This window comes from Sus scrofa, chromosome 7 (genome assembly GCF_000003025.6).
Source record: "Sus scrofa isolate TJ Tabasco breed Duroc chromosome 7, Sscrofa11.1, whole genome shotgun sequence".
NCBI lineage: Eukaryota > Metazoa > Chordata > Mammalia > Artiodactyla > Suidae > Sus > Sus scrofa.
In genome coordinates, this window is record NC_010449.5 from 8228967 (window position 1) to 8373145 (window position 144179).

Here is a 144179-nt window from a genome sequence, read left to right on the forward strand (position 1 = left end):
TCGTTCTTCTGCCTCCTGTATTCTGCTGTTAGCTGCCTCTAGTGAATTTTTTATTTCAGTTATTGTATTCTGCTTCTCTTCTTGTTTAAGTTTTATATCTTGTATCTCTTTGGTCAGTGTTTCCTGTAAGTTATCCATCTTTGCCTTCAGTTTATTTCCAATGTCTTGCATCAGCTTCAGCATCGACAGTCTAAAGTCTTTTTCTTGGCGGCTGAGAATCTCCTCATCATTTAGCTGTTTTTATGGGGTTTTTCCTTTCTCCCTCATCTGAGTTATAGTTCTCTGTCTTTTCATTTTTATAGGTTTTTGGTGTGGTGACCTTTTTACAGATAATAGGGTTGTAGCCTCTCCTACTTCTGGTGTCTGAAGTCAGTATGGGGCCTTGCTGTAGTCTTCCTGATGGGAGGGGCTGATGCCTGCCCACTGGTAGGTGGAGCTGATTCTAATCCCTCTGTTGGGTGGGGCTTAGTCTCTGGATGGGCTTAGAGGTAGCTGTGTGCCTGAGGGGTCTTTAGGTAGCCTGTTTACTGAGGGGTGGGGCTGTGATGCCACCTGGATTGTTGTTTGCCCTGGGGCTTTTCAGGCTGACTGATGGGTAGGGCCAGATTTTCCCAAAATTGCCACCTCCAGAGAAAGGCAACTGCTGAATATTCCTGAGAGCTTTGCCTTCAATGTCCTTCCCTCACAACAAGCCACATTCACCCCTGTTTTCCCAGGATGTCCTCCAAGAACTGCGGTCAGGTTTGACTCAGATTCCTATGGAGACCTCGCTCTGCCCTGGGACCCAGTGCACATGAAAGACCGTGTGCACCTTTTAAGAATGGGGTCTGCGTTTCCCCCAATCCTGTGGAGCTCCTGTGCACAAGCCCCACTGGCCTTCAATGCCAGATGCTCCAGGGGCTCTTTCTCTCAGTGCTGGATCCCCACACGTGAGGGTTTGATGTGGGGCTCAGAACTCTCACTCCTGTAGGTGAGTCTCTGTGAACCAATTAGTTTTCAGTCTGTGGAGCTTCCCACCTGGGAGGTATGGCATTGTTTATATTGTGAAATTGTCCCTCCTACCTCTTGATGTGGCCTCCTCTTTTTCTTCTGGAGTAGAGTATCTTTTTTTTTAAGGTTTCCGGTCCATTTGGGTGGAGATTGCTCAGCTTTTAGTTGTGAAGTTGAGCTCCAGTCCTTCTATTCCACCATCTTAATCCTGTCTCCTGGATGTTTTTTAACAGTGTCTTTTTCACCATTTCTAGGTATAAAAGTATTCCCCTAAATTGGTAAATTTCGCTACATTTATATATGTTTACATAGTGAATTTTTGAAATTCTGCCTGGTAAGAAAGAAAGGAGATTAAAAAAGAAATCACGAAGACCAGTAAACATTCATCACATTGGGGGGAAGTACTTAGAACTCCTATAAAGAAGCTCAAATTCCTAGGAAGGAAAGGACTGATTTTCTTAATATAGTTAGAATTCTCCATTATTATTGATTGCTATGTAATAAATTAGTTCAAAATTTAACAACTTAGAATAACAAACAATTATCATCTCTCAGTTCCTGAGGGTTAGGAATCTGGGAGCAGCTTAGCTGGGTGGTTCTGGTTCAGTGTCATGATGAGAATGCAGTCAAGCTGTCCACTGGGACTGCAGTCTCATCTAAAAAGTTCATCTGGGGCCAGAGTACCCACTGCTTATGTCGTTCATGTGACTTTTGGCAGGAAACTTCAGTTCTTCTCTGGCCATTTGGTAAAGGCCTAGGTTCTTCAACATTGGCCTTCTCTTCTCCATCAGCAGCTGGCTGAGATGGCACAGCTGGTTTCCTCCACAGTAAGGAACTCAAAATTGAGAGTCACCAAGAAAGGTGCAGTGTCTTTTACAAGCTAATCTTGAAAATGATATACCATCACTTCTGCTGTGTAGTATTAGGTTCACTGAGACCAACCTTGGTATAACATGGGAGGGGTCTATACAAGGATGTGAATACCAAGGGGTGGGGCCATCTGTGGCCACCTTGGAGGCTGTCTGTTACAAGTGCCTACAGTTCAGTAAGGGGGAAAAAACCCTCAAAATAGAAAAATGGAAAAAAAAGATATAAAATCTGTTCATAGAACTGCATATAAATTACACATACTAAACTATATCTTAAACATAAAAAGATGCTCAGCCTCACTCAAAATAAGGATAATGTAAATTAAAACTATATTGAGATACCATTCCTACCCATAAGATTGTATAACCCACTGTGTTGTTGAGGATTTGGGGAAGTAGAGCCTCATATTTTGTCAGTGAGTATATGAGTATAGACATTGGTAAAACCACTATGAAGAGTAATTTGGCCGTAACTATCAATAGTAAAAAACAAACAAAAAAACATTTCCTTGGATCCAACTATTCCACTTCTAGGAATTCATCCTGAATATATTCTGGCACACATGCAAAATGATGTCTGTATGAAGATCTTTATTGCATCATCAGCTTGTAATAGCAAAAGATTGGAAACCATCTGAATTTTCATCAATAGGGAACTGATTAAATTGTGGCAATATACCTGTAGTAGAATTCTGTGAATCTCTTTAAAAAATTGGGACAGCCCTCTTTACTACATACATTTAGGATTTTCTCCAACATGTACTGAAAGATGTGAAAGCAAGGTACAGAACGGCATGTCATTATTTGTGAAAAAAACATATGTATATGCTTGTACATGAGTATAGTATCTCTAAAAGCATATGCATAAGATGGGAATTAGTTGCTTTTGTAGAGGGGAATTAGATGGCTGGGAAATTAAGGGCATGAAAGAGGTTTATGTTTTATGCATTCTTTTGTACTTTTTGAATTTTATAATATGTGCATGTGTTAATCACTCAAAAATAGTTAAATATTTTTAAAGTGTATTGTAATAACCTGAAATGATAATGCCATAAGTTAAGCCGATGCCAGTAGAAACAAAGAGAAGTAGAATTGACAGGATGTGGTAAGTAATTAGAGTGGCGAGTGGGAGAAGGAAGCATCCAGAATGGTGCTCAGATTCCTGCTGTAGGCACTCAAGGGCATAGAAGACAGAAAACCTAAGATTATATCTCTTTAAAGAAAATATATGTATTTGATAGGATGATTAAGTTTTATAGAGAAACCACATTTTAAAAAACTCAAGCCTGTTATTTCCTGTAGTATTCAATAAGCTTCCTGAAATTAGAGATTATATTTTAAATTTCCTCTTATCTTGTACAGTACACAGTAGGATGTCTGACTTGTTATAGATGGCCAATAGATACTTTTTAGATAAATGTCTGAAAATTAATTTTTAAAAAAGTATTTTATCTTTTCAGAAGGTGGATTACGTGTTTGCCCAGATATTTGCAGAGTGTGGACATCAAAGTGATTGAAAATAAAATATTTCATCATCTTTGTACCCGAGGGTGAGGGGGCACAGGTAGAGAAAAGATGAAGTTCATGCAGCCAGTTGCTAATCAGAGCAATGTGTAGGACTTTCAAACACAAGGTAATTTGTTTTACTAGCTCTAAGAAAAGGGAAATTAATTTAGCCACCAGAGGGCTCTCATCATTCCATTTAATTGTAGGCTTGGAACTATTCATGAAGTAGAGAAAAGTGCATTTGAAGACCAGAGGAGGATATATATATCCTTTCCCACTCCTTTAACTTCATACTATCATTGTAAGGCCATCTTGCCAAGTCATCTTATTACAATATGAGAGAACTGAAACTAGCACATGTGCTTTAAATACTCTGTCTCCACATGAGACAAGGAGGGCCTTGTCTTTTATTAATTGAAAAATGAATTTATCTCTAATGCTTTATAATAATTCAAGGACCACTTGGGAGGTATTGTCATATGTTAAGTACAAGGAAGGAGGGAGTAACGGTGGGCCCTAATGTAAGCCTACCAGAAGTAGTGGTGTTTGCTGAAATTTAGTGCTTTATGAAGACTTAGAGGATTATAAAACTAGGATTGCAATTTTTCATTGCCTTCTTTCATTTTTATATTGTCAGGTCATAAGTAATGGTCTCTCATTTGTATTTGAAGTCAGGGAATGATTGGGACCCTTTTGTTGATTTTGTGAAGTCGTACAGACAATAAGTTAGAGTCCCTCCCGTTAAAATCTGATCCTTGGTGCCCACGTTGGCTGCTTTGTGCTCTGTGATTTAACACTTAAATCCACTGGGATCACAAATTATTACCTACAAATATATCCCTCATTGGAGCCTTTGAGTTGAGAGAACAGAGAAGGAAATGGATATTGATTGAGTGCCACACTGGGATGTGTTCTAGGTGCATTATTATAGTCCACCCTACAGTAACTCTAACACAAGGTAAGTATTGCTTTCCCAGTTCCCAGGAGGAAACCCAGATGTGAATGTTGGGATGAGTCACCCAAGATGGTAATTGCTATAGACTAACTGAATTTTGCTTGCCTGGGAAGCTCATCTTCTTTCTGACATTGTGGTAGACCCTATAACATGGAGTTTTTATTATCCTCTTGCTACCCAAGGATTCCCCTCACCAAACTATTCAACAGTTTTTAAACTTGTAGCTCATTGGTGGCACTTTAAGTCAGTGCTTTCTCTAGCCCCTGAATGTCTGGGAGTGTGATTTAATGGTGGCAGCATCACAGGGCCTCTCCCCACATGCAGTAGACAAAGGGGGTAGTGCCCCCCAGCCTTCCATTATCCACAGTGTAGGGGGCAGTGATGAGACCTTTGCAGGTCTTCTGTAGTAACTGCCATGGTTTGGCCCTGGCTGCTCTTCTCATTCTAGATATTACTGGCCTGTAACTGTGCAATGGTCTGCATGTACACACAGATGGAGTTGATGAGCCACCACAGTGATCATTATGTATCCATCATTTGTGTTGAGCTTGTGTAAAATGGGCTTAGCCACCAGGAGGAAGGCGATAGGGCATATGGTTATGGATTTGCCCTGGCCCCTTCTAGCCAATTCACCTGGTTAGCAGTGTCACATGAGGTGGGTTGTAAAATCTGTAGCCATGGAGGGCAGTGGCCTCTAGCAGCTTAGTAAGGAAGGCACACTGAAGACCATGGCCTTGTGAGCATCATTAGCACATGTAAAGATGTGCCACACACAAATCTCTGCAGTACAGACCTAGCCCCTTGCAGTCCAGCCTCTGAAGCAGAAAATTTTGAAACACCAAGTCCCCTTAATGGTCATGTATAGAACAGTCTCAGAGTTTAATTTTCAAAGCAACACTCATACATTAGATTTTTTTCTGAAATCTGTTCCACTGAATGGACTCATCTGAGGGAGGACAGACTGCTGTTTCCTTGACTGGGTGATGTGAGATTTCGGAGACTCTTGAATGAAGAGAGAGAGAATTTGTCAAACGGAAGCTGAGGGCTTATTATAGTCTTATGAGTCATAGGGACTGCAGACAAGGGTGAGTGAATGAGGGGCAGGGATGGAGCAGAGCCTGGAAACGGTGTGATACAGACAGAAAGGGAGGAAGTGAAGCCAGGGAAGAGGAAAGGTTAGGGGAGTGTGTTAGCCTGGATTCTCCAGAGAAATTGAAGCAGAACCAATTATGTATCTGTGTGTACGGAGGTGGCAGGGGGGTAGGTTCATGGAATTGGCTCACATCATTGTAGAGGTTGGCAAGTCCAAAGTCTTCAGGGTGGGCTGGCCGGCTGGAGACCCAGAAGGCAATGCTGTAGTTCAGACCCAAAGGCTGACTGTTGTCAGAGTTTCCGCAGGACCTTCTGCTGTGTTCTGGCAGTCTGAGCTCTTGCACCACTAGGGAGCTGTGCTAAGATCCTTAGATAGATGGGAGAAAGCCCAACCAGAAAGCTCTGGAGAGGACCAAGAATCATCCTCAGAGCCTGGCCCACACTCTGCCTCCATGTCACCTCCAACACTGAGTGTGAAGGGAGCAGACAGTCAATTATGCCCCTAGATCTGCTGAGTGCTAGGATGGTAGTGTTCCAGAAGGCAGCTAGGATGGAAGGCGGTGGCTGTCCCAGGTGCTGTTTTAAACAAGCTAAATGTATTATATTCAATCAGAACTGCTGCTGCCATTTCCACATAATATTCAAGCAGAATTCCCATATATCAGTGCTCCAACTTTGGCAGCATATTGGAATGACCTAGAAGTGCTTTTAAAACTCCTAATGCCTCATCCATAGCCTGGAACAATTCAGTCTCTCTTGAGGAGGGATTGGGCATAAACATTTTCATAAGCTCCCCAGGTGACTCTAAATGTGCAGGCAAGGCTGAATAGCTCTGCTGTGTTCAGCTCCAGCAGCTCTTTATACTATGGTGGACCCTTGAGCAACACAGATCTGAACTGCATGGATTCTTTTGTAGTAAGTACGACAGTACTACATGATCTGCTATTGGTTGCATCTGTGGATGTGAGCACAGAAGAACCTTGGATATGGAGGGCTGACTATAAATGGTACACAGATTTTCTACTGTGTGGAGGATGGGTGCCCCTAAGCCCTGTTCAAGGATCAGCTGTATTTCCTTCCCCATCTCCCCAACATGAGGCTCCTTGCTTACCTCCAGTGTTCATTTAACCCACTTCTGTGGCCACTGGAATTGCTAGGACTCTAGAAAGTGGGTTTTCCACAACAATGTGAGTTCCTTGGGGCCCCACACTTTCTCACATTGTATCAAAGGTTTTAAAATGAAATTGTTTAACATTTTGACCTTGAGGAGACATCATACAGGGGACAGAAACAAATTGGTAGAAGTTACATGGTGTAAAGAAAAGGGAGTATCTGAGCTGACCAGACTGGGCTGGGGCTCCATTTTTCTGGGGTAGTTTTTCCTTGGGCAGAGTCATCAACCTCACTAAGCCTGTTCTTTATCCTTAACATTGGGATGATAATGTCTGCCTTTCAGACAGGGAAGAGCTAGAGATAATGGATAGCAAATGGCCATCTTTGCTGGAAGCTCAATAGACGGTATGAACTATCGGTAACTGCTTGACTTAAGACAGACAAGAGAGGAATTAAAAGCCACAATTTTATATCCAGTGGCCTGTGACCCTCAGTCCCCTCATTTGTAAAATGGGGATAATGTATTGGGTTGAATAGCATCCTGCCAATATTACTGTCCACTTGCCACCCCAGTGTGACCTTATTAGAAAATAGGGTCTTTGCAAATGTGATTAGTTAAGGATATCAAAATGGAATCATCCTGAACTTAGAGTGGGCCCTAAAACCAATGACTGGTGTCTTGATGTGAGAAGGGAGAGGGGAATATAGGGACATGCAAACCAGAATCCGTATGAAGATGGAAGCAGAGACTGGAGGGATCGGGTAAGGATTACCCAAAACCCTCAGAAGGAGGGGTTCTTCCCTACAGGCTTCAAAGGATGCTGACACCTTGCTTTCAGACCACTAGCCTCCAGAACTGTCAGAGGATAAACTTCTGTTGTTTTTAATCCACCTAGTTTGTGGTCTTTTGTTATGGTAGCCCCAGGAAACCAATTCAGATAGTAATATAGTAGTTCTGGGTTATTGCATCATAAGTGAATTTATATTGTAAGTATAATTAAATTTAGAAATGGTAAAGTTTTAGCTAAGTGTTAATTAGGATTATTTAGATAGTGGATAAATAGCCTCATCTGATGATGATCTGTGTTAGGAGCCAAGGCCTCTGGTACTTGGAGGGTCTTTCAAGGGTGACTGTGTGAGAGATAAAGTGAAATGACAAGTGTGGCATGTAGAAAGGGACAGGATGAGAGTCAGTAAGGTGATAAGTCACAATCAAAGAGCTGCCTGCCCTGAGCAGCTCCACCCACCAACCAGAGAAAAAGGGCTGGCTGCCCTTTGATCTCAAGCGCACAAGTACAGTGCCATGTGACACACATAAACACATGCACACATAAATAGCTGAGAGCTTTGCTGGCTCCCATTCTTGGACACCCGCCCCTGAAGTTGCGCTTTCTTTCAGTCTGTCCCAATGAGCAGCCATAGAACCAAGATTCATGTGCACATGACATTTTCATTAAATCCACTACAATGTACAGCAAAATCTCCCTTTTCATTGTTGATCCAGTCGTATAAGCAACCCCTGTATTCCATGCCTAGGGTCTAAGATGGCTCCCAGGTGGGGCGGAAAGAGGTTCATCTTTAAGCTAGAAGGATAGTCTGCAACAGGTCTTTTCTTTCCCTTGATGTGGGGCTTACTTAGAAATCTACATTGCTGAGCAGGGGGACTATGACTGAATTGGTTGCAGACAGATCTCTTGGTTTCTTCTTCTTAGTTTGGTGATGTGAGGGCACTAAAAGGTCATGATGGCAGGAAGTCTAGCAGAGGAAAATACAGGCAGTGCCAATGCAATTTATTTTACAGTAGAATTTTATTGAACCCCATGATTTTAAAAACTGGTAAAGTTGAATTAATGCATGTACATAAAATATCAACATGAGTGCATTTTAGAATTTAGTTAGAAAAATTTTCAATGAAATAAAACATGCCTAGATTGAGAGTTTTCAGACTCCTGTACCAGATTCCTGGCAAGGTAGAAGTCATATAGTATTTGTTTTCCCAACTCTACATCATCTAACTTCATAATTTGAATCTTAATAAAATTAAGTGTTGAGTGAAAACAAATCCCAAAAGTGTAACCAAATATATTGGCTCAGGCCAGGCTTAAGCCTCAGCAGAAGGTCTTATAAGCTCTTGTAGTGGAAGCATTTTTTCTCTTCTTCCTGTCACACCTCAGAGGAGCCGAGTCTGAGCACAGCAGTTGCTAACAGAATGAAAGATAAAAAGATGCAAGCGGCCTGAGGGATGGCCATCATCCCTGTCCTCAGGCCATGGCATGCATGTGGCCAGGGCCATACACATGGTAGGCACTTTACTTATTCAGTGAATGAATGAATCCTACAGTACAGTAGGATGCAGTGTTGTGCAGCTTATAGATTGTTGCCCTGAGGTTGGATTGAGAAATCAATTTGATGGTCACAATATCTTTCAAATAATAGGATAGAAAATAAAGTAGTCTATCACACATGTTAGAAGTATGGAGTTCCCATCGTGGCACAGTGGAAACAAATCCGCCTAGGAATCATGAGGTTGCGGGCTTGATCCCTGGCCTCACTCAGTGGGTTACGGATCTGGCGTGGCCGTGAGCTGTGGTATAGGTTGCAGACTTGGCTTGGATCCTGCATTGCTGTAGCTGTGGTGTAGGTCAGCAGCTGTAGCTCCAATTAGACCCCTAGCCTGGGAGCCTCCATATGCCGCTGGTGCAGCCCTAGAAAAGCAAAAAAAACCCAAAAAACAAAAAACCAAAGTGTGTGTGTGTGTGTGTGCTGTGTCTGTATGTGTGTATATATGTTTACTAGGCCATGATGTAAAATAAATTCCAAAGGCATCAATCAGGAAATAATAAAAACCGCTGATGGAGTGTTGGTGCATTTGGGTTGGATTAATCTGACTTTGAATTCTGATACCATCATGAGACATTAAGGATGTTACCTAAATCTGTCTGAGGCTCGTGTATTTAAGGTCCACTGTACATCATGCACTTGCCATGTGTGGAGGATACAGTGGTGAATAAGATGCACCCTTGCCCTCAAAAAACCACACAGTCTGCCCTCAAAAAGTGTCAGTCTCTAGTCAACACTTCAGGGTCTTTGGGATTGGTTGATGAGATGTTTGGGTGAAAAGTAATTTGGGGGAAGTTCAGTCCTGCTGAAGTTCTTTAGGAGCCGGTGGAATCCATTTTTTCTCTTTGCTGTCTCCTCTCTTAAGAATGGTGACAAACGAACACTAACTTCTCTCCTCAGCCGTAAAGCAAGTTTAAATTCCTGTAGTGCCAGCCAGTTGGTCAAGACTTGAATTGTAAAGTGTGGCATGTTGCAGCTGTGCCTCCTCTTTCCACTCCGTCAAAGGTATGCAGAATTTTGCTGACCCATCAGTGGCCGAGGTCATCATCTACTCTATTTTGGGTCCTCTAACCATAGATTGGCTCTCTTAGAGAGGGTGAGAGTCAAGACACACACACCCAGTCATTTCTTGGTAGCCACAAGGTAAACCATTGTGAACTTAGTAAGATTTGCCCTCTTAGTCTGCAGCTGACCCTTTCTGTACCATTCCTTTTCTCACAATATCATTTTTATTCTTCCAAGCATACCTCTTCCCATATTAAAACTTGCTTTTAAATCATTGAACATACTTCATTGATAATTGAACAGGAATAAATGCAAGTCAAAAGATCACTCTTGGAGTTCCCATCGTGGCGCTGTGGTTAACGAATCCGACTAGGAACCATGAGGTTGCGGGTTCGATCCCTGGCCTTGCTCAGTGGGTTAAGGATCCAGCGTTGCCGTGAGCTGTGGTGTAGGTTGCAGATGCAGCTCGGATCCTGCATTGCTGTGGCTCTGGTGTAGGCCGGTGGCTATAGCTCCGATTGGACCCCTAGCCTGGGAATCTCCATATGCTGCAGGAGCGGCCCAAGAAATGGCAAAAAGACAAAAACAAACAAACAAAAAAAAAAAAAAAACCACTCTCCTAAATATTTACGTGTTAAAATATGTTTCTCCATGTAAAATGAAAGGCTTTTATCTCTAGTGAAGGACTTTTTTGGGGATACATTAGTAAGATATCCTGGGTGGCAAAGGCCCTTCCCATGGTCTCTGAAAACCTATACCATGGGAGTGGCTAAAGAAGTTATGATGAAGTTATGATGAAGAAAAGTCAAACTAGATCAGGCCTCAATGATAGCAGATATCATCTGAGAAGAAGGGGTGGACAGGCACCTATAGGAAAATAAATTCAGATCTAAACAAGGTTTGTTTTTGATGTTCCTCCCACCCCTACTGTCTTTTAAAGATTAAATATCCCTGACTTGGATCCTGGTACCCAGTTAGGCTCTCCTTGGGGTAATGAGGGACATTCTAGTTGTCAGATCTGAGGTGTCACTTGCATGCAGGCTTTATGCTGCAGGCCTTCCTTCATCTCCTTTTTTTTTTTCATCAAAATTGATTTGTCCTGTGTCCCATTGTAGCAGTATGCTTTCCACTGATGGATCATGTGAAACCATAATTTGATCATCATTGTCAATAAGATTCTGGAATTAAAGATGGGAAGAATATCTTAAATGAAACAGTGAGTCTCGTGGTGGTACTCTCAGCTTCCAGAAAAGGAGGAAGCTATTTGGTGATGAAGTCTATAAAATTAAGTTGTTAAATAACCCTTGAGTCAGTCTATATGTATTTTCAGTACTTTCTAATGTTACAAATTTAAGTCTTATGGGGGATACAGACAACTGCCTGGACTCAAGGAGTTTTCAGTTAAGCGAGCTGGAATGGCCAATTTTGGATGCCAGGTACTTGTAGCTATCACTTTAAATAAGCTTATATAACCACAGTAGGTATTATCACATGACTTTAAGGAACTAAGGCTAAGAATAGTAAACTGTTTTCCCCAGGTTCTATGTAAATAGTGAATGACAGAGTCAGGATTTAAATTCAGATCTGGTCTGATTCGGAAGCTTATGCTCTCTCTAGCATTCCATACTGTTATGGAAACAGAAACCAAGGGGGGAGGTGAAGGAGAGAGCAGTAAAATGCTGCAGGGGGCTGATGTGGTCTGCTGCAGAAGAAAGAGCTGAAAAGGAAGAGCTCACTGCCCTGCAGGGGTAAGAGAAAACTTTTTAGAGGAGCTGGGAATTGATGCTCAGATAGGATCAGAAATCATGAGGGCCAACTTATTTGATGATGGCCAGAAGAAGAGAGGTCTTTCCAGGGAGGAGGACCAGTAAAGGGAAGGATTGGGAGTAGGAATAAAAATGTGCTAAAGGACAAAAGGGGGATATCTGATTAAAGGAATAAAAATTATTCCTTGTGGGTTGCCTTCTCTTTTACCTCATCTGCATTTCACCGAGAGAAGGGAGCCCGTGCAGAAGATCATTTCCCTCTGAGGACAGGAGCTCAGGAAACCGTCCTTCGACGCAGTCTTACCTGGAGCCACTGCCTCTGACGAGAATGTTCAGGGTCCCCAAGGTGAGGGGCCTTTCTCAAAAGTCCCTGATGACACAGGTGGTGGGCTTCTGGGGAGCCCAGGCAAGGAAGCCAGGTGCTTCTTCCATTTTTGGAATCCAGGCCAGTTTCAATTTACATAACACAGCCTAATCCATAGAAACAGGAGCTGGAAGGCAGGTTTTTTTCTCTTTTTTTTCCTCTCCAAGACACAGAAACCTTTATTTTCTCCCTACACCACAAACCGGTGCTGTTAAATAATATTGGATAATTGCACCTGTCGTACTCCCCATATTGTGCTGAGGAAAAATAATTGCTGGTTTTCTGCTTTGCAGTTTAGCTGTGACTCCGTCATTTGACTCAGAGCATGTCATTTTCTCCCATTTTAGACTGTGTATAGTCAAACTGTGTGAAAGGACTCACAGATAGCGGCCCTGCGTGTGAGTGGGCGCAGGCCTCATTCAGCAATGATTTCTAATTTATACAGCATTGAAAATCCACAGCTATAAATAAACAGTTCTGACTGGCTTTACTGCCTACTCAAATGCTTTATTAAAAAAAAAAAATGAACTACCAACTGCATGAGAATGGGAAATAATGTCTGGATGTGGATTCTGATTTCTGACACTTGTGCCCTTGGAGTGGGGATACCCAGACTTGGGATGGGTTCAGGGCTCGTCCAGGCAGCCTTCTGGGAGGCCCAGCCTACCCACTCTTTCCTCGCCACCCCCACCCCACGTTCCCTGTGTGCAGGTGCAACGTGCTTGGGGATTACAGTATATGAAACTGATTTCCTGTTATGACAAGTATTGCAAGTGAGTAGGTGCAGAGGAGCTGAAAATAGCTTGAGAAATGTATGACCCATTTGCAGGGAGGCTGGGGCTAATGTACTGTTTAGGCAAACAAGGTAAGTCTTCTCTCCAGATTCACAATTGGTGTCACATGTGAGATAGCATCTTCAGAACATAACTACAGGTATGGACCAGTCCATGCAGCAGTAGTGTAGCTCCTCCCCCTGCCTGTATAGGTGAGAGTTTCCACCAAGTTGAGGCCTCCTGACCCCTTCTTTTGTCCAGCCTTGTACCTATATTTTTGCTTTTTTAAATAAAGTATTTCAGATGTTCAGTTCCTGCCTTGTTCTCTAATAAAGAGAAAGGAAGGTGGGCTCAGGAATCAACCATCTGTGTGACCCTGGATCAGTCATTTCCCTTCCTCTGAACTCCAGGGTTTTGCTGGAGTGGGCTCATAACAGGCTTATGAGGATTCAGTGATTCTCGGTCTTTCTTCCTAACTTTGCATCCAGGGACATGTTGGCAGCTTGAAAAAGTGCATGTTGGAGTGTTTATACCATGGCAGTGGGCAAACATTATAAATCAGGAACTTAAAATTTTCTTTTTTCCAGATAGTTGGATTTTAAACATTTAATAGCACACTAGTACCAGAAATTCAGTTTGCCTATTTGTAAAATGAGGATGTAATACATTTTCTACTTAAAAGACTTTTGTGGAGATAAAATGAGGTCATTGAGATGAGAGTGGCTCTAAATTACATGACACTGTACAAATATTGTTGGTTTTCTCATAATTTGGTTTGTACTTTTGCTATTTTCTAACTACTGAGGACTTAACAGACTTACACAGGCAGCTAATACTGTTTTCCTTTTAATGTATGTTTAATCAGTGTTCATTACAGGTGTTTTTTTTTTTGTTTGTTTGTTTGTTTTGCTTCTCCTTTCTTAAGCTATAGCAGCACCAAGGAAGCACTGCGTGCTTATTTATGTGCTCAATGGGAAGTGGTTCTGAGGTGTTTGTGGTGTTGGAGTAGATCTTGCACAGTGGCCAGTCATGCAGCAATCAGGGTTTAATTTGGTCACTGAAGCCACAAATAGAAATATGCAGGCTCATCCCAGCCAAGGGCTTACTATGACTCTGAGAAGTATGCAGCCTGAGTCATCTTTGGGGTGTGGAAAAATTTGAGTGATCCCCTGAGGGCTTCACATTTGGAGAATTTCCACCGTGTGATAACTACTCCTGGGCTCCTGCTGAGACCAGGTGCTTGGAGCAATCAAGAAGTAGCAGGTGTGGGAAAAGAGATGGTGTTCCCAGCTTAATTCAGAAAGACTTAAGGCTCATATTTGTGTAACCCTAGAAGAGGAGTAGAGATTGAGTGGGTTTCTTGGTGCCTGTCGTAGTGGGCCCTTGGACCGCCCACCCCATTGGGATATTCTGCTCCCTTCCCTAACCCTTCAAGACTGCCCTGGGTGTCAGTGTATTTATCTTGTGTAATGTTCAATTGGGAAGCCCAAGTACAATTTACTCTGGTATCCACATACAACCTACATGGGCCTATTGACACATCAACAGACTTGGTGGTGTTTACCTACCACTAGTCATTTGTATTCTTTACAAAATGTGTCTGTAAATAAAGACCCAGAAAAATCCTCTGGGAAAATCAAAGCAGGATTTATGAATGCACTTGTTAATCACCTGACAATCAGCTTTGTTACACCGTGAACTAATTTAGCAAAGAGCTTTGTACCAAAGCAGTCTTAGCAGTCCTCACAGTCATTATCATTTGCCATCCAGATTATTCCCCAAGTGAAATGTACATTTATTTGATGAATTAATGTTCATGGAAAAGATTTTGACAATGTCCCTATATTCAGTGTTTACCTGCCCCAAATGCTTGCTTATAAGAGAAACATATTTCTCAATATTTTTGCCCCAATTAATTTGCTATTATATTAGACATCGTCAGAAACAGCCACCACCCTACATTTCTATCTAGATTGAGAAAAAAAAGATGAGAAATCCATGAAAATAACTAGCTTATGAAAGTGCTTCTTTTTGGGAAAATTAGGATTATTAAAAAAATGGCACAGGACTGGGAGTTAGAAAATCTGGGAGACAAAAGCTGTTGTCTTAGTTCTGATACAAACTCTTTGGTCTCATGCAGGTAACTTCTCATCTAGGTCCTCAGCATCCTCCTCTGGAAAGTGAAGAGTTTGAATGATCCTAAGTCCCTTTTTCTCTCTAAACATTCTCTAACACTGCATATACATGAGTTCCTTTGGTCTTTAGCCACATGTTGACCACAGACCATCCTCCGCAGAAGTCAGACAGAGGTAATAAATTCTGAGACAGTTGGAGTTGTTTTGGGTGTGTCCAGGAAAAGTTTCAAAAAATCAGGAGTCTTCAAATTAAGCTACCTTCATAACCTTCTTATTTATTTAAATATCATACCCTGTCCTTACTGCCTTTCTATGTTGCACCACCATGTCCCCTCACCAGGGGGGAAAAAAAAAATGAAAAAAACTCTTGTGTTTTCTTCCTTCTTAGTTCTTGGAAAAGCATCTAATCACTTCCTCTTCTTCCTCTGCTGCATCATGTCACCTGCACAGACAAGAACAGAAAGAGGCCTCAGCCTTCAGGGTTTCCCTAATGGGTGTTCATTCTTGTGTGGGTAGACATTCACCCTAACATGGGACACTGGAAAGTTGAAACTTTTCCCAGGGCATGATGCTTAAGGAGTTCTGAAAAGCCACCAACACTGCCACAAGGGCAAAAAGGGACACCTCTGCTATCCCATCTGATGCTTGGCTCACAGCTGGCCAGCTGACCAATGGTGCAGTTTGCATCATGCAGCTGTGAATATCTCATGTGAACCACTGATCACTGTTGCTTTTGGCCATGTATTTGTAGGCTGCACACAGTCTTTGAACAAACTTTAAGACTTTGCTGATAGAGATGAAGAGGCTATATCAAATGAGAAAGGAAGCAGAAGAGTGGATAGTCACCTAATTAGGGGCCATTCTGTGACCTCTCACCCAATCAGTTTATTGACCTGGGTGGAGAAGTACTGGCATATTGATTAGTTTTTAGTAAGCTTATTAGAGGGGTTTTTTCCTACTTAAATTATAGCATTAGATTTCTAGAATGACTTCCATTTAGCTGATAATTGGTACCTCCATATTTAATGATCATAATCTTTGCATAAGCTTTGAAACTTCTAAAACTTCATTAACTCATTATCCTTCTTCTCTGTTGCCAAATGCAGTCTTCTTTTTTCAGCTCAGCCTCTTCTTACCCGTTCTGGAAGTTAAAGCCCTGTTAGCTCTAGCTCAGTATTACCATAACAACCTCATGCTCCCAATTCTATGCTTTATCCTTCACACCCTTCCCTCTTGGTCAGTTATATCCTTAACAGTAAACTTCAAGTATCTTCCAATTTTATTTTGCTGGAACTTTGTTTCTCAGAGGCTTGAGTGACTGATGAAGTTCTACTTTGGCCCCTCATCACACTGATTTTCTAGGACAGCCAGCTCCTAATCAGAGTTCTCATGGCGACCCTTGTATTCATGTCTCTCAACATTCTTTTTCTTTCTTTTTTTAATTTTTGGCCACACCTACAGCATGTGAAAGTTCCCGGCCAGGGGTCAAATCCATGCCACAGCAGTAATAACACTGGATCCTTAACCTGCTGAGCCACACAGGAAATCCTCTGAGCATTTTAAAGCACAATCCTCTCCTTTCTTCTGCTATTCCTCATGAATCTACACTACATCCGTCACTCCAGTGAAGTCTTGCTGATTTATTCAGCTTATATGCTTCATGTTTTTTCATTTGTGCTTCCACTCCTTTCCACAGTTAGGTCTTCTCTACATTAGGTCTGTAAGTACAAACATAGTATCTTCTCTTTTCTGCAGTATACACTTAGAACCTTTTGAAAATCACTTTTCAGGTAAATAGCACAATTCCCTTGTATTCCAGAGCTTGGTCAGTATAAACTTCTCAAAGTTGTTCCCCTGTAGTCACTCTGACTTTGTTTATCTATGTTGTTACTAATCCTGAGCTCTTTGAGTCTTAACTTTGTTTAGAACCTCACTTCTTCAACCCCAAGTGCCAAGGATTGGAGATTTCTTCTCCAGTTTAGAAACACAACAGAAAATAATGGCTTGGAGAGAAAAGCAGAAGCAGTAGCAAAGTGGTGGTGGGAAGTTCCTCTGGGGGAGGAGAGCAGGTGGCTCCTTCCATTGGATCCAAGCCTGCCATGTCCAGCACATAGCTAGGTGGAGCACCAAGAACTTCCCACATGCCCATCTGTGTGCTAGAGAAAGCACTGTCCCAAAATTTGTCTGTGTGGAGCTCCAATAGTTATTTCATTCTATAGAGACTTACAGTGTGAATATCACAGAAATTGTATTTTTCCTTTTGTTTCTAACAGGTGGGGATGGATCCTTAGTCCTGAATTCTCATCGGACTGAGCAGTCTCTAGGCTTCTTTGAGTCTTCAGAATTTATTTTTGAACATGTTTCCACAGAAACATGGCTGGAAATAAGTGATCATAGATTATAATATGTGATCATAGATTATTATATTACAATAATAGATCATATTATCGAAACAAAGCTTACAAAATGGATTTCAAGCTGATTGGGAAATAATGTTGCTTGCTACCACTCCTTTCCTCAGTGAGGGGAATTTTACCCAGTGGAGCACCTCCTAATTGATGGTTAAGCACTTAGGTTCACCCTGATTTCTTTTGTTTCTTTTATTTTGTTAAAGTAGATTTAATTAAAATGTTATATTAATTTCAGGTGTACAGCATAGTGATTCAGTATTTTTATAGATTATAATCCATTCAAAATTATTATGAAGTATGAGCTGTATTCCTTGTGCGCTGTGTACACAAAGGTATATTATTTATTTTATACTTATTAATTTGTAGCTATTAATCCCTTTCTCCTGTCTTGCCCCTCCTCCGTCCCTCTCCCAATTTGTAACCATTAATTTGTTTTCTGTATGAGTTTTCTATGAGTCTTTTTCTGTTTTTTATATTCATTTGTTTGTTTAATTTTTAAATGCCACATGTAAGTGAAAACATATAGTATTTGTCTTTCTCTGTCTGACTTCACTCATCAGGTCCAGCCATGGTGTTGTAAATGGCAAAATTTCACTCCTTTTAATGGCTAATTAATATCATCTTTATCCATTTATCCGCTGATGGACACTAAGGTCCCTTCCATATCGTGGCTTTTTAAAGCTTAATTCTGCTGTAAATATTCGGGTGCATAAATCTTCCTAAATTAGTGGGGTTTTTTTTTTTTTTTCGTATATATACCAGGAGTGGAATTGCTATGTAATACGTTAGTCCTATTTTTAATTTTTGAGAAATCAAATTACATTACCTCCAGTGTGTACTAATTTTCCCTTTTCTACACATCCTTGCCAACCTTTGTTATTGGTTGTCTTTTTGCAATAGCTTTTCTAACAAGTGTGAGGTGATACCTCACTATGGACTTTGTTTTGTTTTGCTTTTTGCTTTTTTAGGATCGCACCCACAGTATATGAAAGTTATGGAAGTTCCCGGGCTAGGGGTCAAATTGGAGCTACAGCTGCTGGCCTACACCACAGCCACAGCAACATGGGATCTGAGCTGCATCTGCAACCCACACCACAGTTCATGGCAACGCTGGATCCTGGACCCACTGAGTGAGGCCAGGGATCAAATCCACATCCTCATGGATACTAGTTGAATTCATTTCCATTGTGCCACAGTGGGAACTCCTCTCACTATGGTTTTGATTGGCATTTCCCTGATGATTGGTAAAGTGGATATCTTTTCATGTGCCAGTTGGCCATCTGTATGTCTTCTTTGTAAAAAAAAAAAAAAAATGCTGTTCAAGTCTTTTGCTCATCTTTTAATTGAATATTTTTATATTGAGTCATATGAGCTCTTTATGTATTTTTGGACAGTAACCCCTTATCAGACATATGTAAATATCTTCTGTTCAGTAGGTTATCTTTTCATGTTTCTCTTTGTTTTCTTCACTGTACAAAAACTTTTAATTTGATGTAGTCTCATTTATTTTTGCTTTTGTTTCCCTTGCCTGAGGAGACAAATCCAAAAAAATTATTTTTAAGCTTCATATCAAAGAATATACTGCCTATGTTTTCTTCTGGGAGTAAAACTTGTTTTTGGTCTTACATTTAGGTCTTTAATCCATTTTGAGTTTATTTTTCTATATGGGGTGAGAAAATGTTCTAATTTTATTCTTTTACATGTACCTGTCCAGTTTTCTCAACCACTTACTAAAGAGAGTATCTTTTCCTCATTGTATATTTTTGTCTCCTTTGTCGTAGATTAATTGGACATATGGGCATGGCTTTATTTCTGGGCTCTCTATTCTGTTCCATTGACTGATGTGTCTGTTTTTGTGGCAGTATCATACTGTTTTGATGATGGTAGGCTTGTAGTATAGTCTGAATTCAGGGAGCTTGATACCTCCAGATTTGTACTTTTCTTTCAGAATTGCTTTGGCCATTCCAGATATTTTGTTATTCTATACAAATTTAAGATTATTTTGTTATAGTTATGTGACAAATGTCACAAGCATTTTGATAGGGATTGTATTGAATCTGTAGATTGCTTTGGGCAGTATGGACATTTTAAGAATATTAATTCTTCCCCATAGACATGGAACATTTTTCCATTTAATAGTATCAGCTTCAGTTTCCTTTTTTCAGTGCCTTGGTTTTCAGAGTATAGGCCTTTCACTTCCTTGGTTAAGTTTATTCCTAGATATTTTATTATTTTTGATGAGATCATAAATTGGATACTTCATTGCTTTCTCTTTCTCATAGTTCATTATTAATGTATAAAAAATCAACAGATTTCTGTATTAATCTTGTATCATGAATTTATTTATTAGTTCTAATAGCTTTTTTGGTGGAGACTTCAGGGTTATATATATATATATATATATATATATATATATATATATATAGTATTGTGTCATCTTCAAATAGTGACAGTTTTACTTCTTTTCCAATTCGAATGCCTTTTACTTCTTCTTGTCTGATTGCTATGGCTAGGACTTCCAATACTATGTTAAATAGAAATGGTGAGAAGAGGCATCCTTGTTTTGTTCATGATTGTAGAGGAAAAACTTCCAGTTTTTCGTTATTGAATATGATGTTAGCTGTAGGTTTGTCAAAAATAGCCTTTATTATATTGAGATAGTCCCCCTGTACCAACTTTGTTGAGAGTTTTTATTGTGAATGCATGTTGAATTTTGTCAGAAGCTTTTTTTTTTTTTTGCATCTATGGAGATTATCATGTGATTTTTAATCCCTCATTTTATTATTGTGATTTATCACATTGATTGATTTGCAGATATTGAATCAACCTTGCATCCCTGGAATAAGTTCAACTTGAATATGGTATATGATCTTTTTTATACATTTTTTAATTCAGTTCACTAATATTTTGATGAGAATTTTTGCATATATATCCATTAGGAACATTGGGCTATAATTTTCTTTTTTTGGTAGTATCTTTGTCTGGCTTTGGTATCAGGATAATGGTAACCTCATAGGATGAATTTGGGAGTGTTCTATTCAGTTTTTTGGAATAGTTTGAGTCAGTTGAATATTAACTCTTCTCTGTATGTTTGGCAGAATTCTTCTATGAAGTTGTCCAGTCCTGGACTTTTGTTTGTTGGGAATATTTTGATTATTAACTCAATTTCAATATTAGTAATTGGTCTATTCAGATGATTTGTTTCTTCCTGACTTAGTCTTGGGAGATTGTATGTTTCTAGGAATTTATCCATTTGTTTTACATTGTCCATATAATTGTCATCTACATTTGTCAGCATATAGCTGTAGTAATTTATGATTTTTTCTTTCTCTGTGATATAGGTTTTTTTTTCTTTCATTTATTATTTTATTTGGGTCCTTTCTTTTTTTTCTTGATGAGCCTGGCTAAAAAGTTTATCAATTTTGTTTATCTTTTAAAAAAAACAGTTCTTGGTTTCATTGATATTTTCTGGGGTTTTTGTTGGTTTCTATTTTATTTATTTTCACTTTGATATTTATTATTTCCTTCCTTCTGCTGACTTTTAACTATTCTTTTTCTTATCCCTTAAGATGATAGGTTAGGTTGTTTATTTGAGTTTTTTGTTTTGTTTTGTTTTGTTTTGCTTTGTTTCTTAAGGTATGCTAGTATCACTTTTAACTTCCCTCTTAGAACTGGTTTTGCTGTGTCCCATAGATTTTGAAAGAAAAGTTATTTTTTTATTTTAATTTGTCTCAAATACTCTCTTATTTCCTCTTTAATTTCTTCATTGATCCCTTGGTTTTTCAGTAGCATGTTGTTTAGTCTCCATGTGTTTTTGTTTTTCTATTTTTTTTCCCTGTGGTTAATTTCTGGTTTCATACTTCTCTGGTCAGAAATCCCATGAAATTTGTTGAGACTAGTTTGTGGCATAGCCTGTGATCTATCCTGGAGAACTTTCCAGGTGGACCTAAAAAGAATGTGTAATTCTGCTTTTTTTTTGGAGGGAATATCCTGTAGTTATCTATTAAGTCCACCTGCTTTAATGTGTCAGTTAAATCCTCTTTTTCCTCATTGGTTTTCTTTCTGGATGATCTGTCCATTGAAATACATGGGGAGTTAAAGTCTTCTACTATTATTGTATTACTGTCAGATTCTCCCTTCATGTCTGTTAATATTTGCTTTATAAATTTTGGTGCTTCTATATTACATGGATGTATGTTTACAAACGTTATGTACTCTTCTTGTATATCTCTTTATCATTACATAACGCTCTTTGCCTTTTATTGTAGAGTTTGTTTTAAAGTCTACTTTGTCTGATATGCGTATTGCTACCCTGGTTTTCTTTTCATTTCCACTTGCATGGAATATCTTTTTCCATCCCTTAACATTCAGTCTGAGTATGTTCTTAGCTCTGAAGTCTCTTGTAGGGAGGTAGATGGGTCTTATTTTCTCATCCAATCAGCCACCCTATGTGTCTTAATTGGAGCATTTAGTGCATTTTTATTTAAAGTGATTATTGATAGATACGTACTTATTGCCATTTTGCTGTTTGTTTTTCAGGTTGTTTTGGTAGTTCTCTGCTATTTTCTTCTTCTTTTGTTCTCTTCCCCTATGGTTTGATTATTTTCTTTAAAGTTTATGTTCCTTTCTCTCTAGCAGTTTTTTAACTTGTGGTTACCATGTAGCCCATATTTGTTGACTTAGTATCTACTTTTTAAAAACTGATAGTCATTTTAGTTCAAACACACTCTAAAAGAAGTTCTACATCTTTTACTCTCCCCCATTTTGTGGTTGTTTTTTATTTGTTTCTTTTTGTTTTGTTTTTGCTTTTTTTGGATGCATCCCCAGCATATGGGAGTTCCTGGGCCAGTAACTGATTCTGAGCTGCATCTGTGACCTATGCCACAGCTGCAGCAATGCTGGATCCTTAACCCACCACACTGGGTCAGGGATCAAACTGGCAATGCCATAAAGATAAGCTAGATCATTAATCCACAGTGCCACAGTAGAAACTCTCCATTTTGTGTTTTTGATGTCATATTTTACACTTTTATGTCTATGCTTTGTAGTTATAGTTGATTTTACATTTTTTGTCTTTTAACATTCATACTAGCTTATTTCAGTGGTTGGTCCATAACTTTTACTGTTTTTATTCCTTTACTAGTGAAATTTTCCTCCTCCCATAATTTCTTATTTATTTTAGCTTTTTTTTTTCATTTAAAGAAGACCCTTTAATCTGCCTCCTTAGTGCAGTAGGCAGTGCGTCAGTTTCATAAAGAAGACCCTTTAACACTTCTTGTAAGATTGGTTTAGTATATGAACTCTTAGTTTTTACTTGTCTGAGAAACTTTTTATCTCTCCAATTCTGAATGATAACCTTGCTAGGAGGAGTATCCTAGGTTGGAATTCCCTAAGGTTTTTCCTTTCAGCATTTTACCTATATCATGCCACCCCCTGTGGCCTGCAAAGTTTCTGACGAGAAATTAATTGATAGCTTTATGAGTATTACTTTGTATGTGACCCTTTGTTTTTCTCTTGCTGCCTTTAGAATTCTCTAACTTCTGCCATTTAAATTATGATATGTTTTGGTGTGTCACTCTCTGAGTTTAACCTTGTTTGGAACTCTCTGTGGTTCTTGAACCTGAATATATGTTTTCTTCTTCAGGTCTGGGAAGTTTTCAGCTATAATTTTATAAAAATTTCTACTGTTTTCTTTCTCTCTCTCCTTCTGGGAGCCTTATATAATGTGAATGTTAGTATGCTTATTGTTCCAGAGGTCGCATATAAGCTACTCTCATTTTTAAAAATTTGTTTTCCTTTTTGCTCTTTTGATTGGATGACTTCCATTATTCTATCTTCCAGAATGCTTATGCTTTGTTTTGTATCACCTAATATGATGTTAATGTCCTCTAGTGTATTTTTCATTTCAGTTTTTGTGTTCTTCAGCTTTGACTGGTTCATTCCTATGTTTTCTAGTTTTGTTGAAATTCTCACTGTGTTCTAGTATGCTTTGAACTCTATCAGATAAATTATCTCTGTTTCATCAGCAATTTTTCAGGTGTTTTTTTCTTGTTTCATTTGAAATATATTTCCCTGTCTTCCTACTTTTTTAACTTTCTTTGTATGAAATCAGCTGAAACAGTTACTATCCTGGTATTATTGTCCTGTCCTTGATGGAAGCATTCCTATGCATTCTCTGTGAGCTTGGTGGCTTTGATGGGAGAGCTGCATTTGAAGTGAGCATGGTCTGCATCTTTCCCCAGGGTGTGCTGGCAGTCACTGCCATCATGGGAGTTGACGGAGCTAGAGCCATAGCCAGCTGCACATCAGCACTTTTACTGTGCTCAGTGACTGTCACTGCTCTGTTGGTGGTGGGGTCAGAGGCAGAGGGGCTGGAGCAGGAACCTTGAGGGATCTGGGTTTCTCCTGGGTATGATATAGCAGTCTCCATTTTGGCTTGGGAAAAGGTCAAAACCTGAGCCTTCACCTCTGTGCTGGTTTCACTTTTTCCCCATTTGTACCTGTGGTTCGAGTCTGGTGTGGGGCTGGAGGGATTGGTACCATGTTTCTGAGTTGCCCCCCCCCCCCGCCCCAAATGTGCCCAGGGATGTGCACTACAGTGATGGCACTCTCCCTCTGGAGGGTGAGCAAAGATTCATGAGCTGGTAATGACTGCCTCCACCCTGTCAGAGGCAGGGCCAGGGTCCAAGCTGGCTGTGTTCCCTCCAAATGTGCATCCTGTCATTGGCAATGACAGCCTCTCCTTTAATGGAGAGCAGTGCCAGGTAAAGAGGGACTGGAGCTGGGCCTGGTGCAAGCTGGAGGGCACACTGGGGTGGTCCCCAAGCAGTTTTCAATCAGCCACCTCTGTGCTGTGATTAGAAGTAAATAGATCTGTGCATGTAAGAGTGGAGTCTCAGTTTCATATAACCCTCAGCAAACCATACCTGTTTTCAGACCAGCCAAGCGGGCTTATCTTCCACATATTGGACCCCAGGGCTGAGGTACTTAGTATGTGGCTTGAGGATCCGTAGCCTGTGATAGTCCCCTCCTTCTTTGTGTTCCCCAGTAGGGTTGCTGGTCCTGACCAGATCACTTATTCTACATTCCCACCCAGATCTGTGTGGATCTTTCTTTATAGCCTTGGTTATAGAATAGTCATTCTTCTAGTCCCTGGGTCAGTTTCAGTGAGAGTTGCTCTATGTGTAGTGGTAATTTTGATGTGTTCAGGAGAGAAGATGAGCCCAGCATCCTCCTACTCTATCATTTTGATATCCTCCCACTCTGAATTGTTTTAGTCTTTTCTTTATCCCCTGTTAGTACCAAGGAGTAGAGATATTTTAGGCCAAACATTTAATGTTTATCTTGTGCAATAGGGAAAGGTTTTCTGCTGGCATGGTAAGGGAACCCATTCTTTTAATCAATATCACTACAGATGCCATATGTAGTTATATACCTTATTAGTCCAATAATTAGAATATGGGATAAGGAAAAGCATACTATTCAGAGAAATATTTACACCTATGTATCTGTAATCACAAAAACTCCTGCTAGACTTTGAACTGAAAAATTGAAGAACGTTTGCCTAGTTTTAGAGGCTTGATTTGGAAAAACATGAGAAGGCAGATTGTTGGGAGAATATGAGGTATAAGAAGGATTTGAACATTAATGAATAGAAGTCACAGTGCATAAGTAGGAGGAGGAGATGGAATTGAGGGCTGGCTGGAGAATCCCTGGTGGGGAAAGAAGCTGAGGAAGAGGGAGGAGTAGTAATCTTGAGTGGACATTCTTTGAGCTTAGGGAGATGAAGACAAGAAATGCAAAAAGGAGATTTTTTTTCCTTATTGTTTTTCTTATTGACTAAATGCTTTCCAGTGGAATCTTGCTTTATAAATACAGGTGGAGTCAACTCATGGTAAGATTTTTTTGTTATGGTACCAGTACCACCCTGTTTTGATGACTGGCTTAGTAGTATTGCTTGAAGTCTGAAAGAGTTATGCCTCCTGCTTCGTTTTTGTTTCTCAGGATTACTTTGGCGATTCTGGGTCTTTTGTGGTTCCATATAAATTTTTGGATTGTTTGTTCTAGTTCTGTGAAAAATGTCATAGGTAAATTGATAGGGATTGCATTGAATCTGTAAATCGCTTTGGGTAGTATGGCCATTTTTACAATATTGATTGTTCCAATCCATGAAGATGGAATATCTTTCCATTTCTTTATGTCTTCTTTAATTTCCTTGATTAATGTTTTATAGTTCTTGGCATGTAAGTCCTTTACCTCCTTGGTCAGGTGTATTCCCAGGTATTTGATTTTTTGGGGTACAATTTTAAAAGGTATTGTATTTCTGTATTCCTTTTCTAATATTTCATTGATAGTATACAGAAATGTGACTGATTTCTGAATGTTAATCTTATGTCCTGCTACTTTGCTGAATTTGTTAATCAGTTCAAATAGTTTTTGGGTTGAGTCCTTAGGGTTTTTTTATGTATAGTATCATGTCATCTGCATACAGTGACAGTTTTATCTCTTCTCTTCCTATTTGGATGCCTTTTATTTCTTTTGTTTGTCTAATTGCTGTGGCTAGGACTTCCCAAACTATATTGAATAAAGCCACTATGGAGAACAGTATGGAGGTACTTTAGAAATCTATACACAGAACTACCATATGACCCAGCAGTCCCACTCTTGGGCATATATCTGGACAAAACTTTCCTTTAAAAAAGATACATGCACTCGCATGTTCATTGCAGCACTATTCACAATAGCCAAGACATGGAAACAACCCAAATGTCCATGGCAGATGATTGGATTAGGAAGATGTGGTATATATACACAATGGAATACTACTCAGCTATGAAAAAGAACGAAATAATGCCATTTGCAGCAACATGGATAGAACTAGAGACTCTCACACTGAGTGAAGTAAGTCAGAAAGAGAAAGACAAATACCATATGATATCACTTATAGCTGGAATCTAATATACAGCACAAATGAATGTTTCCACAGAAAAGAAAATCATAGACTTGGAGAATAGACTTGTGGCTGCCCGGAGGGGGAGAGGGAGGGAGGGAGTGGGAGGGATCAGGAGCTTGGGGTTAAGGGATGCAATATATTGCTCTTGGAATGGATTTAAAGTGAGATCCTGCTGTGAGGCATTGAGAACTATGTCTAGATACTTACCATCGTGACACAACAATGGGAGGAAAAAGTATGTATACGTGTATGTGTAACTTGGTCCCCATGTTGTACAGCAGAAAAAAAACAAATAAATAAAAAGATTTTTTGTTATGAAATGATCAGAGACAACATTCAAAATAAAAAAGACATTGTAACAAATTTCTTCATGCATAAAACCAAGGAGGAAGGCCAGCTGGCATTCAAGCAACTTTCAGTAATAAAATTTCCCTTAAAAAAATCTAGTCTAGGAGTTCCCATTGTGGCACAGCAGAACGACTCTGACTAGTAACCATGAGGTTGTGGGTTCAATCCCTGGCCTTGCTCAGTGGGTTAAGGATCCAGCCTTGCCATGAGCTATGGTTTAGGTCGTGGACACAGCTCAGATCCTGCATTACTGCGGCTGTGGCTTAGGTCAGCAGCTGTAGCTCCGATTTAACCCCTAGCCTGGGAACCTTCGTATGCTGCAGGTGTGGCCCTAAAAAGCAACAAACAAACAAACAGAAAAACAAATCTAGTCTACAGGAAATAGTATTAAAGGAATGTTTTAATGTCATTCTTTGCAAGGCACTATCAAGGTAACTTGGCCAGATCAGAAGTTTCAGCTTATAAACTATCCTTAGGAGGAAAAGGATCTGTGGTCTTGGGCCCTGCCAAAGGATAGCCTGACTCTTGGCACATATCCTTCATGTGAATGTAAGAAAAGGGTTCATGGGCCACAGGTAAGCCTCTCTGGGCATACCTGCATATAAGACGCCTTCCATTTGGGCCTGGAGACACTTAGCCCCTTTCATTGTCTGATATTTGAGCTGGGTTTCTCTTCCTGATGGACTTGTGTCTTGGTGTCAGCATCCTTATATTTTAGCAAGAAAAAAAAAAAAAGAAACTTAAGTACTTAAGTGGCAGAGAAGTAGGCCTGTTTTGATAGCCCCTTTCTTCCCTCAGGATAGAAATAATCTGCCTGGAGTAGCCTTTGGTGCTCAGAAGTGGTAAGCTAAGTGTGCAGTGATTTACCGGAGACTGCTTCCCCCATCGCTTCCATCGTTGTTTGAAATCATTGTTCCACCTAACTCTGCCTGAAATTTAGAAACTGACTCTTTTCTGATGGGCATCTGGTCCCAATAATTGACTCAGAGCTTGTCAATCCCTCTGTCTCATGACAGAGAAAAGCTAGCTCAGGTCAGAGAATGCAATGGTGACAGGTCAGACAGGGTGGCCCACTGGAACCTTTGAGAGCTTTTTGAGCCACAGCATATTCTTGAAGGCCAGCAGGATCTTCCTGAGGGCGCAGTCGCATTTGTCTTCCTGGTGCATAGGGCCAAGTCGCTGTACCCCTTGAAAATGTCACACACTTTCCGAGTTTACATTCGATTACTAGTATCACTCCTTATTACTGCCCTTCTCAATCTCCTCTTCACTTTCACCCACTGACGTGACACACAGGAGGTGGAAACTGGATAGACATTCAGGCACTATGACCATCCTTCCCAACACCCTTCTCAACCCAGCAGCTGACCTGAGAGAAAACCACATTGGCCAAGGATGCTAGTAGACGTAATTATCTAAACTGGGAGGAGTCCAGGGTCCTGTGGCACAAAGGGCCTTGTTCTCAGACCAGCAGCATCAGTGTCTCTGGGGCACATGTTGGAAGGGCAGAATCTCAGTCTGTCATCTAGATCTACCGAATGAGAAAAATCTGTATTTTGACAAGATCCTCATCTTACCAAGATTTGCAGGCACATATAAGTTTGAGAAGTGCTGTTCTATGATGGGTTTTTGACACTCATTGCAAATTAGAATAATTAGGAAGCTTTTAAAAATATCCATGCTGAGTCCCTGTTTTCATAGATAGATTTAATTTGTCTAGGATGGGCCCAAGAATTAGTATTCTTAAAATTCCTCCAGTGATTTTGTAATGTGCAGTCAAGTTTGAGTACTACCACTGGAGAGATACCTGCATATTAATTGGGTATTGACTGATAATGTCTCGATCACTTGGTACTTGGCTGGCTCCCAACCAGACCACACAGTGGCTCAGGATTTCGGAAGCAGATATTCCAATTAACTCTAGACTCAATTAGCCTGACCTTCTGTTTCTGTAAGTTCTTCAGGAACTGCACCACCTCCATCAATTTGCATTCATTTAGGTGGATTCGTTTCTTTTAATCACCTTCTGCTTGGGAAACTGGTAATTTATGCATGAAGTTGAAGGGGATGATTGGAATATGCATGTAGAAAAGAAGGTTATTGATTTTTGCTGGGAGAGAATGAAATTAATGGCAGTAGTGACTAACCCTATATGTGAGGCCCTGTGTTGGCAGGTGACAGTTCCCAAGTCATTTATGGTCCTCCAGAATGTCAGGAGGTAGGTACTAATATTGACTCCATGATGTCTAAGAGAAAACTGGAAACTAAAGGCATTGAGTGCCATGTCCAGTGTCTCAGACTATAAGTGGTTAAGTCTAAGCTGGGAACTCGGGCAGTCAGGCATGGAACTTTCCTCCTAACTGATGCCTCTCACTGCATCACTAAAGGACTCCTTTGAATTTCTGCTCTCATCCAAGGGAGCTCAGGCTGTGGGAAAAGGTGAGAAAGAGAGTTAGCCCTGCATTTGGACAGAGTAGGTAGCTAATTAGTGTTTCCATAAATCCTGAACAGAGAGCTTGGAGAAGGACTCAGAGATAGAGGGTCACACACAATTTTGTTGTCCAGTCCTAGACAATGTAAAACTATTCACACTGGCACAGCAGGCATTAACCAGGACTGTCCTAGGCAAACTGAGATGTGCATTTGCCCTTCTTAGAAGTTATCCTATCACTGAGGAGTTGAAGGGCCTTGACACAGGGTACATGGTTGATTTGTGGTCACATGAGGGACGTGCCATAATTTTCTTGATTCCTGTTCTGATGCTCTTCCCAATTTTGAATTGCTTGTCCTTTCATTTCTTTTTCAGCAGCTTTCTAATCAGTATTCCGTACAATCACCCTTCTCTGTTCCTTAAACTCCCTGTCCAGCCCTTTAATCTCTAGACATTAGAGCAACTCCTTGACCACAGTCTCCAGAACACCTTTGCATGAAGTCCCTATTTAATACCTAGAGAGAAGAGGCCTGTTGGCACTGATTGATCCATTGGGTAAGCTAATGGAAGTGGGGGATTCTAAGATGGACAAGACACACTTCTACCCCTTAAGAAACTCAGGGTCTAATGTAAAAATAAATCTCTGGGCAGAGCAGGGGAGACTTCCTAGAAGTGAGTTGAAATGAATGAGTGGCAAATACTGGGAGAAGTGGAAGAATCTGTGGAGGTAAGAAACAACAGCAATGTGTAGAGAAAACAAGTAGTTTGGTGCTACTGGGGCACACATTTAAAAGAGGAGATCAAGAGTCAGGGCAGGGCCTGAGTCACAAAGACCCTTGTGGGCCATTCCAAGGGTTTGGATTCTCATATGTAAATTGAGGGAAGCCTTAGAGTGCTTTCAGCAGAATAGGACATGAGAAAATGTGTTCACATAGATAGCTCTGTTTAGTTGTAGGTGATTTAAGTGTTCACTGCCATTGGAATTTTAAATGATTTAATTTCTCCTTTAATTTATGTAACCATTTATAATTAAGATCTGTTCCAGATTTAACATATCTATGATCCTGTTCTGATGCACTATAGAACTTTGTACCCATTCTGTTCTTAAGGAGTTAAAGATTTAGAGAGAAGAGAGAGACATGTGGCCATTTACGGTGGTGTCTGTAACTCACATGAACCTTCACATATGCAGGATGCAAATGAGGGTCCACATGTTGATGCCAGCCTGTTTGCTCATTGCACCTTAACTGTTGTGGGAAATTGGATATACACTTAAACAATGAGGCTTATTAAAAAGAGCTTTGTGTTGAGAATGGTGATTTTAATAACATTAATACAGTGAATTTTTAAAAAATTCAATAGATGTTTAAAAGTCACAATAGAATATCAATTTAAAAATTAATCATTATTGAACTCAATACAATTGGTTTAAAAAGTTATTGTTCTCTAAGCTCTGAGTAATTAGTTTTTTCTGCACATTTTCTATCTGCCGCATTTCAAATAGATTAGTTTTTTCCTCTTTTTCTTTTTTCTTTTTAGTATAGATTTGGGGAAGGCATCAGAAATCTAACCAGAACTTCAAGGAGCCAAAACTAGTTAGAATTCAATATCAGCACATCTGAAATGTCAACACATTTTTTTTTTCTGGATAATTTCCTGTGATTTGGAATCCTGATTTTTTGAGTAATTTTTAGTATTCCATTTTTAAGTGTTTGCTTTCAAGGAGGATATTGCCTCTGAGGCTTTCTTAACCAGTTGAATTTTCCAAGTGTAGAAAATATGTGAAAAAGCCAAGTTGCATGCTTATTTTTCCAGGGTCTCAGTCTCCTCTCAGAAATTATACACTCTTGTACTGAACCTTCTGAAACTGTCGTTTTTTTGCATACACAGGCTTATGTTTTCACACCAGTTCAAAGATTGGGCGGAAGATGCCACTTCTATTTTGATAGAACAGAATGGAGTGTGGGCGTGTGATGTGGGGGACTGTATGTGACTCTTGCCTTCCATATATGCAAAATCAGGGTGGAGTTCCTGCACTTCTCCTTGTGTAAGAAAAAAGTCATGGATATTTTGCAACCTGACGTTTTGGTGGTTACTTTTCCAACAAAAAATATTCTGGGGGTGGGGATGGTAGGGAAAGCAGGGAGGAGAATAAAAATCTTCCACTTTAAAATCAGCTAAATTAAATTTTTTTTTCTTATGAAGAAGCAACATAGTTTGCCCATCTATAATTAGAAAGCTTAGCTTACTGACATATTCACATTGCCTAAAACCCCAAGTGAGAATTCCAGTCTCTAGTATATGGTGTGATTTTATCAAGTAAACACTTTACTCAAGATTGAGAAGCAGCCTAATGGGAGAGGGGTGAAAACACATTGGGAAAGGCACTGCTTAGGTTGGAAGAGCTAAGAGGGTCATCTTTCAAAGAGGAAATCTTTTTTTTTTTTTTTTTAGGGCCACACGTGTTGTGTGTAGAAGTTCACAGGCTAGGGGTCGAATCAGAGCTGCAGCTGCCGGTCTGCACCACAGCCATAGCAATGCCAGATCTGAGCTGAGTCTGAGACCTATACCACATCTCACAGCTACACTGGATCCTTAGCCCACTGAGTGAGGCCAGGGATCGAACCTGCCTGCGTCTTCATGGATGCTGGTCAGGTTCGTAACATGCTAAGTCACAAGGGGAACTCCCAAAGAGGAGCTCTTGACATTTAACAGCTTGTGCCCCTCAAGTCCTCACTTAAGGGAGGCCCTGAGTCCATTTTTTCTTGCTGGGGTATTGAACTGCTCTCTGGATCCTAAGCTCTCTAAGTAAGAAAGTTTTTAGTTGTATAGTTAAACGAGGCATTGTTTGGAAGAGAAAGGGAGGTAATTTGATGGGATCCTTTGAGAAAGTACCGACTTCCCCCAGACGCTGCCTACTTTGGACAAAGGAATCAAACATCACTGCCTTCTCCTTTGGACTAGATTCTCCTGTTTCCAGGAGGAGTAGAGCATAATGAAGAGGTATTTCTGTAGGCAAAAGAGAAATGAACTGACCCCATTTCCAGTGGTTAAGCTTCTCTCCAAGTAGGTAGATGCTGACACCAAGGATGTAGCTGAGCAAGAAGAAGGCTGCTAGACCCACTGGGCTGAGTTTGGCAAACACAGGATATACCCATGTACCTGTCTCAGAGTAGATCCATAGAACCCTGCAGAAAATGACAAATCACAATGATTAAGACAGACAGTCTCTTTAAGATCTGTTGGGTGCTGGAGTCCAGGCAGATGGACAAAAGCCACGGGGGACGTTTCTGACAGGTAAGGTGTTCCTCGAACGTACAGAAGTGAATATTTTATGGATAAATATACCAATTCAGTGAGACATTCTCTTTCATGTGCTGGGCTTTGGCTATTTTACCTAATCCATTAAAATTCAGTGATGGTGAAAGAATATGGGAGAACACTGAACACATAATTAGTCAAACACAATGTATAAGAACATGAATTACTCCTTTTCCTGAGGGTTAAAACCTGCTGAGACATTGAACTTGCTAAGATGGTACCCATTTGCTCACTCTCAGCCAGACAAGTAGGATTTGCTTTTCTGTACCTGAGAGTTAAGTGTAGCTTTCCATTAGCTCTCCAGGCCTGTTGGGGTAGGAGGGGCAGAGACTGAGTATTATTTACTCTGATACAGTAGGTCTGGAGTTTAATTGTCGGCCTAGATTTCATCTCATGGAAGTAGTAATGGATAAAGTATTAAGTAGGAATGGATGGATCTACAGGAGGCTCAGATCTGCTTATGTGAAGATAGAATATGTCATTTCTGTAAGCCAAGAGAAGGAAAAAAATACTAGGAGAGGAGCCACAATGTCTAAGTGAAGCCTAAAAATGCAGTTTGCTGGAAACAAATTGCACCGGAAGATGCCAAAGTCTGAAATAACTTTTAAAATTAAATATGGGGAAGATGATGTATCAGCTGCAGTTTATAGTTGGTAGAGTACAGAATGTGGAACCAGGCTTCTGTGATTCAAATCCTAGTTCTCCTACCTACTAGCCATGTTCTTCACCAATTTATTTTCTCTCCCCTGCCCTTGTATATAAAGTGAGGATGGAAACAGTATACACCTTTTAAGGCTATTATAAAGATTAAGGGAGTTAATTTAGCACATGTAAATTACACAGAACAATGCCTGGCACATTGTAATCGTTTAGTAGAGTTTAAAAGCTTCTCTCTTCTGAGGGATGGCATAGTGGATATTACCTCAGCAATCTTTCTTTGAGGCTCTTCCTTGCTTGTGAAAATTAGGATAGCCTAGGTTATGCTTCAGAACATTCATATTTGGATAGCCTGGGTTGTCAGAGGAGTTCAGGTAGAAGAAGAAAATTCTGTGCTTAATTAAACTTTCAGAACCCAAGTGTGATCTTAGTTGTTTTAAACACCTTTAGGGGCCTTCCCGTCATGGCGCAGTGGAAACGAATCTGACTAGGAACCATAAAGTTTTGGGTTCAATCCCTGGCCTCACTCAGTGGGTTAAGGATCCAACATTGCCGTGAGCTGTGGTGTAGGTTGCAGACGTGGCTCGGACCTGGCGTTGCTGTGGCTGTGGCTTAGGCTGGTGGCTACAGCTCCTACTAGACTCCTAGCCTGGGAACCTCCACATGCTGCGGGTGAGGCCCTAGAAAGACAGAAAGACAAAAAAAAAAAAAAAAAAAAAAAAAAGAAAGAAAGAAAGAAAAAAAGGCCTTTAAGTTTATTGAAGGTTTGTTAAAAGAGAGAAAGGCTAATATCAGGGCCAGGACTAGGGTGAAGCAAGAGAGACATCGATGGCATAAAATTTGAGATCATCTCTGCGCATCAAACTACATAATCAAAATAAAAAGGCAACTTACAGAATGGGAAAAAAATATTTGCAAATCATACATCTGATAAGGGATCATTATCCAGACTATATAAAGTACTCCTAGAACTCAACAACAACAACAAAAACAATCCAATTAAAAATGGGTAAAGGACTCGAGTAGACATTTCTCTAGAGAAGATATACAAATGACCAGCAAACACATGATATGATACTCAGTGTCACTAATTATCGGGGAGATGCAAATCAAAACTGCAATGAGGTACTATTTCATACCCATTACAATATCTTCTATCAAAAAAAAAAAAAACCGTAGATATTATCAAGTGTTGAAGAGGATGTGGGCCAATTGGAACCCTTGCGCACTGATGGTGGGAACGTAAAGTATGTTATTAAACAGTATGGCAGTTCCTCCAAAAATTAAACCTAGACTTACCATGTGACCCAGCAGTTCCATTTCTGGGTACACACTCCGAAAGTAAGGACTCAGAGATATTAGTACCCCTATGTTCATAGAGGCATTATTCACAGTAGTTAAAATGTGGAAGCAACCCGAGTGTCCACCTTAAGATGGACAGATAAGTAAAATCTGCTACGGGTATACACACACAATGGAATATTTTGAAACCTTTTTTAAAAGGAAGGAAATCCTGACATATACAACAGGCATGAACCTTGAGGATATTTTGTTAGGTGAAATAAGCCAGTCACAAAAGGACAAAACTGTATGATTCCACTTACATGAAGTATTTAGAGTCATCAAATTCACAGAGAGAGAAAGTAGAATAGTGGTTGCCAGGGGCTGGGTTTCGAAAACAGTGAAATGGAGAGTTTCTGTTTAAGGGACACAGAAATTCAGCTTGGGAAGAAAAACGTTGTGGAGATGGATAGTGGTGATGGCTGTACCACAGTGCGAATGTCCTTAATGACACTAAACGTGTGCTTAAAAATGGTAGATTTCAAGTTGTTTGTATTTTAAAACAATAGAAAAAATTTTAAGGAGGCATCAGTCTTAGAGTTGTGAATGTGTAGGATTGGCCCTTGGTCCCTAGTCTTGGCCCTGTTGGTATCGCTCGGCTGCCCCAGACTTGCCTAGCTGTTACTCTCATGTACTTAAAACTGTGCTGGATTGTACTAGATTGAAAAGAAATAATGTTATCATCATCACTAACACCGGAATTCTGTGAGATGTGCATGTCATGGATGCATTTCAGAAGGCTATCCACAGTGCTTCTTTCCTGCATGGCTGCTTCTCATGATAGGATGGAGAGGGAATAAAGGACAGACAGTAAATATCCCCAGGTAGCCAGGGCCAGGAGTTCAGGGTCAGCAGGGAGATCTGAGTACATTCCAAATGGCTTGCATTAATTAGTTCACTTTGCTTACTTTATATACTTGACATTAGGGCTTCCAAGTTTCCATGCACATTTATATAAGATTATCTACAAATAAGGACATACCCCTAGAGCCCTAGAAAGTTTCTGTTTGTTTACTTCATTTTTGTTTCCTCCAGCATAAAATTTGTAAAGGAAAGTTCCTAAGGTAAGCTAATGAAGTCTGCACTTTCATGGAGAAGTTGCAAAGTTATAGGTGTGTTAACTGACAGTGGGGAAAGTAATGCAAATACAAGTAGAGTGACGGGCAAAATTGCAGTCATTTAACGAAGGGCCGTCAGCAGAGAGGCCTGAGTGTGGAGATAGTCATGCTCAGGTGCCGTCATCTCTTTAAGGCTTGTCTGAATATATGTTAAAAGAGGAGAGAGAGGGAGAGGGAGAGATGGGGGAGGAGGGAAAAGGGAGAGAGGAAGAGAAGGGAGGAGGGAGGGAAGGAAGCACGGGAGGGGGGAAAGGCACTCGGCAGTCTGTAGCTGAACTCCATCTCTTCCCTAGACTCCATATGTGATCCCATGGAATCAAATGTAAATATTTCTGCAGTGCACGCATTTCATGATCTCAGTCCAGGCTCCTTCATCTTGGCTAGGTTTCTGTAATTGTCTGTTCACTGGGCTTTTTTGCTCCCATCAATCCACTTTCCACACCCAATAATCCCTCTAAAAGAAAAAAATCTGTTGGTGCCTCCCTGCTTCCAGTGGATCCTCATTACTTTAGGAAAATACTCCTTCTCCCAGCCTACCGGCCCTTCGCTGCCCACCTGTCAGCTCATCCATTTTGGACTCTTTTCTATACCTATAGCACAGCAGTCCAAGCCGCAGCAGTGACAGCGCTGGCTCCTTAACCCAGGAGTGTACCACCAGCGACCTCCCTTTCTGTTTCTTGAATGAACCAAGCTCTGCAGCTTCCAGGCCTTCACCCATGCCATTGTCTCTGCTTGGAACCCCTCTGACCTGTATTCTTCCTAGGATATACTTCTTGCTCTGTCTCTGGATCACTCTTACTCATGTTTTGAATTTCGGCCTCAAAGTAAATTTCTCTAGAAAAGATTTCCCCAGCATTCTCTTCCCCAGCTCCCATTTGGTTGAGTTCTTATACCATGTGCTTTCCCTACCATGAATTCACCCTTGTTGCATATTTGACTGTCTTTCTCCAGAGCTTCTTTGGAAGCTCACAAAGACAGGGATTTATTTTATCTATCTTTTGCATCTGTTTCCCAAGTGTTGTGAACATGGCAAGTTCTTTATTTTTAAAAGAATGTCTTACTAAGTGAAGTCATTCAGACAGTGAAAGACAAACATCATATGATGCACTTATATGTGGAGTCTAAAAAACTATATCCAATTTCTTGTGATAAAACATGATGGAAGATAATGTGAGAAAAAGAATATGTGTGTGTGTGTATATCTATCTATCTATCTCTAGGTCACTTTGCTGTACAGCAGAAATTGGCACAACATTGTAAATCAGTTATACTTTAACTTAAAAATAAAATTAAAAATGATGCAAATACCTTATTTGCAGAACAGAAACAGACTCGTACTTTGAAAACAAACTTATGGTTACCAAAGGACAGGTGCGTGGGGGGGACTGGACCGAAGGTTTGGAATTGGCTGACGCACACTGAGGTATATGGAATGATTGGCCAAAGGGGACCTGTTGTATAGCACGGAGACCTCTACCATTAGGTTGAGATCATTCTATGACTATCTATGTGGGAAAAGAATGTGAAAGAGAATGGATGTGTATACATGTGTAACAGCAGAAATTATCACAACACTGTTTTACAGCAGAAATTATCACAACATTGTAAATCAACATTTCAATAAAACTTTTAAAAAATGAAAAAAATAAATAAAAGAATGTCTGTTTGGATGGCTTTACCAGCATCTGTGGCTTCTTTTAACTGCTGTTCACTGTGGCTCCTATAGACAGGTCTCAACTGCCTGACCCACCAAGAACACGGCAACTCTGAAAACTGGGAAGTATAACTGGTAGCCTTCCAAACTGTAGTTAATTGGATGCTCACTTTATCAATACTTTGAAGAGGCCAATGATTCTGACTCTTAGTTCAGCAATTAATATTATGTGTGGGAGTTCCCGTCGTGGCTCAGTGGTTAATGAATCCAACTAGGAACCATGAGGTTACGGGTTCAGTCCCTGGCCTTGCTCAGTGGGTTAATGATCCGGTGTTGCCATGAGCTCTGGTATAGGTTGCATACACTGTTTGGATCCCGTGTTGCTGTGGCTGTGGCGTAGGCTGGCGGCTACAGCTCCAGCTCCAATTAGACCCCTAGCCTGGGAACCTCCGTATGCCTCAGGAGTAGCCCAAGAAATGGCAAAAAGACAAAAAAAAAAAAAAAAAAAAAAAAAAAATTACGTGTGGAGCTGTCTGTCCTGTGAATCTGTATGAGTTAGGCTAGGTGAACACAAATTGGTAGCCCCAAAGTAGTCTTGTATAATCTCCTCACCCTAAATATGGCATTGAAAGATTATCATGAAATTTGTATTTGCTGTCTTATCAGTAGGGAAGTAGTGGAAGTCTGTGGGTTAGAGATTAGTAGATAACAAGGGGTTTGATCGGCTTTAGACACATAACTCTTAAAAGTTTTAATCCTCATGTCATATCTTTCTAGTCCAGCAGAATAAATAGAATAAAAGTATCCTCTGGTTCCATGTTTTCATGGTGACTTCATAAATAACCCTGTAAGAGGGTCACAGTTACATCTGATGCCAGAAGGCAAGCACAGCCTGTATTTACATTTTGCAAATGAATTCAGCAAGTTAGCAGAAGACTTTCCACACTGAAAATACCTCTGAGAACATGTGACCTGGTGGCTCCTTAGCATGGGCTGGAGCTGATACTGCCTTTGAGATTCCTATCTCAGTTCACCTGCCTTCCTAGGTTTTCTGCTTCTAATCAGATATGAAGAATGACCAATTAAAAAACGTCTCCTAGCTTTAATATCTACAAAAATGAAATCTGCTTTTTTAATATTAAGTTGTGAATTTATGTTATCACCTTAAAAATAAATTTCTAGCGTGATTTACTTTCAAATAAATTGTAGGTTAGAAGCAAAATATAAATAAATATATTTTAAAAGGAGTGAAAAGAAACTGAAGCTAGAGCTTTATTTAGATAGTTTACCTGCATCCTGAAAATATCAACAATAATGAAAGTCAATGGGGTGGCAACGTCTTCATGGCAATTAAAACTGTTGCCCGCCCTCCCTGGAATGCCCGCTTCTGGCTCAAAGCTTTCTCCTCCTTCAAGGTTCTTGTACATTTCTGGTTTTCTACCATCTGATCATTCTTTGCTACTTTTGTTATTGAGTTGTTTGAGCTGTTTGTATATTTTGGCACTTAAGCCCTTGTTGGCTGATCATTTGCAAATATTTTGTCCCAGTCTGTGGGTTTTTTTTTTTTTTTATGTCTTCTTTTGCTGTACAGAAGCTTGTAAGTTTGATTAGGGCCCAATCATTTATTTTTTTCTTGTATTTCTAGTGCTTTGGTAGACTGACCTAAGAAAACATTGGTACAATTTATGTCAGAGAATGTTTTGCCTATGTTCTCTTCTGGGAGTTTTATGATGTCGTGTCTTATACTTAAGTCTTTAAACCATTTCGAGTTTATTTTTGTGTATGGTGTGAGAGTATGTTCTAATTTCATTGATTTACATGAGGCTGTCCAGCTTTCCCAACACTACTTGCTGATAAGACTGTCTTTTCCCCATTGTATATTCTTGCCTTCTTTGTTGAAGATTTCTTGACCATAGGTGTGTGGTCTTATTTTTGGGCTCTCTATTCTGTTCCATTAATCCATATTAAACTGGATCCATCAATCCATTTTTTTTTAGTTAAATCCAAAATTATTTCTTAACTAACTTCTCTAGATCTATTAATGGAATCACCATCTTCCTGGTCCACCAGCTGAAAATTCTTGGAATAATCCTTGATTTTTCCTTTTCATTTGTTCACTACATGCCAGTTAATCCACAAAACCTATTCTGTTATACACAAAATATTTCTCAGGTATGTCTCTCCTTCCTTATTGTATAGCTGTATCCCTTTTCAGGATCTTCTTATTTCTAACTTCTGTAACAGGCATTTTGGGTGAGCAGGAGCTGAGTTTTGGGCAGGAAGAATGAGAAGTTTAGATCATCTAGATAATTATTTTCACGCTTAGCTCTCCACCTCCTCCCCTCTTCAGTTTGCATGCTGGCTGGCCTGTACCTCAGATGTTGATAATAAAGAAAAGTGTGTGGTATCTTCATATTTATTTTCATATACTAATTTACACAAGGGCTGGGGAATCCTTTTTGTGGAAAATCATGCTGAGTTTCTGATCCCCACTAAGATTCTAAGTTATAAAATTGTCGTGCATCTAGATGGTCCCAGATGAAGGTCATATTTCAGGAAAGGATAACAGTGGCTCTAGTAACGGTGGGAGTAGGAGAGCATTGTTGATGCTGAGTATAACAAGGAAGCTAATCCTGGAGCTCAGCTTAGTCTGCCCCTCTGGCAGTTTTTTTTTTTTTTAAATTAAAGTATAGTTGATTTAAAATGCTTCTTCAATTTTTGTTGTACAGCACAGTGACCCAACTACACACAGTTTCCTGTGCTGTACAATAGGGCATCATTGCCCATCCGTTCTAAATATAACAGTTTGCACCAAAAACCCCAAACTGCCTGTCCATCCCACTCCCTCCACCCACCGCCTGGGAACCACAGGTCTGCTCTCCTTGTTTTGTAGAGAGCATCATCTGTGCCATATTTTAGATTCCACAAATAAGTGGTATCATATGATATTTGTCTTCTTTTTTGGCTTACTTCACTTAGTATGAGAATCTAGTTCCATCCGTGTTGCTACAAATGGCATTAGTTTGTCTTTTTTGTGGCTGAGTAGTATTCCGTTGTGTATATATACCACATCTTCTTAATCCATTCATCTGTTGATGGACATTTAGGTTGTTTCCATGCCTTGGCTATTGTAAACAGTGCTGCAATGAATATACAGGGGCATGTATCTCTTGGGATGAATGTTTTATGTGGATGTATGCCCAGGAGTGGGATTTCTGGATCATATGGTAGTTCTCTATTTAGTTTTCCAAGGTACCTCCGTACTGTTTTCTGTAGTGGTTGTACCAATTTTTATAGACACCAACAGTGAAGGAGGGTACCCTTTTCTCCATACCCTCTCCAGCATTTGTTATTTGTTGACTTGTTAATGTTGGCCATTCTGACTGATGTGAGGTGGTGTCTCATGGTGGTTTTGATTTGCATTTCTCTAATAATTAGTGATGTTGAGCATTTTTTCATGAGCCTGTTGGCCATCTATATGTCTTCTTTGGAGAAATGCCTATTTAGGTTTTCCACCCAAATGTATTCGTGGGATAAGATGTCTATATGTGTAAGTGTGCATATGTAAATGGGTGCCCAGATTTAGAGAGTTATTATACCTGAGGTGTCCTGGCAGCTTCACTGGGGGGGTATCACCTGAGTGGGCATAGTGTAGAAGAAAGGAATCATCTCTGTTGCCCTGTAGGAACTGCTATGGAGAAATGACTTTACAACTGTCTCCCTCCAGGTTAGGTTATAACTGAATATCTGTATGACACTTGTACTTGGGCATGCAGTGCCTTACATACTAGCAGAGACACTGAGAGCATCAGCAGACTTCTGGTCTACCAAGACCAAGGTGATGGTGCACCACGGGCCAGATGTGGCTGTTGCAGTGGCTGGTAGCAGTTTTCTACTTCTGCCAACCCAGGAGACTAATGGGCAGTGGCAGTGCTGGCAGCAACAGCAGCTGGAGTAGCATGCTAACCTTAAAGCAGAGTCCAGTGGAGGTGTTCAGTCCAGGAGACCTGGTAGTATGGCTTTACTGTCTGTGTGGGAGAGAGATGCTCAGGACAGTGCACAGCATGGGCATGTGTGGACACTCACTGGATTATTAGAATTCTTTGGAGATGGAGGTTTTGGAGGACTAAGCACCCAGATGTGGAATGACACTGAAGCTGTGAAGTAACCACAGATGAAGAATACAACGTTGTGATTGAATTAGATGACTTAAGAATATTTTGGCTGGGGGGTTTCCATTGTGGTGCAGTGGAAAAAAACCTGATTAGTATCCATGAGGACACAGGTTCTACCCTTGTCCTCACTCAGTGGGTTAAAGGATCTGGCGTTGCTGTTAGCTGTGGTGTAGGTCGCAGACGTGGCTCGGATCCCACGTTGCTCTGGCTATGGTGTAGACCAGCAGCTGTAGCTCTGATTCAACCCGTAGCCTGGGAACTTCCATATGCCGCCCTAAAAAGCCAAAAAAAAAAAAAAAAAAAAAAAAAAAAAAAGAATATTTCGGCTAACTTTTATTTGCATATTGCTTTATTCTATTTCGCTTCCCATGTCTTACCATGTCAATCCATTTTAAGCATTATTGTCAAGATAGTCTTTTTGAAGCATCATTCTCTGGCCACGTTGCTAATAATTTTCACTCCTGCCTTCATGCCAAACAGCAGCAACAACCCTATCTCACATTGTATGTACCGTATCTGGCCTCTCCACCCTGCCATCCACAAGTCTCTATAAGCAGGCAGTTCCAGGGTGATTTCCTGTTAGTCTCTTTCACTAGTAGGTCTGGCTACAGAAAATTGCTGACCATTGATCTCTGCTCCCTTGATTTGGGGACTGTACTGTGTTGTTCATTTTTTCCCTTTTTTTTTTTTTTTTTAATTTAATTTTACTTTTTAGCTGCTCCAATCCAGCCAGTCCCTCAGGGCCTAGATCCAATGACCCCTTTCATGAAGTCCTTACCACACTGCCCAGACAGATGCAACTACTTCCTCCTCATGTTCCTTTTGACTCCTGTTTGTTATTACACTTTATCACTTTCCATCTTGTGTTCTTATAATGTGTATGCATGGTTCATCTCCACTTACTAAGTACAGACCCCCTGCAGACTGGTGCTTGGCCTTATATAACTCTGCTTTTCCCAGCAGGACCAGTCCTGCTTGAGGGGAAATATTTGTTCAATAAAGGGATGAACAGCAGTAGGAACATTTCTCTTTTCCTGCTCCTCAGCACTGCCTTAGGGAAAGCTAGGTGATGTTTTGGGGGTGAAAGAGAGGGGAGGAGTGAGCGAGCTACCATATTTACAGATGACTAATGCTTTCCAAAGGAAATGAAAGATTTACAGTTATTACTACTTTGCAAAGCTTTATTTTCCCTCTCAGGGGCCAGCCCTCCAATTTTGCAATCTGAAAAATAACAAAAATCAAGTGCCACATATGAGGCAGTCCCCATGGTCTCAGTGGCTATTTTTAGGTCATTGTGACGTGGTTTCGGCAGTGAAATGCTTCTCCAGCTCAGGGTTATTGCCGTTTTTTGTTTCTCACGCTCTCTCTGGCCCAGGACCATATTCTTTACCTCATTCCTGCTAAGCTGTTTCCCTATTTGAGCATCCAAACTGGCACGCCTAACAGCTGACCCACAGCCACTTCCCTAAAATATCTCCATGGTTATCCACAGTTTGTGGAACTTGTTGATGGCCATCTGTGGCCGGGAAGGCATATGGGCCCCCAAAGTGTTGCATAAAGGTGGAGGTAGCTGGCAGCAAGGAATCTGAGCTCCCCTGATGAGGGAGCAGACAGAACTGGGGAAACATCAGTCAGTGGGGCAGGATAAAATGCCCACACACAGGTATATTTGCTTCTAGCAAAAATGAGGCCCAGTGGACAAACTGCTGATTTTGTACTTCGTTAACAATAAGGTTCAAATCCCAAACCACTTGGGCTCCCCGCCAGGGCTCCCCAGTCACATTCCTGCTGGTGATAGATCCCTACCCCTTCCCTTCATTTGTTCAGTTACATCACTTTAACATACAATCTGAGCACAAAGCTGGAAGCAACAACATCGGGAAAGCTTCTAGGCTGTAGAGATGATGGTAAGCTTTTTTGCATTCTCACCACTCCAGCATTTAGCAGAGTGTGTTTTACACAAATAGAAAGCTGAACAGATACCTGGCCATCTGAATATATTGAAAAGAGAACTGGATTTGGAAATAGAAGTCCTTGATTTGGAGTTCCCGTTGCAGCTCAGCAATAACGAACCTGACTAGTAACCATGAGGATGCGGGTTGGATCCTTAGCCCTGTTCAGTGGGTTAAGGACCCGGCATTGCCTTGAGCTATGGTGTAGCTGGTTGATTTTGCACATGACTTTAAGCCTGGCTTAATGCAAAGGAATAAATCGGCTTGGTTCCAGCATTGTTGTGGCTGTGGCGTAGGCCAACATCTGTAGCTCCAATTAGACCTCTAGCCTGGGAACTTCCATATGCCACATATATGGCCCTAAAAAAAAAAAAAGGATTAGATATGAAGATTGATGATCAGCTTCCAAGTCCTTAGGAAGAAAAAAATAATAATAATTTAAAAGTGCTATCTCATATATGAACTCCAGAAGTTACATTTTGTAAGAAAGAGTAAATCAGATTAAAGTCTACCCTTCTCCCAAAAAAGTGTGGAAATTCATGTGCATAATCAACCAGCTACCACCCTGCTTCTCCTCAAGACATGCAGCAGAAAGAAATATCCTTGTGTATACACTCTTACTCTACCCTAGGTGCTAGATAGTCTATCTTTAGGGATTTATTCCTTTGCATTAAGCCAGACTTGAAATATACGTGGCACATGTCCCACCATTCTCCACCTGCACGCTATTGGCAGATCTTGCTAAATGATAGCACAACTCTTTTGGTAGGGCTTCAGAATCCTTCACAACACAGTGTTCCAGACCTCAACTACCAGTACATCCCCAATTTATGTCTTATTCTCTAAAAGTGTCCTTTGTTAAATTGCAAAAGCCCTAGGTTGGAGAACAGTGTAGATCACTGGAGTCTTGGGGTAATTTACTGAGCAAGTGCTTACTTTGAGAAAGGAGAAGCAAGAAAGACTTGAGCACTGAGAATGTAGGAGGGTGGGAGGAACATACCTTGCAGAGGGGAAAGGAAGGCTAAAGGAAGAACCGTCACCTGAGTTTTGGGCACAAAGGTTACCGGCTGTAAGACAAAGGCTGGTGAATCCCATGAGACAGGCCCTTCTGGAGCCTAATCCTTTGGCTCATGTTCTCTTCCTGGTTTCTGTTTCTGACAGAGCACTGCCCTAAATTCAGCTTTCCCCCACATAGGGATTGGGGAATTATCCAGACTACCAGATGTGAAAGCCTTATGTGAGTCTAGGCTATAGAAGGAACATCATAATTCACTTCCAGTCTGCAGGTATTATTCTTGGCATGCCCCTCTCAGTAGAGCAAGAGGCTCTGGGTGAGAAGGCTAGAGAATGGAAAGGGGGTTTTCCAGTCACTGGGTGGAAGGCCAAGCACTTTCCTCTGACTATAGACATTGGGCAGCATTTCTGAGAATTAGTGTCACCAGGTGGCTGGATGATGAAATCTAGGCCAGCTACTTAAATTATTTCTCATGCCTCCAGCTAGGGTATTCTGCAAGACCCTGGGCAATTGCCCAAATGCCCTCTAAGTGCTTTAGTGCCAGATGTTAATGCAAATAAGCTAATAATGACATAGGCAACAGGAATGGACCAAACCTTGTATGCTCAACCTGTCAAATGCCTTTTGAGATGGCTCATTTAGATGCCTTAGATCATTCAGCCATTCGATATTTTAATTACAAATGGAACCAAAGATCAGTGTTTTCATGAGGAAAGTAACATGTGTGGCTTTGCAATGATGAATTCTTCAGGAGCGGGAGAAGGGAACTCATGACTCGCTATGTATGTGTGTGCCCATGCTTGTGTGTTCTTGTGCATGTGATGTTTCCATGACAGTTAAAAGCAAACAATAAGATTCCTTTTTCCTGAAAATTTGAAGATGGTAAAATCCCTGTAAAGACACTCCTGTAGAACAGTATGCTTCTTTTGGAATATTCCTCAGAGCCTGCAATGACAAGTCTAAGTTGATTTTCTTTCTGCAGTTCTTACCTGCTTATATAAGCGAGGCTAACAGCAGCAAACAAGGTGAGTCCTTTCGTCTTCAGTGGATAGCAGTGTGGCCTGAGGATGATTTCGACCAGTGAGAAGGGCAGTATGGCTGTGTGCTGCAGGAACAAAGATGACACATCCCAATGTCAAGGTGCCTTGGCTGCCTACAGTGCCCCTAATTCTCTCTTCCCCTCCAACCTACCTTCTTACACAAGTACCAAAAGAAACTTTCCAAAATTTGTCGTGGATAGTACTCCTTAGATGCCAACGACCTACAATGGGTCTCTCTATTGCCTACAAACTCCTTTGTCTGGCTACCAGGGCTCTTTGTAACATGCTGTCTCCTCTCTGGTCCTGTGTAGTACCTCCCCTCTTCTCTCTCTCTCTCTCTCACACACACACAAACACACACACACACACGTGTGCGCGCGTGCACCCTCTCACACATACCCACTCACACGCACTCATACCCTTGCACGCACTCCATGAAACAAGGTTTTTCCCTTCATTCTTTGCTCTCAGGGTGCTTGCTCCCCCCTCACATGTCTGTTCATGCCTCAGCTGTCTGCATGGAGTGTGTCTTCCCTCCTTGTATCCGTATCATCCATGTTGTTCACAGCCAGTGCAGGCTTCCATGATGCTTTCTCTGAATTTTCCTCTTGCTAATTTCTTTCACTCAGTTCTGCTGCATTTCTAGCCTGTGCCATGTAGTCTAGCACTGACAGTGTGTATTCGTCAGCTCGACGCGGAGAGGGGCTGTGAACACATGCAGCCTGTCTCTGCATTCCTCAGTGCAGTTGGTACCATCTAACTGTCCTATGGATGGGTGATGGGTGTTGTTGGGGGTGTGAGAGCTTCCCTCCGAAACCTCCATGGCCCCCCAACTCCTTCCCTGCTTCACCTCCTCCTTCAGAACCATCTATTTTCTCACATCTCTCAGACCCTTAACACTAATGACAGAATCAAGGAGCTAAGTCTTTAGGAATAGTGGTGTTTGGGGGCATAAAGACTACTGAGTCCCACGCCTCTATTGGTTAAGGGAACCGATCCAGGAAAGGTGACTTGAGTCTATGTGCAATGTCCTTTCATTTGTTAAACACATTTATTAAGTTCTTCTGCCATACTCTGTGCTTAATGGTTAGTACTTTATACGCTTTACATTTTTAGCTATCATTCCTCTTTCATCCTTGCTCCCCAGTTCCTAGTTCTTGGCAGTGTCATCTACAACCTCCATCCCAGTCCCATTCCTATGCCCTGAGGCAGCTGACCTCAATTACAATAGTGACTGGGGCTTAGGAATGTCACAGTGCCTGTGTGACCGTGCTTCCATGCCCAGCTGCTCTGCTGGAGCCCTGGGCACTGACTCTGGGTGGCCTTTGCTGTCAGTCACACTAGTCTTGTGCTCAGAGGTATCCACAGGAGGCGGTAGCATCTTCCTCTGCCTGCGCTAGTTAGGGTCTAGTCAGGAGATCAAGACCCTCTGATGACAAATGTGGTAAGTTGGGGTTTTTGTTTTTTGTTTTGTTTTCTTTTTTGGCTGCCCTGTGACATATGGAGTTCCTGGATCAGGGATCAGATCCAAGCCACAGTTTGACCTACACTTGTGTTCTGGTGCTGCAGAGACACTAACAATTCTGTTGCACCACAGTGGGAATTCCACATGTGACAAGTTTTGATGGAGCAGGGATGGGATGAGAAGGAACATATGTTAAATATAGCGCATTACTGGGCAGAGGGAGCCTCCTGGGTCCCTGTCAAGCCTGCAATTGGGTGGCACAGAGCAGTTAGGCTTCTCAAAGGCCCTGGGAACCCACATTTTAGTAGCAAAGACTAGAGGAGCAGTATTGTAGACAAACCAAAGCTTTTAGAGACTGTCCAGGGTTCGTTCTGAACATACTGACTGTTTGGCCATACAGATGGAAAGACTTCCAGGCCTGCTATCACGTCCTGCATCTTTCTTTGGTCTGGTTTTAGGCTATAATTTCTGTGTCTCTCCCTCCAATAAGGAGTGTCATGTTTAAGGGCACATACTTTTGAATCAGACTCTGGATTACTTACTGACTCTGTCTGCACTTCAGCTTCCTCAGTTATAAAACGGGATGGTAAATAGTACACAGGTCATAGGGGTAGTGCTCTGAGGATTGAGGTACGTTCACGTGATAAGAGCTTCCAGTGAGCATCAGCTGTGATTGTCACTGTTACCCTTGTGACTGCCATCCTTCCTCTCACTGACGGTCCAGCGTGGAGAGAGGTGAGGCAAGGTTCTGGGATGTCCACAGTACTGGGTGTCTGGATGCACCATCACCTGTGGTCTGCAAATGGCTGGAGTGTAGCAGCAGAGCTGACCCATGGCTGTCCCATGGCTCCCTCCCCAGCCTACAGCTGGTGCCTGTCCTCTCAACCATGGTCCCTTCAGAGCCCTAGCAATACTCTGTGACTGACACTGATGCTGTTTCATCCAGAGTCCACTTCGAGGCCAGAAATAAGGCCGTCTGCCCAGTACAGCCTGCTTTTCTGCCTGCTTTCTCTCTGTCACAGCCAGGAAGACCAGGATCTATTAGGAACCATTAGCAATCCATTATACTGGCCATTGATCTGACAGATTTTATTATCCCTGCCCACAGTCAGCAGCTTCCTTTCTCTGTGTTAATGATCATTTGAAACAGAATTCCTGTGGAATAGTGTAGTGTGTTTGCATCAGGAGCAAATGAGTTCCTAGTGATTAATGCTTTCATGACAAAGAACTCAGAAAAGCATGACTGGTCACCTCTTCTAGGAGTCTGCCCTTTGCAAGGGACAGTCAATTGGATTTCCAAATGAATTCCCCCGGATGGCTTCTGGGAAGTTTACTTCAGTGATGTCATTAGTGACGGGCCATATACTGTGGCTTAATACCAGCTTAAAGGTCCTTAAAAGAATCACAGTTTTTGGTCAGGGCTGGAGGTAGGAATGAGGAAAGAAGGAAGACCACCTTCTCTCAGCTTTCCAAACACTGAGCTACTGTGACACAGTAAACCTCCTGGTATTTCAAACGTACTGGTGTTTCACCTCATATTGATGTAAATTATATAACCTTTGTCAGACAGCATTTCTTTTTTTAAACAAGAAGAAAAAATTTAGTAAGAAAAATCAAATATGCTTTCTGCTTCCAAAAAATCTAATAATTAGGCTGGGATTGACACAAATTAGAATGCTGCCAAAAATTACTGAAAACAGTGACTCATTCTGTATTTCAATTAACAGTTTCTCAGTTTCCCTTATAAACAGTGAAGCTGACAAAAATTAATTATCTCAGAGGGGGTAAAATATTTCCTTCCAAAGTAAACAAAGCATCATAGACTGAAACAATAGTATGTGTAAACAGAGGGAATGGAAGGAAGCTATCTTGCCTTGTCAGTTGAGCCATCATCTTGGTAGATTTTTCTTTAAATACCTCATTCCAAAAGCATTTACTGAAAGGAAAGTATTATTCTTGTTTCTTCCTTTTGTACCAAATTCCACATTTTCCTCCTGCCCTTGGTGTGATGCCTACTTACGCTGAATATCTTGGAGACAGAACTATAAGCATGAAGGATTGATTTTTAGATTCCTTGGTTGCAAAATAGCCTTGTAGATAAGTACTAAAATTTACCAGCCCATAGAGAATTCCTACAAGGTTACATGAGTGGCAGCATGGAATCTAATGAGCACTTATTTTTACTAGCCTCATGCCAGTAAGATAAGTAGCTGCTGTAAAAGGCTTCCCTGTGTCTGAAGCTAAACTTACACGGAGCTAAACTTAACAGTGGGATTCATGGCAAGCCTCAATCACTCAGATAACCCATGGAGCCGACAATGCTCCATCCTTGTCATGCAGGCTCCAAAGACTGACTCTAGAAGGTGAGGATGGCCACACTTTTTAGCTGAGATTTTTGGGGCACTTAATTTCAAAAAGAAATTCAGAGAGCCTACACATTTTTAAAATCAGATAATAGCATTTTAAAATAAGTTCTCTACCTCTTTCCTCTATTTCATTTCTTCATTGTACTAGCTCTTGTGTTGAGTTGACCAAGATAAATAAGTCAACTTCTACCTTCTCAGAGTGGTCATTGAGAGACTTTCTCCGTCCTATGCTGTTTCTAATCATGAGCTTATTATATAACACTGCCCACTTTGCATCTGCTTCAGTCTTATCCACCCTTCCTTTGTTCAAGCAACACTTGAATCTGAGAATTAATTCCTTATATCGGCTCTTCCCAAACTGAGGATCTTTCTCCCAAGTGTCTAAGATAATGTCTTTGGTTTGTTTATGGTGCTACTGGATAGATATTTTAAAATGAAGTTTTAGTGTCTGACAAGATTTTATTTCTGGATACATTAAGGAGGATATTTTTGCTTACTGTATATTAAATATATCATTTAAAATGTATTTAAAAATGAAAGCCTTCATAAAACCTCCTCAGGGCAAATGCATGGTCAAAACACCAATTAAAACTTAAACATAAATATAACAACTGACATGAAAATGGAAGCAAAACAAATCTTAATAGAATGCCTTTATACCCAGGCTTGTTATTACACTGGTAGATCATGTTTCTTAAGCTTGAAAACTGCACACGGTAAAAACACACAGTAATAGTTGTTTTGTAAATCCTAGTAAGGCAATCTCTGGTTTTGATAATACCCATTTGCCAGCTAAAAACTTTTACCTCACCCCTCACCAACTTCCTACAACTGAACCTTCTGCCTCTCACTCCTACAGTTTGGGATAGTGGTGACATTCTTTTTTTTTTTTTTTTGGTCTTTTGTCTTTTTGTTGTTGTTGTTGCTATTTCTTGGGCCGCTCCCGCAGCATATGGAGGTTCCCAGGCTAGGGGTTGAATCGGAGCTGTAGCCACTGGCCTACGCCAGAGCCACAGCAACGCGGGATCCGAGCCGCGTCTGCAACCTACACCACAGCTCACGGCAACGCCGGATCGTTAACCCACTGAGCAAGGGCAGGGACCGAACCTGCAACCTCATGGTTCCTAGTCGGATTCGTTAACCACTGCGCCACGACGGGAACTCCAGTGGTGACATTCTTTCTGGGAATGTTTTGTATCCCAAAGCAGAGACCCTCTGTAATCTCTATGGCCCCTCTATTATTAAAGGCACAGTTTTGCTTTAAGTCAGTCTAATATATATGGTAATCTGGATATGTAAACATAGGCTGTATTGCTTATATATTTAGGAAACTTTTTTTTTATTCCTCCACCTATACTACCTGCAAGAGTCTTTACCATCTCAAATATTAGAGTTTAGAAGATAATTGGATTTGTAAAAATTCTCTTTTCTACTTTCTAGGAACTCAAGTGCACAGACTAGGCACCACTGTAATTAAAGAGTCAGTGTTCAAATGCCTGGGGATAAGGAATTGGGAAGATAATTCACAGAAAGAGCCACAGGCTTCTCTTTCATCTCCACAGTCTACCTGGGTGGGCTAATATAACCCAGTCAGGTAAAAACAAAAACAAAAACAGGGAACAGAAATTAAAAACCAATAGTTTAATTTTTTGTGCAAGAGTAGTAATGTTTACAGTTTACTCTGACATGCACCAAAAATAAGAAGGCTTGATGGATGGGATAGATGCATAATTTGTGATAAAGCAAATACAGTCAACTGTTAATAGCAGAACCTAAGTGGTATGTACAGGTGTTCACTGTAAAATTTTCAGCTGTGATTTATGTTTGAAAATGTTTATAATAAAATGTTGGGAGAAATGTGAATAGTCTTTACTGACCTAGAAAGGTAAATGAATGCTCCATTGGGCTGAGGAAGAAAAGCATGCCAATATTTATGAACTTGTATGTGAATTGAGCAGGTGGTTAAATGATAACTTTCTGAATCTTCTGAACTTTCTAAGCGATTTTTTTACTTACTACACTGTTGTCTTTTAGGTTAATATGTAGTTTATCCGGCATTTCAAAGCAGCATCCTTCTAGGAAGCTAGTTGGCTGTGATGGTGTCCAGCTTTGATGAAGAAGAGGTGGCCATTTAGGTTCTATCTAGTTAAGGATAAGACAAAAGAAAAATCTAGGAGGTGAAGATTCTGCAGTCAGGAATATATCTGCCTCTTCCAGCCTCTGTCTCTCCAAAGCACCCAGATCCCTTCCTCCAGCATAACTCCAGCAGTAATAACACCCTAGACACCAACTGTAATCAGTGACTCATTCCTTTCCTTCTCATATCCAGACTTGATTCACTTTCTCCCTCAGATGCTTCCCACAGCTACTTATTCTTTTATTCTCCCCAGCATCGCCTCCATAGCTTTTCCCTCTTTCGGTACATACTCAACATTGCAGTTAGACCAATCTTCTTAAGACAAGTTTCTGGTTACTACCCCTAAAAACCTTTTGTGGCTCGCTGTTGCCTCAGTCCACTTACTCCTCTGATGTCATCTCTTTCCTGTTTTCCGCTGTATCTCAACAGGCTCTATCCCTTCACCTCAATCCAGTCTCCTCATTATTCTTGTCTTAGTCTCTTTCCTTCCCTAGAACTCCTCCCTCTTTTTATTTACCTAACTCTTTTCTTTAATTTTTCTCTCCCAATCATAGCCCACACACCTTTGAGATGCCTTGCAACCAAAGGCACACATGTTAACATGAGAAGATATAAGCGAGCATCAGGACCCAAGAGAGCACTGAAGCAGGAATGCACCAGCCAGAGGTTTGCTGGGCTGCTGTTGTTGAGATTAAAATTCAGCAGTTCCCTTCCAGACAGCCAAAGTGGAAAGAGAGAGGTGGAATGGATACTGTTCCTTTTTTCAGGGGAAATTAGTTTTTTTCCACTGTTAATTAGGCCTCAAAGAAACTGTCATTATTGTGTTTCATTTAGGGACATTAAGTAATAGTAGACAGAACTCTCACCACTGTCTCCATAGGAAAACATTTCAGAAATCTAAGTTGTATAAAATGATAAAATTTGAAGGCAAAATTGTAAAACAAAGATCTTTTGAGGGAGATTCTGCCAATAAGAAGATAATAGTGGGAAAAAAAAAAAAAGGAGTTCCCATCGTGGCTCAGTGATTAATGAATCCAACTAGGAACCATGAGGTTGTGGGTTCAATCCCTGGCCTCACTCAGTGGGTTAAGGATCCGGCGTTGCCGTGAGCTGTGGTGTAGGTCGCAGATGCGCCTCAGATCAAGGGTTGCTGTGGCTGTGGCGAAGGCCAGTGGCTACAGCTCCGATCAGACCCCTAGCCTGGGAACCTCCATATGCTGTGGGTGTGGCCCTAGAAATGACAAAAAGACAAAAAAAAAAAAAGATAATAGTGTATGATTATGTTGACTTCTGATGATCAGAGCTGTAGAGGGACTTCAGAAATACCATTTCCCCCACAAGTGTTTTTGTTTTTACTCCAGTTGTGGGTCAGACAACAGCCAGAATTTTATTCTCTGTTTAGAGCTCAGAGTGAAAGTATTATACACTGTTGATGACACCGAGACCTAAATACTTGGAGGAATTCAGCGAGTCAGTGGTAATGTTGACATTCTTTTATTGCAAACAAGAAGCTCCACCAAGGAACCATCCCAGAGCTGAGTGACTAGCCCTTTCTGCAACCTCTGGGGCCCATGTCACATGCATGTCTCACCCAGGTCACATCCTGCCTTCAGACGCAATGCTCACTGCCTCCTGTCCTTCCCGCAGCTCTTTTGGTTGGCACTAGACTCTTCAGTGCTTAATTATTTTGAGGTCAGAGCTCTTACCTATTATTTTTTCTGGACTCCCTTCCAACCTCTGATTAATAAGTATTTTTTGACTGATTTTCTTCATTTGAACTTGTATTTTACAAAGAAGAATTAAGCCCTTATTTTGACCTGCAAAACCCTCATGATCTGGTTACCTGTCCCATCTTAGTTCCATGCCCTGCTGCCCCATCCTATAACCTTCACCTGCCCCCCCCCCAATTACTCTGCCCTCCCCCCACAGTTCCCTCTCTCACCACTGGTACAACACACACTTATGTTTCCCTCCATCCCCACCTCTGCCTTCTTCCCACCTTACAGGGCTCAAAGTACATATCACTGCCTCCAGGTCAGAATCTGAAATTTCCAGCAGGTGCCTTTCCTTGGACAGCATCACATTATTGCATTCATCCAATACTAGCCAAATCTCCCAGAGATGGAATCAACTCGAGGCTTGAGACTGTCACCATATCATCTCCAGTACCTAGCACAGGGCTTAACCTTTCTGGCCACTTAATGTCTGTGGTGTTAATTAATGAATCAGTGAAACTGGAGTAGGACAGAGGAGGAAGAAGAGTTCTGCATAGCCTGGGAAGACAGTCAGTGTCCTGGAGTGAGAAGACTCAACTGGCATTGGCAGCCGCATATCAGGCTATGCGTGTGGCTAGCAGGGCCACAGAGTCAATCCCACCTCAGGCTGGTCACTTTTTCCCTATATCAGGGCTGTAGATGGCATCCCAAATCCTGGGAATGGGTGTCGTGAGCCCTAAGGAAACCTGTGAGAAAAGGTGACTCCTCGGAATAGCCTCTGGGTGCCCACATCATGGTAACTAAACTGTAGACTCGGTAATGGATGTCACCATCCCTGCACCCCTGCAGAAAGTCAGGAAATACTCAGCCAGCAGAGGCTGTTCTTTGTTTGGGACCTGCTGGCCTGTGGCCCTCCATCCTGAAATTGGACCAGGGGGAAACTCCCCAGGTTTTTCTCAGCATCTTCTTTGTACCCCCTCCTCTTTATCAATCTGTAATCCACCCTTCCTCCATGCTTCTGTGCCGGGCTCCACATAGCACACACAGAGACTTGTTTGTAAGACATAGACAGATGGGCAGCTCTCTAGAAAGCTGCTCCAAGTTGGAGGAAGGAGACTGTTCTTTTCAAGAAAGAGGAAGTTTCAGAAGCACTGGATCTGCTCTTGCTTTAGAGCCATCATCTCTCAGGGCACCGTCCATTTGTCTCAGATCTCTCATCTCTGTGTCAATAAAGGACTCAGAATGTGTAGGCAGCTGGTTTCCCTGGGAGATAACAGTGAGTCAGGAAAGCACCCTATAAGCACAAACACTAGGGCAAAATTCCAAACTCTCCATGTGACTGATCCCATGATGGACCAGGTCCCACCCTTTCTCCTTCCTGCCTCCAGCTTTCCCTTGCTGGCCCATCAGAGTTTTCCTAACGGGACTCAGCAGCTGTTCTGCCCGAATGGCAGTTGCTCACTGGTGATTTCCCCGAATGTGTGTGATTGGCCGATACAGGATTAGGGTGTGTCTTAGTCTATATGAGGGGGGCACATGAGCTCCCTTGGGGAGAGGTCTTCCCATTAGAGGGAGGATATGGCAGGGAGTGGAGCCTAGAAGTAAAAGAAAAGGAAAACTTTGCTTGGGAAATGCCTTCATTTGATATCCATCCAGTATCTCTTGCAAATCAACAATGTTTCAGCACTCTATGCAACTTAAAAGGCTCTAAGATGTGGTCTTGGGACTCAAAAAAAATTAATGTATTTCAACTTGTCTGTATGGTAACCCTACAGGTTTCACACTGGGCCTGACTACTTCTAAAGCATTATGTAGCGGAGGCTCTGAAAGTGTTAAATATCAGCAGGCAGCTCTGAGTTGAGCCCTTAGAGTCCACAGCGAAAGGAACAAGTTGTGTTTCCTGCAAAGACCTGCTTCTCCTTGGTGTACTAAGTAAAATTCCTTTCCACCTGAGAGACCCAAAGGCTTCTCTTCAACGGCTTTTGTGGCATCCTAAACTGTCTTCCTACCTCATAGTCTCACCAGGCTGTGTTTTGTTCTTTCAAAGTAAAAGTCGATTTTCATTCTCTTTTATTAAAAGCAGAGAATTATAATCACAGATTACTTTTTCAATTATGAACAATTACTTGTCTTGCTGAAACTCAAAAAACAAACCAAAATGAGAACAAATCGATCCTTCTTCCTTCCAGGCTGACTCCCATGTTCCTTGTCCAGTCTCCTGCATCTTTGGGTTTCAGCCTCCCGTTCGTAGTAATTTTGGACTCAGACCTTGGAACCCCTGGGCTATGGGAGAAGCTTCACACGGAGACGTCTCCATGGCTGCCATTGCCTTCTGTTCTACAGTCCTTGAGCTTGGGCAAAAATCTGGACATGTTTCTAAGTGTAAAATTTGTGAACCGACATGTGGGACAAGTTGATGGCAAGTCTAGTGCTCAGAGCCCCCTACACACCTAGGAATGAAAGCCTGGGACATTGAAACGGTCTTCCCATTGCCGAGAAATTTGGCTTACTTCCTTATCGTGGTCTTCTTAGGAAAAACAGAACAAAATTTCTCAAAAGGTCACAAAATTCCCTCTCACCACAGAATAGTAAAATGTGGCTTTTATGAGTTCTTAGGTGTGTGTGGAGAGAGATGCCAAAAACACACAAGCTTTTATTCCCAACCACCTTGTGCTAGGAGAGCTCACCAGAATAGCCCTCTGAAGTGGTCATGCACTTTTTGATTTCCAAACTCAAGGGGAAAAAGCACAAAGGTTTTTGTTTTGTTTTAGTTAGATTCTTATTTATTTGTTTTGGCTTTCTATCTGAATTTTCACTGGTAAAATCTGTTCTGATTAAGGAAGTGAAATGCTCAAATCTCCCCTGCCTTTATGAGGCTTTTTTTTTTTTTCCCCAATTCTGCCCTCAACATAAGATTACTATGGAGCTGTTAAAACACTAGATTCCATGGCAGCCACCAAAGGAGTTGTTTTGATTGGTGGAATTCTGCATTCACAGGTTCACTTTTCACATATAATAATGTACCACATTACTAGCCTCTGCCCTTCAATAGGATCCCTTGGTTGGATATTATCAAGAATCTCTCTCAGAGCCAGTGCTGGCCCAGCAATAAAGAAGGTGTGTAGGGGGGTGGAGTGGCTCAGAGGTTAACAAATACAACTAGGAACCATGAGGTTGCAAGTTTGATCCCTGGCCTCGCTTGGTGGGTTAAGGATCCGGCGTTGCCGTGAGCTGTGGTGTAGGTCACAGATGCGGCTCGGATCCCGCATTGCTGTAGCTCTGGTGTAGACCGGCGGCTACAGCTCCGATTAGACCCCTAGCCTGGGAACCTCCATATGCCGCAGGAGCAGCTCTAGAAAAAGCAAAAAGACCGAAAAAAAGAAGGTGGGAAAATCTTCCATACAGTCACAGCAATAAAAGGAGGCTGCTCTTTCTACCGACTCTTCTCTTTCCTTTGACTACTTTTCTTTCGTCTGGTTACCTCCATGGCCATGTCGTCATTCCTTTTCTTAGTTTCACCCTTCTTCCTTGATTTAATGTTTTTTCGAACTCTTTAGCTACATGAATACTCAGTTACCTAATTAACATTTGATCATGGTGGTAACAAAGGAAAGAGTAAGCCCAGAAATGGTTTTGCCTTTTTTGAGCCACAGTCCAGTTGAAACCAGGACAAACCTTTTATGAACCACAGTCCAGTCTAAATCAGGACAGACATTATCTTTCCTTTAACAAAATGTATGTAATTACTATGATTCTGTGCATCTCTTTAACATAAATCAGTCGGTGATATATCGTGTGTCTCAGATATAACAATTAAAAGCCCCATAGATATTTCAAGGTACCAGTCTTTCTAGAATTTTTCTCATTTGTTAACTTCCGTACAGAAGAACACCTCAGTTCCCAATGTATGATGATAGCCACAGACTCTAAAGGCAGAGCTGATAAGGCTTTCTTTCTGCTTCCAGTGCCCCTTGGCCCCAGGATACCCTGCTCTGCCTCTGAGGAAGAACTCTTGACTCAGTCAGGGGCACAGAGAAGCTACCAGAGCAGGAAGACAAAACTTCATTCATTCTTTTGCGTAGCCATCTTCATTAAGTGCCTGCCCCCTGCCAGGTGCCGTGTAGACCTTACAGTTTAATCCGCAAGATTTTCTATAAATAAGTAAACAGCCACATAGATACAAGTCATGATATGTGCCAGGAAGGAAACAAAGAGGAATTGATGCATCAGAAGGAAAGTGGAAAGGTGTGCTTTACATAAGGCAGCCAGGGAAGGTCATTCTGGGGAGGTCACTTTTAAGCTGGGACCTAAAGAAGAGCAGATAGAGAACATTCCAGGCAAGAGGGGCAGTGTATGCAAAGGTCTTGGCTGGGAAAGAGTTCCAAGGGTTGCAGAAACAAAGCAGAAGCTGAACAACTGTAATGTAGTGAACCAGGGGGTAGGCTGTACTTTCATCTGGAGCATTAGGCAGGGACCCTTAGTCAGGCTTGGTAAGCCACAGGCGGAGTTCAGGCTTTATTCTAAGTGTAATGGAGAGCCACTGCAGAGTATTAAGAAGGAGGAGACTCTTTCCTATTGATTTTGCTGCTCTGTGGAGGCAGTTGAGACTGGAAGCAGGAAAACCAGTTTGGAGGTGTTGCTGGTTTAAATGAGAAGTGAAGATAGACACCAGCGTGTTGACAGTGGAAGGAGAAAGTAGATAGATATGCTGCATATTTTGGTGGCAGAATGGACAAGATTAGCTAATAGGTTAGCTATAAGGATGGTGGGATGGAGGGAGGTGGAAAGGTCAGTGCCGGTCTCTGTCCTGAGCAATTAGGAGAATGGTGGCTCCATTTCCTGAGATGGAGGAGGCTGGGAAAGGTTTGGCAGTGGTATAACCTGCCACTTCTGGACGTGTTGACGCAGAGATGTCTGTGACACACCTGTAGATGTGGCTATAACAACGTCAGGCAGGCAGGTGAGATGAAAATCTGCAACTCAAAGGAAATCTGAGCTGAGACTCAGCGCGTGGATAGAAATAAACCCATGAGGATGGATGTGGGTTACTGGGGAAGGAGTTCTGGTGAAGAAGAGGGGCCAGCACAAGCCTGAAAAAACACCATCCTTTAGAGGGCAGGTGGAGGACACAAGCAGGGACTGAGGTAGGAGGGAAACAGGTCAGTCTGCTATAAGTAGAGTTTCAAAGAGGGAGAAGTCTAGTGTGCTGCTGAGGGGTAAGTAAGAAGGGGGCAGAAACAGGAGCCCTGGATCTGGCAGTGTGGTCACCACACTAAGGAGAACGAGCGGAGTTAAGTATTGGTAATTCACCTGGGTCTGGGGAAATGCTTTTGGGCTCTGTTCCGTTTGGAAAGGCAGATGTGCTTCTTCTGCATGTGGCTTGAATGGCAATAGCTACCCCAATGGCCAACCCCACAACCACCAAAACAGAATAGGATATAGAATAGACGGGGGTGGGAAATTAGGGGAGGGGGAAAAAAAAAGGCAGTGCCTTTGTTGGCAACGTCTCCGTTTAGGGGCATTAGGCAGCTTGGGGGAGAGCTGAGAGCTTGGTTTCTGGTTAAATCTCTCGGTGGGGGAAATCCCAGCGAACAAGTAGGACTTGCACTTCACCCTTTCCAGCATGAGCAGGCCCAGATTGTTCTGTAGGCTTGTGTGCAGAACTCCCCAGTTAAGATTAACAGGAAAGTAACTCAAGCAATTCTAGGACATTAAAACCCAACCCTGAAACTTAATTATATACAAACAAATACACAGCATCAGCGGGATATAAAAAATACAGACTTGTGCTTAATTGTTACATTGCCTAGCATGGAAGGCAAGGCAATATGATCACCTCCAGAGATTGCTTTATGATCAAGAGCCTTTTCTTAATTGCCAGAAAACTCTAAGGGCCTCCTCTCCAGGGACCGCTGCCAGGATTAGAAAGGAGAACCCTCTACCAGATTCATCTATAATCACAATTTAGTATTATTAAATAGCAGCCTATGGAGTAAGCCTTGGGGGACAGGGCTCTTGCCCCTAATAAAGGGATGAACAAAAAGGATGATTTAATCATCAGTCATTTTCCTTTGCTTATGCCTACCCCCACAAAATGAGTACTTCAGAAACTGAACGTTTTTCCCTCAAATATGTTCTGACCTCCCTAGACTGCCACCCCACCCCTCACCACTCTGACTACATTATTAACTGGAATAGCTCGATTAGGGCTGCATCGTTTAGACATTTATGCCTTCAAGGACAAGAAAAATACCTGGGGCAGGAAGGGGGTAACTTAATCCTGCATGAAAAGCCTTTTCCACGTAAACCACTTCCCATATTCATGAATCTGCCTCACACTGGCTCCTGTTCCCAGGCTTTTTCTCCATACCGTAGAGTAGCCTCTGACCAAATTAGAATTCTAATCACTTATTTTTTTCCCCATTCATTTTTTTCCTCTTCTACTGATGCATAAGTCAAACATTCCACTTATAGTGGTTATTCTAGATATTATAAATGCTTATTTAACTTGTAATAGATAGTCATTGTTTTGAGCCTCTCCCCCTGGCCATCCAGGGGGCCTTAGAATGCCTTAATTCCAGTCAGCCCTCTCCCAATTTACATTCTGTTTCCTCCAGGATTTTAATTCATTGTTTTTTAAAATCTCCATAAACTGAACAAGTTGCTTGCCATTGCTTTTTGTATCTGGTACCTCTCTTCCTCCCTTCTTTTTTATTTATTTATTTTTTTTAGGGCTGCATTGTGGCATATGGAGGTTCCCAGACTAGGGGTCAAGTCATAGCTACGCCTGCCGGCCTAAGCCACAGCAATGTGGGATCTGAGCTGTGTCTGCAACCTACATCACAGTTCATGGCAACAACAGATCCTTAATCCACTGAGCGGGGCCAGGGATCAAACCCACATCCTTATGGATCCTAGTCAGGTGCATTACCAGTGAGCCACAGCAGGAGCTCCCTCCCTTCCTCCCTTCTGAGATCAGTTTCCTTCTTCCTGAAGTACAGTCTTTAGTATCTCCCATTACCGAGGGTCTGCTGGTGATTGTGTCTTCGTTAGTGTGTGTGAAAATGTCTTTACTTTGTCTCACTTCAGAAGACACTTTCAGTGAGTAAATAAGATGGCATTTTTGTTTCTTCGATGCTTTGAAGCTATTATTTCATTTCTCCTGGTTTCTTTGTTGCTGCTGAGAAATCACCTATCAGTCTAACAGTAGTTTCTTTTTGGGAAATTCATTTTATAAATCTGGTCACTTATAGGATTTTTTTCTCTAAGGTGTCCATGATGATATATACAGATGGCTAGATGTCTGCCCTGTGTTCCTGGGAGTTATTTTGGGGGGCACTTCTTGAATGTGAAGTTCACTTCTTGAATCTGAATGTCACTTCTTGAAATTTCCATAAATTTCAAGAAATAATCAGTGATTCTCTCTTCAAATATTGCCTGATCTCATTCTTTCTTAGCTCCACTTCTGTTTTGTTTTAGCTTTGGGGAGTTTTCCTGTCAGTAAGTCAAACATTTAAAAATGTCTTCTAAAATATTTAATTCAACATTTGAGTTGTCTTGTAAGGTTTGTATGTTTGTTTCAGGCTACTTTTGCTCTCTGTAGCCAGAAATGGAAGTCACTCAGGACCGGTTTCCTTTGGCTGGATAACCTGGTCCTCATGTTAAGGCTTGTGGCTATGATTTGGAAGGATGCAGGAATTTATGTTCATTATCAGTCAGGATACTGTCAGGAACACAGAAGCCCACTGAGGAGTCCAAGGATTGAAGGTTTTAGAGGCTTTGGCAGCAAAGAGAAAGGGTAGGGCAGTAAAAGTCAGGGAAACTTCTGCTGTAAAGGGGTGATTCAAGAGAGTGGCCCAGAAGCTGTGGCAAATCTCAGAAGTCTCTAGGAGCTGCCTCCCTTGAACTCAGCTGTTTGTAATACAAAGCCCATGATTCCTGGTTGTTTGTCTAGCAGCTGGTATTAAACTCTTGTCTGCAATCTTCCCACACATCTGTTGTTAACTGCTGCTAGAGAAAAATGGCTTCCTCACTGTCCCATCTCATGAGAGTGCCTTTCAGTGGCTGACTCTCACCTGGAACCATGTGGAGAAAGGGATTCTAGAAGCTATATGTGGTTCCAGGCTTATCCCTTGCTACATGGATGAGAGTGGAGAAGGGGTGACTGTGATTCCAAGTTGACGACAGATTGGCACATGTTATGTTTCACTGATGGTACTTTATGTTATACACATATTATTTTATTTTCTACTAATAATGCCACTGATAATTAAGAATGGCAAGCACACTTATTTTAAGTAACTGATACCCAAAATAGGGTAGACCAAAGCAGGTCTATTAGCTTTTCCAAAAATCACACAACAAGGCAATGGCAGAAATGGGGTTAGAATTGAAGTTTCTGGTATTTAAAGTCAATTCTTTTCATGAAATCAAAAATTAATGTGTAGAAAACGTCTGAGACCAGTCATTTTTGCAGCTGAGACACAGAGCTAAGAAATTCACTCGTCCCAATCTAACTTTCAGGGATCAAGCTCCAGCACCTTTCTTCCTTAATAATTTATCCCTTCCAACTTTTTAGCCCAAGAAGAACCTTAACAGATGTTAAAGGACATTTGTGAAGATAGAATAGGATACAAGGTAGAATATGATACATTGAATGGTCCATTTCTTGATGACTAGTACCTGGACATGACCATACTCTAAAAGGGACCACCTCAAAGAAAGCCAATAAAATTAAATGTCCTTCTCATTGGATATACAGCTTAATATTCCATTTGTCAAATATCGTTCAACAAATATTTCTTAAGCACATTTTTTTGCTAGGCTTCCAATTTCTGTGATCATCATGATATTTTAATTCCACTACCTCTGACATTATCAGGTTAGCAAAGTATTTTAAAATATGTCAAAAAAGTATGCATATTAATTAAAATGTTCCCACGTATAAGCCTTAAACTAAACTCCCTGGGTTGATTGGAGACAAAAGGCTTTTATTCAGTACTGTTTTGTAGGGTTTTTTAGTATCTCTGCCAATCATTGCCACAAAAGAATATTTATTGTCAAACATGAATTGGGTAGAAATGGGAATATCACTGTATTGTTGCTTCTTAGGCCTATGTTCTAAGACAGTAGCAAAAACAGCATTTTCAAGCAATAGCCATGCCTTCTTGCCCCTAATCAGCAGGCTTGTTTCTAACATCAGGTTTTTTTTCTGTTTTTTAAACATTCGTAATTACTTAGCTGATTCTTTGAGGGAATAGGTGGAGTGTGTGCCAACATGCCTCTAGATTTTTGTATTAATGGAGATGCTCTTCAGTGGCATCTGGGCCCTTTTGGACATCAGACCGCTGGTGAAAGACTGCGCATATGTGCTCAGCACACAGTGTAGAGTCACGGGGCACAAAAGCAGGATCTTCACTTCGAGCAAATCTTATGTTCTCACAAGCTGAAGCAGTCACCCCTCTCTCACATGGGTCAGTGTGCATGTGCTCCCTAGAGAAAGAGTTTTTTCTTGTCCCCATGTTCTCACCCTTCTGTAGCTTTGCTCTAAGTGTAAACTTTTTTTTTTTTTTTTTTTTTTTTTGCTTTTTTTAGGGCAGCACCCGTAGCATATGAAAGTTCCCAGGCTAGGGGTCGAATCAGAGCTATGGCTGCCAGTCTACACCGCAGCCACAGCAACAGCAACATGGGATCCAAGCCGCATCTGTGACCTACACCACAGCTCATGGCAATGCCAGATCCTTAACCCACTGAGCGAGGCCAGGGATCAAACCTCGTTGGGTTCTTTAACTGCTGAACCATGAAGGGGAACTCCCTCTAAGTGTAAATTTTTAGAGAAAATAAATGAATCTAGTGAATACAAGAAGGTGATAGATACAGGATGAAGCCAGTAAGTAAGGCTGGTGGTGGGTCAGAAGAGTTGATGAAATTTAGGAAGCAGTTGGCAAAGCAAGTACTTGTATATAAACAAATGTGCTCATTGGATTGGGAGAAGGGCTGAGAATTCAAAACTTAGGACATAAAGCATCTGAGGGCTAGGAATCCATGTGATGGGTGTATGATTTGTGGGCAAGTAGATTCACCATCAAGTAGGCTAGATAATGCCCTGCAGAAATTATCTACAGGCTGATAATCCAAGGACCTGTAGGTGAGAGTAAGATTAGAGGGTTTGAACAAGCTCAATTCCCAGTTAGGCACAAGTGACTGCTCTGTAGGTAGAGAAGATAAAGATACCAGGGAAAGAGATGTGGGGGCTGGCTGAGAGCATGTCAGCACCCCCCTGTTCAAGGACGGGACTCTGCAGCTGTCAGAGTGTCTGCCTGTGAGGTTATGAAGCAACTCAAAGCATGAACGGGGCTTTTCTGTGCTGACTGTCTAATCAAGAAGGGGATGTCCATTCGAATGTGAGAGAGAAGGCTCTCCCACCCACCACCAGACTGCTCTTGGGCTTTTCACTTCTGTTCTGAGATCATGGGACTTTAGCTCTCTCCTACCCACTTAGATTTTATTTCTCTTGGTATTTCAGAGAGGATTAGGATCTTTTATTGTGAGTTTCTCCATCCTAGTTCTCCAGCATAAAGTCATTCTTCCTATTGGTAGTACTACACGTGGTTATCGTGGAAGCGGGGATTAATTACACCACACGGGAGGGAGACCTTCTAACAACCCCTCAAGGGCACCCAGTGATTTCAGTTATTCTAATTCCCAGTAACTTCTTAGAATAAATGTGTATTTTTCTATCATTAAAAATCTTTGACTTTGATTTTGAGATGGAGATATGTTTCCTACTGGTATTCTATTTAAGAAGCAGCCCATTGATAAGAGCATCACTGGACAATGGGATTGTAAAAGCAAGCTACCCTTTAGCTTTCTGAGATTAAAAAAATACATGCTTTCACCATTCTGATTCCTGCTCTCAAGAGATGAAGAAAGCAAGCACTGTCATTACATGGTTCGTGTTATATAAAACCTTAAGTGAACTGGTAATGCTTTTGGCAGTTCATTATCAGAATCTCCTCTGTTTACCCTAAGACTTCCTGAGGGGCAAGATGGCTTTATTGTCCTTACTCATCTAACTCTGTTTCCTAATCCCAGCTTAGTTTCTGATTTCACTGCTGAGCTTTAAGCATTCGTTTAACTTCTCAGTGTTTCCCAGATGAATGCCACTGGCGAATCTAATCTACCTTAGGTGAGGAAGTGAATGGAATAAATAAAGTGTTTTACAATAAGAGCGTAAACTTATAAATAACACTGCAGTCACTAAACCTGAAAAAAAAAATCCAAGTAAATATCATGGTGTGGTGAATGATTCTATTTTCATTTCAAGATTTTCATTCTTGCTCAGGAGCTTTAGAACAACGCTCTGAAAAAGGATCTTTTCTATGGTACATCATCAACGCTTCCAGTCACTGGCTTAACTAATGCAGCGCTTCTCCCTGTAGAAACACATGACAAGTTTCCAACACCATTTTCTGGTCACCGTTGGCAGTTATGGTTTCTCTTTGTAATTTGGATTTGGTCTAGAGTAGAAAATGGTCAAAGAAGATTTTAGAATTTGATGGTTCAGTGGATTTGAAGAAGGAAGAGACCATGAATCAAGGAGTGTAGGCAGACTATAGATGGAAAAGGGAAGGAAACAGATTCTTCTCTAGAGCTTTCAGAAGGAAGGTGCCTCTGCTGATACCTTGATTTTTATCCCCATAGGCCCATTTTAAACTTCTGACCTCAAGAACTATAAGATAATAATTTGTGTTGTTTTAAGCCTTTAAGTTTGTGTTGATTTGTTACAGTAGCAGCAGGAAACTAATACATACAGAACTACAAAGGCTGCACCCCACCACCACCACTCCATCAGACTACTCTGCTACAAGTCACCAGAGTTCAATACTGCCAATCCAATGGAAAATTCTAACTGAGGTCACTTTACCGTATTGTTCTTACTTGACATCTCAGCAGTCTTTGCCATAGGATACTTCCTCTTTCTTGAAGCATTTTTATACTTGACTTCCAGGAGACCCCACTGCACTGGATTTCCTTCTAACTTATTGACACCTACTTTTTCTTCTTCTTGTTCTCTTTTGTTTAATTACCCTGTTTTTCTTCCCAAAGACTGAAAGTTGAAATGTTCTAAGACTTAGTCCTGGGATCTCTTCTCTAACCATACTTACTCCCTAGAGATCTTATTTAACTTTAATAAATAAACAATCTTTATGATGAAAAGAAATAAATTTATGTCAACAGCCCAGAAATCCCCCCTAGGTTTATATGTCCAACTTCCTCTTCTGCATCCAAACACTGTTGTCTAACCGACATCTCAGACATGTCCAAACAAGACATTTTTCTCCTGCACAATCCTTACACCTCCACTAGCATCTCTATCCATACCTTCCCTGTGTCTTAGGCTAATAATCTCATCTCCTCCTTTCTCAAACCACATTTCAGTGAATCTGACCGCTCTCCATTCAAGATCTAAACCAAACCCAAGCAGATCAAGTCCACTGCCACACACTTAAACCAAGTCTCCAAAGGATCTCACTTACCACCCTGTGAGTGACATGGGCTAGGGTGCTGCTCTGTCAGCAGAACATACTCTGACTGTTATCTTATATCACATGGAAACAAGTGGATAAGAGGCAGAGTTCCCCATAGGAAACTTGACCAGGTCGCTCTTTCTTTTTGGACATGGAGCTTCTAGGGAATAATACTGGGAGTGGGTGTTTTTTTTTTTTTTTTTTTAACTGTGGCAAATGTTCTCCAAAAGATGCTATAGAACATAGCCTATACTTTGGCAAGTTAAAAAGCTGAGTGGAAATATGTGTATAGATAAAACTATAATTTAAGTTTCTTGAGGTTAGGAACCATATCATATTTTTCTTGTCACCCTATGAATAGTTCTTGATTGTGTCTTTTTTACTTGAACCTAGCATTAGAATTCATTTGGGGGCCCACTTTTCAAGTATATGCTCACTTATGCCGGGAGATTTTTGACCCAAGGTTCATAAATGGAATTTTGAGGGTCCATAAATCTTCTAAGATTATACATTTTATGGTTATTTGTGTTTTTCTTGGGAAAAAGTTCATAGATTTCCTCAGATTCATAATGGAGTCTGTTTCCTAAAGGCTGAAAACCACCAGGCTATCCAGAGATGGCTAAATTGTGAGTCTCCTCTGCCCAGAAGGGCTGGGATAAGAAACCAGGAAGGTATGGAAAGGGGTTGGTAACATTTGAGGACAAAGGGTGGCCATTGGTCCCACAGGTGACCTTGTTTGCTCATGAAGACACACTTATCTCTGCCTAGAAGCCTCACGGTTTCACCCCAAGCTTATAGGTGGGAGAGAAAAAAATCTGAGATTGGGCCTGAATGTCATGATGGACAACATCCTGCATGCTCTGAGTGAGGAAGAAACTGGAAGTTTTAGTGAGTTTCACTCCCTTGGCATTTGACTCCCTTGACATCTTGAAGCCCCCAGAGCGGGCTCACAGGCCTTCCAGGTTGTCAGGCCATGACCCACGTGCCAGTCACAGCCAGGCTGGGACACCTGTCTATGTTGTTCACCTGGCAGTAATCACAGACCTGCATGACACTACCTATGTCAATGTCCTATATTACTACCAACTGTTTCTTTTATTATTTCAACTTTGTGCTTGTATACTAGGCTCAACCAGATTTAAGGGTGCCGGAAGTCAAAACCCTTGTCAAATATCAATCATGGTACTACCCACAAAGTAGGTACTTAATTATTTTTTTCAAGGGAATGAATGACAGCACATTAAATAACTAAGAAACTGTGTTTGGTATTTGCTCCAATTTTTTTTTGTCTTTTTTTTTTTTTTTTTTTTTTTTTTTTGTCTTTTTTAGGGCCATACCCACGGCATATGGAGGTTCCCAGGCTAGGAGTCGAATCAGAGCTGCAGCCACTGGCCTACGCCAGAGCCACAGCAGCTCAGGATCCAAGCCGCGTCTGTGACCTACACCACAGTTCACAGCAACGCTGGATCCTTGACCCACTGAGTGAGGCCAGGGATCAAACCAGCAACATCATGGTTCCTAGTCGGATTCGTTAACCACTGAGCCACGATGGGAACTCCGTATTTGCTCCAATTTGAAGCGCCAAGATAAAGTCTGTCTGTTAAGAGCAGATTGTTTTGAAATCTCCATTAATACAGAACTTTGCAATTCTAAAACTCTGATTATAGATTGAGAGTCTTACATGGTAATAACTCTTTATGCAGTACTTGGTAGTGTGTGAGGGGCTCGTATACACATGCTCAATAATTGTGTACTATTTTCAAATGTAGCAGGCCTCTGAGGGGGCTCTTTGATCTTTTCACCTCTCCACTGGGGAAACCTGAAAATGTAGGCTAATTTCCAAGAAGGAAGTTCCCCAACTCCCTTTGGGTTTGGATCTGATAGTTTTCTCAGTTACTAGGTTCTCTTCCTGCTATTTAAATCTGTATGCTCTGGTTCTATCTTTAGTAGTCATTTAGATAATACCTGAGGAGTTAATGTTTTCCTGGCCAAACCTGGAGGAATGCTTTGTTATTCTTTCCCTTCTTTCATGAAGACTGGAGAACTGTTTAGCAGTAAAGCCATCAGATTGATCTACTTTAAATAAGGTAGGCAGACAGTAGTTGATGCAGATATTTCACTGATATCTTACTGTTTGTTTGCATACCAATCAAGGATAGAAACATGTCCATGAGAGAGGTAGTCAGCTTTGAGTGGTCTTACTGCAGTGGCAAGTCTAAATGAGCTAGAAGAGTTGGGCTGGGAGGGATCCAAAAACCTGATGAATCATGAAGGTTTTAGAGCTACACTGGGTCAAAGGGGAGAGTGGTATTTCTTAATTTGACAGATACTACTCATAAAACCCAGGGGAGCATCACAAATGGCAAAAAGGAGAATATTCCGAAGTTGGATCTAGGATAGCAAACATAAGGATTGCTGTGAAATGAAACAGTCTCTCAGGACAGCAATAATTCTCATATTGTGGACCAAAAAAAAAAAAAAAAAAAAAAAGAGCAGTATAGGAAGTGATTCCTTTTAAGAGCAGGCCTAGCCCTGCATGGAGGCAACTCGTACCAGAGGTCTAGTTCTGCTGTCCATCATCACTTTGGCTGCCACAGTGGTGGTTTCTGGGTATTCACTCATTTGCACTATTATGGAAGGACACTGTTAAAATGTAGAAAAAGCTAACACATTAACCCAGTAATAGCCATTTCCATATTCTTTTATACTTATATTTTATTTGTTTTATTTTTTGTCTTTTAGGGCCACACTGGTGGCATATGGAGGTTCCCAGGCTAGGGGTCGAATCGGAGCTGTAGCCGCCAGCCTACGCCAGAGCCACGGCAACACGGGATCTGAGCCACATCTGTGACCTACACCACAGCTCACGGCAGTGTCAGATCCTTAACCCACTGAGCGAGACCAGGGATCGAACCCGAGTCCTCCTGGATGCTAGTGGGGTTCATTAACCACTGAGCCACAATGGGAACTCCTATACTTACATTTTAAAAGTCAGCAGAGAGCATTCCTTGAGGCAATAGACCAGTATTTAATAGTGAGGACAGAAAAAGTCCAGAGTAAGGACACAGTTTGGGAGAGAGGGATGAGATGCAGCCCTGAGGGCAGTGTATTTAGAGCAGATACTGAAAGGAAGCGTGGAAGTTTGGAGATGACCACATTAGGAACACCCAACACTGATTTTGCTGATGCCAGTGTTTCCCTAGAAATGGCTCTGTTGTGAGTTTGTCCAATTAAATTAATAGAGTCACAGACGCATCTGTGTCTGATCCAAGGCAAGTGCCTCCTTTTCTCTTTCACCATTGTCCCACCCTTTTTGTCCCTAGCCCTCTTTTCTCTGAAGGATTTAGGTTACTTGATTAACTAATAGACAAGGAGCAAGCAGGGTCAAAAGAAACCCCCAGCTTCTGAAGGCATGCAAATATTTTATGTTCTCTGTTGTAGAGTGTCTTCCTTGATAAGTAACTGCTTGATATGATGTCCATTATCCAGCTGTCTGCTTCCAGAATTACCCAAAATCTATGTGACTATTTAGCAAGGTCGCAAATGCTGAGAATCACCATCACAACTGTTTGGAAGAAATCTAGCCTTACTTCCGTATGGAAAATGGTCTGCAAGGAGACGGGAAGCTTGTAATAGTTGTAGGAAAACTACTAGATGAGCTAAGAAAACCTTGAAAATGTATTTAATGTATATGTTTGGCTCCAAATGAGAGATACTTTTGATACATTGCCGTTTTATTTTTGTAACATCTAGCTAAGTCAGTTGTCCCAAGCCACTTCATTTTCCTAAGTAGAGTTTTGGCTTATTAGCATGCAGATGGGGATTTTGGTTTTTTTTTTTAAGTGAGAATTCTCACTTTGCTATGTTAACCAAGCAAAGTGGCATCCTTTTTGATTGCCTGGTGAATTACGAAACCAGATCAAACCACAAGTTCTGCACTTACTGTAGTACAAGGCAAGGACGAGTGAATCAGCCCTGAATTTAAACCCTAACTGTCCCACTTATGAGCCCAGTGGCCTCAAGTGAATCACTTAACCTTTCTGAGTTTTTATTGTTTAATTTGGAAAAAATCAGGATTGTAGTTGTTATCTAAAGAAGCTTGTGTGAATTAAAGGGGCTCATATTTGAGGAACATGCTTAATACAGTTTAAAATGCCATGAGACACCCTCACACCATGTACAAAAATAAACTCAAAATGGCTGAAAGACTTAAATATACGACAGGACACCATCAAACTCCTAGAAGAGAACATAGGCAAAACACTCTCTGACATCAACATCATGAATATTTTCTCAGGTCAGTCTCCCAAAGCAATCGAAATAAGAGCAAAAATAAACCCATGGGACCTCATCAAACTGAAAAGCTTTTGCACAGCAAAGGAAACCAAAAAGAAAACAAAAAGACAACTTACAGAATGGGAGAAAATAGTTTCAAATGATGTAATCGACAAGGGCTTAATCTCTAGAATATATAAACAACTTATACAACCCAACAGCAAAAAAAGCCAATCAATCAATGGAAAAATGGGCAAAAGACCTGAATAGACATTTCTCCAAGAAGATATACAGATGGCCAGCAAACACATGAAAAAATGATCAACATCGCTGATTATAAGAGAAATGCAAATCAAAACTACCATGAGATACCACCTCACACCAGTCAGAATGGCCCTCATTAATAAATCCACAAATAACAAGTGCCGGAGGGGCTGTGGAGAAAAGGGAACCCTCCTGCACTGTTGGTGGGAATGTAAACTGGTACAGCCACTATGGAGAACAGTTTGGAGATACCTTAGAAATCTATACATAGAACTTCCATATGACCCCGCAATCCCACTCTTGGGCATCTATCCGGACAAAACTCTACTTAAAAGAGACACATGCACCCGCATGTTCATTGCAGCACTATTCACAATAGCCAGGACATGGAAACAACCCAAATGTCCATCAACAGATGATTGGATTCGGAAGAGGTGGTATATATACACAATGGAATACTACTCAGCCATAAAAAAGAATGACATAATGCCATTTGCAGCAACATGGATGGAACTAGAGAAATGAGCCAGAAATGAGTGAAATGAGTGAAATGAGCCAGAAAGACAAAGACAAATACCATATGATATCACTTATAACTGGAATCTAATATCCAGCACAAATGAACATCTCCTCAGAAAAGAAAATCATGGACTTGGAGAAGAGACTTGTGGCTGCCTGATGGGAGGGGGAGGGAGTGGGAGGGATCGGGAGCTTGGGCTTATCAGACACAACTTACAAGGAGATCCTGCTGAATAGCATTGAGAACTTTCTCTAGATACTCATGTTGCAACAGAACAAAGGGTGGGGGAAAAATGTAATTGTAATGTATACATGTAAGGATAACCTGACCACCTTGCTGTACAGTGGGAAAATAAAAAAATTTTAAAAATAAAATAAAATAAAATGCCATGAGAAAACCAGAATATTCCCTGTGTGGGGGTCTGAGTTTAATTGAATGGGAAACCAGGAAGGTGAGGCAATGATATGACAAAAAGAAGATGGTAGGAGGGGAGTCTGAGAGGTGGGACATAAGAGTTTTTGGTCCTGAGCTGTAGATCAGAACTTGTTTCTTTAGTTGGTAACCAGTAGCTCACTGAGCACACATTTAAAGTGAAAGTGTGTTTCTCTGGCAGGCAGGGCACATGGAGGGGGGTGGGCAGAGTTAGTGAACTGAGCTGTTTTTCCAAATTCATAATCGTGTGAGTTTTAAGATAGTGGAGAAGTTGGCGGTAGAAGAAAGTCTGTAAACCTAAAAAGCCTTGATATGCTACTCTTTCGTGATTTCCCTTTGGTTTTTAAATGTAAGTTGCTTCACAGACTGTTAGACCTTGTCTGAACTCCTGACTAATGTGGAAATACATTTGTAAATATTGAGAAGCTGAGCAAGTACTTCGAATGATTACTTTGTGCAAGTGTGGTGCCAGTGACTCAGACCTCCTCCTTCCTCCAAGACCTGGTTGGTGCTCCAGCTCTGCTCCTCCAGGTCACTGGTCTTCAGATACAGTGACCTGAATAACTCAGAACAGGTTCTGTTTACTCTTCAGCTCCCCACAAATAAGTGCATGAATGAAAAACCAGATGGGAAACAGAAATGTGTAAATCATTTGTGATAAATAGTCCAGATCAGTTGTTAGCTAAGAAGCTACTTCTGAGCTATGACCTATTCTTTAGACATTTGGGTGATTTTTTTTTTTTTTGAGGTATAATTGACCTGTATAGCCTATTATTAGTTCAGGTGTTTAACATTATTTGATTTGTGTATATATTACTAAATGTTTGCCACACTAAGTCTAGTTAATATTCAGGGTAGATTATTTTTAAAACTTGCTTGATTCCATTCCTACATAGGAGTTTCACTACATTTTTTGCTGAAGTTGCATCTCTTTCAGGACTGCAGTCCACAAGAAGTTGCCTGTCCTTATGGTTTCTTGTCTTTTCAATGACTTCATAAGCAACTTGGCAAAGGGTCCTGCCTGAGCGTCCAACAGGCTCTCCATTTACAGATCTACCTCTTATTCATTTTGTACTCTTTTTTTTAAAAAATTTTTTTATTTTCCCACTGTACAGCAAGGTGGTCAGGTTATCCTTACATGTATACATTACAATTACATTTTTCCCCCACCCTTTGTTCTGTTGCAACATGAGTATCTAGAGAAAGTTCTCAATGCTATTCAGCAGGATCTCCTTGTAAGTTGTGTCTGATAAGCCCAAGCTCCCGATCCCTCCCACTCCCTCCCCCTCCCATCAGGCAGCCACAAGTCTCTTCTCCAAGTCCATGATTTTCTTTTCTGAGGAGATGTTCATTTGTGCTGGATATTAGATTCCAGTTATAAGTGATATCATATGGTATTTGTCTTTGTCTTTCTGGCTCATTTCACTCATTTCACTCATTTCTGGCTCATTTCTCTAGTTCCATCCATGTTGCTGCAAATGGCATTATGTCATTCTTTTTTATGGCTGAGTAGTATTCCATTGTGTATATATACCACCTCTTCCGAATCCAATCATCTGTTGATGGACATTTGGGTTGTTTCCATGTCCTGGCTATTGTGAATAGTGCTGCAATGAACATGCGGGTGCATGTGTCTCTTTTAAGTAGAGTTTTGTCCGGATAGATGCCCAAGAGTGGGACATTTTGTACTCTCTTGATGTGCTCTTGACGTAGTGACACATTGAAGAGGGAGGAATGAGTGGGATGTTGGGGGTTAAAAAGAAGTTTGGATAAATAAGAAGACACTTTGGAGTTCTCATTACAGAGGCCTTTGTATATTCATTAAGTTTTCCTCTCACTCACCATTGCATGATTCAGCCATCCTGGAAAGATATCATCTATGGCCTTAGGGTAAACAAGTTCTCGATCATAGAGGAAGATGATCCAGAATGACAAAAATACAAACTGGAAAATAGAACATAAAAACAGCACCATTAGGTTTATTTTCAGTCATTGCTTCCTAAGATAATCAAGGAAACATAACAAAATAAAAATAGATACCAGTTTTAAAGGGGTGTGTGTATGTGTATATATATATATATAACAGAAATATTAAGTGATGGAAAAATATTTATTGTAGAATTACAATACCCAGTCTCTGAGGATTCCAGAGTTGGCTCAGTTATTTGTCATTATGGCAGGTGGAGAGGGTATAGATAAATAGGATTTGTAGACCATTAAGGCATTTCATTTTGACCAGGGACCTCTCTTCTCTATGCTTTCACCAGAAGTGCTGAGAGCAGTCACATGGAGTGGCTTGAATCTTCCCTTTCCTTGGCCCCTCTCTAAACAGGCATGGCAAGGGGAATCAGGAAGCCTGGGAGAGAGGATAAGTAACAAGCTCCCAGGGTAACTCACAAGCTAGTTAACTAAGCGGTGTATCTCTTTCTTGCTTAGTTTTCATAGATCCCCATCTTCTTGTGCCATCACCTCACCCCTCCCGACCCCCAGCTATCATTTCAAAGTGTATGTTTTGAATGCTATAAAATCAGTGTAGAGGTGGAAAAAAATAACTATTGATTTTCTGATCTTCCTATCTTCTTGAATTCCAAAGGTTCAATTTCTAAGCCTTAAAAATGAATAAAAAAATATATAAAAATTAACAAACTCCATGGTTATAAAAAAAAAAACTTGGCATTTAGAGGGTTTATAGGGGTGGAGGAGGAGATGTCCTACAAAGTAAAGCTGGAATGCCAGTACTTGCTCTTTTATCAGAGAACTCATTAGTGTTTGGAGAGTTTCATTTTGTCTTTAAGTCTGAAGTCTCACTACTGTAGGAAGCAGACAATGACTGGTGGAAAGAGGTGGTCATTTCTAATTATGGGCCCTACTGGGCAGCCCTTCTGCCTTTTCTCAGTTTGTTTCCATTCTAACTAATGAATGAAGACATGAGCAGTGTTGGAGAAAGGTGGACAATATCAGCAGGAAGCCTACGATTACTCGCACCTTGCTTCATCCTGATTAATGTCCATTCATTCAACAAGATGCATGAGGCCCATCTCTCTCTCCTCAGTTCTTTTTTATATGTCGACCTTAAAGGTTCCCATACCTTTTTTTTTTTTTTTTATCATTTCTACTTGCAGAACCAACAAATGCTTATTGCAGCAAGTGAAACAAGATGTGTAAAAGGGAAAATTAGTCATCTCCTTCCTCAGCACTCTCCATTCTCATCACCCTGGTGGAACCAAGGTTATTGCAGTTGTATTTTAAGAAAGTTCCTTCAGACTCCCCTGTTAGACACCCTAAAGATCTTGTATCAAATAGTCATGGAGATACAAAAGCTAAAGATAAATCTTGTTGGTAATGTGCCTTATTTCCCAAAGACACTGAGCAGGGCAGTGCAGTCCTCAGGCCATTTATGCAAACATAGTTGCCCTGGATTACAATGATGGGCTCCCAAACATCCTTGCAGCACAGGAGAAATGTCAGTCCATATGACGAGTGTATTATATTACCTGCACATCTTTGTAACTTACAGCAGATATTGGAAAAGCCAGTGTGGTGAAAAGCAGGTCTCTGAAGGCAGTTACAAACTTTATGTCTTTTTTCCCTTCAGTTCTTTTCAGCACGTCTTCCAGGCAGGCCACCCCATAGAAAATGGCCTGTAAGAACTAAATTCATTACAACAAATGAGGGCATTTTCATTTGCTTTAATTAATACATTGTTCACTGATGTAAAGCGCTCTCCCTCTGGGAGCAGAGTTGTTGGAGAAGGAGGGGGCTGCTGGCTGTTTTGGTTGGGAGCCAGCTCGAAGGCTGGTCTTGCAGCTCAGCGGGCCCTGACCTTGCTTGCTGCAACTGATTGAGTAAAGTTGCTTAGAGGATAATAATGTGTACAGTGTTTAGTGTAATGGACTTGAGCTAAAATGGAAACGAAATAGGTTAAAAGGAGAATGTAATGAGATAGATACCTTGGCCAAACAGAGGTGGGAAAAAACAAACAGCACAAGGGCAAGGCGCCAGACACAATGGTGGATATATTCTGGTCTTTTCCTAGGAAGAAAACGTTTTTAAATGGCTAGTGTTGCAACCTCATTAGATAAGCCGGCAGCAGGGTCAAGGGCACGGTGAAGGAGCTCTGTGCTCTCCTGAGGGAGGTGTACAGAATGGCCTCTAGCCTGTCCGGGGGAGAAGCCAGTGTTCTTTCTCTCACTAAAAGGGGAAGCCTGAGGCTTTGCAGAGACAGTCCAGCTGAGGGAGTGATTTAAATCTGTAGAGATCGAGCAAGGCTTGGGCTCGGATGTATCTTTAAGTACCTGAGGGCCTTGAGGCCAAGTGAAAAAGAAGCAGGGCCTTTTTCGACAATATACGATCACGATGAGGGCAGACTTTGTCCATTCTTACTGTTTCCCACAAACTTATGGCTTCTAATTAAAAGGTTACAGTAGTACAGAGTTTGGGTAGTTTTGAGTTATTGCATCAGAATCCATCCTGTTCCTTGAAAGCCCTGTATTGGTACAGAAGGAACAGCTTAGACTTTGCTTGGAGAGGGTGAGTCAGGCAAGTTGTGGAACCTGGGGAGCTGGACTAATGATCAACCAAGTTGGCTGCTGGGGAACAGCCTCTGAGCTCTGAACCCTAGGAAACCTCTTACAGAGTTGGCCTCCTGCCACTCCTTGGGCTGAAGCAAGGGTGGGCAGGGGAGGACAGAGGTGAATTAGGCCAGTGATACTCCCAGCTAGGTTCTTAAACCAGTAGCACCAGCATCACCCCAAAGTTTATTAGAAATGCAGGACTTCAGCCCCACCCCAGAGTATGAAATCAGAATCTTTGGTAATGGCGCCTAAGAATTTTTTTTTTTTATAGAAACTTCAGGTGGTCCTTGCATATGCTAATGTTCTAGAACCACTGAATTAGACATAAACTTATCACTTAAAAATCTTACTTATTACTCAAAGCTATAATAGCTAACTTTGTGTGTTTTTTTGGCCGTTCTCAGGACATATGGAATTCCCAGGCCAGGGATCAGATCAGAACCGTAGTTGTGACCTAAGCAGCAGCTGAGGCAATGCTGGATCCTTAACCTGCTGTGCTGGGTGGAGAATGGAACCGGCATCCCAGCGCTCCCAGACGACACCAATCCCACTGAGCCACATAGGGAATTCCTGTAATAGCTAACTTTCATTGATCTCTTTTTATGGGCCAGGCACTGATCTGAGCTTCTAATTTCTTAAAACAACCTTGGGAGGTTAGTCCTATCATTACCTCTCTACTTCTCATTCTACAGATGAGGAAAATGAGGCACAGAGAAATGAACAAACTGGCCTAAAGTCTCATGGTTGATAAAAGTCAAGGCCAGGATTTGAAGCTGAAAGTCTACCTCTTGAGTCAGGCTTTAAAAAACAAACAAGCAAAAAACAAATCATGTATCAGGTTTTTAAGAATAAAGATAAAGCACTGTGGGAGGTCAGAGGAGAGACCCTTATCTCCAGGTGTGAGAATTAAATGATCTCTAAATGATCTCAAAAAAAAATATTGATGCCTAATTATCACCCCCCAAGATTCTAATTTAATGAGTCTAGGGTGCTTTTCAAGCTTCGGGATTTAAAAAAAATTCTTCTAGGTGATTCTGGTCAGGTTAGTCAAGGTTGAGACCCACTTGACTTGAGGAACTTCCTTTTGGAAAGGCAGACCTGGCAGTCTCAAAGGAGGTGGGGCTCTGGGGACCCAGGGAGTGAGCCCACGAGGTGAGATGAGATTGCTGGAGAGAGGATGGGGGAGGAGAAATGGAAGCAGACGCTGAGAAAATGCCCTCCTTTAAGGGGCAGAGGGGCTAAGAGGACAGTTAAGTAGCAAAGAACCAGGTAGAAGACCAGGAATGTGCAAGAACCTTGCAGGAGAGGGAAGCTTGACCCAGAAGGGGGCATTCCAAGGAGGACTGGCTACCATTTTAAATGCCATGAAAAGGCTGCCACCCCAATACTTATCATTAACTTTTGCCATTCATCCCCTAAGGGCTACAGAATGTGGATGCTAGAAGAAGTCGCCTCTTCCACCCTTCTTCCCCAGCAGCTCTCAGCTTACCCCTGAGGCCACATCAGGCAGCTGTTGTCATTAGGAAGGGCAGGCGAGGGCCCTGGGCCCTGACAAGGAAGCCTGCACTGTTCTATCAACACGGCAATTAATCATGCTCTGAGCACTGCGTCTGCCAGGTTTTCACTCCTTAGGGAGAGGCCGTCTCCACCCAGCATGTGAGGTCCATGTGACCACTTTCCTTAGCGAGGGCTTCCTGGCGTCATCGTGAGTCAAGCTTGTCCTAACTTTCTCTTGCCTTTCCCAGTCCCAGACTGTGGAAATTGGACTTAGGAAAGAACACATTACTCAGAGCCTCCGTAGCTTCTCCTTTACCAATAGGAGAAATGTGCTCCACACCACAAACTTGCCAGTCACTTCTCCCCCCAGCCCTCAGCTCACACGTTACTTCACAGGCGTATGCCACATGGGAAAGATGCCAGCAGTGTGTGAGGGAACCTTGTTTCCAGTGATCTTAATCCTCATTAACGTGCCAACATCTGCAGCAACATGGAATGTTCATGGAGCCCCCACATAGGAGCACAGGAGGGAGGCGCTAGGATGTTGCCAAGAGAAATAAATAGGCAAGAACTAGGGCAGAGCTAGAGAGCAAGGAGAGGGAGGCAACATAGGCTCACTCAATGGGGAGGCTTCCTAGAGGGCCTCCAGGACAGGTTTGGAGCAGCTCACCTAACTGGACACTGGCCTGCTCATTCCCTAAGGACCATGCACAGGAGTGTTTATAAAAGTGCAAAGAAAGAATAGTCAAGGGGGAAATGGTAGCTATTATAGACTGAATTGTATCTCTCCCCCAAATTTATATGTTAAAGTTATAACCCTCAGTGCCTCGAGAAGTCCTATATTTGGAGTTAGGGTCTTTAAAGAAGTGATAGAGTTAAATGAGGACAGTAGGGTGGGCCCTAATCCAATAGAACTGGTGTCCTTATAAGAAGAGATTAGGACAGACCCACACAACAGGTAAACCATGTGAAGACACAGGAAGAAGACAGCTGTCTACAAGACAAGGAGAGAGGCTTGTAGAAACCAACCCTGCTGACACTTTGATCTTGGACTTCCAGCCTCCAGAACTCTGAAGAGGTAGTTCCTAAACCACCTGGTTCTGTGATACTTTGATATCACAAACTAATTTGCCCCAGCAAACTAATATAGTAGCATTAACATATGATAGCAACAACTGGCCTTCTTTTATGAATCTTACAACAAAACTACAACTGTTTACATTTTTCAATTATTTTGGCCACTAAGAAAAGCAGAACTAATGGTATCTTCTTGGTTGAGGTTTGCTTTAGAGTTGCTACTCTCTGATTTGTCTTTTCTACCAATTTTTCCCTAATTACATTTGTTGTTTTGTGCCTTCTTCTGAAAGGCTGCTAATCTAAGTTTGTTAGCTGTCTTCTGTTTCTGGTGCTAGCTGACAAACTTACTACCTGGGAGAGCTTAATTTACATTTTTTTTTTTTTATAACTGGTGCAATTTAAGAAACTGTAGCTAAAGGATATTTAGTTTTTACATTCATCTGTGTTCACAAAATTCACCAAATTCTTGAAATCACAGTAGTTTAACCTAAGTCATCAAGATTATTTTCCCTGCTTTAAGCCAGAACCCTCTTAAACTATCCCAGGAAGTGAGAATTTTTTTCATTTAAAAAATAATTCCAGAGAGGGAGAGTCCACAAGTTTCCTGAGCAAGACTTGTTTCAACTCTGATTGGATGAGTCAAGTAATCCAACGCCCAGCTCAGCTCTCTGTGCCTGACTCAGACAGGCGGGGACTTTCTTAGGTCTTCGAAATGATGCAATACTTGCAGTGGAGACCAGTCCAGAGTAAAACAGCCAGTGGGGACTGATTGTGATGAGCATTTTATGTAACCGTGGTGGTAAGGGTGGTAGCATTTGGAGCAGGTAGAAGAAGCCTTTGCCAAATATATCCGTATTATATGCAGTGTACTATTTCAGTTATCACTATGTGCCTTTAGCTGATGAAACAGATAAAAGAATGAGATAAAGAATATGGGAGAAGAAACAATATGAAAAATATAAGGGGAAAAAAGGGAGGAAACTAAGAACATTCAGAGACAGGTTGGAAAGAAGATTTGTAAGAATGCTCGTCGACCCGTGTTGTTTAGCTGATGACAGCCAGCTTCATTCAGTGTGTAGTACTAAGATGGCCGTGGGGTAGACTGTCTTACAAGTGGGATAGTAGGGTTCTCTAGAAAGCAGCTTTTACCATTTAGAATCATGTTTTGACCATTTATTCATGTAGCCAACATTCACAGAATGCCTGTGAGGTGCCAGAGATTAGACATAATACAGGCCAGGACAGACTTTATGTTAATGCATCTTTATTAGGAAGAAGAAAAAGGGACGGCAGCAGATGAGGAAGCTTTTCTGCACATTTACTCTTTCACATTATGTAGGTCAAGTTCCTTGGGAAACAGAATCTGAGATCCAAATATGCCTGCCGAGTGTTCATCGAGGCATGCTCTCTGAACATTTCTGAGAGGGAGGGAGGCAGGGAGAAGGACGGAGCAGCAGGAAAACTGGAAAGGCAGTGCAGCAGCATAGAATCACCTGATCTCTGAAGGAGCCCTGGAGCTGAGCTGCCCCTTGAGAGTTGTTCTGGAGCCCAGCCTTTGTATCCTCGATCAACCAGTCATTGGATGCAACAACCTCACGGAGGCCTTAAGCCTTGGTCTAGGCAGCACCGTTCTGCCGAGGACAATATTGTCATTAGAGCTCAGCCACAAGTCATCAGCAGCCAGAGGTTGGAGAATGAGTACCTTGATGCTGGGGAGGTGGGGGCATCTGCGTACCACCCCCCGGATCCACTGCATATGAGGAAACTGAGGCACAGAGAAGTTAGGTAACTCGCTCAAGAGCACACAGCGAGTGAGTGGCACCCAGGCAGTCTGGCTCCAGAGGCTAGACCTTCAATCACTAATCTTTATTTTGTGTACATAAAACTGTCATGGTTCCTCAATAAATGGTGTCATGGTTACTCAGTAAATTACAGCTCTTATTTTAGGTGCTGATAGTGACTCTCAGCCCTCTCTTCTCTCAGCCCTCATTCTTTTAGTTATCTGGGAACTAAAAATAATGATCGTAAGCATTTTTGTGGAATATGTAGTTGTGTATTTATGACTTTGTTGAGCTTAAGAGTTCCACTGATTAATATAATAACCTGATGATGGAAATTAAAGGTTGGCCCCAAGTATCAAAGTGGTTGCTCTATACTGTAGATGGGTCTCTGTCTTCTCACTGTTCATGGGCTACCTTGGAGTTCGGACAATGGAACTTGCTCAAGGATCTCTCTTCCCCTGGCCCTGCTTTGCCGTCCTTGAGGACCTATGTAATGAAGTTGCTCTTGTCATCCTGACAGCTTGAGGATAATGAGGTCAGGGCTGCCTGAGGTTCAGGCAACTTTATAAAGAGGAGTGGGGAAGGTCCTGCCTCTGTTGGTGAAGGTGGGGTGAGGGAAACAGGGAGAGGCTCACCCAGAATCTCCCCTGGAGATCCCAGTTATGAGGCATCACCTCTAACCATGTTTCAGAAGGAAGTTTATTTTTTAAAAGAGGAAAATAACATCAAACCCTGTGAATTCTACAGCCCAACTTAAATGGTAGCTGAAAATCCCCTCCATCCCTTCTCCCCAGCTTGCATTCCCTGGGGTCAGGGACAGTCCCTGGATGGAAGCAGAGTGGATAGAGAAGAGGGAACACAGCATCTGTGGAAGAGCCAGGCACTGGAAGCCTGAGTCAGCTTGAGCACCTCAAGGATGCCCACAGCACTGACTTGTCTCCACATCCAACCCTGGGGCTTCCCATTCAGGAGGATTCAGTGCTTTCTGCCTGAGCCTACACACTACCTCTATGGCTTCCCCTGTGCCCGAGGACTTCCCACCTGGGCAGCTAGTATCCAGGGAAAGCAGTGCCTTCACAGTGGGAAGCTGGAGCGTGAAGCCTTTGGAAGGAGACACTTGAGCAGTGAGGCAGGTAGGTGACCCTTCCCTGAATCCAAGACCCAACAGCCATGGTGCTCAGTGAGGGGACTGATGTCTCATGAAATTACCCTCCCCTGTGCATCATCCTTACTCTCCCCAAAGAGGAGATGCCTAGAAGCTCACCTGTGCTCTCCCATCTTCTCTTTCCATCGTCTACTGCTTATCCTATTCTGAGTGCTTCCTTCATGTTAGATCATTTTTCCCTTACAGTCACTCTGGTTATACACTGTTTTTATTTCTATTAGACAGATTTGGAAATAGAAGACACAAGGAAATGCCTAGCCCAGACACAAAGAAATACCACCTGTGGGTGGTGGAAATGGGGCAACATCCCAGAGAGCTAATGATCCTAGAACTCATGCTTGGAACCACTAGGCTATACTACCTTCCCTCCCAACAGAGAATTGGCTTCCTCTTTCCTGGGGTCAGTTTATTCCCTCATTAGGCAGGGACTCACATCTCCCCTCTCCTTCCTTTACTCTCCTTAGATGCTAGGCAGGAATTGATCACTTAGGACCAATTCTCTTGAATCTCCTGGGGTGGTTTCAAAAGGAAATGAGACACACTCAAAGTGCTGACTTGTGTTAAGTTGGGCTTTGTTCTTAGGGGGCATAATGGATATTCCACCAACTAGAAATTAAAGCTGTTTAAAGGGGAGGGCATACATTTCCTGGAAAGCAAGCTGTGGTTGCTGACTTTGGTGAGCTTACAGAAAATAAATTTAAGTGTGTTATATAGCAAGTTATAAGACCTCCACCACTTCATAAACACAACCATTAACTAATTAATCATTTGGAAACACAACCATTAATCAGCCGGAAAGATCTGAAGAGCTAGAAATTTTAAGGCCTAGTGTTTCATGTGAAGTAACGTATTTGAAGTCTGTCTTTAAATTGATCCTCTAAAACTCACTAAACCCATCTTTACCAATTGGAAAATGTTGCATTAAGTCACACTCAAGATGACACCTAACATCTTGAACAGAACAGAAAGGAAATAGCCACAGGTAAGCCCCTCTCTGCCCATTTCAAGGGCCAGAAGTTGTCAGAAGGGACTGTGCTCCTCAGGAATGCAGCAAAGTCCAGTCTACATACTGTCACCCAGTTTTTATTAGGGGAATAATCTGTACCAGACACTGTAGCAAATACAATGAAGAATTGTAGAATGTTAAGGCTGGCAGAGACTTAGGAGATACCACTCCTGTTTTGGAGCCATTTGCAATTTGATCAAAATGTTAAAAATCACATGTGGGTGGAAATGAGAAAACAATGCTATACATAAATAAGCAGAGACTGATAGATGCTGCAGAAACTCAGGGAAAGGAAGAACAAATTTGGGTTGGAGTTTATCAGCAGAGATTTTAAGGAGAATATGGGATTTCAAGTGATCTTTTAAAGCAGCAAAGTGGTGAAGAAGCAGGTAGGTCTTTCATTCAAAAATAGTGTGAATATGGATAGAACAGTGACAGCAAAAAGCCTAGGGGCCAACACTGGAGTAGACACAGGCCTTCCTGGAGAATACACCAAGGTTCCTGGGGAGGGGAGCATTGGAAGGCTAAGCAGGCAGATGAGCTCTTAAATCAGGAGCTTAGAATTGATCCTGTAAAGTAGGAGGGAGCCACTGTAGTTTCTTGAGTAGCCGACCACAGTTCTCAAGCAGGCTCATGATGTTTGAAACCAAACCAAACCAAAAACAGTTCTTTGGGAAGATTAATCTGAAATCTGAGTGAGTGATGGATTGTACAAGTTAATACCGAGCCTACAATGAGAAGAGCTGTAAGACTGGGAAAGAAGGGTTGAATCTAGCAAGAGGAAAACATAAAATTTGGTGGCTTATTAGTCATGGAATTAACACTGGGAAATAAGTGTCTTCCGCAGATGAATGTCTGTTTCCATTCTTGGAAATATGATGGCTCTAGGACATGTAACTGAGCTAGAATTAAGAAGTCAGGGAGTTTTGTGAAAGTAGTTGATGAATCTGTTCTTAGCCATGCATAGGTGAAGTAGGACATCCATACTGGAATTGGATTTGATTAGACCATCAATTCTGGCTGATACTTCTCTCTTTATGTGGTCATTCTTAATATATAGCTAATAGGTTCATAAAGCTGAGACTCTTACAGTATTTCTAATTCCACATCATTTTTGTTATTGTTTTTGTTTTCATAAAATTCTGTGATTGAAACAAGCAGTCACTTTGATATGTTTCTGGCATAGTAGAGCTGTATTCAGAGCTCAAATCTCAAAATCAAAGACCAGCAAATTACCGGGGAGGAGGAAGCTGAATTTCCAGGTCTCTTTGATTTGAACTTTCTAAATTTCCTCTCCTTAGCATTTCAGAGTGTCATTTTTCTTACTATGCATTACCTCTGCCTAGGATTAAAATAACTTAAGAATTGGAATATTTTGTCCAGTTACTAAAATCAGATGTTTATAGGGCATCCTACATTTAGGTTAAAAATTTCAAACCTCAAACATTAGTTAGGATCCCTAAAGGATGTACCATTTTTAGCTTTTAACTCTAAATATAATTCTACATATTCCCAAACATTTTTTAAAAAATCTATTTTTCTCCCATTCATTCACACTTCACCAGATTATGTAAGCTGGGCTAGGAAGCAAGAAGGGATCAAGTCATGTGATTAGTTTGTAAAGAGTTGAAAATGTGTATTTGCCATTTGGTTGGGTGATTTTTCCTTTAAGATGGGTCTCTAAAAAATTGAAGTGGGATCTGAACATGGCAAAATGTATTTGCTTTTCTTAGATAAATCTGTTAGTCTGTGTGTGCTGTAAAATGGCATTATTCCTCCACTGGAAATTGCACTTCCCACGCAACATACGCCACTCTGCCTTCCCTCACAGACTTCCTCAAGCAAGGTTCAAAATCCCTCCTGCATATGTAGTCAGTCCCACGGTGAAATCATTAATTTAGCCCCCATTTGGGCTTATCTGAGAATTTCAAGGTAAGCTTCTTTTCAAAAGAGCATTTAGCAATTAGCCAGCACAAAAGGTAGCTATGGATAATTCCCAAATTGGCGTTCTCAGAGCAAATTGTTAAGAGAGAAGGACACAACTCACAAACAATGAAAAAGAAAGACAAATAATGGAATTTGTACTTAATAGAATCAAAAGGTGTTATTTGTATTTATCTATTATAGATAAATAGACTGCTTCCTGATACAGCTGTATGGACTTACCAGATTAAGGAATGTCAAGTACTTCCATTGTCCGTCATTTGGAAAGATTTTGGATTTCTGCTGATCCTCTCCTTTTTGTGATATATAAAAATTGAGGAAAATATACCAGCTCAAAACAGAAAAGTGGTATATGCATGTAGAAGTCCTCGTCATGGCTTGCTCTGACCAGGAACTATGAATGTCTCGAGTAGCTTCCCTGTGGTGTCCTTCTGCAGGTCACAGCTGAAGTCCTGTAGCAGGCCAGAGAGCTGTAAAACACACCCATCAAGGATTTAGAGTTTCAACATGGCTGAATTTTGCTTCTTTCATAGGCTTCTTTCCTGATAAACTTGAGTGACAGATTTACTGCTGATTTCAGATACTTCCTTTAGGTAATATCAGATAAACTGAAGGTTTGTGCATTACAGTGTGTAGGCTTTAAAGAGGGCAGGGAGTGATGCAAGAAGTGCACTTCGCCCTCATTGACTTGGATTAGGACATGATTAAATGACCTAATTAGGTATCAATACCTAATTAGGTATCAGTAAACTCTAATGGAATCCCATCATAGCCCATATTCTCTTTTCTTTCTTTTTCATTTGAGTAGAACATGGAAGTGGCCATAGCATATAGCTTGAAAAATGAGAGGCAGTTTGATAAACCAGAAGTAGAAGATTGTGGGCGTGTTTATCACATGGAGGAAAGTAAATATAAAGGGAAAGGTAGTGTAATCTTGCTCCCAAGGTCTTGGAGGCCCTGTAAAATCTGAAAAAAACCTTTGATCCTCCAGGGACCAGCCCCAGGGTTTTAGTTAGGTTTTTTTTGTTTGTTTTTGTTTTGTTTTGTTTTGTTTTTGCTTCCAGATTTTTTTTCTACATCCTAGAAAACCAAGTTACTAGAGCTGTTTCAAACACTCTATTTGCATAGGCATTTCTTTTCCCTGGGAGGGCAGAAGCATAGCAAGAGATCTGTGGCCAAAGATCAGAAAGAGGTATGTGGCCACTACCCCAACATACCTGAATTTAGGCATTGCTGGGAGAGAATGAGGGCCTCTGCATTGCCTTGGAGAGGACACGAATAGGCTTAGGCCGGGCAGAGTTTACACAACTGGGCCCTGTCTCAGGCTCCAGAGAAGAGACCTGAGAGAGAGCTGGAAGTGTGGTACCTTGTGACATCACCAGCTTGTTTCCCTGGGTAACTGACTCAGAAGGTCCTGAGCAAATTCCTAAGGGAAATCCTCCTGATTGAGTTATATAAGTCTGTAGTTGGTGCTTGTTTGATGATTTAACCAGGACTTACAAGTTCTGGGAGAAAGAACTACAGACTGTACATGGAGTAGAAAGCGAAAGCAAACCTACCTCCTAAGAGTCAGTGGATCCCAAACATCAGGTACTAAAAATGGGAGTAGAGCAAACCTAAGCCAACAATTTAGAATCTGCATTGTAACCCTTCCCAAAGGAGAAGGTGATCTGAGAAATGAGAGACGTAAAACCCTGTACTCAACATCATGGCCCAAGTTAAAATGGTCAGTAACAATAGCAGTACTTTTTTTTATGGTACTTACTATTCGGCAGGCATTATTCCAAGTGCATTGCACATATTAATCATTTAACACTTTACCACTATGAAGGAAGGAAGTACTATTATAATCCTCATTTTTTTTTTTTTTTTTTGTCTTTTTGCTATTTCTTTGGGCCACTCCCGTGGCATATGGAGGTTCCCAGGCTAGGGGTCGAATCGGAGCTGTAGCCACCGGCCTACACCAGAGCCACAGCAATGCGGGATCCGAGCCGCATCTGCAACCTACACCACAGCTCACGGCAACGCCGGATCATTAACCCACTAAGCAGGGCAGGGACCGAACCCGCAACCTCATGGTTCCTAGTCGGATTCGTTAACCACTGCGCCACGACGGGAACTCCATAATCCTCATTTTAGGATGAGGAAATTGAAGTCCAAGCTGCTAACTGGAGGCACTCAAAAACTAGTAAGAGGCTGGCAGAGCTGCAGTCTGCATTCTAACCAATGTCCCTGACCACAAAGAAATGTTTGCTCTGCATACCCTCAGACTCCCTTTGCAGTATTTCTCTACTCCCTGCTGAGCCTCTTTTATTCCTCTATCTGTCTCATCAGAAAATTCTCTCAGGAAAAGATCAGATATGTTTTGAAACTTGGTGCACATATGAGTTATTATGCTATGTCTCCCACAGTGTTTTCTGATGTTTAATGTAAACATCATTACAAATTTAGAGACTTTTGTCCCTTTGTATAAAATCTCAAGCATAAGTCTGCAGATGGGTAAGGATCTGAGGAAATAGTGAGAAAGGAGAGGAGACAAAGACCTAAATTGCTGAAATGTGTATGTCCAAACCTGGAGACTGGCCTTTTGACACCTGGATTTTTTTTTTTTTTCCTGCATTAGCCTTATTGCTCAGATGAACCCTCTCATAAATATTGATAACCATTATTTAAATTTGTTTGTAAGGGGAGCATTTGACTTTGAAATCCACTTGTTAGCATTTTAATGAGTAATGGCATGTTAATATATAGATTTGCGATAGGTTATAGGTTCTTTTTTTTTTTTTTGTCTTTTTTTGCTATTTCTTTGGGCCGCTCCCGCGGCATATGGAGGTTCCCAGGCTAGGGGTCGAATCGGAGCTGTAGCCACCGGCCTACACCAGAGCCACAGCAATGCAGGATCCGAGCCGCATCTGCAACCTACACCACAGCTCACGGCAACGCCAGATCGTTAACCCACTGAGCAAGGGCAGGGACCAAACCCGCCATCTCATGGTTCCTAGTCGGATTCGTTAACCACTGCGCCACGACGGGAACTTCCTTTTTTTTTTTTTTTTTTTCTTTTTTGGCTGCACCTGTGGTATATGGAAGTTCCTGGGCCAGGTTGCTATGCAACCTCACTAGAGCTATAGCAATGCCAGATCCTTAACCCACTGTGCCAGTCCAGGGATCCACCTCGTGCCACCTCAGAGACAACACTGGATCCTTAACCCACTTTGCCACACAATGTATTTTATTATACAGTTTTCCACAAAACTGCTGCCTAAAGGAAATTCTATATCGTGACCATATTCACATCATAATTTGTATCCCAGGATGAATAACCAGATAAATTTTCATGAAGTGTTTTGGCCATCTATCTCCCACTCATCCCACTCTGAAACAAGGTGTAGCTTGGGGGAATAATGACAGTGTCACAATATTACAAACTAATACACAGTTGAGTCTGATGTTAGCCTGCCTTTCTCCACTCTCCAAGTATTTGGAGTCCTCATATCATATCCAGGAGAAGTAGAAGAAAAATGTTCACTGACTTTAAAAAATTGACAGAGGAGTTTCTGTTGTGGCGCAGTGGTTAATGAATCCGACTAGAAACCATGAGGTTGTGGGTTCAATCCCTGGCCTTGCTCAGTGGGTTAAGGATCCGGTGTTGCCGTGAGCTGTGGTGTAGGTTACAGACACAGTGCAGATCCTGTGTTGCTGTGACTCTGGCATAGGCCGGTGGCTACAGCTCTGATTAGACCCTCTAGCCTGGGAACCTCCATATGCCATGGGAGTGGCCCTAGAAAAGGCAAAAAGACAAAAAAAAAAAAAGAAAAAAAGAGAAATTTAATTTTTTCAGGTAGGAAATAACTAAAAATATAAAATAAGCATGTTTTATACTTGGAATTGAACTGCATACAGGTAGCTTGATTATTAAAAGTGACATTCCTTGAAACTCTACCTTCTGAGAGTTAGGGATACCATTCTTTAATTTATCAAATACTTATTGAGCAACTACTAATTGCCAAGCTCTTGCTAGGCTCTGGGAATTCCCTGGATAATAATCTCTGCCCTCATGGAGTTTATATTCTAGCAAGTGGGGCAGAAATTAAATAATAACACTACCAAGTGTTAATTTTATAGTGTCATAGCTTCTATGAAGGACAAAACACAGGAAACTTATTAAAGGGGATAGTGGTAACAGACCCGGGGTGACTGGGAGGTCATCGAAGCTGGCAGTGAGGGAGCCATGTGTGAGCCCGGGATGGTAACCCTCACACTCCCAGTAGGTTCTGACTGTCCTCAGACTCTTGTGAGCTTCTTTTCCTCTGCCTGCTCCTCGTGTGTCAGTACTTCCCGGGGAGCTGGTCTAGCCCTTTTGCCCTCTCACAATGCATACTCACCCTAGTGACTTTGCCAACTAGCATGGTTTCTACCGCTGCTTCTGGTTTTTGACTGTGTATTTTGTACCTCTAGTCACAGCTCTTTCTCCATCCCCATCAAGCTTCAAACGCATCTTCCTCTACTTGTTGGGCATTTCCTGAATTAGGCTGATACACCTCAAACTCAGGATATCCAAAATGAACTCATGACCTGGCTCCACACCTGACAATTCATTTCTGTTTCTGTGAGGATGGCTTCATCTTCCACCTGGGAGTCTTCCTTGTTACCTCTCTATTACTCTCAAATCCAACTAACCACCAAATCCTGTGAGTTCATCCCCAAATCAAACTCAAGTCAATCCTCTTCTTTCTCTTCCTTCTTCAGTTGCCCTAGTTCAAGTCTTGTTCCTCTCTCTCCAGTACCATAGTAACTGTCTTCTAATTGGTTCTCTTAATTCTGGTTTTATCCCCCAGGTCTGTTCTTCATAAGGTCAGGAAGTGATTCTCTCCAACTACACACCTTACACATCTCTCCCCCAGCTTAAGTCCCTTTACTACATCAGTATCATTAACAGAATAATATCCAAGTTCCATAACTTGTGATAAACTTCCCACTACCATCTAGATTTGTCACTCTTTTCAACCCCTCTTGTCTCGTACTTGAAGTTCTTCCTACCACACCAAATTGGCAGTCTTCCAACAACTGGCTATGCTGTGTCCTGGTGCCTGTACTCCTACTGTTTCCTCTCTCTAACGGCCTCCTCTCAACATTTCTTTGACTGGTTATCTCATAACCATACTCTAAAATGCAACTCAGCAGTTTCCTTCTCTAGGATCGCTCTTCAACCAGGCCGTATTAAATAGCCACTTCTAATCTTCCTTGATATTCTTCAGATTGTGTATTGATTAGATTCTTAGTCCCTTCAGGGTGTTACAACAAGAATACCCTAGACTGAGTAGTTTATAAATAACAGAAACTTATTTATCACAGTCTGCAGGTTGAGGGGTCCAAGGTCATGATACTAGTAGATTCTCTCTGATGAGAGCCTGCTTCCTAGGCAGTCATCTTCTTGTTACGTTCTCACATGTGGGAAGGGACCAGGGAATCTCTCTGGGGCTTCTTTGGTAATAATACTAATCCTATCATGCGTGTTCCAGCCTTAAGACCTAATCACCTTCATAAGTTCCCACCTCCTAATACCAGCACTTTGGGGTTAAAACTTCAATTCATGGATTTTAGAGAAATACAAACAGTCTGTAGCAATTAGGAATTTATCTGATGTGCCATTATCTCACAGGGTTCACAGAGGGTATGTTTGGATTCCTAGAGTTTAACATAGTGTTAGGCATACAGTAAGAAACTAACAAATATCTGTTGAATAAATGAATATGTGCAAACCAGGTGTACTTGTCTACTGAGCCTTGCTATAAAGTTGGCTCATTCATTAAAAACCTACTGTGTTCAAAATATTCACTACTGAGTTCTAGGTAGGAGGTAGAATACTAAAAGAGTAAGATACAGCCTTAAGTCTGTAAGAACTCACAGTCAAGTGGCAGAGACAGATACGTAAACAAAAAATTATAGCACGATGTCATAAGTACTGTAATCGAGGCATGCATAACGTACTAATGGAGCCTGAATTATCCTGCAAATTATTCTGTCATTCTCAATATGCAGAAGATGGAGTTAAAGATGAATGCATTGAGTAAATCAAGGGCGATTCTAGACATCATGTAGGAGAAGGTGGGTATTAATATAATGTCACTGCTTATAAGTTTTCATAGCCACCAGCAGGTAACAGCTTTGCCTGATAGAGATGATAACCCATTCCTAGGCCAGTCATAGAATTATGAGGTACAAAGCACAGGGGTTCAAACCTGGGCTCGAGTCTACTGCTTGACCTTGAGCTAATCAGACATCAGCCTCATTAGGGGGTTAATTCCCTCAGTGTGAATAGGGGTTTAGGGAGTCTGGAGTGGTGATTGTCTCACTTTCTAAAGCCAGGGCGTCTCCTGAGCGAAAGGGAGTGATTGATGAGGGCTAGCCTCTGAAGAGGTCGGTAGGAAGTCCCAAGCCTGCGAGCCTGCGTAGATACATACCCACTCCCACACCTACCACAGAGCCAACCATACTGGAAGGCACTGGAAGACCCTCCCCAGTGATGTCTCCACCGTGATTGGAAGATTCTCCACTCTCAGCACAATGGTGAGAAGGAATTAAGGATGGAGGAGCTTAGAATTCTTGAGGTTATGATGAAAAGGTTGAGAGAGTGTAGTTTCAATCTGACATAAGAGAGAGGCCCTCCCAGCTAACGGTGAACAAACTAACCAGTAAATCCCCTTCATTTTAAGCCTCAAGACGTGTTAGTGGGACTGACCTGTATTCCACTTACCCTCTTAACCTACACAGAGGCATTTTAAGATGACTCACTCACTTTAAAGCTGATTTATACCTCTACAGCCCATAGTCGCATTAATAAATTCCCAGCTGAGTGAGACTACCTTTGTCTGCTGGAACTCTAACTGACGGAGCCACTCAGACTGTGAGCTACCTCTGGGGTATCTCAGCATTGTTTATGCTAGCAGGTAAATTCCAGATGCTAATAAAAATTTGTTTGCATGGATCAATTCTGATATGTGATATTCTTAATATCTACCTGGTGGTGGGGGTGGGATTCTCCAACCCTTGGCTTTCCTGATTATCACCACTCTCATCACCCAGTGCTGTTTGTATTTCCCTAGAAGCCCTGCTGCCTCTGAATCAATATCATCCCCACTATCTTCTAAAGGCCCTCACCCAGTAAAGGCAGGTGGTTCTGGATGTGTGCGGTGCCCAGTGGAAGCCAAGCTTCAGGGAGACCAGAGTCTTCCTTTCAGTGCACTTTGCCTCCCTAAGAACCCCTGTCCATTTTCTTTCGGGTAACTGAGAACTGAGTTAGAATGAAGCCTTTCACCCGTTGGGTTATTTATACCACATCTAAGAGCACTTGTTTTTCTCAGAGGTCACTGTGACTGCCCTGCCTTTTAAAACCTAAAATATTTATTAAGGTCTCCCATCTGAAGTCTGTTTGGTGAGAAACGTTTGGGTTTCCAGCCACCAAACCAAGCTGATTCTGAAAGGCATTGGATCCTTTTTTATCAGTCCATAAAAACTTTCCTGACCCATCACTTTGCCTGTTGCACTAGGAAACCTGACCCAGATATGCCTTATTCTTTGATCTCCAGTTCTGCTTTCACAGTGGAACACAGTGTTCCGTGTTGATCTTCTCAAACTCAGAGGAGCAGAGTTCTCTGTTGGTAGTTTTGATGGTGTCTTTTCAGTTGGGAGGCAAAGAACTCTTCCTGTTTACAGGCATGAAAATGACTCACAATGTCTTAAAAGTTTAGGGCAGAAAAGAACCATTTGAGGTCAGTTAATTCAACCTTTTCTTCTTTTAGATTAGAAAATTAAAGCCCAGAGAGGTTAAGATAGTTTCCCAGAATCACACAGCTATTAATGGGGAAGCAATGACCCGAACACAAGTCTCTTAACAATCAGGCCAGTGAGCTTTAACTGTTTGTTCAATTGCTCTGCTTTGTACCTAAATTCTAGAATTTTCAGGTGAATTTCTTTTGCATGAATTACTTTGTGTGTCACTTGATTATGTGAGACCTGATGAAGTTATTAAAAAGAAACTATCTACCTGGGAATGCCTTTTTTAGACTCCAAGTCAGATTTCACATTTTGAAAACACTATGTTAATCAGAAATGTATGAGTTTTCTCATAAAAGAACTCAGATATTTCAGATATATTTTAATATGTGGAATTAATCAGCAAAGAAGCATCTCCAGTGCTGACTAGTAAGCACATTGCAGTTGCAGTCTTTTGAAACTCTCATAAGTGCCTGTTTTCCTGGGAAATTCACCACAAGAATATTAGCAGTTAAGCTCTGATTATCTCATTTTAGTAGTGTGTGAAGTGTCATGTATGAGTCAGGTATATTCATATATATATAAACTTTACTTTGCTGATTTTTCCATCTAATAATTATATCATTTGCTGAAAAAGCAGTGTCGAAGTCCCTAACAATAGTTATGGATGGTCTATCTCTCCTTTCAGTTCTATCAGTTTTTGCTTTATGTATTTGAGACTCAGTTATTTGGTACATACATCTTTAGGATTGTCTTCCTGGTGATTAATCCTTTTAACATTATGTAATGTCTTTGACTCTAATAAGCTTCTTTGCTCAGATAAAGTCTACCTTATCTATATTATTATTACTATTCCATTAGGTAATGCTTATTGCATGCTACATATTTTTTAAACTTTTTATTGCCAATCTACCTGTTTTGTTGTTTTGTTTCTTATAAACAACATAGATGAATTGTGAGGTTTTTAACTCACTGTGCCAATTTCTGCCTCTTAATTTTTGTATTTAAACATCTGCATTTAAGGTAGTTGTTAATATGTTAGGGATTAAATCTTCCATTTCGTTACTGTTTTCTCCTTGTTTCCTCTGTTTTTTGTACCTCTGATATCCTTTTGCCTCCTGTGTATTAATTGAATGCTCCTTAGGATTCCATCTTGGTTTAGTTATAGTTTTTTGAGCGTATCTATGTGAATAGTTCTCTTAAGAATTGCTCTGGGTATGGCAGTGTACACATGTGACTTATTACAGCGCACTGGCATTAACAGTTTACCACATGAATTTAAGCGCGGACTCCTTCCTCCCATTTTAGTCCTTTTACTTTTCCCACTTTTAAATATCATAGTCTCGAGACTCAGATGGTGTTATAATTTTTGTTCTATCATTAAATATGATTTATAAAGCCCATGAGAAGAGTTAGTCTATTGTATGTATCATATTTCTGCTCTTTTGCATTGTCCTTTCATCCTTTCTGATGCTTCAAGTTTTTCTCTTATAATTTTCTTTCAGCATGAATTATAGTCATCCCCTAGGATCTTAGGGGGATTTGTTCCAAGACCTCCTCTGGATGCCAAAATCTAAGGATGCTCAAATTACTTATATAAAATGGTGTAATATTTGTATAACCTGTGTACATCCTCCCATATATTTTAAATCTCTCTAGATTACCTATAATATACCTAATAAAATGCAAATGCCATGTGTAGGCCCACTGTGGAGATGTTACTGCTCAGTTTCAGACCACCACAATATAGCAAATATCATAACAAAATGAGTCACATACAAGTATTTTGTTTCCCAGTGCATGTAAAAGTTATGTTTACACTATATTATACTTTACTTAATGTGCAATAGCGTTATTTCTAAAAGAATGTAGATATCTTAATTTAAAAATATTTATTACTGAAAAATGCTAGCCATCATCTCAGCCTTTAGTGAGCTGTAGTAGAAATATCAAAGGTCACTGGTCATAGATCACCAAACAAATGTAATAGTGATGAAAATTTTGAAATACTGTGAGAATTATCAAAATATGACACAGAGACACAAAGTGAATAAATGCTATTGGTAAAATGGCATGATAGACTTGCTCAACACAGGGTTGCCATAAACCTTCAGTTTGTAAAACTAAAATACAATGTCTGTGAAGTTCAGTGAATGGGAGTGCAGTGAAATGAGGTATGCCTCTAAATAGTTGTAAATACAATGTAAATGTTTTGTAAATAGTTGATGTGTGGCAAGTTCAAGTGTTACTTTTTGGAACTTTCTGGAATTTTTTTCAAAGACTAAATTTGCAGTTTGTTGAATCTACAGATGTGGAATTCATAGATATGGAGGGCTGACTATACTTCATTTAGCTGTTTTTTAAGGGCAAGTTTGCTATTGACAATGTTCTTTAAGAAGTTTCCCTTCATCTGAGATTGTCTTAATTTCCCTTTCGTTCCTGAAGAATAGCTCTGTAAAATATAGAATTCACTGTTGACAGTTCTTTTCTTTCAGCCCTTGAAAAATACTGTGCAGTTTCCTTCTGGCCTCCATGGTTTCAGATAAGAAATGTGCTTTTATTTGAATTTTTGTTCCCTTATTGTTAATGTGTCATTTCTCTCTGCTTGCTTTGAGGACTATCTTTGGTTTTCAGAAGTTGATTATGATGTGTTGTAGCTTGAATTTCTTTGGATTTATTGTATTTGGAGATTATGAAATTTCTTAAATCTGTAGACTTATATCTTTCACCAAATTTGAGAAATTTTCAGCCATTTTTAAAAATACTCTTTCAATCTAACTCTACTTATCCTCTCCTTCTGGAACTCCAATGTTAGGAATTTTGGATCCTTAGTTGTCCTACAATTCCCCAAGGCTCTGTTCACGTATTTTTTCAGTCTGTTTCTCTCTGGTTTTCGACTTGAGTAAACTGCTGCTGCTGAAATTCATTGATTCTGTCTTCTGTTGTCTTCACTCTGCTATTGAGCCCATTCACTGAGTTTTTATTTCTGTTCCTGTGTCTTTCAGTTCTGTAATTTCAGTTTGGTTCCTTTTTATAACTTCTATTTCTTTGTTGATATCTTTTATTTTTCATTTGTTTCAAGAGAATTTATAATTGCTCACTAAGTCATTTTTATAATAATTGCCTTAAAATCGTTGTCAAATAACGCCAATATGTGATTCAGCTTTTTGATTGTCATTTTTATTCAAGCTGTGTTTTTTCTGGTTCTCAGTATAGTCAGGATTTTCGCTTGTATCCTAGACATTTAGATTATTATCTGGAGTCTTTGAGTCCTGTGGAAATCCTTTGTTTTATCAATCCGTCACAGTGTTTAGGGTTAGCAGTGCCCTGGCCTGACTTGTAGGCTGTGGTTCTAATGGCAATTTAATGTCCTAAGCCTTTATGATGCTACTTTGATTAGCTTTGTTTACTCGGTGCCATTGGAGCTGCCAGCATGACAACCAAAAATATCTCCAGACATTTTCACAAGTCTCTGAGGAGAAAATCACCCTCAGGTGAGAACCATTACTCTGTAGAAATCAGACGAATTTAGTGTTCTCCATGTGGAATAGGCCATGATCCTATGGGAAGACTTGGATATATTCTCCCCCAAAGCCTTGCGGAAGCATTTTAGGATCCCAGTCTGTGTTTACGTGCACTAACTCTTTTGGCTTGGGATGAAGAAAGGCTTTTTTTTTTTTTTTTTTTTTTGCCTCTTACCATATCCCAAACTTGTACTCAGGGAGGATATTAATAATGGCTCCTATAATGGAACAGAATTTGATTTCCTTTATAACCCAGCTCAGAGATTAATCTAGCCTGTGATAAACAAGTGTTCTTTATTAAGGAATTATAACTATCATGTTTCAAGGTGAAATCCTTTTAGCTTTACATATGTAGTATGCATGTTTATATATTCTGCTTTTAAGACATCTGCCAAAGATTGTTATCAGATACATCCTTTATTCTTGTTAGTTGGTTTTCTTCTTATTTCTGCATTGCTGAAAAGACATATGACCTTTCAAAAGTTTTTGCTTTTCTGCCTGGAAACGTAGGGCAGTGTTTCATAAAAGCAAGGAAAACGTTGCTGTCCTTTAAAAAAAAAAATCCCCTTAACAAAAAAATAAACAAAAAGTCCAAAAAAACACACAGACTTCCAGATTGTTTATTGCAGAGTTGACTCATTTGGTCAAAAGGAGTTGTTTTGGTTAATCATTTACTCAACTGCCCTCTGAATAGAAATGCCATCCTTAGCCTGTATGAAAATGAAATGAAACCTTGCAGAACACTTGTTTACCAAATGGCTGAAGTTTAAGGTCAAACCTCTTGGCCTTCTTGGCATTTTCTGCTTACCAGGCAAGTCTGAATCATTACATGTTAATTATTCATCTAGCATTGCTTCACATTATCTGGTTGGTTGAGGTGCATTTTCCACCATTGTCTAGAACAATTCATAGCATTTTGGACTACTTAAAGTGGTTCCAGTTTTTATTGGGACCTAAAATAAATCACATGCCAATACAGAATAAACTAAGCATCTCTCTCTTAATTTCAGCAACAGTATATTTCTTTAAAACCTGGCCTGCTCAGGATAGGAATGTTTTTTGGATTTTGAGCTCCGGAGATAGTAGTACAGCTGCTTCTCAGCTGGTTAGAGGGAATGTCTTCTCTAGCCCTCTCTTCCAGTACCAGTCCTTTGTATACTTGTCTTCAAAGATGGAAAACCCTTTCCCATGATACCTTTTCACTTTCTCTGTCTACCTTCCAAGATTCAATGGAAATAATGTTAAAATGATTTGGAAAAGGCCTTCATAGGGAATAATGGAGCAGAGTCACTTGTCTTCAAGGTTGTCCTCAAATCATGAGACCTGTTTGCCAGTGAACTTACTTGAAATACAGGGGAGCTGACTTTTTTTGTGTTCTTGGAAACACTGATTGCTTTACTGTGGGCCGGACGACACCCTCTCCTACAATTATACTAACATAAGACAGTGTTTACATAGTGTTTGGCTCTTTGGTGGTGTTAGTGTGATCATCCCTAGTTCCATCAGTCTGGTGGTAGCTTTCGAAGTGAGTACTGGCTCAGGAGTTGAGAGAAGATCCACTGTGCCTAGAAGCCCTTGGGCAAAGTGCCATGTAGGAAGACCCTGCCCTCAGTTATGACACTGCTCTTTTTCTACTATCAGAGGTATCATTATATGGATACTAAGAGTGAGGGGATGACTGAGGAAATGTTTGCAAGATGCTAGATCATTTAGGTGGGTCTCAGGTTGCCTTCTATTGATGAGGCTACTGGTCTGCAGCTAAGTGTTGGTTTCCAAAGAAGCATGGAGTCTAGAGCGAAGTGAGGCAAAGCCTTGCCACTAAGCAGCCAAGAGTGTGGCCTCCAAAGTCAGTGTGCCCTGCTTCAAATCTTAGTTTCACTTCTTCCCACCTGTCTGAGCATGGGCTAGTTAATCAAACACTGTGTTTTGTTTTGTTTTTAACTGTAAAATGAGGATAATAATGGTGTCCAACTCGTAGCATGGCCCTACAGGTTAATTGAGACAGTACATGTGAAGCGCGAAGGATGGAACCTGTAAGGTCGTTAAGTACTTGGTAAGCATTGTATCTTATGATACGAAGTACTCACAGCCTCCCTTTCCTCACAGCCGCCACTTGATCAGAATGCCCATCTAGGCCACGAACACCCCACCACTAGAAAGTACAGTTGTGGGAACAACTTTTGCAGTGTATCTTTGGTGAGTGGCATGGTTGTGGTGCTATATCTATTAATAGGCTCTTCATCGCAAGCAGCCTGAATTCTTTCCAGAAAATATTTGATGGGAACAATTTTCAAATGTATTTCCAAGTTCTCTTAAGGTCAGCATTAGCTTTTAAACTGAAGAAAAGCCGTTACTCTTGACCTGGGGCTTTCCATTAAGACAGCGACTCAGAATTTCCCATTGCCCCCTGCTTAGTTTCTTAGGAATTGAAAAGACCAACTGAAATAGACCTAAAGTCCAAAGTTGTGAATTAGGATCACCACATTGTTTTCGTGTGTGTGTGTGTGTGTGTGTGTGTGTGTGTGTGTGTGTGTGTGTACTGAGGGTGGGTTCATGTGGGCAAGGGCGGGTAAGAAGAAAAGCACAAGTGTTCAGTTGGTGTATTTGTTTTAAGCAAGAGGGGGGGAGTGCTAGGTGATAATTTGAAGTGTCTTCTGGTAGCAGAGAGAAATGTGGAAAAGTTAAAGTGTGTTCAACTGTTTACCAAGTTTTGAAACCTCAGAAAACTGGGAGTTCCCATCATGGCTCATTGGTTAACGAATCCAACTAGGAACCACGAGGTTTCGGGTTGGATCCCTGGCCTTGCTCAGTAGGTTAAGGATCTGGCATTGCCGTGAGCTGTGGTGTAGGTCACAGATGCAGCTCGGATCCCATGTGGCTGTGGCCATGGCTGTGGTCTAGGCCGGCAGCTGCAACTCCGATTCCACCCCTAGCTTAGAACCTCCATATGCCGTGGATGTGGCCCTGGAAAAAGACAAAAAAGAAAGAAAACTGATTTTGAATGCATAGCCCAAATATTGTTTAGTTAAAAGTATTTTCTTCTGAAGAAATGCGATAGCAAGAGTGACTGTTACTCAGTGGTGGAGGTAAATGTGCATGGCTCTAGTGGAGCCACATAGAGGCCCAAGGATCCTGGAAGTTCTCTGTTTGAGAAGTAGAGAAACAGCCCTCAGTACCTCACAGATCATAGAAGAGGAAGAGAAGGGAAGAAATTGCTCAGTCCTCCAATTTCTGTGCCCTTCCACCCCCATCCTCAGGTCAGCAGGGAGACGTTGGGATGTTGAGTTATGGTTCACCAACCACACAGAAGAGGAAGTCCCTGAACCAATGCCTGGAGGTCCTGAGAGGGTGCTCTGTGAGCCCCTCCGTGAGCCCCCACTGAACAGACCAGAGCAGAGTGTTTCAGCTTCCTGACCTGGGTGGACGCTATGGACTGAATGTTTGTGTCCTCTCAAAATTCACTTTTTTAACTAATCCACAATTTGATGGTATTTGGGGATGGGAGGTAATTAGGTCGTGAAGATGGAGCCCTCAAGATGGTATGATTACTGCTCTTATAAGATATAGGGTGGAGTTCCCTGGTGGCCTAGTGGTTAAGTATCTGCCATTGTCACTGCTGTGACATTGATTTGATCTCAGATCTAGGAACTTCCACATGCAGCCAAAACAAACTTTTTTTTAAAAAAAAAGCAGAAGATATAGGAGGGAGTTTGCTTCCCATCTGTTCTCTCTGCCTTGTGAGGATACAATGAGAAAATAGCCACCTGCAAGCCAGGAACTGGGCTCTCACCAGACTCTGCATCTGGTGGCATCTTGCTCTTGGACTTCCAGCCTTCAAAACGGTGATGAATAAATTTCTGTGTTCAAACCATTCATTCTGTGGTATTTGTGTTATATCAGCCTGAAATGTCTAAGGCAAATAGCTGTACCCACTCCATCTTCCCTCCATTTCTTTAGGTGGGGAGAGATGTTGACAGTGCGAGACCAAGTGTGGTGGATCCACTTGCCTGTATGGACTAAGCCTGGTGCAGATTACAACTCAGAGCTCCTTCACCTCCCTGAGAAAAGAAACAAGATAAGGAAGGAAATGGAGCTTGTCCTTCGAAGAGCTAATCTATAATTATTAGACATCATCCTTTTAAGATGATTGTATCAGGGAGCTCCCATGGCTCAGCTGAAGCGAATCTGACTAGTATCCATGAGGATGCGGGTTCGATCCCTGGCCTCACTTGGTGGGTTGGGGATCCGGCTTTGTCGTGAGCTGTGGTGTAGGTCACAGACATGGCTTGGATCCTGCATTGCTGTGGCTGTGGTATAGGCCAGCAGCTGTAGCTCCAATTCAACCCCTAGCCTGGGAACCTCCATATGCCACGGGTGCGGCCATAAAAAGCAAAATAAAAACAAAAACAAAACCATAAAATTATTGTACCATATGCTTTTCATTAATTTGTTAAAGATATCATCCACACAAAAAATAATACAGTGCTAATGTGTATTAAGCACATCAGTGGCCCAAGCATGTACAAAGCATATACACATTCTCTCATTTTTTACCTTCCCACAACCCTCTAAAGCAAGCGACGTTTTACAATTGAGGAAGCCGCATCTGAGGATGTGAGTGGTTATCCAAGGACACAATAATAAATAGCAGAGCTGGGACTTGAAGCCATTTCTGTTTGACTCAGAAACCCATTATCATATGGGGACTCTGTGTACTTTCTTTGAAACTATTCCATGAATCTCAAATTATTCCAAAATAAAAAAGGTTATTTAAAAAGAATAAAATCCATTATCTGAATTGCTCTACTAGGCTACTTTTTCACATAACATGAGAATTTTGCTTTGTTTATCTGCCGAATTTCCTGGAAGTTTCGGGAAATAGTGTGCTACGTTTTCACCTCGTGATCCTTCCAGCATCTACCTTCCTAAAGTATTCTTCTTGTATTTCTTCATATAAAGCACTCAGTGTAGAGCTTGCCACCTGGAAAGTTCCCACTAAAGATTAGATCATCATCATCATCATCACTAGCCTCACAAATAGTCATTTGTTACATCACAGTTTTAAACTCCTGGATACGGAGTTCCCGTCGTGGCTCAGCGCTTAGCAAACCTGACTAGCATCCATGAGGACAAGGGTTCGATCCCAGGCCTCGTTCAGTGGGTTAAGGATCTGGAGTTGCCATGAGGTGTGGTGTAGGTTGCAGATGGCAGCTTGGATCCCCTGTTGCTGTGGCTGTGGTGTAGGTCGTCGGCTACAGCTCCGATTCAACCCCTAGCCTGGGAACTTCCACATGCCACGCTCATGCAGCCCTAAAATACACACACACACACACACACACATCAGTGAATGCATTAATCTCCCTCACTAGACTCTGAATGGCCCAAGAGTAGGGACCATAATAGGTGCTCAATAACGTTTTATAAATAAATCCCTTACAAATAAATCCCTTGCTCACAATTAGATCTTTCAGCAATGAATCTCCAAACTAACAGGCAATTTGTTCCTGTTTCTGTTTCCAATTCACCTCCGCCCTGAGGGAAAAGGGATATTGCCAAAGTGCTGTCCTCTCCATGACTCTTGGCCACTTTGTAAGAAGAGAAGCCCTGTTGCTCTATCCAACTGATGCTTGGTGTGGGAGGGATGCAGCCGACTTTAAAGGCACCCATTCCAAAGGTGGTCTTCCTCATGCACGTCCTCCTCTAGCTCTGCTAGCTCCTGGAAGCCCAGCAATTCTCTCTGCTGTGCTGTGGATCAAGATAAAATCTACACAGGAAACAAAATTAGTGTGATGCTCATGCCTCAGGGACACAATTTAAATGGGGTCATGTTATCTTGATGTCATGTTAAATATTTCTTATGCCATGTCCCCATTTTCACTAAATGCCAACAACTGTTTATAAAGTCCTGGGAGCTGGGAAGATTGAGGGCATAGTTCCAGAAACCTGATGCATTGGGAATTGTGAGCTCTGAAAAACAAAAGTTTTCATTGAGGCTTTGCTGAGCCAGCATGCTCTGTGTGTTCACTGAGATAGCAGGTCCCATCACATGAGTTTGCTCAACCAATTGGTGATGCTTGATGAGGGTACCGTTTTAAAATGTGTTAGTCCTAGGTAATTGCTGGAAATATCCTGTAGCTCAGCAGTATCCACCAAAACTTTCTGCAGTGATGGAGGTTTCATATCTATGTCGTTCTATTGTAAGGAAGAGCTTTCCTGCCTCCCTTCTTTATTTGTATCACCATGAACTCATGGATTCTTATTTCTAATATTTTACTATCATTGTTTATCTTGATGCTGAAATTACCCTAGTAATAGTATCCCATTTGGATAGTGGTATACCCTACAAACTGTCTCGTGTCTCTTGATGTTATCTCCATTATTCCCTGAGTACTTCTTTACTTTCTGTCACAGCAAGTTATTCTAGGCTTATCTTATATTTTCCCTTTTCCAGTGGTAGAACCAGCCATTTCTCCAAGGAGCTTTTTGGCTACATTTACTACTAATTAAAATTCATTTTGTTCCTGTTCCTTCAAATAAAACACTATTTCATACCTAAGAAAAAATTTATCAGATTTATCTCAACTATTGAAATCCTGAAGCAACGAAATAAAGTGGTCTCCACTTTTTTTTTTTGTATTTTCTTTTTTTTTTTTTTTTAACATTTATCATACTTTTTTTTTTTTTTCCCACTGTACAGCAAGGGGGTCAGGTTATCCTTACATGTATACATTGCAATTACAGTTTTTCCCCCACCCTTTCTTCTGTTGCAACATGAGTATCTAGACATAGTTCTCAATGCTATTCAGCAGGATCTCTCCACTTTTGATTACATGCACTTATCAGAAAATTTTTGAGCTGTGTCCCCAACATTTGTATATTTATTGGTAACTGCTATCTACCCATACATTTTAATAAGGCATTCTTTATATTTTGAAAAAGAAACACGGAATTCCTTTAGTGATGCATCGGAAACAAATCTGACTAGTATCAATGAGGATGCGGGTTCGATCCCTGGCCTCTCTCAGTGGGTTAAGGATCCAGCCTTGCGTTAGCTGTGACGTAGGTCACAGATGCAGCTTGGATCCTGAATTGCTGTGTCTGTGGCGTAGGCCAACAGCTGTAGCTCCAGTTTGACCTCTAGCCTAGGAACTTACATATGCTGCAGGTGTGGCCCTAAAAAGAAAAAGAAAGAAAAAGAAGTGCACTTTATTTTTATTTATTTTACTTTGCTTTGCTGTTCTTGTGTCTCCAGTTCATTTGACCTAAGTCAGCATCCATATTTAAATGTATACGTACTTTCAGTCATATGGTTACTTGAATCACAGTGGCTTTAAAAGTAATGATGTCTCGGGTGTCTTTAAAGAGAGTTACAAAATTACCCTGTTTTAGCATTCTAACATTTAGTACTTAGATTTTTTTTTCTCTTATTTTCTTCCTTTACATTTAAACCATTATGTCTTCCTTTGTTTTTTTTTTGTTTGTCTTTTTAGGGCCGCACCCGAAGAATATGGAGGTTCCCAGGCTAGGGGTTGAATCAGAGCTGTAGCTGCTGGCCTACACCACAGCCACAGCAATGTGGGGTCTGAGCCCAGTCTGTGACCTACACCACAGCTCATGGCAACACTGGATCCTTGACCCACTGAGTGAGGCCAGGGATCAAACCTTCAGCCTCATGGATGCTGGTCATATCCGTTTCCTCTGAGCCACAAAGGGAACCCCCCTTTTTTCGGCCTGTTTATGTGTTTATTTATCTTATAGTTGGGCCAATGGAGGATGATGATGAAGACTAGAGCTACGAATCAGTTTGGGATCTTGTTTTAAAAAACAAAACAAAACAACAGAATTCTTGATTTACTCCAAGAGAGGTTCTGTTTCAGTAGGTCTGGGCAAGAATCAGCCTTTAGAATAAGGACTCCGCCCTCCCCACCCCCCGCCCCGCCAGCCTCTCCCTGCGGGTAGTCCACGATTGGGCTGAATGAGTGTATCTCCAGGAGTATTGGAGGAGACCTCAGGAAAGGGTGGTCTCCAGCACACCCTCAGTAGTGAGTAAAACAATCTCGACTTTATTACATGGTGACAGCTACTCAGAAGCATGATCTTTGTCACAGCATTGCTAAGAATGGGGATGGAGGGGAGATGTGTGCGGATATGGGTATAGATGTGTGCAGATGCAACACCGGGTTTCTGTGAAGCTAAACACTTAGAATTGGTTTCTTTTCTCTCTCAGAAAGGAAGTTTTTTTTTTAAAGTGTACGTTTTCAATAAACTGATTCCTTTAGAAATCACACCTTATTGGTCTTATACCTTCCAAGAATTATTTGTAAATTAATGTCTCATTAACAACTGTGCCATTGGTCCCCCTTCAAAAAAACAATTGGTTAAATTGCACATCTGGATTTATGGTTAACAGTGAGACTTAGGTCAGGTGTGACTCTTGTTCCCAAAGTAAACTTACTACTGGGCCACCAAAAGAGCACGAGCAATGTATGATATCCAGCGATATATTTTCCAGTTTGTATTTTGAAGGTTCAGATGAGTTACGTAATTAGGAGCGTGGAGGGAGTTGAGTAATTTATTTCCTAGAAATCTCTTATGCTCCAGCAAATAGGCCCCCCAATGGATGAGGCTGCTCCCCAGATCCTAAGCATATATAGACCTATCTGTATTCAGCATGAACACAGGCTGTTGTTCGGAAAGTAAGAATCTAGATATGCTCACTGATAAAGATAATGATAGTTATTGTGGAAATAGAAATAACATCATTTCAAATACAAGCTCTTCATAAAATCTTATTGCAATTTTTGGCATTCATCTTTACTTTCACCATTTTGTTGGGAAGCATGCATGACCTTGAAAAATTAGTAACCATAATCAGTTAGAAATTCGAATTTGTTCCTTTACTTTTAGGAATTAATTTGGCAAGCCATGGTTAATTTAGCAAGCATGTTTGCACCAACCATATTGTGTGTAACCCTCCATATACTATTGTGCTCTATGATCACTTTGAAATGCTGCCTACAGTTTGTATTTTGAAGGTTCAGATTTGCAGGAGGGCTTCAGGGAGACCCTTATGGTGTGAGAAAGGAGGATTTCTTCCTTCTTTCTTTCCTTCCTGTCTCTTTCTTTCCTTCCTGTCTCTCTCTTTCTCTTTCTCTCTTTCCTTCCTTCCTCCCTTCTTTCTTTCTTTCCTTCCTTCCTTCTTTTCTTTCTTTCTTTCTTTCTTTCTTTCTTTCTTTTTCTCTTTCTCTCTCTCTTTCTTTCTTTCTTTCTTTCTTTCTGTCTGTCTGTCTGTCTCTCTTTGCTTTTTAGGGCCACACCTGTGGCATATGGAGGTTCCCAGACTAGGGGTTGAATCAGAGCTATAGCTGCCAGCCTACACCCCAACCACACCAACACCAGATCTGAGCTGTGTCTGTGACCTATACCACAGATCACAGCAATGCTGGATCCTTAACCCACTGAGCGAGGCCAGGGATAGAACCTGCATCCTCATGGCTACTACTCAGGTTCATTACTGCTGAGCCACAATGGAAACTCCCAAGGAGGATTTCTTGTTTCTTGATTTCACACAAGGCATATCCTTAAGCATAAATCTGTTACTTGCTGCCCATTGAAATCTTGTCAGTCCTTAGTGAAAAGTATTTTGTAAACCATTCTAAATCAAATTCATGGGATTTCTGATCCAAGAGCTCTGATATTTGGTAGTTTAGTTTAGTAGGAAGATCTAATGGCAGAGTTTCCATTGTGGCTAAGCAGGTTAGGAACCGCATATAGTGTCTATGAGGATGTAGGTGCAATCCCTGGCCTTGCTCATTGGGTTAAGGATCAGACCCTGCTGCAAGCTGCAGGGTGTGTCACAGATGTGGTTTGGATCCCGTGTTGCTGTAGCTGTGGTGTAGACCTGCACCTACAGCTCCGATTCCCCCCTGGCCTGAGAGCTTCCATATGCCACAGGTATGGCCCTAAAAGGAAAAAAGAAGGAGGATCTAGTGGCAGAGGCACCCCTAACCAGCAGGGACACCCTATGACAGAGAGGTTTACATGAATTCCACTGCCTTCCCTGTAGAGCTACCTTGCCCCACATCAGATCTCATCCCTGCTTTCTTTCATGCCCTCAGAAGGTTTTTCAGTGTTTCCCAAGTCCTTATCATTTTTCTCTCTTCTAAATGGAGCCTGAAGAAATGGGATGGGATGGAGCAGATAGTGTCAGGCTTGACGGAGTGACACAACTCAGTGACCAGCAGTGTGTGGGGATGTCCTCTGCTTCCCCTCTGCCATTCCCAGTTGGAAGTTTTGTCATCAAAAAGTCTCCTTTGCTGGTTGGTGGTAACTTATCTTGCTGATTTAAAAATTAAAGAACAAAAATTCCCTGGTAGCTTGGTGGGTTAAGGATCTGGCAATTGCCACTGCTGTGGTTCATGTCACCGCTGTGGCATAGGTTCAGTCCCTGGCCCAGGAACTTCTCCATGCTACGGGCACAGCCTAAATAAATAAACAAAAGACTAGGCACCACAGTTTGCATAAATAGCTGAGACATTGGGAATAATGCAGTCCAGGCTGTGCTAAACTCCTCTTAGTTTTATTATTTCTCAGGGCATAAGGAAAATTTTTTTTCTGACTATAAAGAAGAAAATAAATTACACCTGGACCCACTAGGCTTTGAGAGGAAGACGGATGAGAACAAGGGGTATTTTCTCAACTTCAGGGCATACAGTGTTCTAAGAATGATTCACTGAGTTTCACACGGCTTGTACCTGGAGATCTGCTGCTGCCTCTCTGAGTCGGTGAGTTGGGTGTAGCTCGGTATGGGTGTGCACACCCAAACAGCAAGGTGCAGAGCAGCTGCTTGCTCTTCTCTGGGTTTCATTGGATTCGTGTGGTCTAGACCTTCCAGAGAGGGGTCGCTCAGCAGGTGAGTCTGCAGTGCCTTGTGTACTTTGCTAGGAGCCTTCTGCAGCAACAGCAGTGTATTGGTTGGCCAACTACTAGTGACCTCAGTGGTTTAAAGTCTAGGAAAGTTTTGGCTAGATTAGAGGAGAGGGAGTGGTAGTTAGGCAAGCCATTGTGGGGGAGGGGTATTTGGAGGTGAGAAAGGCCTTTCAGTACTCTGGAAGACACATCTGAGGACTTCTCTACATTCTCCATCTCCAACTTGTTTGGGCATCAGCCGTCATGGTCAGAGCCGAAAGGGATCAGGAAGCACCATTTACCCTATAGAAATTGGATAATAAATACCCAGTATCAGCTGAGTAACCCTTGAGAACAGAAGGAAACCAGATGCCCTGCGTTATGTTTAAGTTGGGGGAAACTAGAAGTGAATGATGAAAGTGCCTTCTGCTCTTAGATCTCAGTTTAGCTAGTAGGCAGTCAGGCTCCTCGTCACCCCCCCCCATCATCTCTGACCAAAGCAGTAATGGCATTAAAGCTCTCCATGTGATTTCACACTAGAGCTGGAATTGAGCAGACATCTGGCAACACTTCACTGGCACAGAGAATAAATGTTCAGAAACCCAAGGTGCAGTTCTGAGAAGCTGTACAAACCCATGTCTCTTCCCTCTCACTGCGAGGCCCCTCACCTCTCTGAAACCGCCCGTCTTCACATAATGAGGGAACTCAGATGACAGCTCTAACATTCACGTAACTCACCTCAGGCTGCCTGAGTTTCCTAAGAAGGAAAGGCAGGGAGCTGGAGACCAAGCCCAGCTTCCTGTGCAAATTGGGTTTCTGGCCCAGGCCCTGTTCTGCTGGCACCTGTCTGCCCCTAACAGCAGAAATGCTCTGTGGCAAAGGGCAGCCCCCGCCTCCTCACCCGGCCACACAGCCACCTGTCCAGCCAAACCCGTCATCAATCTGGGAGGACAGTTGCCCACAAGCTGTATTTCTTAAGATTTGGCCTCACGTTGTGTGATTTGCACAGAATGGCTCTCTTGCTAAACATGCTCATCAGGCTAAGTTGTAAAGCAAAGAGGAGTTCCCCCTGGGAACAGTGGGTTAATGATCCAGCTTGTCTCTGTGGAGGCACTGATTAAATCCCCAGCATTGCTGCAGCTGTGATGTAAGTCACAGCTCTGGTTCAGATTTGACCCCTGGCCCAGGAGGCTTCCATATGCCACAGGTGTGGCCGAAAAAGAAAAAAAAAAAGCAATAAAATAAAAGAATAAGAAAAGTGGCTCTGGTTTGGAGAGAGTCCCTGAGGTGGTTGCCCGTGAGAATGCTATCAAAGGTGGGAAGGCAGCATGCCTGAAGGGTGAGTGGTGACAGTCGTCACTGCCAGGAAGTGTGGGCACAGTGCCTGGCAAGAAGTACCTTTTTTTTTTTTTTTTGGTGAGTGGGAGTTCACAGGCAGCTCCCTCCAGACCTGGCATCATCCACTTGAGGTAGGAATGTATAGGAATAGGGCACTGAAGGGAGCATGTGTGCGTCTGTGGCGGTGCACGTCTGTGAATGAAACAGAAAAAGTTTCTTATCAGCGAAGCCCGGAACTGGTTTTCCCTTTTTTTTTTTTAATAACTTTATTTTGGTGTAATCAGATATCTAACATGTTCAAATTGATGAGTTCAGACATGTGCGAACAGTTGATATCATCACTGCAATCAGACTAATAGACATTTTCATTACCTCCTAACTTTTTTTGGGTGTCCCGTATGCCTTTTTCATCATTTTAATTTTCTCGTGATAAGAACACTTGAACAGGAGATCTACTCTCTTAACAAAATGTTACGTGTACAACAGTTAAGCATTATTAACTGTAGGCATATGTTGTACAGCAGATTTCTAGAACTTATTCATTTTTATGCTAAGTGAATCACTGAAACTTTATAACCATTGAACAACTCCCTGTTTAGAACTGATTTTCCTTTGACCAGCCTCTCTTTACAAGAAGTTACAAGAGCTTTGGGTTTTCCTCTATGAAGCAGCATGATTTAGCGGTGGTTTTCAAACATTTTTTTAAAAGCACCGGAAGCCTCTTTTTTTCAAAGCCCTACATCTGAGCCCCAAATTACAAAAGAGATCAAAGCAGAACTGCACTGGTTGGAGTAGGTCCTGGCCCCAGAGACCCAAACCCTCCACTGATCCTCATTGCTATGTCCAGAAAGGCCCCCAGAGGCACCCACATGGAGGCCCCAGTGCTCCCCAGAACAAAATTTAATAAACCTGTAGGTGAGTAAGAAGAGGTCTGGCAGATCTGCGTTTGGATTCTGACTCTGCTGCTTGTGAGCATTGAGACCTCTGGTCATTCATTAACACCTCTGCACCTCAGTTTCCTCATCTGTAAAATGGGAGTAATAGCACTTACATTGCAGTGTAGCTACAAGGATGAGAGAAAATGCACTGAAGGTACTTGGCTCCCTGTCTGGCACAGGGAGTCTTTACACAACTTACGGTTGCTGTAGCTATTTCAAGGAGACACTGGGATGTGGACTGCCTACCAGAGACCAAGAGAGGAAAAAGCGACAGCACGGAAACTTTCCTTAGCTCAGAACTGTTATGGCTCTTACTGTCTTATTTGGCACTCCTTTCTTAAAAACATCTCAGTGCTTTGCTTGGTATCTTCTCTTTAAAAACAGGACAGTGACGTGAGTAAATAGACAACCCACTAAATGGGACAAAATATTTGTAAATCACATATTTGATAAGTCTAGCATTCAGAATATATTGAAAACTACAACTCAACAGCAAAAAGAACAACTCGATTTTAAAATAGACAAAAGGCTTGAATAGTTCTTTGTACATCTCTAAAGAAGGTATACAAATGGCCATCAAACACTTGAAAACATTCTCAACATCCTTAGTCATTAGGGAAATGCAAATTAAGGCCACAGATCAATAGCACTTCATATTCATAAGGATGGCAATAATAATACAGAAAGTAACAAGTGTTGGTGAAAAATGTGGAGAAATTGAAAACTTCATACATTGCTGGTAGAAATGTAAAATGGTACAGCCTCTATGGAAAACAGTTCAGCAGTTTAGTCCCTCAGAAAGTTAAATATAGAATGTCATATGGACCCAGCAATTCCACTTGTAGGCATATACTCAAAGGAATTGAAACAAATGTTCAAACAAAATCTTGTTACACAGATGTTCATAGCAGCATTATTCACAGTATACAAAAAGTGGAAACAACCAAAATGCCCATCAACTAATGGGTGATAAACAAAATGGGCTGTATCCATTCAATGGAATATTGTGTATTCATAAGAGAAATGAAGTATTGATCTATGTCAAACATCGAGGAACTTTTTAAACATTGTACAAATTGAAAGAAGCTAGACACAAAAGGCCAGATACTGTGTGATTCCATTTGTATGGAACATAGGGAGAGGCAGTTCTATAGAAATAGAAATCATATAAGTGAATGCTGGGGGCTGGGAGAGGTAGGAACAAGGGACTGATGCTCCTTTGGGGGTGATGAAAAAGTTTGGAACCAGATGGTGATGATTGAGCAACATTATAAATGTACTTGATGCCACTGAGTGGTACACTTCAAAATTATTAAAATGTAAGTTTTCCGTTATATATATTTTACCATTAATGTAATTTTTTAAAAGATAGGGACAACTATTCATCCAGCCAAAACACAGCCTGTGCATTTTAAAGGTGATTTCAAAGGCTTGGTTTTACTTTTTCCTTTGATCTTCTTTTATGTACATAGCAAAAAACAGCCCTCGAATGCCAGGACATTTGTACCGAAGAAGGTTCATTCTTGGTTCAGAGGCTCATCTCCCTTCAGAGGGCCAAGGAGAACTGGAGACTATGAGTGCCCATTCCTCCCTCAAAGGACAACTTGAAAGGGAACCTTTCCAGCAGCCCAGCCAAGAGCCTAATTGGGGCATGACCAAGCACCCTAGCTTGTTTGCTTGGACATGGCTACCTTGGCTTAGTGGGAGCTGCCACAGCTCAGGTTTGGGCTTGTCACATTGCCCTATTAAGCTCAGAACCCTTGCCCCAGGCTCCTTCCCTAGGAAGGGGACATGTCAGGAGGTGTTGTCTCAGGGATATTCCTTGGGATTTCAAGTGAGGCCCAACTCTAGGGAAGGTTTTGGAATCCCGTGGGCTGTGTTTGGCCCAGATCACTCCCCTCTGGCCACTTTCACTGTTGCTATTATTTTAAATTGATGGGGCAATCACTGTACCCCTTTGCACAGCTTTCATCTAGAGACTCTTAAAGCTCTTTCCCTCCATTCCATTCCATCACAGCCCTTTTAGCAATGATTATTCTTTTGCATTCCAAGCGATAAAAACACAGTTCTTAGTGAGGCAGACAAACTCCCTTTAGCCAAGTAAAGGACATTCTTTGGGAAGGGAAACTCCTGCCTCCTCACCTGGGGTGGCCCTAACTCACATCTGCCTGTTACACACAAATACTTGTCCTGTTCTGAGCCAAGCTTATGAGTTCCAAACTCTTCTCTTAAAGAGTGGGTTGGACTTGGAGTTCCCTGGTGGCTCAGTGGGTTAAGGATACAGCACTGTCATTGCGGTGGCTCTGGTTACTGCTGTGGTGCAGGTTCCATCCCTGGTCCGGGAACTTCTGCATGCCAAGGGTGCAGCCAAAAGAGAGAGAGAGAGGGAGAGAGAGAGATGGAGAGAGAGAGAGTAGGATGTAATTTTGTTATTTTGTGGCTAATTCCTGCTTTACCACTTAACAGCCTAAATTTAGTTCTTATAAGCACTCCATGCTTATAGTACAGATTTCCAAGGCACCATCAGACACAGAAGCAACTATGCATGGGAGGCATTGGAGAGGGATAGGGGTAGGGCATGGAAGTGTGGGTACAAAAGGGCCAGTAGGTAGGAGGAGGCACCACGTTAGCAGAGCTGGATTCTGCATTCCCATGTTGCCTGCCGATGCCTAACAGACCCCAGTACCAGAATGCCTCGGATTCATCTGAAGGGAAGGACAGAGCTCTCTGCAATGAAGTAACCCATCCGTTCTTTCCTTCCTACACCCATTCAGCAGTACAGTGTGTTGGCAGAATGCACAGAACTTGTTAACCACTCCAAGAAAAGAAAGAGCCACTCACTCTGATTAGCTGTCAGAACTAATTTTCAGCCATGTTATTACATGGTAAAGAGGAGAAAGGAAATCCAAGGAAACTGTGCTTAAGGCCAGTGTGTAATCAGGTTTTTTCCCCTTCATCTGTTTCATACAGAAGCTGCCTGGAATCACTGGTGTGAGCCATTAGGTTCCTCTCTTCAAGTGTTAATTAAATGTGATATTTTAAAATACACACTCCTCTCTCCAGGTAGAACAAACTGAGCCTTTTGTAACTTGTTCAATGCCCATTGGCCCCCCTTGCAGCTCTGCTTCATTCCCTGGTATCTTTTATTCCCCTGTTGGGCCACAACTCCTGCAGCAATAAGTATAGAGCAATTATTTCTGCCAGAAGTGTTCCCCCCGAAAGGGGCTTGCCTTATTTTGGTTGTGTGTATGTGTGAGCTTGAAAGAAAGGCATATTATAATATCAGGCCTCTTTGTTTTTCCTCTTTTTATACCCACTGGTTCTCTAAGATGTCATGGGCAAACACAACACCATTTGCTTTTTGTTCCTATTACAAATACTTTCCACTTGAGCCTTATTTCTTACTTATAACTGCTGAGTGTCTCACTATGGAAAGCAACTGTTCCTAAGAAGCAGACTGAATAAATGCAGCCTGTGTGGTTTGTTTTTTGTTTTTTTTCACTATGTCTGTATTATTAAAATTTTTTAAATTACTCAATGAATTTTATTACACTTATAGCTGTACAGCAATCATCACAACCCAATTTTAAAGCATTTCCATTCCAAACTCCCAGTGCATCCCCCCCAACCCCAACCTGTCTCCTTTGGAAACCATAAGTTTTTCAAAGTCTGTGAGTCAGTATCTGTTCTGCGAAGAAGTTCATTGTGACCTTATTTTATTTTATTTTATTTTTTGTCTTTTGTCTTTTTAGGGCCAAACCCAAGGCATAGTTCCCAGGCTAGCGGTCGAATTGGAGCTACAGCCGCTGGCCTACACCACAGCCGTAGCAATGCAGCATCCAAGCCATGTCTGCGACCTACACCACAGCCCACGGCAATGCTGGATCCTTAAACCACTGAGTGAGGCCAGGGATCGAGGCCACCACCTCATGGTTCCTAGTCGGGTTCATTAACCACTGAGCCGTGACAGGAACTCCATTGTGTCCTTTTTTCAGATCCCACATGTAAGTGGTAGCATTTGATGTTGGTGTCTCACTGTCTGGCTAACTTCACTTAGCATGATAATTTCTAGGTCCATCCATGTTGCTGCAAATGCTGTTATTTCTTTCCTTTTAATGGCTGGGTAATATTCCATTGTGTATATGTACCACATCTTCTTTGTTCACTCCTCAGTCGATGGACATTTAGGTTGTTTCCACATCTTGGCTATTGCAAATAGGGCTGCAGTGAACATTGGAGAACATGTGTCTTTTTGAGTCATGGTTTTCTCTAGATAGATGCCCAGGAGTGGGATTGCCGGATCAAATGGTAGTTCTATTTTTAGTTTTCTGAGGAATCTCCTTACCATTTTCCACAGTGGTTGCACCAGTTTCCATTCCCACCAACAGTGTAGTAGGGTTCCCTTTTCCCCACACCCTCTCCAGCATTTACCGTTTGTAGACTTTTTGATGATGTCCATTCTGGCTGGTGTCAGGTGGTTTTGATGTGCATTTCTCTAATAATGAGTGATGCTGAACATGTTTTCATGTGTTTTTTGGCCATCTGTATGTCTTTGGAGAATTGTCTGTTTAGATCTTCTGCCCATTGTTTTTGTCTTTTTTTTTTTTTTTTTTTTGTCTTTTGAAGGCCGCACCTGCAGCATATGGAGGTTCCCAGGCTAGGGATCTAATCGGAGCCATTGCCACTGGTCTACACCAAAGCCACAGCAACACCAGATCCAAGCCGAATCTGAGAATTAAACCACAGCTCACGGCAACACTGGATCCTTAACTCACTGGGCAAGGCCAGGGATTGAACTCAAAACCTCATGTTTCCCAGTGGGACTCGTTTCCGCTGTGCCACGATGGGAACTCCTGATCTTCTGCCCATTTTTGATGCGGTTGTTTGTTTTTTTTTTGGTGTTGAGCTGCTGAAGGTGTTTATAAATTATTATTTTCTCCCATTCTGTGGGGTTTTTTTTTTTTCATTTTATTTAGGGTTTCCTTTGCTGTGCAGAAATTTTTCTTTCATTAAGTTCAATTTGTTTATTTTTGTTTTTAAAGTCATTACTCTAGGAGATGGATCTGAGATGATATTGCTATGGTTTATGTTGCAGAATGTTTGGCCTATGTTTTCTTCTAAGAGTTTTATAGTATCTGGTCTTATATTTAGGTCTTTAATCAGCCTGTGTGGGTTTGATTTAGGAATATTTACTATGCTTTTGGTTTAAAATGCCTCCAAATCTGAAGCAGCTTATTGTTTCTTGGTTCTTTGACGGCAACTCAAGTGGTAGGTATGTGTGTTTAATACGGGAGCTGGGGGCAGATAAGGAGACCTAGAAAATCCAGTTAATCTCTCGTGTCTGCACCAGTCATGCAGTTATCCATTCAATAGCATGTGTTCACATGCTGAGTGCCTACTATGCGTTTGCTGTTCCTACACAGGTTAACGCACCCGAAGATGACCATTCAATTCAGTTGGAAAACTTGTACTAGACACTCATGTCAGAAGGGTTAAGGGACCATATCTCATCATTGTCATAAGTCTATGTAAGTTATAAACCCTGTCCAGAAATCTGGAGGCATTGAGCATTTCCCTATCTTGGGAGAATGGTGACCATAGGACACTATCGTAATTCAGTACTTTTTATTTAAAAAGTGAATTGATTTTATAGTATGCCAACAGACAAGTCATGTTACTGCCTCTTACTCTGGTGAAACTGTTCAGATTACTTTAAAGAGTGCCAGCTCTACTCTTGCCAGAATTTATTGTAATAAGGTACTTGAAAAATGTTCTTTTTTTTTTTTTTGTCTAGTTCATATGATCCTACAAAGCTTCCAATCCTACACTAGGTTTTAATAGCAGGGGGCCAGGCAATTGGGTGTCACATGCCTGGATAACATCCTCGAGATTGTCCCTTCTCCCTCTGAACCTCCCCCCCTCCCCTTAGAGCCTTCCATTTTCATTTGATCGTGATAATATGATTCACTCCCCCAGAAGAGTGGTCTGTGCCTCACCCTAGATCAGGTTCTGAAAACTATTCCTTCTTAAAGCATTGGAGCAAGACAAGACAATTCCTTAGTTTGTTCCCTAAGTGATTCAAGAGTTTATTAAGTTCGTGATAGGTTTAGAAAACTTTACAGGATTCTGAGAAATATGACTAGGTAGGTTTTTGGGAGCTCCATCCTAATGGAATTCTCCTTTCAAACATACATCTAAGTATGCAAGTGCTGGAGGCCAAGGACTGGCTCTTTTCTTCCAGTGCAACCCACTATACCTAGTCTCGTGCTAGCAGTGGGGAGTGCACTAAGTGAATCACTATAGATAGTACACTTGGGATGCTCCATTGGTTGGCATTACCAACTGATAATTTCAATCAAGGGGCGAAAATGAATCCTGACCTTTCTCCACATTGTACACTTATTAGGAATGTGCTGGCTCCTTTGATTTGGAATGTACCTCAGTAACATACTTGAGGGCTACCAAAATCGTAGGAATCCCACCCTCTACTTTCTTAAAGTGATTTCATAGTCTCTTTCCTGCTGTTTTAAGCAGTCCAAGTGCCATGCAAGAGGACTTTAAAAATGCCCTATGGTAAATTCTGTTTTCAAGATGTCTACAACAGTCTTTCATTCTACAATCTTATTGCACTATGATCTTGCCACTCTTTCTTAGAGAGGTGGAGTTTATTGCCTTCTCTCCCCCTTTGGATCTCGGCTGGCCCGGTGACCTCTTTTAACTAATGTAATGTTAGGTAACTACACTGTGTGCCTCCAAGGCAAGGCCTTTTCTTTTTGGAAGGCTGCTTCCTAGACTCCCACCATCATATTGATAGGAAGCCCAAGAGCAGCAGTACTTCTCACACTTTAATGTGCAGACTGCCTTGGATCTAGATAAAATACAGATTCAGTAGGTGTGGGGGGTACCTGAGGCTCTAACAAACTCCCAGGTAATGCTAATGCTGCTGGTCCACGGAACATGCTTTGAATGGGAAGGATGTGGCAGATTTATTCCAGTGTCAGTGAGCCGAGAGACATGGGTTCAGTCCAAGTTCTACCTGACTTTAATCTCACTAAAATTCTAGTTTTCATCTGTGAAATGCAAGTAATAACATCTGCCCCAAAGTATCATTTCAAGAGTTCAGTGAGGTAACTAATAAAGCTCTTTATAAGGGTACATTGGTTGGTGATCTTGAGGCTTGCTTGGTTTCTCCACCATGTGCATATTGGATAGCTGTGGGTTTTTCACAGCAGAATCAAGAATAGACATATCAGGGGAGCCCAGTTTCTCAATGACTGACAGTCTCATGGCTGCTCTCTTGGGTCTGAGTGAGGGGATGAGGAAAGGTTAAAACTGACCATGGTGACACCACCAAGGGCCAGTTGAGACCTCAGCCTCTTGGAAGGTGCACAGCTAGCTGTGTCACGTCTTCATTTCTGAAGGAAAGATAAGGATACAAAACAACGGTCGAAAATACAAAATGTTTCTTTTACTGAGATATTAGAATCAATGAATTTATTGGACAGTTGGAGCAATTCTCTCCTGGGATTAAAAGTGATAACTCCTGTTAAAGGCTTTTGAAATCTTTGATGCTTTATTATTATGGAATTTTGTTGTTGAAAAAGACCTCCTAGGCCACCTGCGGATCATGTTGAACTGGCAAAAGTCTTATCATTCATCCAAATAAAAGTGGTTTGCCTGGGTCCTGGCTGGTTAGGCTGAATTATAGCTAAGTGTGAGTCCTGTGATGGGAGTGGATAAAGGTCAAACAAAAATCACCATGTGTGAATATACAAATAAAGACTGGAAATAACAAGTAATAATTTAAAAAATCATATTCCCTTGAACAATCATGAAACTCCAGGGCAAATTCATATCAAGCCCCTTATGATATTTGTACGGTTTCTCCAAATCCTTTTTTTTCTTTGATTTTCTGCCAGAGATGGGGCAGAAGCATCAGCTACCTCGCAAGGAAAACCTGTTCTCACAAGTTTTATCGCATCACTTGGCAGGGAAGAAGGCTTGGGTAGAGGCTGAGAACTTTCACACAGATCCAGAAAGCTTGGGAATTCAGCCATCTTGACTTCCTGCCCACCACCGAAAAGAAATGGGCAAACTCTGAGACCAGCATCTAAGATTCCCCTCATCAGAAAAGGAGAAAACGCTCCAACTTCCTCTATGAGGCAAATTCTATAGACTGTTAGAAAGACAGATCATTTCATAATTTTTCAGGGTAGAGAGGGAGCGCACCGTGGCCGAGGTTCCTTTGCGTCCTGCTCCCCTCACCCTTCTCCCACCAGCCTTCACTGGCCCAGAGCAAGTTCCCTCGGGAGACTGTAACCCCAGGAAAATGTGCTAGAGGGGATGACAGGTCAGGGCAGAAAGGGAGTAGGAAGAGGAACTATTTCTGTTGGGTCATTCTCTGTATTTGGGAGCCCATGAGAAATAAGCAATGGACTTACTTCAGTTCAAGGGTAAACAGTGAAACAACAGGGTATGTAACTTGGAATCTATTAAGAATGTCTTCACATTTCTCACAAGTTAGTAATTTCCCCAAGAGTGGGAGTTTCTTTGGGATATTTGTGATGTATTTTAAAGCCTTTTAGAATGTTAGAATAAAACACACAGTTTCTCTTTTACTATTTTCGTAGTATTAAAAAGGTTTCAAACCCAGGCATTTTAAAGCCTACTCACTTTCAAAAATGTAGTCAAATTAGTTAGAAACACACGAGAACCTCTCGAACTCATCACAGGGCTTTTTTGAAACATGTAAATTATACATACATACATATATACATTATTTGAAAGGGTAGCAAGTTCACTGTCTATAGCCCACGGCAGTGTCCTCAGGCTATCATCATTGCTTATGCTAAGTCACTTTTCATAACTGGTCATGTGAAATATTTAAATCAAGGGGTATTTTTCAAGAACCTACATTGCACTAGGGATTGGGAGAAAAATGTGCCATTAGAATATGTGACTCTTCCTGCCTAATAAAACAGACTCCTGAAAATGTTGAAGGAAGAGAAAAACTAGTCATATATTTGGATCTCAATCAAATCTGCCCATGTTTCCATGTTCCTCAAAGGGAAAATAAACCATTGAAATTTCTTATTTGTTGATTTCACAGATAATTTTTTCTAGTACTAGGCCTGATGGACATACAAAGATGAGTACTTTGTGATTAAATGAATCTGAATCACTGAAGCCCACTAAAGTGTGGCACATAGTAAAAGTGTAATAAATGTTAGCTTTTATTATCTCCTCATCATCCATATCATCATTATTTCTGTCATTAAGGCCCTCTAAACCTTGCAGGATAAATGACATGCACATATTTATAATAGAAGGCAGAAAGTATACAGATGACTTACCATATTGTTGGTACAGACAAAATTCTGTAGAAATCCAGGGAGAGAAAAAAATTCCAAACTGGGAATTAAGCGTTTAAAACATATAATAATAGGGAAACGTGATACCCTCATTTCCTCAATATGATGTATCTACGAAGGCCATCAAATACGAGTTTTGCAAGAAGACATGGTAATTTGGCCTTCAGCACAAGAACCCCAAGTGTTCCTGATTTCCTGTTGTGGTTCTATGCACGTTCATTGATCCCAGCCCTTCTAAAATCTATTTATGTCTTTAATCATATGATCTCCAAGCCTGCTATTTGTCAAGTGTCTTTGGGTAGTAGAATTATAGCCTTTAGTAGGTAATTCTGGGGTCATTCCTTTTATCTTTGTGATTTTATAAACTTTGTGTCAGTTATTATCCTTTTTGTAGTCTGAAGAAAGAATTATAGCATGTCAATTGGTTTTCTTAAAACAATGCAACCAATTACTTTCGTCTTTGAAAGGCCTTCCCACAGGTTTCTGTAGCTCTCAGTTACTGTTTTTAAAATATGACAATGACACATGGAATCCCTCAGGTAGATGTAGGTTCGAGAATGTGATGCTGTTTTAATCCTGTTGTTAAAAACAAGCCCGTGTTAGCACAAGCTGGGGGACCAGATTCAGGCTGACAGGAAACTGTTTGTGTCATTGATCACGGAACATTGTTGTCTAGGTTACAAAAGGAAGTACCCTTAAGTTATAAATTGGTGATGGCCTCTTATAAAGTTGCCTAGAAAGAAGTTGACATACTACGATTAATCTTTTCTCACACATCCCATATATGTACCAGTCAGATTATTCCTTGCGCATGATACATATACTCGGCATGGTGCTAGACACTCTAGGGGTTTACCAGGGAACCATGTGGTGTGTCCTCTGTCCTTCGCAAGCTTTAAATCCACCCGAAAAAATATGAGACATAAGCAGTGAGCACAGGACCCCATATAACCTATAATAAATGTTGTGCAGTACGCTTCAGGCAGGAAGAGCTTTCAAGAGTTCAGAGAGTAGCGAGATGAATGTTGACCAGAGTAGTTAGGTTAGGGGCATGTCTGGGGAGCTGAGGAGAGCTCTTTGGGCGTATTATAGAGCAGAAATGGCCTCTTGTCATAGCTCCCAGGACTCAAGAGCCTTTAGGAATAAAAATCACAAGTGGGCTCCTTGTCTAATGAAGAACATCCTGTGTGTTCTCACATGTGTTCAAAGGAGGCTGATTTAAAGAGCGGAGCCAGTGAGTGCTTCTGTACACTTCACGTTATCCTTGAGTGGAACCGAATGATCAATTGCCTTTCCCTGAGAAAATGTCTGAGTTACCTTGTCAGGGAAGATGAAAGTTTGCTGTCATCCTCCTCCTTGCCATAAAGGAGAGGGGAATATTTTCAGCTGAAAGGGAGCATGTCTGGAGCCTGTCTCAACATGGCTGGACTTTAAAAAACTGCAGCACCGTTCCTGCCCCCTTTTTAGGACATGCCTTGATGTAATAGCATGCAGTCACCAGTTTCACATAATCATCCACTGTGTGTTTTCTCTTTTCATAAATTAGCCTGCACACCAAAGCCAATTAGTCAGAACAGCAAAGCCAGGGTGAAAGTGGGTCAGGCCGAGGCAGAAGCTGGCATCTCAGATTTAAGCCTCTTAGTCCCTTCCAGAGGATGAGTTCCAGGGGACCTCCTGGTCACTGACGTACCACCCCAGGTAACTGGCCACAGCCGAGGGTGGTTCTATGCCTGAAAAGATATAAGCTCTATACTGAGCATTCCTGGCAAGTTTCTCCTTTGCTTGCAGTGGCAGGCACACTGCCACGGAACCCTCTGTGACCAGCATGAACACCCAGGCAGAGGGGCTTGGATCAAAGCCTGGTGGCTGAGCCGAAGCCTCCAGCCACTCACTCTGTAAGCTCATTCATCCAACCACCAGTTGCTGAACACCTATGAAGTGCTGGCTGCCTCTCTAGGAACCACCTGTGCAAGAGTCTCACTTCTGAGCTCTCTGTCCATCTGGGGAGCCACAGACATGGAAATACCTAAGCAGAATGTAGTTTGGGAAGAGCTACATACAGCAGAGTCAGAAACAGTAGAAGGTGTTACTAACTCTAAATGAGCTTTGATGGTCAAGACAATTTTTGAGCTGCTGTGTCTTGAAGGGAAAGTTGGAGTTGGGGTGACGAAGTGGAGGAGGGCCTGGAATATTTGAGGATTTGCAAATAATCCCATGCAGATGAAGTGTTGGGTCTGGAAGCTTGAGTTGGGGAGCTGGTGGTAAGTGATGGAAAGCAAACTGGAAAGGTGAGCTGAAGACAGACTCTCAAAGGAGCCTGAGATGTTATGCTCAACTTTGCAGTCAAGTGGAGGATCTTTGGAGGTTTGTCAGTGGGAGAATAACACCGTGACAGCAGTGTCTGTTTTTGACACTTACCTTGCTTTCAGTGAGGGATTAGCGGGAAGTGACACTGAAGCTGGAGGAGAGTTGTTAGGCTTTTAGCTCTTACTCTAGAGAGTGTGTGAGGAAGAGCTCATGCTCTGGGTTTAAAGACCAGTCTCAGAGTTCCCATAGTGGCTCAGTGGTAAGGAACCTGACTAGTATCCATGAGGATGCAGGTTCAATCCCCGACCTTGCTCAGTGGGTTAACGATCCGGCGTTGTCGTGAGCTGAGGTGTAGGTCGCAGATGTGGCTCAGATCCCGCGTAGCTGTGGCTGTGGGGTAGGCTGGCAGCTGAAGCTCCAATTCAACCCTAGCCTGGGAACTTCCATAACTTCCATATGGCACAGATGATACCCTAAAAAGACAAAAAAAAAAAAAAAAAAAAAAAAGAAAAGAAAAGAAAAAGAACCAGTCTCATCAGCAAGAAAAAGACTACCAACCAATTCTTACCACCACTGCAGAAGTAAATTCTCTGTGGTTCTCCTCATTCATTCAGCCAGTCACTCGGTCACACCCACATTTCCTCATCAACTCTTCATTGAGGAATAGCTATGTGATAGACACCAGAGATACAGGAGACATAGTTCTACCCTTTCGGAGTTTAAACTATAATGAAAATGACAGTTAAATCAGTAGCCGTAATTGGGTTTAATTCACCTGAACTCAGGTTAAATACAACATCTGAAGATCTCCAATTCAAGGTGCTTGTGTAGCACCCTTCAAATCTCCTCTGAAGGGACTCACCCGAAACCCCAAGCAAATGTCGAATGGCAGAAAAAGTAAAGGAATGGATGCAGAGAGGAGTGTCAGACCCTCAGAGCTGCTGCGCCCTCGACCTTTTCTGGCTCTAGGGCTCCCATCTCCATGCTTTAGTCCACAGGGGGAGGCACTCTTACACAGCGTATATGTTCAGACACCAAAATCAGGAAAACCTACTTGGGTACCAAGTTCTGCATTTGCTTAGCTGGGAGGAGACGAGCAAGTTCCGCAACCGGTCTGAGTCTCAGTTTCTTCATCTTGAAAATAGGAATGATGAAGTCTGCCTTCACAATGATAATATAAAGGATTTAAGTCTAAAGATGAAAATAATACATTTCAGTGCCAGGCACAAAGGAACACAGTTAAGGGGTAAGTGTGATGACCTTTGAGCCCCACCCCCGTCCCCTCTCTGGGTACATGGAACTTGGAGGAGCTCCCGAGTACATCCCTGATCACGCCACTCTTCGACCTGAGACCCCAGAGGACTTCCTGTGGCTTTTTCTCTATTGGTATAGCATGCAAGTCCCTCTGTGATTGAGTCACAATCTATCTTTCCAGTCGCATTTCCCTTTGCCAGTCTTGTATCACTACCACCTCTCCCAGGGCTTCTGCATGTCAGAGAAGCCAGGGATTGCAGTCCCTCAAACCCTTGTTCCATATTAATCCAGGTTAGAATTTGCCAATGTGAGCTGTTTGCTTAAGATTTGGAAGGGAGAGGGAGATGCCATTATTTTTTGGAAATAGTTACAGTCTGACTGAAGGTGATTTGGTTTTTATGGTCAGATATTCATCCTTTTTGTTTGGTTTTGGGTTTTTCAAAGTTTTATTGAACTATATTTGATTTACAGTGTTGTGATAATTTCTGCTGGAAAGCATTAATTCTTTACCAATGGCAAGCTAGGAGCTGTCTTTCACAAGAAGAATGGAAGTTAATTTGCAGAAGAGGGCATAGCTAGTCATCCAGTTCCTACGGGTCTGCATAGTGATTCTCCTGTCCAGGCTTTCAGATGCTCCATCCAACATCTTGGGCACTTCATTCACCATCTCATCTGCTAGGTCAAAGCAGCCAAGTTCTGGAGTTCCCTTGTAGCTTGGCAGGATAAGGATCTGGCGTTGCAGCTGCTGTGGCTTGACACTCCTGTGGCATGGGTTCGACCCTAGGCTTGGAGACTTCCATGTGCCATGGAAAAAAAAAAGTACCCAAGTTTTCAAGAAGCTTGTGTAGTAGTCTGGATGTGTTGCAGACCCTTCTCTTGCTTTCAACTCTTGGCAAAGCTGGCTTAAAGATAACTCACTAAATCAGTTAACTGCACACTCACTGTGACAGGTACTACCTCCAGAATCCAGAGAGTCCCATCAAACTTTGTGCCGCTCAGTGGCAGGAGGTGCAAGATGAGGCCCCTTCAGCTTCATGTCAAGGGAGTACCTCAGCATCTCCTAGACTGCTGGGCCCCTAGAAACTTCACCATAGGTTTGGATCTCTGCTCTCTGCCCCGAAGGGAGCATGTCTCAGATAGAGGATGCTTCTTCAACCTGGTTCTCAGAACAGGAAGACACCTGAGGCAGGGCCAAACAAAGCTAGAGATAACTGGAACATCTGCAAGTAAGACAAAAGCTGTTGTGGTTATAAATTTCCGAGAGGTGGAGCTTACTTGTTATCATAGCAAAATCTAACCAATACATCTTCCTAGACCTTTTATCTCAGCCATATGTACCTGTAACTTTTTATATGCCCCATTCTTTCCACTACCACTTCTTGACTGGCAGATTAAAATGCTCTTTTTCATTCTCTTGTCCCTAATTCCAGTCTTCAATTTAGAAGTCAGTTCTTTCTTAATCCTCAGATAGAAATAAGTTCTCCAGGTTAAATACCCAAAACAGTTCATTTTTGTCACTTTTATGGTTCAACACTTTCTATCTTGCACTTTATGATTTGTTTACATGCCTGCTGTAGCTCTTCTGGTTGATTTCTCAATATCTACTCCCTCCAAAATGGCTAGTCTAAGCCAAACATTGTAGTCCCCCTTCTTTCATTAGTGATAGTTTTAACAGTGACCTTAGAACCAAATTCCGATGAGGGAAAAAAATAGCAGAAAGCTCTGGTGGATTTCTAGGAAAAGTTTCCTTGCTCCCCAAAAATTTTTTTAAAGAAAGACTGAAGGAAGAGGCAGAAGCAACCCTTCCCTCATTCTTTCTTTCTCTTCTTTGCTAACTGTGTGAGGACTGAAATTAATCAAACAGAAGAGAGGAACACCAAGTGGAAACAAGCGTGGAGAAGGAGTGTCCTCCATAGCTTAAGGTCGTGTGCCACTGTCTTGAGGGACTCCATCTGTGTCAAATGTAGGCCTTCTCCATAGTACCTAGTATGGGCCTTGGCCAAGGTAGACACACAAATAATTAGGACATGAACAAAGTCTAGGATATAAGATCTTTGAGGAGACCCCAAGACAATGATTATTATAGCCTAGAAAGTTGGTAGAGAAGCTGGTTTAATCAAGATTCTCATGTACTTCTGTTAAAAAGCAAAAGAGCAAAGAAACCAAAACTTTGAAGGAAGTAAGAATCACTGAAAAGAAGAAAAAACAGGGAAATAGCTTTCTGGAACAAAACTTGCATAATCTCTCTTTCTGAAGTCTTTGTAAACTAGACGAAAGATTTTACAGATTTTCATCTGTACAGGAAGTCTAGGTTTAATTATGCCTGTAGGATTCCAGTGAATGTGGCCAAACTAAATAAGGACGAGAACCAGAATAATGTGACTACTAGTGTTGCTGACTAAAGGCCACATTTTTAAAACTGTAATTTATTATATTAAATAAATTGACAATTTTTTTTTAGTATTCATATATCTGTGTGTAGTAGTTTTGTGTCAAGTCCTTTAAAAAGCATAGTATCTAATTGCCACAATTTATATAACATGACATCTAACCACCACCACTTCAAATTTCCTGCAGAGGGGTCTACATATAGAGATCTGTTTGCCATCTCCAATGTGTGTTTTGACCATTTCTGTATTTTAACAAAGTAGTAGTTGGCAGGTCTTAGAGACCTTCCTATGACTGTGATTCCATAACTGTGAGGTTCCAGAATAGGGATAATCTTTTGAAGACCTGAGAAAATTGCTTTTACTCCTCTGAATTGCTCAACTTTTTAGCATGGAATAATTACATTTCCCTGTAAATGAACACTTTCAGTAAGGTAAGTGGGATTCTCTAGAGTTTCTGTTTCATCTCTAGAAACAGTAGATGTTGGTGTCAGTGCTACATGAGTAGGAGCGGTTGAGCTTTCCATCCTTAGGGAAAAAAGGAAAATTACACAATCCATTATATAGTTACTAATTCGTGATTTCCTTCACATTGGGGAAAAAAAGAAAAACCCAGCTTTCCACTGATCATGATCCTCTTTTCTCCCACCGTAAATCCTCAGTGCGCAGGTATTCCTGGGGAGGATGGCCAAAGAGAAGACTAACATGGTAAATTACTGGTAAATTAAAAACAGAAGTTGTCAGAGTTTCTGCTGTAGTGCAGTGGGTCATTGATCCAGCTTGTCTCTGTGGAGTTGCAGTGCAGTGCGTTAAGGATCCAGCATTGCTACATCTGTAGTGTAGTTCACAGTTGCGGCTCATGGCTCACATTCCATTCCTGACCTGAGATCTTCCATATGCCACAAGGCGTGGCTAGAAAAGGAAAAAAAAAAAAAAAGCTCTTATTAAACTAATGGAGTCAGGAAAATCTATCCTGTGCTTATTTTTTTTTTTCCTCTGCAACACTGAAAAAAATGCTTCATTTAAATGAAACGCTACTTTTAATATGAAAGACTACTGAAGAATCGCTATTCAGTGTCAAAAGTACAGTAATTTATCCTCTCATGCACAAAGCATGATTCTCAGATATCGATGTGCCCAGACTGTAGAAGTAGTGCAGTCTTAGCACAGTGGGATCAACTGTAGCATAGGATGAGAAAATCTAGTATGTTACCTAATTCACAAGAGAATATAAAAATAAAATAATTCTTTATTCAATGACTCAGTTTACTTCTTTTGCAAATGAATACATTTAAAAACTCTTACCAAAGTGGGTATAGAGGGAGCATACCTTAACATAATAAAAGTCATTTATGACAAACCCACAACAAATATAATAATACTCAATGGAGAAAAGCCGAACGTCTTCCCACTAAAATCTGGAACAAGACAAGGATGCCCACTCTCACCCCTTTCATTCAACATAGTATTGGGAGTCCTATCCACAGCAATCAGACAAACAAAAGAAATAAAAAGTATCCAGATTGGAAGAGAAGAGCTAAAATTGTCACTCTGTGCAGATGACATGATACTATACATAGAAAACCCTAAGGACTCAACACAAAAACTACTTAAAAGGATCAACAAATTCCGCAAAGTAGCAGGATACAAGATTAACATTCAGAAATCGGTCGCATGTCTGTATACTATCAATGAAATGTTAGGAAAGGAATGCAAAAATACAATACCTTTTAAAACTACACCCCCCAAAATCAAATACCTGGGAATAAACCTGACCAGGAGGTGGAAGACATATATGCTGAGAACTATAAAACATTAATCAAGGAAATTAAAGAGGATTCAAAGAAATGGAAAGATATTTCATGCTTCTGGGTTGGAAAAACTAATATGGTAAAAATGGCCATGCTACCCAAAGCAATCTATAGATTCAGTGCAATCCCTATAAAATTACCCATGACATTTTTCACAGAACTACAACAAACAATCCAAAAATTGATATGGAGCCATAAAAGACCCAGAGTTGCCACAGCAATCCCGAGGAACAAAAACCAAGCAGGAGGCATAACTCTCCCAGACTTCAGGCAATATTACAAAGCCACAATCATCAGGACAGTGCGGTACCAAAACAGAGGGTCCAGTGGAACAGAATAGAGAACCCAGAAATAAACCCAGACACCTGCGGTCAATTAGTCTTTGACAAAGGAGGCAAGACAAGAGTACAAAATGGGAAAAAGACAGTCTTTCCAGCAAGTGGTGCTGGGAAACGGGGACAGCTGCATGTACATCAGTGAAACTGGAACACACCCTCCCACCGTGGACAAAAATAAACTCAAAATGGGTTGAAGACTTAAACCTAAGCCAAGACACCATCAAACTCCTAGAAGAGAACACAGGCAAAACATTCTCTAACATCAGCCTTACGAGTGTTTTCTTAGGCCAGTCTGCCAAGGCAACAGAAATAAGAGCAAAAATAAACCAATAGGACCTAATCAAACTGACAAGCTTTTGCACAACAAGGGAAACCATAGAGAAAAAAAAAAACAAAAAAGACAACTTACAGAATGGGAGAAAATAGTTTCAAATGATGCAACTGACAAGGGCTTAATCTCTAAAACATACAAACAATGTATACAACTCAACAGCAAAAAAGCCAACAACCCAATGGAAAAATGGACAAAAGACCTGAAGAGACATTTCTCCAAAGAACATATACAGATGGCCAACAAGCACATGGAAAAATGCTCCACATCGCTGATTACTAGAGAAATGCAAATCAAAACTACAATGAGGTACCACCTCACACCAGTCAGAATGGCCATCATTGGTAAGTCCACAAATAACAGACGCTGGAGAGGGTGTGGAGAAAAGGGAACCCTCCTGCACTGTTGGTGGGAATGCAAACTGGTACAACCATTATGGAAAACAGTATGGAGGTACCTTAGAAAACTATACACAGAACTACCACATGACCCAGCAATCCCACTCTTGGCCATGTATACGGATAAAACTTTCCTTGAAAAAGACCCATGCACTCGCATGTTCACTACAGTACTATTCGCAGTAGCCAAGACATGGAAACAACCTAAATGTCTATCGATGGATGAATGGATTCAGAAGATGTGGTATATACATACACAATGGAACACTACTCAGCCGTAAAAAAGAACCAAATAATGCCATTTGCAGCAACATGGATGGAGCTAGAGACTCTCATACTAAGTGAAGTAAGTCAGAGAGAGAATGACAAATATGTGTGATACCACTTATATCTAGAATGTAATCTATGGCACAAATGAACTTTTCCACAGAAAAGAAAATGGACATGGAGAAGAGATTTGTGCTTGCCAAGGGGGAAGGGGAGGGGGCGGGAATGGGATGGATTGGGAATTTGGGGTTAATAAATGCAAACTTTGGAATGGATAAGGAATGAGATCCTGCTGTATAGCACTGGGAACTATGTCTAGTCACTTACGATGGAGGATAATGTGAGAAAAAGAATGTATGTGTGCATGTGTGACTGGGTCACGTTGGTATACAGTAGAAACTGACAGAACACTGTAAACCAGCTATAACGGAGATAATAAAAGTCATTTAAAATTTAAAAAATAAAAATAAACAGTCCATCATTAAAAAAAGAAAATGAATACATTTTATTACAAAAATCTTAGTGCACAGTGTTGAGAAAAGCCATCCAGATGCTCTTTGTCAGACTTTCTTTTATTAAAAAATTATTAACTTTTGGCTTATCAATATGCATCTTGTAAGAAGTATGTTCTTAATACATCGTTGTTGAATCACATTTTCATAAAAACAGAAGTGTGCATTCATGGTGGGAATGTATCCTTTGAAAAATTGATTCAGAACAATTAGCTTTGTTGACTCTCTAGAACAGATGCTGAGCAGCCTAAGGAGTAACCTTGACAGGAACTTCTGGAAGAGGAGGAGGCAAGCTGGGGTCTGAGCTAATTCACAGTTAGTAACACGATAAATTGGAAGCAGAACAGAGAGCGCGTTCTTTGTCTTTTTCACTTTACCTTCTACTAAAAGATATGAAATCATCATTTTATGAGATGGTGGTAATGTTTTAGATGTTTATGACCAAAGATTAATCTTCTACTCATTCTAAGTTGCCTAAATTATGGTTTGTTGTCCTTAGTTGACTTATTTAACGGAGTGATGTTATAGATATTCAGGTGGTTGCCTAGAGACTCTGAAAAAGACACTTTTTCAAATTTCCTTTGGAATTTTATTTATAGTCACCCATTTACAAAAAATATTGGTTAGGAAGCTACAGATAGACATGGGATATGATGTGGCTGTGAAAAGTGTCTTTCAGATCTTGGCTGCAGGTGGCATAGCTGTCCAATGGCCCCAGCTAGTGCATGCAGAAGTCTGCCACCACTTTGGCTCCAAGACCATGCTTTCCATGGGCTGCTCCCAGCTGGTGACTTAATGAGGCAGGGTTTTAAGTATGGCCCTTTCCTGGAAGACAAGGACTCTTCTGATGGGCATCTGTGGTTCAAGGACTCCCCAGTCACTTTGCCAATACTTTCTTAAAACTGTGCTATAGTCTAAGATACTTCTACTCAATCATTCTTCCTTCTTTTATTCTTTCCTTCTCTTCTCCAAGGTCTAATGGCTCTTACAACCTTCTTCTGCCTCACTCCTTATCTTCCTCCGAAAGCCGTTTCCCTTTAAGAAATCTCATCTTAGGGTCTCTTGTTGAATGAGTCAGGTTAACACAGATTAGGGGAAGAAAACTAGTTGTTTGTTGGCTGTTATTTACTTACCCAACACCATTCACTTTTAACCCATTCATTTGATATTTATTGACTGTCTAATATGTGCCAAGGACCGTGGTAGCATTTAATGACAACAGAAACAATAATTTTGAAAGCCACAGAGACTTAGAGACCTTAAATTATCCAGTTGTGTTGACTGCCATGTTCAATCTTATCATTGAGACAAGAGAGATAGTTGTGATTTGATTGGGGAAAGGCCCCAGAACACCTAGAGAGAGGAGCTGGACACATATGCAGGCCATGAGGGTTCTATTTTCCTGGGCATTGCCCCCTCTACAGTTTGATCCACAAACTCAACTTTTCAATGCCCCAGAGTTGATTAAGCTCTTTAATGACTCACATTAAGCAAACAAATCCAAAGCCTCCAGTGACCTCCACACTGCTTACTCTGTCAAATATCAGCTCTCATTTTACTGAATTATCCATAGCATTTGGCACACACTCTCTCTGCTCTGGAAACAATGATGTCACCTGGCTTCCAAGCACCACAGTCTTCTGGCTTTCCTCTTACCTCCCTGGCCACTGATTCTTTGTCTGTTTTGCTTGTTCTTTCTCATGCATTTGACCCCTTATCGTTGTTGTGCTCCAGAGCTCAGCCCTTGGACTTTTTTTCCTATCCCCCTCCCTCAGCGGTTTTATATAGCCTCTTAAAAAAAAAAAAAAATACTGTCTAGGAGTTCCCGTCATGGTGCAGTGGTTAACGAATCCCACTAGGAACCATGAGGTTGTGGGTTAGATCCCTGCCCTTGCTCAGTGGGTTAAGGATCCGGCATTGCCGTGAGCTGTGGTGTGGGTTGCAGACGCGGCTCGGATCCCGCGTTGCTGTGGCTCTGGCAAAGGCCGGCGGCTACAGCTCCGATTAGACCCCCGAGCCTGGGAACCTCCATATGCCGCAGGAGTGGCTCAAGAAAAGGCAAAAAGACCAAAAAAAAAAAAATACTATCTATATAATAATGACTCCAAAACTTATTTCTCCAGCTCACACCTCTACTGCAAATTCCAGACTCATGTTCAAATGCCTACCCAACCTATCTATTTATATGTCTAATAGGCATCTCAAACTTAATAGTCCTAAACAGAATTCCTAATCCTCCCACCCCAGTCTGCTTATTCCATCATCTGCCCATCTCTGGTAATGGCAACTCCAGCCTTCTAGCTACTAAGGCCAAGAGCCCTGGAGTTATTCTTGAATGTCTTTCTTTTGTAGTCTGCACTCCATTCAAAAGCAGTTTCAGCTCAGCTTTTAAAATATTTCCCAAACTCAAACTGTTATTACCACTTCAACTAAACTGTCGTCTTAGCTGAGCCACCTCCATTGCTTTCCCCTCTTGCATCCTTCCAGCCTTATAATCTGTTCTCATCACAGCAGCCCAGTGATCATGTTAAACATTAAGTGAGGTGTTATCAACTAAATTGTGTCCCCTCAAAATTTGTCTGTTGAAGCCCTAATCCTCAGTAGCCCAGAAAATGTCTGTATTTGGAGATATGGTCTTTATAGAAGTATTTCAGTTCAAATAAAGTCATGAGGATGGGCCTTAATTCAGTATGACTGGTGTCCTCCTAGGAAGACACAGACAATACACAGACTGGGGGATGACCATGAGAGGGCATAGCAAAAGGGCGGCCATCTGTGAGCCAAGATGAAGCTAACCCTCCTGGCACCTTGCTTTTGGACTTCTAGCCTCCAGAGCTATAAGAAAATAAGTTTCTGTTGTTTAAGCCACCTAGTGTGTGATGTTTTGTTTTGGCAGCCCCAGCTAACTTTTATGAGATGATACAATTCCTCTACTTAAAACCCTCCGAGAGCTTTCCATCCTCCTGAGAGTTCTTAGAAGGCCGTAGGTAGGGAGTGAATGGTAAGGGATTTTAACCACCCAAAGCCAGATTCCAGTTAGGGTGTGATGGCAGAATGACCTCAATCATACGAAGCCTGCACCGTTTTTGAAGAGCTGGTGGGCTCTCCACTGACCTCTTTTCCCCTGGAGAGCAATGTAAAAGTGCACTCAATTTTCACCTTTCTAACTTCTCATTTTATATTTTCATTGGAGGAATTTTGCTACGGATATGTCTACCTTATTAGGCTTTAGGTAGGCTTTAGTACCGGATTAGGCTTTAGGGCCACAATAAACCTTAGATATATTATGTAAACTATGTGAATTGATTAAGTTAGGGGAATAAATTGGGAATAATGATATCTATTTTATAGACTCTTTCTTATTCAGTCAGTAAATGGGTGTTGAATACCTAGTAGGTGGCAGGCACTATGCTATGATGATAAAACCATCTTATAGCATGACACTCATAAGTTGGCTGATATAAATTGCTTGATAAATGAAATTATTATTATTGTGGTTATGAACATATTCTAATTCCGCTCTTTAATCTGAGAAATTTTTGTCTTTTTAGGGCCACACCCATGGCATATGGAGATTCCAAGGCTAGGGGTCCAATTGGAGCTATAGCCGCTGGCCTACACCACAGCCACAGCAGTGTGAGATCCAAGCCACATCTGTGACCTACACCACAGCTCATGGCAATGCTGGATCCTTAACTCACTGAGGGAGGCCAGGGACTGAACCTGCATCCTCATGTATGCTAGTCAGATTCCTTTCCTCTGAGCCACAGTGGGAACTCCTATTTGTTTTTTGTTTTCATATGTCTTTTGCATGGATTATCTCATTCATCATTTGCTAATTTCCAGGTTTAGTCCTCAATCCTGAAACCTCACATTTCCCCACTTTATCATCCTATCACTCTTTTTCCGTCTTCACATTCAGATTTCTTAAAAAGAGTTGGCTTTGCTCCTTATCTCTCTTTATCATCTCCTGCTTACTCTTCACCATGCTCCAATCCAGTTTTTCACCTCCACCTCTCCCTGAAGTGGCTTTATCATAGGTAATCTAAGACACTTGTTGCTTGTATTAATCTGCTAGGACTGCCACAACAAAATACCTAAGTGGCTTAAACAACAGAAATTTATTTTTTTACAATTCTGGAGGCTGGAAGTCCAAGATCAGGGTGCCAGCAAGTTTGTTTTCTCCTGTGGCCTCTCTCTTTGGCCTGGAGGCGGCCACCTTTTCTCTGTATCCTCACATGGCCTGTACTCTCTGTGGAATTGCTTCCTCTTCCTATGAGGACACCAGGCATATTGTATGAGGTCCCACCCATATGACCTCATTTAACTTTAAATTCCTCTCTAAAGGCCCTATCTCCAGAAACAGTTACCATAGGGCAGTAGGGCTTCAGCATTTCAATTTGGAAGGATATAATTCAGTTCATAATATGCTAAATAATTTTTCTTTTGCTTACTTTTCTTGACCTTATATGAGAATTCAAGAATATTGTCCACACTGATTTTCTTTAAAACACTTAATTCTCTGGGTTTCTGCAGCCCCCACATGCTTCTAATTTTCCCCCTACTTCTCTGACTACTTCTTAGAGACTCATCTTCTAGCTTATTTTTTACTCTCCAACAGTTTAGTGTTGGAGTTCCTCAAGGCTTTGACCTTGATTCCTTCCTTGCTCATTCTAGATACACTCTTTCTACATGAGCTCATCCATCTACATGACTTCATCTCCTAATAACATGGAGAACTCTCAGTTTTTTATCAGTAGATCAGAAGTGTTGACTTCTCTGTGCATTTGCCCCTGCCTGAAATATAACAGACTTTGAGAAAAACAGTGTTTAGTGCTATTTTTGCTAATTTTAGTGCTACTTTTTCTTGTTTAGAATGTTTGTTGCATTGAAACAACTACCCTGTAAAATAACCTGTCATTCCACTGAACCATTACACCCAAAGGAGGGAATTTCCAGGGTAGTCTCAGATTAACTCGTGTGGCCTTCAGAACCACATGTGTAGTTGCTCTTGACATCAAGGCGGCAGGGCAAGGGGGGAATTCCAAGTTGCAGAGTGCATGAAAATAATTTTTTAAAGTTAACTGATAACCATCTCCACTGCAAGCATTCTGTGACTCTGTCATTTCATGGGTAAGGACTCTGATATTATTACCACACATTGTCAGTGTGGAAGAGGGGGATTTTTTTTTTTTTTTTTGGTCTGAGCTGAGTTATTCATTTGCTGGGCTATGGTGAATAGTTTCAAGATATTACAGATCTCTAGATTTTAGATGTAATTATACAGTTCCTGAAATGATAACATTACTAATTATTACTAATTAGAAATGAAAAGGGTAAAATAAATCATTTGCAGAGAACACATACGTTGAGCATCTGTGCTGGGTATTGAGTATTGTGCTAATAAGCAAGGGAGAAAGGCAAGGATAACAGAAGATGGGAAGCTCCCAAGACAAGTTCACAGACCTCAGCAGTGTTGTGATTGTGCCGGGGCCACCTGTCATGGAATGACTCAGGTCATTCCATGTGCCCTTTTGAATACACACACATTAGCTTCCCGGCCTTGGAATAGATCCTGTGTATGTTTCCCAGAAAGACTGCCTACCTCCACTTTGATTTAGATGTGCAATTCTGACCATTCAAGTTTCTTTCACCAGGAACTATTTAATTACACACATTCAATGTTTGTCCTGAGGTAGTAAACTAGCCTGTGATAATGCTATCAAAACCTCCACCTGAATTTTGCTCAAATGAATCAAACTTATCAAATATCATATGATTAACATTTCTGTACTTCTGTATTTATAGTCTTTCAAAGACTCTTAACTCAGAATAGTTCCAGTAGACATTGGTTGACTCTTCCTTTGATTTTTTTTTTTTGGTTGTTGTTGTTGTTTCTTTCTTTGCCTAACAAGTTTCATTTTATTTAAGAAAAAAAATTAAAAATCTTCCTTTTTTTGGTAGATGCAGGGTTCCCTGTATCATCTCTGTCCACTATGAGTGATGTAACCTCACCAAACCTTATCTAAAACTTTAGGATAAGGATAGATGGGATTTCCACACAAATGCCCAAACTAATGAAAAGAAAAGAAAAAAAAATTAGAAATAATGGGGAAACAAATACCTTAGGCAACTTATCTCTGAAGAAAAAATAAAAGGAACAACTTCACCCCATTTCAAGTGGAGTTAAGTGGGTTCCAGTAAAATGGAGACTAACTGTGCTGGAATGATTCGTGCCTCCCAGGCCTGCCTCCGTTCCCATGAATGCCTCTGTATTTTTCCTATATATGGGTTTCTCACTGCATTCAAAAGGAACTCAGGGAAGTGAAGACTTCCCAGCAAGAGGAAATGAGAGGGGGATGAAAAAAGAACTGATTGCAGCTGAGCTCACCCAGATGGTAAAAAGGAAAAAAAAAGTGACAATTTTAACCTTAGACAGCAGTATAGTGGTAAGAAAAGTCAGCTTGAGCTCAACTCCAGTTTCCTCTTTGATGGCTAAATACATGTTAAATTACTTTGTAAATATTTTTAAATGAGTGGTTTCGGAGTGGGAACAGTGAAGAAAGAAAGGGAAAAAAAGGTTAACTACCAAACATAAAACAACCATCTCACACAGCCGATGGCCAACTTTTACAGCTGGATTTTTATAAACTCCTTGAAGAGTTGGGCAAGGGACAGGTTTATGATGTTACCATGGCAGTACTGCAGTTTTTGACAAAACATTGTGACACTGAAGCAGATGTATGATGGGGAGGTAGGCATGGCGGTTGGGACAAGTATGAAGGGATTTAAGACCCTCACTCAATATTTCAGTGGAGAGTGTCGAACCGAAATGTCACTGGATTTAATTAACTGTAGAATGAAAGGTGAAGGGTTAATCCAAGGTCAGTGTGAGGGAAAATGAAGCTTGTGGCACATGCAGCTATGATATTTGCTAAACGCACGCTCTAGGCTATTAGAATAGTAAATTAGCAAAGTATGGGAAAGAATCAGCACGAGTTTCTATAAATCAGTTTGATATGATGGTGTTCAATTATTTAATTTCCATATACATTTCTCTATGATTCTGTCAACCCAATAATTTCTTCTGAAGTGGTAAAAATGACTGCCAAGTGAATAATAAGCATTCTCCAGTTATTAAAGTGAGAAACAACTTGAACTCTATTAGAAACAACTGAATTTTGTTTAATAGTGTCTGACGTCTGTATTTGCCTGTTTATACTACCAAAAAAAAAAAAAAATTCCCTATTCACAGAGAGAAAAAGAAAACCTGTTGGGCTGACATTATTTTCCTTCCCACAGAATCCTGACCAAACATGTTTGAGGAGAATGAACTCTGTAATACTATCTAGAATAAGGAAGATGGTCAGGCATATTGAGCACCTTAAGGGTTCCTTAACTGATTCAACAAATGTTGCTTGAGCATCGGGCCAGGCATTGTGCAAGGCACTGTGTCCCCACTAACCAACAGGACAGAATTGTTCTTGTCTTCATAGAGCCCCTGGGCTGGCATGCAGAGCACTGTCAGCTCTTCAGAACAGAGCTCTCGGGTGGGTAGAGAGTAGTCTAGCCTGCTCACCAGAAGGATAATTAAATGGTGGTCACTTTGGCAACAAAAATTACAGGAATGCTAACTGATTTGCCAGAGATGACCAGCTGTTCTAGTGTGTGCAGACATACTGAGTAGTTCTCTGATTTCTATTCTCTGACCTAACCGCTAGATAGATGCTTCAGTCTTTAATTCCTCATCTATACTTGCATGTAGTATTAAAGATATATTTTAACTCAACATTTTTTTCTGGATTCATCCAATAGTATAACTTTAATACACAACCAAAAATGAGTGTCTACACTGGTCTGAGTGCTGTAATGAGAATATATTCCCTACTTGCCACGAAGGTAGTAAGAAAGGAAAATCCGTTGGCTTTTGCAAAGTCACAAAATAGTTAATTCCCAAGAGGGTCTTGAAAAATGTTAAGATGAAAAGAAAACATGAGCCAGGCATAGACATCAGTCTAAGCCAAGGTACACGCCAACCTTGGCCAAGGATTGCTAGCTTTAGAAGAAGGCACTGGGTAACTCTAACTGCAGTGATATCTGTGGAAGATTTTAGAGGGAGCTCCATTCAGCAACAGCTTAGAGGGAATGGCCGAAGATTAAGCATAAGCCTGGGTGAATACTGCAGCCTCCACCAGCTGCCCTTTCAGGGCTGACCTTGGAGCTTAAGGGCCTGACAGCTGTGAACTTTAGCAGTTGTGGAAACAGGATCCTGGAGTGTCTTTACTGCTACCCCAACAGCTTGTGCTAGTCATCCAGTTGAAATCTTTACTGAAAGTCTGTTCTGTGGCAGCCATTGTACTGGGTGCTAAAGTATAGTCCTGGACAGGAAGACCCTGACCTTGGGTAGTTCAGTAGAATTGGCGGTGTAGAAGTGTGAGCTGGTGATGTGGATATTTCAGTAAACTGACTTTTTAATTGCATTGAGTAACCCTTGCCCAGGTCCTTCCGGTGATATATGTTGTTCAGGTAGACACAGGACAAGGACCTCTGCTTCATGAAGGTCAGGTGTGGCTGCCACAAAGGGGAAAGGTCAGAGAGGGGTCCCCAGCTCCTCCTCCATACTGGGCAGGTCTGCACTACTCTCACAGCAGCTATTTGGAACTGTTACCTGGGTGCAGCAGCCAAACTGGCGATCTGTTTATACTCTAAAAGCTCCACACCCCATGGGAAACATCCCATTCTGCAGGTGGTGTGTAGACACCCATTGACATACGTGTCTGTGCCTGGAAGAGACAATGGAAGAACAAGAGTGGGGGATATGGTACTCATGGCCTAAAGACATAAATTTTCATAGGATTCTTAGTTGACTGCCCCACAAATGCTCAAACTAAACTGATATTAATCACTCTTACTCACTCATGGATTTTCATCTTCCACTCTAGGAATAAATACACCTAATTTGAACTAATTAAGCAAAACAGCGTCAAAAATCCTGCCTAAAAAAAAGGACTGTCATGTTAAATACTGATTAAAGCCAGTTTTGGAAATTAGTTGTTTGCTCCTAGAAGGAAAGGAAGTTCAGAAATATACGTGTTTCTGCAATGTTAAAAGTCAATGGCACAGTTAATCTGTTTCATTCACCCTTGGTTAACCAGACAATTATCAGAAAATCCTCCCTTGCACTTTGTTAATAGGAAAAACATTTCCATGACCATAGCTCTCTTCTTATAAAGTCAAGTAGGATGGTTGAGTGAATATGCTTAGTATCTTTTAAAGCTGGAAATGTATGCTCAGCATAAAAGAAAAGCAATTTTAGAGAGGGCTGACCCTGAAACTCCAAAGCCATTAAGATCTTTTCGAAATCTATGGAAGAAGAAAGCCAAGGTGAGGTTGAATTTGTATTTCCTCTTGGGAAATCAGATAGCAAGTAAGGGTCCCGACTAAGGCCTGCTATGCTTGTTGATAATCATTTAGAATTTCTTGTGAGCTAAATACTCAGTGACTGCTTCAACAAACATTTATTAAGTACCTTCTTAAGGAGAGACCTCTATATTAGGATAATTTGAAGATGATATGAATCTTATTGAAGATTTGATACATAGTGATTAAATTTTATTCACAGAAGTAGGGGATAAAATGGTGCTTGAGCTTATATGTAAAGGCACATCTGTGTGTCGTTTGGTTCTCTTATCTGCAAATGTCCCTACTGGGAGAAAGAATGCTAATGAAAGCCCTAATATGTTGTATACTGACACATTTTTCTTTTCTGGAAAGGGCTTTAGCAACAAAAGAGTTCCAACTCCAAGAGATAAACAATATAAAGGGCGTTATGCTAAGTGAAATAAATCGGACTGAGAAAGACAAATACCATATGATCTCACTTACGTAGAATCTAAAAAAGAAAAACAAAACCAAACTCAAATACAGAGAACAGACTGGTGGTTGCCAGACACAGGGGGTGGATGAAATGGTTGAAGGTGGTCAGAGGTACAAACTTCCATTTGTAAAATAAATAAATGATGGAGATGCCAGAGTACAGCATGATGACTCAGCTATTACTACTATATATTCAAAAGTTGCTAAGATTATAGATCTTAAAAGTTCTCATCACATGAAAAAAAAAATCTGCAACTATGTGTGGTGATGGATGCTGACTAGACTTATAATGATCACTTTGGAATATATATAAATATCAAATCATTATGTTGTCTCCCTGAAACTAATATAATGTTATATATCAATTATATCTCAAAAGAGATAAAATAAATAAATGATATTTGAGCCTCCTTCTGAAAGAACCTTCTTTTGTTGACTTTTGGAAGACTCATTAGGGCAGCAGCTGAAGCTTTCACTTGGATATGAGTGTTTGTGTTGCTGTTTTAATGCCGCTTTTGAGAGTAAACTCATTCTTGTCATGGTTTGTCATGGTCAAACTTTCTTTAGCACTGGGCAAGTCAGCCCACCTACAGATGGCCATGGCATAAAGAACGCATGTACACACATATGCACCTAAAACATGGGTGTATAATTCACACGCCAGTTTGCATGATGGGGAAGCCTTTGGGGAGGAAGGTGATGCTGGGCTCATCTTGGTAATAGGAAAGCCATTGGTCAGTGGATCAAGAGTCATTTACAATCAGGAAGGAGCCAACTCAGCTACAGGAGGCAGAGAGCACAGTTGTGGGGAAGCTGGGAACTTTGGTGGAGCTTCAGATGCCAAGATTAGGTTTTTTGTTTGTTTGTTTGTTTGTTTGTTTTTTGCCACACTTGCGTCATGCAGAAGTTCGTGGGCCAGGGATCAAACCCACACCACAAAAGTGACAACTCCGGATCCTTAACCCACTGAGTCACACAGGAACTCCCCAAGATTAGGATTTTGAGGTTAAAATTAATGGTAGTGAGGAGCTATTGGGAGATTTTGAAATGTGAACAGGTTCAATCATTTAAGGGAGTTTTTTTTTTTTTTTTTTTTTTTGTTAAAAATGGCCTCATGGTTATAACGATTATGCTCATGCAATTGCTGTTGTTCTGACCATCCAAGACTGGAAAGTCCTTTGAAGCCAGTAGCCAGCTTGTGAGCGGAAAGAGCTGATGGGAAGAAAGTGATGGTGGCCATAAAGCTGCCTCTGTCATTTTCTGTGGCTCTGGAGAAAATGGTCACCTGTGGTACCTCCAAAATCAGGGTCTTTCAGAAAGATGTGACAAGAAGAGCTCAAGGTTGGAACATTGGTGAGCAAGTTATTTATGGCAGAGTCCCAGCTGCTAGCAGAATCCCCCTTCTTAAAATAACCAACAGGTGGGTGACCTGGCCTTTGGAAAGTTGTGTGAGAGCATGCATAGGATGCATTACTGCTTGCTTTCTCTTCTTGCTTAGATAGCACTGCATTTCTTCTACTTGTAAATCCACCATAATTTTGGAACTCAGTTATCAGAAAAACTACTAGTGCAGTGCTATTCATATAGGCATTTAATAAATGTCTACAAACTGATAAGTTAAAAACTCCTGAAAGTAAGTGTGTGTTGAGGTTGAGTGTTGAAACAGTCTTTGTTCTCTTCGGATCAATATGATCATCCATTTGTCATCTTCTTGTTATGGTTTATTGAACTTTTTCCCATAAAGTATGTGCCAAGTATTTGCTGCTTCATCATCTTAAGAGAATGCAAAACATAGCTGCATTTCCTCTCTCAGAGAAAATAAGGGTGAATTTCCAGAAATCACCTTAAAGTCTCCGTCCCTTATACATGGAAAAGAAAGGTGGAGAATCATTCATTTTCACTCTTGTGGGTGCACCTTCACTGTTAGAGGAGGAGGCTGGTGCTGGAGCTCAGACCATGGGCCTGGTCACCTTCCACCCCTGTCTTTCAGCATACCCTCTAAGAGCAGGGAAACATTAAGTGGGTTGGGACAGCTCAACCAACGGCATTACCAACCTGCCACGGGGACTATCTCTGGCCTTCGGACTCTGCTGATGGCTCTGGCATTTGTAACACAGAAATGGCATCCAAATCTTTTTTTTTTTTTTTTTTGGTATGTGTGTTTTCTAGGGCAGCTCCCATGGCGTATGGAGGTTCCCAGGCTAGGGGTCTATTCAGAGCTGTAGCTGCTGGCCTTCACCAGAGCCACAGCAACTCAGGATTTGAGCTGTGTTTGTGACCTATACCACAGCTCACAGCGATACTGGATCCTTAACCCACTGAGTGAGGCCAGGGATCGAACCTGCAACCTCATGGTTCCTAGTTGGATTCATTAACCACTGAGTCATGACAGGAACACTGGCATCCAAATCTTAAGATGCCTGAAAACACATACATTAAAATGAACAAACAAAAAAACCACATAATAAGGTAACAACTCTTGCTTCGTGTTGACCTTGGATGCATTTGGTTAAAAGCAGGGACACTATTAGGCCATGGAGAAAACAGACCATAAAGGAAATGGGGTTTCCACCGACCAGGAACAGAGGCCCTCCAGCAAGGGAGGTACCCACAAGCATAAGCATTGAGTGACCTGACTGTGGTGGTAAATGTAAGGATGAGTAAGGAAATCCTCCTTCCTCTTCAGAAGTGAGGACCCAAAACATACTGCAAGAGAGGCTGGGGTCGCTTTGGAATATGTACAGCTTAAAGACAACCAGTGCCATCTGGGGTGAGTAGCAAGCTGAAGGAGACCGAGAGCCCTGCTGCCTGGGAATCAGAAAATCTGCATTCTGGTTCTGGCCTGCTTCCAACCAGCTGTGGGTTCTTGGCGAAAACATTTTATCCTATCTGAGCCTTAATTTCCTTATCTCTGAAGTTTAGGCATTGGATCAAATGACATCTAAAGTGCCTTTCCTTTAATTGTAGGTCTGAGAGAAGTTGTCCTTTTGATTTGATCGTATAAGGATCATGGTTTATTAAAGCTGGATAACAAGGAAAGTTTGCGCTTATCTATTTTAGAATTTTTATTTCCTTTAACGTTTCCCATTACCTTCCTTGGCGAGGTTCGTTGAATCTGCCTTGTGCAGTGGACCAAGGCATTCCAATACTGATAAGATAAGACATCCAACAGGAAGAGCTTGGCTTTGTTAAGCTTCTCAGTTTGGTTATCAGCCTATTCTTCAGTGCCTGTGGGACAGCAACAGAGAACCCAGGGTTATCATTCACTTGAGCAAGGACCTTTCATCATATTTCCCAAGAAAGTTATAGGTACAGCAGTGATCAGTGGCCAAGAAATAAATACACTGAATAAGACTATGTAGGCAGTGACCTTTTTATCCTTTGCAAATATTGCAAATGTAGGAAAATTACATTTTGGACCTTAGACTTGAAAGAGTTAATTCAAAGTGTTTAGAAAACCACTTTGATATAAAAGTGTAAAACTGATGAAGACTTTAAAAGTCTCTATTCTGTCCTAATTTTTTTGCAGAGAAAGAAGCTGAGGCTCAGAAAAGTTGAGCAAATTCTCCAGAGACACATAATTGGTGAAGCAGAACTGAGGCTCCACTTGGGGCATTTGACTCCCAATCCGGTACTTTTTCTCCTTTCCCAATTAGTTTCTTCTGAGCAGAACTGGTCCTATTTATAAATAAGGACATCACTCTCCTAGGTAGTAGACAGCAAGCCTGTACGCGGCCCTCAGAGCCTCCCAAACAGCCTGTCCCAAGACCTAGAAGCTTCCCACAGCATCACCGTCTGCCCCCTCAAAGCCCTTGTAACACAGACAGATCGCCTGTTTGGTCATCTATTTCCAAGTCAGTTTGATGAAGGCCCAAACCATGCTCCTCTCGTTCTCATCTGCATTTCCAATTTTAGCACATTCTCTGGCACATGGTCAAACACTCAGTAAATATTTTTTAAATCAGTGATCAAAAGCTTGAAGAGCACAGTACTGAATGAATGACTAGGACCTCAAGAGCTCCGTCGTTGGTCATTCCTATGGAGTAAGACACTGTTCCATGTTAAAATGCAAAAAGACCTGGGTAAGAATCACATATGAAACCATTATCATGGCATCTCAAGTTCCTTTGAAGAATCATGAGATTAAAGAAAGGCTTTAAAAGGGAACAGGACCAACTGCGTGTGGTGGGGCAGTCAGCGGGGGATACTGCTATATCTGTGTTTGGTGGGGCAGAGTGGAGTGAGTGGTTCTCACTAGGAAACTTCAAGGAGTGGTACCCCAAATAATGCCTCATTATTCCCACTTTGTCTAAAGCAGGTGCTACTTGTTCCACCATGCACAATGGGTTTCTTCACTAGAGACATGAAAGCAGTCGTACAGACACAAAAGCATTATGGCTGCGAACCCTTCCTAACTGTGTATTGATTAAAACTGTCCAGAGAATCATCATATCTCTTACCGGATTTAATTTCTTTGCACCTTAGAGAGACCCAGGGCAGATGATATTACCTCCATTACCGTCGGGGAACCTGAGCGAGGGGACTGGGTCTTCAGCCTCAAAACCCTTGCTTTGACCACTGGGGCAAGGTCTTTCTTCCATTTGTTAAGGCTAATGCTGAATTTTTTAAAAATATCTTTTCGGAGTTCCCATCGTGGCTCAGTGGTTAACGAACCCAACTAGGACCCATGAGGATGCGGGTTCAATTCCTGGCCTTACTCATTGGGTTAAGGATCTGGCGTTGCCGTGAGCTGTGGTGTAGGTCCCAGACACGGCTCGGATCTGGCGTTGCTGTGGCTCTGGTGCAGGCTGGTGGCTACAGCTCCGATGAGACCCCCTAGCCTGGGAACTTCCATATGCTGAGAGTGCGGCCCTAAAAAAACTCAAAAAGACAAAATAAATAAATAAATAAAAATAAAAATATCTTTTCTAGGTAAATGCTTTTGGGGAAATGGTCTCAATTTTTATTAATGAGGGCATTTACTATAATACTCTTGCAAATGCAGGTTGCAGCCTGTACTATTGATATGCTGGCAGGGTCCCTCCTGAATTCCCTAGAGAGGCTGAAAAGAAGAGGAAAGGAGAGAGAGCCACACAGTAATTCTTGAAAGGATTCAATTATGACAGCACTCCTTCTGATGCCTACACAGTTTATATTTTCTACCTGCAATGAAACATTATATTATTACAAGGAAGATAAAAATAAAAAGATTAATATTAGAATAATAATGATAAATTTGTTGCTGCTGTTTTGTTATAATTCTGCAGGTTATATTTCTTGCTCTTTGTTTGCCCTGACCTAGTTATTTGTGACAGGTTTGTAGAACTGCCACTATTTTTAACGTTATTTTTAGACTTAATAGTCTAGTGATTGCTTAATCACCATCAACTCCTTCTTTTCTCTCCAATTGTTCAATAGATGAAAGACATCATAAAAGGTTATAAAATGGATAGTGTTGGAAACAGCTTTTCTTCAAAAAAATTTTTTTCAAGATCAAAATCAGAATCCATCCTTTTAAGGAACAGACCTGAATTTAATTTCCTTTCTTTTGTTCTTAGTTTTAATTTCTCCCCAAACTACACTTGATCTTCCAATGTTCTTCTTTCCCATTTAATGCCAATAATTTGCACTTCTGTCATCCTTTTCATCTGGAAAATCACAAGGCCATTTGAAACTTTCTCTGCTGAACTTCAGAGGGGTGCTCTACCAGGTAAATCCTTTGATGACCTCTTTTTCAAAATGTGTAGCAAGAGTGGACTTTGCAATCATAGAAAGCACTTCTGGAGTCTAGGATTCAGGGATTTTAAATAGCAGCTGGGCTTGAGTGAATAAGGGAGATACATGAGGTGCAGGAATAGTGGTTGCAGTATGGAAAATATCATGAAGTCATATATACCTGCTGGCCCTGTGATCCTTTGGGGACAATAGCCCTAAATCCTCTGTCCTTCCTCTGTACTTCTGACTTTCATGGAAACTTGGACTGGGAAGTAACATCAGTTATATGTTTTCTCTGAACACAGCTGATTCGAACTGGATGAGAATGATGTCCTGCCAAAGTCACTAACCTTGGCAGATATCTGCCACAGTAGGGGTAGGTGGTTGGCACCAACTAGCCAAAAGAAGTATTTGGCACTAAGATTATATAACCTGAATAGTTTCAGGGAAAGTACAAGGTAAAGTAAGAAAATTTGGTCACTTGAGCTCAGGTTTATTTCTTTAGGAACCCTGAGATATTATCTTTTTTAAACATTATTTATAATGATTTTTACTTTTTATATTATACCTGGTTTACAGTGTTCTGTCAGTTTCTACTGTATACCAACGTGACCCAGTCACACATGCACACATACATTCTTTTTCTCACATTATCCTCCATCGTAAGTGACTAGACATAGTTCCCAGTGCTATACAGCAGGATCTCATTCCTTATCCATTCCAAAGTTTGCATTTATTAACCCCAAATTCCCAATCCATCCCACTCCCGCCCCCTCCCCTCCCCCCTTGGCAAGCACAAATCTCTTCTCCATGTCCATTTTCTTTTCTGTGGAAAAGTTCATTTGTGCCATAGATTACATTCTAGATATAAGTGGTATCACACATATTTGTCATTCTCTCTCTGACTTACTTCACTTAGTATGAGAGTCTCTAGTTCCATCCATGTTGCTGCAAATGGCATTATTTGGTTCTTTTTTACGGCTGAGTAGTGTTCCATTGTGTATGTATATACCACATCTTCTGAATCCATTCATCCATCGATAGACATTTAGGTTG

General features: G+C 41.3%; 1 protein-coding gene across 4 annotated transcripts; it reads right to left on the reverse strand.

Moving 5' to 3' along the window:
• Positions 13804 to 84718, reverse strand: ADTRP (androgen dependent TFPI regulating protein). 4 transcript variants are annotated; one of them, XM_021100189.1, is made up of 6 exons: positions 84295 to 84715; positions 74523 to 74678; positions 72871 to 72972; positions 45274 to 45389; positions 32088 to 32239; positions 13804 to 15350 (listed from the first exon to the last, which is right to left on the reverse strand). In XM_021100189.1, the coding sequence occupies exons 1-6, from the start codon at positions 84445 to 84447 to the stop codon at positions 15316 to 15318; spliced, it is 714 nt and encodes a 237-aa protein (XP_020955848.1). In that variant the 5' UTR covers positions 84448 to 84715; the 3' UTR covers positions 13804 to 15315. The 4 variants fall into 4 exon arrangements, with proteins under 4 accessions (XP_020955848.1, XP_020955849.1, XP_020955851.1 ...); XM_021100190.1 differs by having other exon boundaries at positions 74544 to 74678; positions 84295 to 84709; XM_021100191.1 differs by lacking the exon at positions 13804 to 15350 and adding an exon at positions 26929 to 27326 and having other exon boundaries at positions 84295 to 84718.

Bases quoted from the DNA above. Each gene is read 5' to 3' on its own strand.
- ADTRP (XM_021100189.1), bottom strand. From the start codon at position 84,447: ATGACGAGGACTTCTACATGCATATACCACTTTTCTGTTTTGAGCTGG. The intron at 74,679-84,294 runs GTAAGTCCATAC...TAATGAATTTAG, and splicing joins ACTTGACATTCCTTAATCTG to TTCTTACAGGCCATTTTCTA. The intron at 15,351-32,087 runs GTCAGTTCATTT...TTGTCTGTGCAG, and splicing joins GCTTAACCACTGGAAATGGG to GTGACATGATGCAGCAGAGG.